Source organism: Maylandia zebra, linkage group LG7 (genome assembly GCF_041146795.1).
Source record: "Maylandia zebra isolate NMK-2024a linkage group LG7, Mzebra_GT3a, whole genome shotgun sequence".
Lineage (NCBI taxonomy): Eukaryota > Metazoa > Chordata > Actinopteri > Cichliformes > Cichlidae > Maylandia > Maylandia zebra.
Genome location: NC_135173.1, coordinates 14082975 through 14221928, shown reverse-complemented (window position 1 = coordinate 14221928; position 138954 = coordinate 14082975). Strand labels below are relative to the sequence as shown.

The following is a 138954-nucleotide window of genomic DNA, read 5'->3' as shown; positions in this document are numbered from 1 at the left end:
CGTTTGACCCTGTATGCAGAACAATGTTTGTCACAGTTGGATATTCATCTGCAATTTGAAGAATTCTCTCCTTCAGGTTGTTGACCATATCGTTAGGAAAGCAGAGGACTTTAGTGTTCTTACCGCACATCCTTTGTACATCCTTTACGGCAGAGTCACCCACAATCAGAGTTTCAGGCCTAGCCTTTAGCTTTCCCTGTGGCCTTTCACTTTTCAACAGATATTCAGACCTTATTTCGCTGCTTTTAGATGGATGGTTGTCCGATATAGATCCAGGGTCCTTTGATAGTGGAGCAAATCTGTTCTGCAGTTTCACATTCAGTTGTTTTGGAGGTTTGTTGTTAACCTTCCTATTCACGGTTGTCCAGTCCTGTTTCCTCCCGTATATAGGGGTAGAAGAGCTTCTCTGTCTCGTAGGAAGTGAAGGCCAGTCGGTTTCAGAGATTTCAGCTCGCTGTGCCCTGCCTGTGATACGTCCTCCCCTTTCCAGGAGACATGATTTATGTCTTGGTTTTGCACCAAGACAGTCTAAGGGGGGATTATCACTTGAGGATTTATAATAATGCACAGAGTCTACTTTCTTGGTCATGTTATCTGTGCTCCTTAGCTGTGTACTAGCTTGCTCATCGCCATTGTTTTGAATCAAAGGCAAGGTTGTTTCATTTCCACACAGTCCATTTACCTCCACGTTTACTTCTAAGCGATGAATTTTTGTCTCCAGTACTGCAATCTTCTGCAGGAGGCTGTGGTAGTCATCTGTGGAGAGGGAAGGCATCTTGTTGCTAGTTAGCCTAGCGGTTAGCACCTTTCCAGGCTATTGAGGCTGCTCGGTGCCCAGACGCTGTAATCAGGCTTCAGCTGTGTCTAGGCCACAGACACACGGAGCGCTGAGGACAAGGTAACCATAAAATGTTGCTGTTTCTGTTAAGAACACTCTAGTCCTAATGATCTACAAGTGTCCAGAAGTTATCGCAGGTAAGCTCACACGGAAAAAAGGGAAAAAATCAGCATAAAAATCAATAAAAATCAATATAAGAAGCAAAGCATTCAAGAGCAAAGAGATGAAGTGTCCACACTCACAAGTTGCATGAGTGTTGTATGTATCTTTATGTTGTATCTGGCAGTAGGTGTGAGTCTGTCCTCAGGCCCCACTGTGCTGATGGAGAGCGCATATTAATAATATAGCAAAGCTTTGAAGCCCCTCTCTTGTCCTGGGATACTTTATTCTCCACATTTCCTGAAGGAACTCAAACACTCCATGCCTGAGGTCTCAGTCCTGAGGTAGCTCTCTCATGTCTACCCAGCAGCACAGGCCACAGTTCTAAATTATTTAGGTAGCTGTGCTACTGTAGCTATGTGTGTATATTTCTAGGTATTGCTCTCCACCATGTTGTACCTTTCTGCTTCCAGTTTCACATTCAGTTCTTACCTGAGAAACAGCTTCTTCACTCCGCTCCTGCTCTGACGCTGTGAGGTGTTGTGTACATGCGATAGCAGAGAGGGAAATACAGTGAAATAGAGGATATGCAGTGGAGCAGCTTTGCAAAAGGAAGCCAGCTCAAGGACACGTGAAGTCCGGGCAAGAGACAGGTTTTGCGTCTGTCACAACATGACAGCAAGAGAAAAAAGAAAAAGAGAAAAACCAAAAGAAACGGGAGTCGCAACACAGATGGAGGTTTGACTCAGTCATTGGCAGTCTCTCGCCTCCCACTTTCACACGCTGTGAAACCTCATCAAGATTTTATCCCGGTTTTATAGGCAGACTTTGCTGCGAAAACTCAATCTTCCTTCCTCGGAGCGAGTTTTTACTGAATGCGCAGTTCTGATATTACATTTCAAACCTTCACTGATGAACGCAGGATAATAACTCTAAATTAAATTCAGTTTCTACATTGGGCTGGCATTTTGCACACTCAGTCTCCAGATGTTCTTTCCGTGAGCTCTCCTTTGTTCTCATTACACGTAGCGCCAACTGTAAAATGTCTGACTAAAAAAGGAGGTCCTGCTTAATCTAATCACCACACGCACAGCATCCAGGAGGTCAATGACTGCTCGTTCTCTGTAAAAAGTGATACTCTGAATTTACTTTCTACTCTTACGTTATAACTATGCAGTTTTCAAGAGACCTGCAGGTTACTGCAGATCCATTTTAAAAGGTGACGTGAGGTAAATGCAGGCGGTGTTATTTCCCACTAAGCTGCTCCAGATTTCACCCTGTTATTGACAGAGAGATGAAAGCTCCAGAAATCAACCCATTTTCATAACAATATGTATTTATGCACACATTTTTCTTCGTCCCTCGATACTTTCAGTGTGATCTAATAATTCCAAATTTGATTTCCCTGTGGTTCCTTTCTAACTTGTTGTGGCCTGAGGCACAAAAGAAATAGGAGGCAAGAGCACACAGAAGTGGGGCTAGTGCTCCCCAGTGAGCCAAACGATGGGTCTATTTGAGGAGCTATTTCTCTTTCTGTCTGTCAGAGCATCTACACAGGCTGACGAGCTCTGGCCGGAGCACATGTGAGGCAGGAACTGGAGCACTAAAGGGGAAGGGATGATGGTCTTTGGCCAGGCGTGAGGCCAGGACAGAATTAAAAGCAGCGCAGGATGTGAAGCTGTACACTGAGCCGATATCGCACACCGCATGCTGTTTCCTTGTCCCCCCCCCCCCCAATGTGGCCTGATAATTAGACAGGCAGTATGAAGGGCTCTCTGTGTCTGCTGTCGATCACAGACTCTACATAGAGGTTTCATCCTCAGACCAGGCTGCCTCTCCAACTGGTCGCACTCTACTGGGAATGTAGGAGGACAGCCAGCCGCCTCTGACGTTAGAGGACAGAGCAGCAGATGACATGTGCAAATAGGAGTGGGCGGCTGAATGAAGCTTGCATGTGAGTCACAGCGTGCACACATGAGCGAGCTACTTATAATTGCAGGCTTTCAACTTGAGTTCATAATGTGTTCACTCTTTTGATGTCAGCTCTAAAATTGCAGGGGAAACATAGATGGAGAGGATTGAAAACACAGAGAGCCATAATGGCTTCCTAACCTTGGAGAACAAAAGAAACGCAGCAACAGCCTCTTGAGCTCGCAGTTCCTTGGGTTTAGTAGCCAAGGTCAATTACCTCCACCTGAAGAATAAAAAGTATTCTGATACACACTAGCTGCAGCCTGTGGCATGAATTCATCTGTGAGCATGTCCTCAATATCGTCTGTTCTTCTGGGTGATCTGACCAAAACTATGCGATGGAACATGAGAGTGCCATAAACCTGTCTGTCAGATCATTAACATCCAAACCGCTTTCATGAGAAAACTTTATTGGACAAAAAGCTTTGGATAAGACTGCAAGAAAACTTCTATTCATTTTCAGGATATTCCATCGCAGACGGAGTACAAATTGTACAAACCCTTTTTTTGATATGCCGAATGACGTTTTCTGTGGATTTAAATGTTTTTATCACTAATGCATTGAAATGGGACTGCTATTTCTGGAGCTGGTCAAGGTAGAGTTCATTTAAACTAATGGAGCACAGCCTGCAAGCTTGTTCAGGCAAGCTGCACTTTCATGCTCACTCTCCTCACATTATATGCCAAAACACTCCCCACCTAACACTCTGCACTCCCCCTTCTCTTTAGTGGTCTGCGTTATTCTCCCATTTCTCCCTTTGACAGCTCATTGCTGCTGCCCAGCATTGCTGGCTGATCTTTGGTCTTCCCACCACCATGATGATGTTTGCACATCACTCCCCACCTTCCATATGTAATGTGATGAGCTCAGAGTCTATACACCAAACTCTAACTCTATTCTACTTTAGTAATAAAGAATTTCAAATGTGAGTGGTCCGACTGACCTTTAGTAAGTGGGAATAAACTGAAAGTTGAGATTAAAATTAAAACAGACAGAGCACTAAGAATATTTCAATTTTCTTTCAAATCAGCTAATCAGAGCAATCTGTAAAAAACTGTATCATGTACCCATTTTAAATAAAAACAATTTTAAATCTCTTTAAGAAGCCAGTTACTGTCTATAATCTCTGTAGAGGATAATCTTGCTTTGCTAAATAATGCATTAAAAGCTAATAATCTGGCATGTATAAAAACAGATGCGACACACACTGCTGCTACCAGCCTGTCTTCTGCATGGTTAAACAGTGTGATGCTTTTCATAGGGAATCCTGGGACCTCTGACCTAATTTTTGTGACTCTCTCAATGAGCTGTGACATTTTGGCTGTGAACATTTTAGAAAATGAACTCTGACAGGTCAGACAAGAACACAGGTTTCCAGTTGCATTCTGCTCAAAAGCCAATGCCACCCGTCAAGTCAGGTGTATGAGTGTATGAATAGCTCAGTTTTCTTTTCTCGTCATTACCTTCCTGCAGAAGCAGAGGGGAATCAATACTTTCATAGGCAATAGAGGCTTCACCATAACATGGTAGAAAAGAGGTCCAAGTCCATTTATGCAAAATATATTAATATTTTGAGTGCCTTTTTTTTCAAAGATTATAAAATAGGTCGTATTGACTCAGTGATTAAAAACGACCCAACGTTTTATAGGAGGCCATGCAGACTGAGAGTTTATAAAGAGCAGAAGGACGAAATGCCAGTCAGTCCACCTGCAGCTCAGACCAGAATTAATGTTTTCTTAAGAGATGAGCAGCAAAGCTCCACTGAGACCAGGAACAATGAAAGGTCATCATGTGTTAAGGACCAGCCACTGCACAGCCGTGTTATTTCACAAGTGTTTCCGGATCTGCTCTGAGAGAGTCGTTGTTAAGATACGCAGTGCCGTCATTGCAGGTAGAGCTGCTGATTGCTGGCAGGGCTTTTAATAGGTTTCCCTCTGAGGTGCTGAAGCTCATTACTCGTCTCTGTTGCTATAAACCTCCACGCTGTCGTACATCTGTTTTTGAGATCACATCAGTGGAAATGAGAAGGTTTTCATCCACATTTCCATTCATAAATACAAGCTACTTCGCTAATTGGTAGCTCTAAAATAACTTGTGAGATGGCTTCGCATACATTCACCAGTATGCAGAAATGTACACAAACTCGGTGACCCGCTGAAAGCCCATCCCCCGGTTGCTGTTTCTCTTTGCTCAGAAATACCAACTACCAGGCTCAGCCATCTGTGACTCTCTGAACCCACTGACCTTGTGGAAAAGCAAATCCTTGAATTATACTAATGCATTTGGCTGAACCTTTTCCTCCTGAGGATCAGTTATCAGACTCACTGTGCTTAGCTGTGTTTTGGCGCCACTTCCCCTCCATTCAAATCCCTTTACCGCCGTACACGTGCATCTGAGAGAAACGCTCCACTGATCGTTATTTATCCTCATTGGATAAATATATGACTTTCCCTTCCAGGTCCGTACAGTATGTTCATTATGCATGCCATAGTGCTGTTGCCCTTTGCAAATGCGCTTCGCTGTTTCCAGGTGTTGATCTTTGCAAAAGGGAAGCATAATCAGAGGAGTGCGCATAAAGATATTTATCACAGGGGAAGTTGAGAAGGTGTATCTGGAAAAATAACACACAGTCTAACTGTATCACGTTTCACTGACTATATGAAAATACCACAGAGAGGATGGGCTTAACTCTGGCCGCCCAACACAGTTTGAAATCATAAGCAGAGGCTCATTTAACAACTATAACAGGGGAAATTTAGTGCTTTCAGGGAAACGAAAATATATCATTCAAAATCCCAGAGACCTAGAGGAAAGAAGATTAATTGCAGGATAAATTGTTGTAATGCTGAATATCCCTGACTGGCTTAGTTTGTGGCTATACATAATTACCCGCATGGCCTTCAAACTGTTAAACTGAGATCTGCTGAGCAAACAATACTGAGTGGATTTCGCCCTTTGAAAGGTAATGGACCAGGAGAGGGCTCAGGCTAAAATTAGTTACTGTAACGGTGTTTTATCCTGACAATGAGCTTTCTGCCCAAAGTCCACACAACACCTCACCACTGCCTCCCTCCTCCCTGTCACCACTACTCTTTAGGCTGTTGGCAGATTCATTTGCGCTTGACCTAGTTAATGTCTCTGGAGAAATGGAGGAGTAAACACACACATGCAAATGCTCCACTCCAGAAAACCTGGAATTTTCCATTCTTCCACACCCAGTCCACAAGCCAGACCACGGGAGGAACATTTTGGGCATGTGATGCACTGCACGTAACAGCCTGATAACATATTGACAACACCAAGCCTAGTAGTGAGGTCACCTGTAGTAGTGAGGTCATCTTCTGAATTACCTCCAAAATGCATTTGATATTTACTTGATTGTCTCTTGAAAATGTTTAAGGTTTCAATTATTTTAAACTACAGTAGAGTGAAACTGAGGTTCATATTATTCTTCAGGCATGCTAGATTTCATTTGAGTATGCCACTAGTGGGAACTCTTTAAAAGAAAAGTCAAGGTAAAATAAGGAGCGCGTGTATAATATGTGCAATGTAACTGGAGACTAGATTTCCCTGGTAAAACAATTTGATCAAATTAACAATGACTAATAAAATGAGAGCAAAAGCCATCTCAGCTTTTCTTCAGTTGTTTTCTTTTGTTTACTGCCATCATTTCTATCCACCGAAAAGCATCCTGCAGATGGCAGGTCTGGCTGTAAATAAATATGACACCCAACATCTGCCCAATATTTGCATTTTCATGAAAACTGGTCTGATGGGGTTATATTTTCGTGTCCGTATCAAGTAAGCGCTGTTTAATTGTTCCGCCCAGATAACTGCCCATTCTTCTCTTTGATATGCCCATGGAATTATGGGAAATTCAAACGTTTAGCAACTCCAATAACGTGGCTGGCAATATTTTACTTGTGAGTCTGTGTGTCCTCATGGCAAAATCTGGTTCTGGTAACACCCACTGCAGTAGGGACACCTCAACGATATTCACTGCAACAGCACAATAGTTTTGCATCTGTACATTCGCATAGAATAAAATAGATTGTGTTGCAGAGATCAAACTGTAGTTCAAAGTTGTGTGCACTTCTATACATGTGTACTGAGTAAAGAGCTGCAATGTAAAGGGACCAAGGGGTTTATTATCTCCCACAAATCTGTCAACTACGGTGTCAGAAAATTGGTGTTTATTAAGTGTTGGGTTAAAATGGACTGATTCTTTTATAGTGCATTTCTACTTGATCACATGCCTCATTCATCCAAGCAATTTTTCTTTGCCCGAGTGCTTTCTATCTAACATTCCCACTCTGCTAAACTCATGGGAAAGCAATTTAAGACTCAGTATCTTGCACAACAATACTTTGGCATGCAGATGGGAGCAGCCAAGGATTAAACTACTAGCCTTCCGATTAATAGATGATCTGCTCTACCTAATGGGCTACAGACACCCCATAAAATAAAAGCACAAGATTTGGTGTGACTAGTCCTAATCTCAGCGCTACAATGTCAGCGCTTACTTTTATACTAGTTCTGAGCTGTTGTTATTATTGTTAAATACAATAGCAGGAAAAACACAAATAGCTCAGTAAGTCATAATGGTGTCACAGTGAGCCGGCATAAACAATACTGGGACACTAAAAATGATGCACAGCAATAACTTTCTTATGTGAAATGTAAAACGATCTAACATACACACTTACAAAACACTTTAATATATACATACTAGTATCCAGTAGCACTGAGTTGAGATTTTATGTGCATCAAATAACAAGATGAAAAATTTATAAGCTGTAAAATTTAGACTCTGTGCTTATGTGCTTGTGTACGCTGCCTCTCTCTATCTGTCATTACTAATGCAGATGCCTGATTTGATCTGATTTAACCTGTGCTTTACCTGCAACGACTGTTTTTGTGTTCTGTTATAATGCATCACTGCGTCTCTTAATTTAGAAATAATTATCTGTAGACTGTAGTCTTCAGCTAAAATCCATTGTATGGGCACAGAAGACAGGAAAGACTGACAAATGGATACAGTGCAAACTCTTATGTGGATAAATTAAGGTTCTGGGGGTCATAAGAACTTTTTAAAGTAAACACTGAGTCACGGGCATGGAGATTTAGTCTAAAGAAAAATGTCACCCTGTTCGCTATCTGCTGCAACTGGCAGCTAAAAATTGCCATCTGGCTCATTCAGCACACTCTTGAGTATATTTCTTGAGTGTTACTGCTTTCTGAAGCACATAATGTGTTAACAGAAAAAAAAAAACAGTGGCACACTGCAGCTTACATCATCGCTTCTGGTAATAAGCCATGTGCAGTCTATTTTTAAGAAGATTCACAAACTTCTGCATTTTTGCATTTGCAGTTAACAAATTGAAACATGCCAAACATCACTGTTTGTGTGGCACTACAATGTTAAACTTCACATGGAACAAGGATGCTACTGAGCATGTGTGCTATTGTGGGGTAAACAGGATGAGGAAATGGGCTTTGAGATGAAGTCTGGCTGGAAGATCACTGAAGGAATTACAACAGGGGTGTGAAAGTGTCAGAAATGGCAGTGAGGGGGCTGGAACAAGATTCACAAACTGTGTACAGAACGATAGGAGGTATGTGTGAGTGAGAGAGAAAGCTGAGGACAGGAGACTGCAAGAGTGTCACGTGTATGCCAGAATAAGCATAGAGTGCTGCAATCTCTGGACACAGTGGCAGCAAGTCAGGCCCTCAGTCCCTCAGGTTCCTCATGCTCCTTCCACATGTATGGGTGATCGTGGCTCAAAGAGTTGGCAGTTCGTTTTGTAACCAGAAGGTTGCCGGTTCGAGCCCCAGCTTGGACAGTCTCGGTTGTTGTGTCCTTGGGCAAGACACTTCACCTACCGCCTACTGATAATGACCTGAGGGGCCGATGACGCGATATGGCAGCCTCGCTTCTGTCAGTCTGCCCCAGGGCAGCTGTGGCTACAACTGTAGCTGGCCTCCACCAGTGTGTGAATGAATAGTGGAATTGTAAAGCGCTATATAAATGCAATCTATTATTATTATGTAGTTTTCGTAGCGTCCACACTTTCGTCACCCCTCCTCTTGCTTGCCTTATCTAACCTTGTCCTCTTTAAGATTTGCGCTCTAGCTGTCTTGACAATTTCCTGCCTCGTGTAAACTGCTAACACGAATCAGAAGCATTTTGTTGCTGTAACTCGGGCTTATTTTCACTCCACTGATAAATTTTTGTCTATGACGCTACAAGAATGACTTCAGCTTTGCATGTATACATATACTACAGTACCATGCAAAAGTTTGGAGTCCTCCCTAATTTCTTTATATTTAGCTGTCCAGACTTCTTGAATGAGATTCAAAGCTCTTCTTTGAATGTTGGCTGCCTTTCATTCAGTTCTCTGTCTAGATGATCCCACAGTGCTTCGATAATGTTGAGGTCCAGACTCTGGAACTCAACATTACTGGTCCAGTAGGTACCTCTTGGCTAAGTATAGCTCTGGACCCCTGACTGAAATGCAACCACAAACCATGACAGAGCCTCCACCGTGTTTTACAATTGACTGTAAATGCTCACTGTTGTACCTCTCTCCTGACTTCCTCCACACATGTGGATGTTTTGAACTAAAACTGCATCTCCATAAGAACTGCTGCCACTGGCTTCAGTCTAGTTCTTGTGTAATTTGGCATAACTCAGCCTTTTCCCCCTGTTTCCATTTCCTAATATTGGCTTTTTGTCAACCATATTGAGACCATTTCTGATGAGACTTCAGTGAACAGTAGATGGATTAACTGAGGGGCCAGATGCATTTCTCAAGTCTTTTGTCAGCTAAATTTGCTTGTTTTATTCCCTGTTTGTTTAGTAAATGACTTTCAGATACTGGTTATCTACTGTATATAGGTTTTTTTTTAATTTTTTGAGCCTGTTACTTCTTCTTTTGTCCTCAGTTGTTTTAAAGACACTCACCTAATCACTCTTTGGAAATCATCTTGATGGTGCAAAAATACTATTTTATGCCCATCAGAGTCAACTAAAAAATGAGAAAAAAAAAGTTTTGTGACAGGTTGCTGGTAAAAATGCCCAAGATTGAATTTAAAATGGGTTCTTTGCTAAATTGTCTGTTGTGGGAAGACTCAACACAGGTTCATCCCTTTAGTTAGGTGACGTTTTCATGCTTCAATGATTCATAGATCAATGTTAAGTGGTTAAAAAATACATTCCACTAAAAATGATCAGGTACAAGGACTGGACTGAAAATGAGTTGAAAAGAAGAAAATGTACAAAGAAAAACTTTGACAGATAGAGAGAGCTATTGCTCAAAGCCGCTTTTAAAATTTAAGTCTTGCTCCTCAGAACCAAAACATAAGCAAATGAGGAGGTGACTCAAGACTTCTGCACAGTACTGTACATATATACTCCACATTTTGAGTGCACATGAGCTTGATGCAGACTAACTTTACTGTTATGTTGTTGGCATTTGAAAGCCATTACACAAACTCTTTTATGACCATGCATTAGAGCAGGTCCAGCAGGTGCCCCTTGGCTAAGTATAGGGTGCAGTCACTGCTTAAATGTGCCATCTTGTTGTTTCTGTTACAAAGAAGCTGATGGAGGAGAGTAGGAGTGTAACACCCCTCTGTAGCCCTCTGAATCTCAGCACTACTCCTCCTCAGAAGAAGAAGACTGGAGAGATGCCAGGTACTTTTTTTTCCCACTTTAAAAGGTTGGGATGACATCCAAACAAAAGAGCACAAGTCCTAATGTGGGCCTCACAATGTTATGCAACTATATTACTGCAGCAGCAGCATAATAAAAAAAATATACATAAGGCAAGTTGAAGCTTTTCTGTTCCTATTGGTGAGCAAAACACAAACCTCACTCCTGGGGCACGGCCAAGGACACGTGTTAGCCACAAACAACCCCTGCTATTAAAGGTTTGTTCTGTGTGGAAATTTCAGCCTGACTCTTCAACCACACTGTAGAGCACTCTGAATGGGTGACTAATGCATGTGTGCTACTCTGCTACACCAGGGAGTTGTGACAATGAGATCCTGCTTCCTGTGACTCCATTTCAGCTCATACGAGCAATATATTACCGACATTAAACGTAACTAAATCACACTGGCTTAATGGTTGAAGAAGACCGTTCAAGGAATTAAATGCTCAAATCCACCATGGCATTGTCCAAAGTAACCCCTGAAGTATGCTTCCACAGCTACATATTTAAAAAGCCTTCTCACTAATCATTCGCATAATGAGAAATGTAATAAAATCTTTGCTTTGCTGTTTAACAGCCAGCGCATAGACTTTAACACATTCTTAATGGCTAATTTCTAAGTGTCGTAATGTAATGGAGGAAGCTGTAATTGATTCTTTAATTACCTGATATTCCTATAACGGCATTTGACAACTGACATGGCTGTTCTATATCCCCTGTTTAAATGGCTATATCTTTAATTCATTAAGACAAATACAAGCAGTATTGTGTTTATGTTTCCTCAATAGTTAAATATTGATCAAAAAATTCATGTTAATTATTTATAATTAACTGTAGGATGTTCAAAAATAATTATATGGGGCACAGAGACTAAAATAGAATAAAAAAGCTAAACCTTGACTGATTAAGGCAAAGTTCACAAAGTCCAACAAAGGAGTGACACAAGCTAGGAATTCAGAACTGAAGTGTAAGAAACAAGTGGTTGACAACAACAGGATGATCTGACAAAGGGTAAAGGGAGGGATGCACCCAAGGCCAGGACACACAGTCACACAGTTAATGTTAACATGGTGCTCATATTAACACAGAGTCGCTAAACACAAAGAGCCCCCTTAGGACATTCCCGGTCGTTAAGTGATGACGTGAGGAATCCTACTTCCGGGCCTAAAGTAGTCTGCGTTTAATATGGCTTTTGTATTGTTAACATGTTTAATGTTATGTATTTTCTTCTATTTAATCTCAAAAAGCTCCTAAAACAGTCATTGACCACTGTTGACCTCCCCCTGCTTTTATTACCGCTAATCATTTATTTAAGCTCAGTTTTTAAAACCTTAGGATGTAACTACAGCCCAGCCCTTGCAGCAGTATATGAACGACTAACCTCGTATTGTGGATGGATTATCTCAGTTGTTCTCCTGGCTGAAGTTTGGTCCTTTTACAGCATCCTGCCATGCGATTACATTTGTTCCTGACCACCGAGAACACTCACGTTAACTTTTATCAAGTGGAAAAAAAGTTAGCTTGTTTATATTAAGCTAACATAGCTGTGTCGCTAGCGGTCACGTAGCACATCATTATATACCAGCTAGCCAAACTTCAGTAACCCTACAAACGTCACTGCTGTTTAGTTTTCTGTCTTCATTTATGTTGGAAGTGATAACATAGCTGTACATTTTAATTTGTTTCCAAAACCCCGCAGTCAGGACATGCTATATTATATTTAGATAGAAGCTAGCGAGCTAACTTCCTGCTAACTTCTAACTCCGTTAAATGTCATAAATTCCGTTTTCATGGATGCCTGGATGGTAAACTCAATTGTTACAGCTGGTAGAGCAGAACGCTGATCATTTTATTAAAGATGAAAGACTTCAGACAGTTTTTCAATTCTCAGTAATGCCATAGTGATCGTTTGATATATGGACCTTGTTACGAAATCAGGTTCACCCCGGTTCTTTTATTCATCGAAACTTCCAGAGACGGCACCGGAACTCAGTAGTTATTTCACAAAACCTTTATTCATCGTTATTCATTTTCATTTAAGCATGCACTTCTAGAAGGGAAGACGTGAGTGCACTCATGTGCCTATGTGAGTGCACATGAGTGAGTGTGCGTGTGGATGTGTGTGCATGACAGTTAAAACACTGTGGGTGTAGGTGACTCCCTAGAGGTCATAAAACCCATCTCCCTTCCAGACCACAGTTATCCAGTTACAAATGTTGAGACCTCCACCCAAACATTCTCTGGGGAATTTCCACTCAGCATTAACTCCTCTCTGTTTTACTTTCACAGTTCAACTAGGGAGGGTCTCCTATACTCTACTCCTAAGTTCATGACACAATCAGGCCTTTATTACCAGAGGTGTGGACTCGAGTCACATGACTTGGACTCGAGTCAGACTCGAGTCATTAATTTTATGACTTTAGACTTGACTTGAAAAAATGTTCTAAGACTTGTGACTTGACTTGGACTTTTACACCAATGACTTGAGACTTGAATTGGACTTGAACCGGTTTACTTGAAAAGACTTGATATTTTACCCCAAATATAAAATTTAACATGCATATTATATAGAGATTGAAAATGTGAGGTCATTCACGGGTAGAACCGCAAAGGATTCTGGGAACTCGTGGCAAGCGGTACTAGCGCACGCAGGCTTTCAATTAAAATCAGTTATACAGCGATAAAAAGAAACACAAAAATGTCAAGAAGCTGTTGTATTATTAACTGCAATAGCCGGTCGCATGACAGCCACGGGAAGCCGACGGGTAAAGAGATCGGTTGTTATCGGATTACGTCGTTGAAGAGAAATTGTTCGAGCCATGTTTCCGAAGTAACAAAGACGCGACGGATGGCCTGGATTGCAGCCATTCAAAGACCAAATATAACGTCCCAGAACACTCCAGCTCACAGGTTAGTCTGCTCCAAGCATTTACACGAAGGTCAGTGTTTTTTAGTAGTTAATACGTCATTTTCATAACATAATTAGTGATATAGGTTACAAGCAAGTCTGGCGCTGAACAGAAATTGTCGTGCTATGCTCCTTTATTTATTGTGCATAAATAGTGAATTGTCCTGACACAATATTGCGTTTCGCTTCTGTTATTATGGTACATTGACAAAAACATATACTTTTATTCACAGGATAAAACAGGTTTTTTGTATCACTAATTGCCCAGTGCGATTACAGACTGCGGTAAAGTGAGCCGTCATTTGTGAGCCGCGGTCAAGCCAGCCGCCTCCTATCCGCGCGGTGATTACAGCATACAATATTATTGTCACTGCTACATTTCTGTAACGCTACCAGAAATTATTTCCACTACTAATTAATTACCGTTGAGCTCAAAGGTTATATTAATAAACGGTTAACGAATGTGTATTTATGACGACAATTTGTGAGACTGGTAAACTTATGATACGTACGATGGTCTTTCGTTCTACACGGTGCATTTCAAGGTCCTGCACCCATCCGTCGGTAAACTGTACCTGGGCTTGTTGCAGTGACCTGAAGTTACTAAACTTCATGAGTGTATGCACTCACTCCAAGAACCGTATAATTATAAATATGCATATAAATATGCTAAGATGAGATAGCTGACTTCATCTAACTAGCAAATGTTGTCCAGGCTACGTTGGTGATACAGTTTTTTTTAATGTGTATGATATTTTTGTCATGCGATTTTAAAGCCAGTCCTACAACCGCATCCAAGAATAACATGCAGCTTATCTCAGAACTGTCGGTGAAAATTATTCTTGGAGCTAGGTTTAATTGAGCTGCATTTTAAAGAGGTGCAATTTCACAATTTGTGTATATTTTCTAAGTTCACTATTTTGTCATGTGTTGAGAAAAACACAGATTTTAAAATTACATGGTCTAATATTTACATTTAGCATAACTGCAACATTATTTTTTCGTTTTTTTTTTTAAAGACTCGAAAGGACTTGAAATTCAAAGTTTCAGACTTGTGACTTGACTCGGACTTTTACACCAGTGACTTGAGACTCGACTCTGACTTGCCTGACATTACTTGAGACTTGACTTGAGACTTGAGGATAAAGACTTGAGACTTACTTGAGACTTGCAAAACAATGACTTGGTCCCACCTCTGTTTATTACATTGAGGGCAGTGTCAGTGTCTCTGCAATAATTCTAGATTCTATGTTAACACATTTCTCAACTCTAAAACAGGCTACACATAATTCTACATTCTATGTTAACACATTTCTAAACTCTAAATCAGCTAAGCATTTCTACAACCTGCAGCGGAGTTTAGGCCCAGACACGGCTAGTGAAGTCAGACTTAACGACCGGATTCCACGGAGTGCTTGACATTGTGTTTGTGTCACCTTTTGTTTTACTTTTGCACGTGTGAACCTTGATCTCATCGCCTGACCAGTCCCTTTGACCCTTTATCTTTTGTCACTGTTGTCTTATTCTTTCATTCTGGCACCCCACGATCCCCTTTATCAGAACCTTTTATTCTCTGTATTTAAATGATAAAACCCACTGTTTTCTGTTGGACATCCCCTTCTTATCTCTAGTATTCTTGTAGTAGCTAGTCCTGTGTTGGCTAACCTTCAAGACGCACTCTCTTGGCTGGTAAACCCACTGTGTACCAAAGTACTTAAGCCTAGATTAACCCTTGATTATACTTCCTGCATCTGCAAGGCCATTAGGGCCCACTAGGGTCTGCTTTCGTAATCAGCATTCACATGCGTGGCTGTTTTGTTTGTGACCTAAATGGGAATTTACATAACAATGGCCAATAAGACTTTGCATTGCATTACATTACAATTATTGTAATTTAAATTCTAAAGTCACAAAAAATGTATGTGGAGCTCCCAAGAGCTCATCGTCTGATGACAAAAGTCACTCGAACCCTAGAGGGCTTGGGGACATTGAAAGCTTTCAATGAAATCCTGAGGAACTACACTTGAGTCAGATTGCTTAATAATCCAGCAGTAATTGTTTTTATCATTTAAACTGATATTTCACATCTCTGAAAAGACACATGCTGCTGTCAGAAGAGGCCTGTGAGGAGATTTGGGGTCGAAACTCATTGCTATGAAAGAGCTATGATCCTCCAAGTGAGGTTAGATACTTTGCTACAAAGAAATTATCAGCCCATATCGCATCACTTCTAGTTAGGATCTTGCACTAAAACGCCCACATGATGATTCCATAAAAGTGGCAGCAGCGGGAGCGTGGGCAGCTCTACGTTGGACATAAATTTGGCGGCTAGCCTGTTGTCACTCGTCTCATCAGCTCTCCACAGGGAGCCTCAAATACAGAATTGGTCAACCTATGTAATGGAAGTCCAATTATGTGCTTTATTTGTTTTGTTTTGTCATCACAACCCACAGATACATCTTTTAACAACAGTAGACGAGTGTGAACAGAGTTGTCAAAGCTTTTGCCGGGTAACTTTTTTTGGACTCGTGTTTTTTTTTAATCTCTCAAAAATCCCCTTACATAACCCTAACCTTCACATTAAGATTATAGGCTATTACGCTGCTGCTACTAACTCACAATATTACATCATCTGGAATCAATATGGCTGCATGGCAAAAAAAGCTGTAGTAACAATGAATCACAGGAGGCTAATATTTTTAGGTCTTTTTTTGACGTGGAACCCGATACTTTAAAGATCGTTTCTCTGAGGTGTAAACTGGCCAAAGTTCCAACCTAGTGCAGGAATTATTCAATGCTTGTGGTGAGCTCACAGTGCTCTGCATCATGTGTAGCCCTCCTCATCTGTGCTTGGAGAACGCAGGCTGGAGCACTTACATAACCTAGTTAAAATATACCCCAGTCACATGTAACATTCAGCCCTGCAGATAGATATCCCACTGTCGCTTGAGCTGCTCTGGCAGCCGTTCAGACACTAGAGAGAGTATAAACATGCACGCACGCACACACACATACATAAAATATTTGTCAGTGGTTTGCTGCCAGACATTCTCAACTGCCTGCATGTGAACTGTCTGTGTGGAAAATGGTCAGGGAGCTTTTTCTCTGGATGAAGCACATGTGACTGAAGTTGGAAGAGGGAGAAGGTGCAAAAGGAAGAGGGAGGGTGTATGACGGGGCGCCGGAAGTCCAACCCTTTAAAGCAACAAAAATGCAATGAGTATCACTCTGACTGCATAACCTCTAATATCAAATCTAAATGCGATTGGCTGCGCATACAACTGACACCCCACCCCGCTGCAGCGTGCCCACAGTACATGCAGTTACTCTTCTAGTGTGTGGGTGGGGTTTATTTGTAGAAGTAGCATTTACTGTAACAGGATGACATATCTGGAGGAGTAATATGCTACACTAGGGAGAAGTGGAAGACATATTTTCTAACCAAGATTAAAGCTAAACAGGGTCCAGACATGGTGAAGGATTGCCCAGATTCAGATTAAAGTCTAAAGCAATTTCAGGCATTCTGTTATTGTCACGTGGAACATCTGTGAAGATCACTGTAAAAAACATAAGCAGAGAACGGGATCCAAGTCACAAAGTTCATCTTCAGCTAGATTGATGGGAAAATTAGGTTTTATTCCTCAAAGCTGAAATGCTCAATTGGTGGCTGAGACTTGAGGGAGGTAGTCCAAGGCTTTGCAAACATTACAGGAAAAAAAGTTATGTAATCCTGTTATTACAAGTCTATGAATCACTGCAAGGACCCAATATTTTGTACCGATGTCAATTATGTGCAGCCAGAGGACGTTTTTAATGTCTGGTACACCTTTGTGTTTACATTTGTGTTCCCTGCAGCAGCTTTAGTTGTCGTTAACACAGTTATGGACATTCCTGTCGGTTTTCTCCTCCATCTGAGCTCCAAACCAAAACCTGTCCCTAAGTCGCACTCCTGCTATTAGTGGTGAGCAGGCATAACGTGAACAATGGTGTGGGAAGTCTGTTGTTTGCCGTCCCAATTTAAAGAAACCATGCATGTGTGTGTCACCATAGGTCAGGTTTTGAGTTTGGGAAAGCATATGGAGCAAAGCCAGGGTACACCCAGCTGAGTCATATACACAGTTCACACGACAGATGTTGATATAACAGACACAAACGCAAATACGCTCCCGTGCAAATGGCACCCAAACACTCTCACATGTATGCCTGCGTCCCCTTGCAGCATATTTACCGGTAAGGCCACAGTCTCTCTCATTCCCTCACTTTATGCAAGTGTAACACGGGTCAGTTTAGGTTATTGGCTAGTGCTTTTGATGGCAAGTCATTCCATTAGACATGTGACGCTGCCTGAAAATGAGAAACAGATTTTACAATACCGTAAATCGTGCACACATGTACTTGAGTTCAGAGCTGCCTTTAGTCCATAGGGTGAGGTGCGGTTGATGCTCCCCACGCACACGTGCTGCGTCTTTATTTTTTATTTTTTCGAGAAGACAGGGTTAGACAGGGACAGATGTTCAGCGTATGCCCTATAATAAAGTGGGTGTGAGTCTCTGATTGGTCTTTTATTTTTTATGAATGAGAGCGGGAGAAATCCAGTCTCTGTGGGATATGTTTTCAGCCTGCCTCTCTGACAAATTGAAAATCGCAGTGCCAGTTTGTGTCATGTGACTCATCTTGGATCCTGACAGGAAAACGCACAGATAAAAAGAGTTCCCTTTTGTGAACAGACTGCAAATTGCTGCTGTTGTTCTTTATGCGAATGACAGATTGTGAAAATTGGAGAACGGCTCCGTAGAATTGGATTCGTGTTAAACACTTAAGCATTCCTGGCGAGTACACAAAATACTGAAACATTCACGACAATCTGTGGCTAAGGTTTCTATATGTATGATGCCATGCGTGCGTGGTTCAGAATGCTGAATGTATGAGCCCAATAAAAGCTCTTTGAACATCAAATGCATGCAGATATGTCTGTTTCCTGTGCTTTGAGGTGAATGGGATATATATTTCACAGTGACAGCCTCTAAGACAAATAAGGGAAATGAGAGTTTGCTGGAAAGCTGTAGGAAGCTCTCTGTCGTCACAAAGTCTGGGGTCACCAGGGGATCAGAGCCTGGGGAGCAGAACAACAACAAGCTGTTTGTGGGATGTGTGAGAGACCGCTGTGACTTAGAGGACAATTAAAATTCAAAATGAATCTCTAACCATGCCAGTAGGTGTGTCACCTTGACTGGTTTCAGAATGCATTCTTCACAGCAGGATGTGATTACAGGCTCATCCGTAGAGAGCAAAGCTAGTGTTTGCTGGTGCCCTCATCCTGCCTGATCTTCATTGTGACGGCAGCACATAAAGCAAAAGTAGCCACATATGCTACTCTATGATCACTTGACCACAAATTGCCTTTTCAATCTAATTACAATGGTACAAGCTCATTATAGAAGGCAAAGATGACAGTCCAAGAAGTCCTTCTGCATTATATCTCAGACAGATTTGCACCCGGTTGTTAAAACTGTCTGGGCAGCGTCCTCGGCTCTGTAAACATCTCGCGGAGCCTTTTCGCATGTGACCTGTTTACTCTGGAGAGAGAAGGGGGGGAAATGTTTTGTTTCAAATCCTGTCTATCCGCATTGTCAACTGAGGGAGATGAGGAGACCAGGCCGTTTGTGCTTTTTGGGTGGGCGTCTCCCGGGCGCACGTGATCTCTCTCCCCGCCCCCCACCACTGTTTGCTGTGAAAGGGTTCGTGACTCACTGGCTCCAAGCTCAGGATTCTTGTCTGGCCTCTGACAGAGGGCACTTAATCCTACTCTCTCATGCAGTCAAACAGAGGTCCTATGAGTCATCAGTTTTACCATCATTGTGCCTAGAAAAAAATAAATTATAAATTTAAAAAAAATACAGAGCTATGGTCAAGAAGAAGCAGCTTTGCGTGTGGAAAAGTGGTTCTGGTTTCGTGTATTTACCTTCTCAAGAAAAGCAAAATGAAACAATTAATGACTAATTCCACTAATGATTCATCTTAATGCATTATTTACTTAGTCACTCACAACTTGGAGACATCTTATGTAATGTCTTGTGGTATGCAGAAAGCATTCATGTACTTACACAAGTACTGTATAGTTTCGCAGCAGGTACTTTCTCTCGTCTATTTCTCCTCTATTTTCTAAAAGCTAGTTACTTTGCAGGTCATTCAAATTAAGCGTGTTATCATTTTATAACGTTAAACGATAACAAAGTAGCCTTATATTACAGATTTAAATGTCAGAAATGACCTAATAATATATATTACATGGACAGAATCTTTCTTATAATAAATACATGTGAATCGATCTTACCAGTTGCCCTTTACTTTCTCCCCCCCCCACTCACCACACCACCACCATTAGCAAACATATTTTAAATGTGCAAAAATAAGTGCCTGCTACACTCTACCGAAGTGTCCTTGGGCAAACTCATTAACTCTCACACTTGTTCCTGAAATTGCTGACTGCGTCTTTAGCAGTGCCGCTCAGCTTACTGACATGCCTCAAGTCAAGCATCATCATCCAGATGATATAATGCCCAAGAATGCCTGTAGAATGACCACAGCCAGCCCTGGCTTGACTTTTCACCCAGCTGCTGAAATGAAACCGATCCGCGTGTCCACGTGTTTGTGTCATTTCCATGTCATTTGCATATGTAAACCGGCCTCGCCTATTGCTCCGCGACTGCACTGAACGGAGGAGCCGATTGGACAGTCGGAGCCGCTCGAGGAGCAAATGGGAGCGCATGCTCCTGCTAGTCCCGCCCTCCCAGACACGTTGCCTTGGGAGAAGCAACACGGGCCGATCACTGGATGTTCTGCCTCCTCTCTCTCACGCCGCACGTCCAGCACATCAGCTGCTCTCTGCCTACAGTCCTACTGGATTTACCGCTAAACAAAGGAAGAACGACCAGCCGCTCCATCCTGAGAAGGTAGGCACCCATGCTCATCTCCTTTTAATGCCCAGAGCCTCCCGATAAATATCACTTACTTTGTGTTTCTGAGGGGACTAAGCGATATCCTAGTAATATTATTATTTTAAATCATCCAGAGGCATTTCACACAGACAACCTGGTCAGAAAAACAAAGAGTTTGCGGTTGTGTTTAGTGCTGCGATATGGTAGCCTTCCCGTGACAGGGACTGGTATTCCTGTTTCATTTCTTTCTTTATTGTTTAAATATATATATTTATATTTTACAAATTCAGCATGCTGCCAAATTTACTGAGACTGATGAGGAAGTATATTGTGTCTGTTACCCAACTGATGTGAAACCCGCATTTAGGCGGACAGATCAGACCTGCCACCTTATCTTCCTATGCGCGTTTTCTCTGGCGAGAGATAACGACGTGTGAATATCGGAAATATTCTCTTATATTTCAAGCATATCGGCGTACGTGTTAAGCGCTGGGCATCTCTATTCAGGTGCCCCACCTACACAGGTAGATGTAGACGTCGAGGTCGCGGAAGCTAACTGGTATATATATATTTTTAAATTGCTTTATGGGACCACCTTTCCTTTGATTCAGAAATCCACGGTGTTAGCTGTTATCAGTACCTCCTACTGCTATTTAAAGTGTTATTAGAATATAACTGTAGGCCTATATGAGCATGCAAAGGCCCAGGGCAAGTGAATATTTAGTAAGCTCGCCATGTGTATGCTGTTTTTATCACAGAAAGAAATTAGTAGTAGCGTGGAGCTAGTCATGGCACATATATGTTGATATATTTTCTCAGTGCTATTGGATTCATTTAGAGTTAGTATATTAATAAGAAGGGCGACTTTTATACAATTATAGAGAGAAATTAGATTTTCTTTTTGCTACTGCAGTGTCTGTGCATGTTTTGTGTTGTGTAATACAGTATTACACAACACAAAACAGACTGACATTGCAGTAGCTTGGAATTAGATTCAAGATTCTTTGGGACTTTGCTGAATCTCTTCTATGGCGCTCAATACTCACGTGCTCCTGTAAATCATTGCTTTGATTTAGAGCAATGATGATGTATATGTTTTGCGTTTTATTCAGTATATCAGTAAATGTCCGCTCCACCCCTCCTCTGTAACAATAAGATCAGAAGGCGACAAAGAATCAGGGAGCAATTAACCCCTCTACCCTCAAATTTTACAGGAAGCAAGAGACATGGCAGTCCTTAACTCTGGAAATCCTAAAATGATCTCTGTGCTGAAAATGCTGTTCTCACTTCCCCTCTTGTAATAAACACAGAGGGAATATACTGCAATTAAGCCTCCGTGAAGAGCCTTTAGTTGGATTTTCTTTTTTATTCAGAAGGCGTTCATTGCTGAAGAACGCTTCCCATTTTCTTAAATCTCTTTTTTCACCCCACAAGTGTCACTTGTGTTGATGGGAGGTCTGCGGTTCGTCGAACTACTAGTCGTCATGGTGGCAGACCTCTGCCCCTTTGAATAAGCAAGCGAACGAAGTGCATGAATGAATGTGGTGGTAGCAGCTGGCAGGCCAGCTGACAGAAGCGGACTGAGGGTGGTGGGGGGGATAGTCAGGGTAGCAATTGTGAAATTTAGAAATGTGTTTGTTTGTGATGTGAAGACGCTTGAGGGTTGCAGTGAAAAAAATTTGGAGGGACAAATGACGTGAGCCTCCCACCCACCACCCTCCGAGTATTGGATGGGGCACGGGACCGTTTGCTGTTTGCTTTTGATGGTGGCTGGCCTGTGTTTACTGGCTCAGGTGTTGCATCTGCAAAACAAACAGGTCATTGTGGTCCCAACAACTGTTATCTCACTGCCACCATCTGCTCCGAGTACACTGCTGTCCCTCCTCTGTCTTTATTGTTATTTCTGCTTGGCTGGAGTTTTTTTGTTCTTTCTTGACTTTTTGCTCGAGAACACTACATTTGATTATTTTGGCTAAAGGCCTTGATGTAGTTAATTTTTAATTTACTGTTTCTCGTCTCCGCATCTGTTATCGCTGCTCCCTTTAATATGTTTCGTGTTGTTGCAATGTAATAACGGTGAGTTTCTCTTTGTCAGGTCGGTGATGGTCAGTGCTATTTAGACCCTGCAGCTGAGGATGTCTGCTACAGATTCGGACAACTCCATTGACTGGCTGGCTAGCGACAATGAGGATAATGAGAACGAGCAGGAGCCTGACTGTACCAGAAAGCACAGCCAGACAGAAGCTCCTTTATCCCCCTGTGCCTCTTCGCACCTGGGCCCGACTGACAGCAGCTGCCGCTGGAGCAGCGACTTGAAGGAGGGCGACGGTAACTGGAGCGGGGTCAGGGAGGTCTCCAGCCGGGGATCTCCCGGCTGCATGGAAAAATGGGACAGAGACACCGCCACTGGACTGTGTAAAACACAGCAAGGAGAAAGAATGAATGGCAACAACACTCAGCAGGCACTGAAGAGACCCCGCGGCTCTACAGAGGACGAATGCAAAGAACGGCAGCTCATTGCCAACATGTCAGAGAAAGAGAGAATTTTTAGCAGCAAGGTGAGCGCCTCTGTGGTTCATGTGTGCTTTCCACAGACAGTGGTTGACAGTTTCAGCAAAACTAGCGCGTACCCTGTCACCCAGACTGATTCCCGTAGTGGTTTTACAGAGTGCTTCCTGCATGACATTTCCAGTAAAAATGACCTTCCCCTATTTGCTATCCGTTTCTAAAGAACTAGACTTTTTCTGTCTTAAGTCAAACAAAGCTAGTTAGTCATGGAAAGTTGTTGTCAATTAATATAACAAAATGAACTGGGGGGAGGCTGATTTATTATGAGCTTATCAGAAAAGGTTTTTAAGTTGTTTTATTACCCACTAACACTAATAAATCTGTTATTATTTTCAGTGCATGGAGTTACAATGCTACATTCATCCATTGTCATCAATCTTGAATGGCCTTCGTTCAGGGAGATACAAAGAAAGTAAGTCAGCATTTAATATGTCTTCTGCTTCACACACAAGATATTAACCTGATTGAACACAAAATGTCTTAGTTGAGTCTGTTTTTCACGGTCTCTTTTGTCTCAGAAAGAAAAAAACAATAGAGCGCATAGACTACGCAAGTCTTTGTGGAATAGGTGTCCTTGAGATATGAGCGCGAGACGTCTGAAACATGCATTGTCGTAGGACTGTCATCTAACCACAAGCATTCCTTGTATATGTGCGCATGTGTGTGTAAAGTGATGCAGTTCTTGAGTCAGATAGGCATTATGAGGATCTCTGAAAGAGAGCACCGTGTTCAGGCGGGCGCAAAAACTGCTTAGTTTGGGATCTTAGTCAAACCCGAACCTTGTGTGACCCAGCACTTCCTGGCCACAGAAGCAGGGAGTCTGTTCCTTCACACACACATTTCACACTACCCATCTGCTGAACAGACTCAGCCCTGCTGTCAACACAGTTCATGTGGCTCATGCTACAACTTTCTTCTTGCCAGGACTCAGCAGTTTCCAGGAGAGTGTCGCCATGGACCGGATTCAGAGGATCATGGGTGTTCTGCAGAACCCCTACATGGGGTAGGTGACCCACATTCTGCCCTACATGAAACAATGATAATCGGTACTTTGACATAAATGTGTCAGCGTAGAAAATCTGTGTGCTCTTTTCACTTGTGGTTTCAAACCCGTGTGAGAACCACAGTGCATCCCCCAGCATACATATACAAGGGCTACCCAATACTGCTTGCTATCTGTGGGTCGAAGTGGTCTCCGTTATGTTTCTGACACATGGCTCACAGCAGGTTGCTGCTACCCCCGCACATTCAGGATAAATTTACTGCAGAGATGGCTGCCTCTCACTAAAGCTGGGCATCTTGTTAAAAATGTATCAGGCTTCACTGTGAGAGCGGCCCACTTGTGTCTGTGTGATTAGCTCTCCACCGGCCAGACAGCATAATGGAATATGCTATCACCCCTTTCAAGGAGAAACTCTTATAGTCCCTGTTTCCCAGTCAAATTTAAAATGTTTTGATATTTCACATTGTTAAATGGAAAAAAACTACCAATTCTCAAGTCCTTATGATCTGATTTTTAGTGCAGTTTTTTCCCCACACATATAAAAAAGAATATCTGTCCATTCATTTGCGCATTTTCTTAACTGCTGAATAGAAAACTTCCATATCTGATGAACGTTGCTATCAAAAAATTCCAGAAACTCGTGTAATATATGTTTCAATTATCTGGAAACAGGAAACTGTCACATTTGAGAAGCTGGAAAGTTTTGAGTTTTTGATTTGAGTAATCACTTTAGAGCATAATTTCACAGAGCGATTGCACTCAGCGATCGTATCAATACTATTTGATTACACTGAAACGAAATCCCGGCATCGTGTACAGTTTAGCTGTGAAACTGAATAGGAAGCTTTGGGGTGCAGTTAGCACAAGGCTTTGCATCAAGGTATATTAGACAAAGTGCTCCTGAGCCTAGCGCAGACTAATTGGAGCCCTCACCCACCAGCTGCTGCCTCCATAAGGGAAACAAAGAGTGGGTGTGGCAGCCTCCCTGCAGACAGCCAGGGCAGAGGCTGGAAGGTGGACTAAACCCCTCCCTCGTGTCTCTCCTGGTGTCTGCTCTGTGTTGCCAGCTGGCAGCCCCTGGAGCAACACAATGGTAGATAGGATCAAAGTGACTTTTTTTTAGCAGCCACTGTGGCGGATAATCTTTCACATGAATTTAACATGGGTTGGACTGAATATAGCAGGAAGGTCCCGATCGTACGGCCCAGGCTAATCCCCGCTCGCCATCTGGTTCTGACGGGCAGCAGTTAAGGGGGATTCTGACTGCGCCCACCTCCGACGTGAACTGCGTCAACTGTTTTATTTTTACACTGACGCTGTGGGAGAACGTTGTGGCTTTGGCGTTTATATTTAGAGGCGAGCGGGAGTATTATACGCCAGTCCACGTGTGAGCTCAAAGCATGTGAGAAATGTACTTAAGACAATGTTCCCCTCCCCACACACGGAGAGCAGGCTTTGTTGAGCGAGCGAATGTGTTCGCTTGCCTTTCAAGAGCGCATATTTCCTGTGCGAGCTTGATGGGGAGGTAGATTTCAGAGAAGAGGTTACCAAGATTTTTGCTCGATTACTCAGATTCGCGCGCGATAGCTTGAGTAAATAGCTCTCTCTCACTCTCTGTTTCTTTTCTTTTTTTCACCTCTGCTTCCAGGGAGAAGTACATTAATATCATTCTTAAAATGGAAGAAATGCTGAAGAGCTGGTTCCCTAATGTAAAGCTTCAAGAACACCCACTCACTGTCACCCAAACAGAGGAAGCTGCTCCCACCAAGAAACTGAAGGTAAAGTTAAAAAAAAGAAGCTGTTGTGTAAGAGCTCTTCGCCTAGATAAATCCCGCTGCCAAGAACATATGGTGACGACGCAGTGAAAGAGCGACTAAAATATCTATTATTATTTAATCACAGGTCTGGAACAGGGACAGGAGGATTAAAAGCTATTTTTACTGAGGTATTACTGCAGTCTCAGGTTCACTAAGAACAATGACAGAGGAGAAAAGGTAATTTTGGAGGAGTGTCCCTAAGGGGATAAGAAAGGTCAGGATACTTTAGAACATTCTTTTGCATTTAATTGGTGAGGAATTAGTCCCGACACACCCTGTCATGAACAGGATTTTATGATCTACATTAGGTTTTTTTTATTCTTTATAACTGACTACACCCACTATGATCGATACTGCTCATACCAGATCCCTACTACCAAGTCTGATTGCTACAGTGTGTAAATTATGCAGGTGGTGCAGCTCAATCGGAGGAGGTTCCCAATTCAAGTATTTCTAGTAGCGCGAGCGTGGCTGAACGCAGACTATGTCTTGCTCTGTGCTACGTGTGAGAAAAGAAAACTGGGGGAATTCTCACGGATTATCTAAAGATGGTGTGTTTAAACAAATACACAGAGAATTATCGCCCTCAGAACCGTGCTCATAATTTTGGTCTTATTCCTGCCACGCTCTTCAGCGTGTTATTTACTTTCTGGATAAAAACATCTCATTGGACACTTAGTGTCCGGCACCAGATGGCAGACAAAATAAGTAGCTTTTCAACAAGCTGGGGCTTCTAGTAACTAAACAACAAGATCCTCAAGAATTAGTGGAGGCCAAATTACGGTTCAGAGAGAATATTTTAGAAACAAAACTCAAAATTAATGCCAGTGTTTACCCCTAATGTTAGATATTAAACAGAGGAAATTAAATCATTTTGAGGCGCTAATACACTGTGTACATGTGTGTTCGGGTTGTTGCAGCGCCCCACCCAGATTTTGGGGCTTATTTGCTCTCGGGCCATTTTTATGGCTCCTGCAGTGTGTTTAGGGGTGGCTGTAGCTCAGGAGGTAAACCAGGTCATCTGCTAATCGGAAGGTTGGTGGCTTGATCAGAGTGTGAACGTTCGATGGAAAGCACTTAGAGGAGAAAAGTGCTTGTGGTATAAAGTGCTTTGAGTGCTTGAGTAGGAAAGCGCTATAAAAGATCAAACCATTTACCGTTTTAGTGTTGCTTTCAGCCCTTCCATTATCTGGGCCTCACTCAGATTTCTGCACGATGAATATATTATTTATATTTCAGGGTCCTTATAATAACTAGATGGACAGCAAATGAAAATTAGGTCTTGGTAATCAATTAGAATCATCGCTGAATAATAAAACTTTTTTGTCATACTCAACAGCTGTCTCCAGTTACCACATCTGCAGCAGCGAGCGCCATCACTACTAGCGATCCTCCAGCCACCGCCAAAGCCCTGAGAGTCACAGATCTCACTCCTCCTGGAGCTTACTCTGCCAATAATCTGAAGTGGCTCCACACGTCACCCATTTGCTCTCCCACAGCAGAGCAGGCCCAGGCTGGTCCCAGGCCCCTGCTGACCCCCAGTGACAGAGACCTAACGCAGGACAGCGCCGTGTCCTCCAGCACAGACAGCCAAACTAAGACAAACTTGGTGCCCAGAGGCCCGCCGCCGGGCAAAATCAACGCGCCCTGTCTAGAGAGGCTTCTAAAATCGACGGACAGCATCATCACACGTAAGGGAACAGGGCGTTTGACGGACAGCAGCTGGTCCTAGTCCACACAGAGGGCTCGGTGTAAGCAGCGCGCAGAGGAGCCCCGCCTTGCCCACCCTGCAGGGAGCCAATCAGCTCACTTAGCTCATTCCAGCCTTCAGGAGAGATGAGAGCCTTCAAAAGGGATGTTACCGATTCCTCTTTTAATATGGAAGCGGTGTCGACGAACAATGTGACTTTTCTGTACGGCGGTGTACCCTCTCTAACACGACAACTATCTGCTTTATTTCCCTTTTTGTTGACTTATCTCTTCTTTTTTCCCCCCTCTTCTCTCTTTTTATTTTTGCACTCTTCAACAGCGTGTGTGAGAGTTGGAAGGATAAATTTCACATGCCGTGATACCGGAGAAAGTATTTTCATAACTGAATTTGTTCGCACTGGCTTGTAGATGTAAAAAAGAAAAAAAAATACAGTCTGAGTATCTGTGAAGCTGCCATTACGAGTGAAAGAGAAAGAACTGAAGGAAAGGTTTGTGCTGAAAGGAAGGAAGATATGTCAGTGATCTACATATTGTTGTGCTGAAAATGTGGGTGAAATGTGATGTTGTTCCCCTCCCCTCCCATGACTCCACTCTTAAGTTTATTGATGTGACTGTTACTCATTTGTATTCTTTATAAATAACTCTTTTGGTACAACTGTTCTACCTCAGCGAGCACCACGTCACGGTTAGTGAGTAAGAATGTGAACACTATGCTCAAAGTAAGGACACCTCGACAGAGCTACGGTGAGCCACCAAATGGCCTCTGACGACAAGGTCTGCAGCGCAAAGTCTCCCCTCTTCTACAAACGGAGGATGCTGTCTCAGTGGGGATGCTCTCGTGGCCTGACTGGTGCCAGTGTAAAGAATGTCAACTGCAGATTTCTTTTTCGAGTCTCCCAGTAGAAGGCAAACAGTGCCTGTAACGTCAAGCTGTGCCTGTAAGCTGGTTTAATAAAGAGAAAGAGAGAGAACCGTTTGGAAACCTTGCTCCTCTGTCCTCTGTGGGATGTACAAATCAGGAATTCTCACTCTCCTGCCGTTTTCCTGTTTTGAGTAAGTTATTCAGATCTCGCCAACTATTTTCTGTGGTGAAGCAGAACAATAGCTTTTTTTTCCTTTTTTTTTTTTTGCCACAGAACTGGACAGTATGTTGGACCAGCGGAGAGATGGACAAGCTTTTTTGTCTGTGTAAATCTTACAGGAAGGTTGTCAATTTACCCTGAAAAGTGGCCTTTACAGTGTGAAATTTTATACTTTCAAAATAAATGTGGTTATATTTGTTTGATGCAAAACAAATGGCTACAGATTCTTCTGTTGTGAAATTTCTTAACACTGTAAAGCCTAAACCATGAAACACTAGTGTGTTTATTGAACCTTCTGACAAATCTTTATTAGAAGAATTTAAACATCAAACTATATATGAGTATTAATTTACAGATTTTTGTTGCCTACTACAACTTATTCCAGCTCTTCAGGGAAAAACAATCACACTGATGATGTAGAGGTCTCAAAACCTGATAAAAATCCAGGTATTCAATATGACACACTTGGTTTTCACCAAAGGTCTTTCAAAGGGTGACGTATAAGCAAAAAGAATATACACAATGGCCTGAAAATAATTCTCAACCAAGAGCTAAACCCGCTCAATTATGCATCAAAGACCCCCCAAAGAAAGAAGAAAAGAGTGCTATCTGATTAATGTCGTAGTTGGGCCAATTATAGGGTGAGTCACTCAAAGCGAGCCTACTTCCTGAGGGAATAAAAAGATTTATTGTTTGCAGGGTAGGGTTTCATCTTCTTTGCCTCAGTTGTGCTGTACAGGCAAAGTGAAATTACTGCTTGCAGGGCTCAGTATCACTTCACATTTCTCAGAAAGTGTTGCCACGCTGTGTTTTTACATGCCTGTAGACAAAGAGGAATTCCAAGCGCACAGTTTTTCACAACCTGCAAGAAAGAGGGAGAATGGCTCTGCCTGTGCCAGATTTCACATTTGATTTGCAGATTAGTTCATGAAAAAGGCAAGAAGCAAGTCTTTTATACTCTCGTGTGTGGCCACGATATAAGCATTTAGCTCCACTTCTAAATGTATTTAGAACATATTTGCAATCCAGCAAGCAAATGCCTCATGTTTGACAAAAAGAAGATGCTTTTTTTAATTTTATTTGTTAGGCCCAATTTTTGCTTCTGAACATTTTGTGAAACCACTGATACCTCTGACTGTGGATTCACTTTCACTCAGCTCATGTCGAATTTTGTTTCTGTCAGTAAGAACATGTCATGGCCACGAGGTCTGAAAATAGAAGCATGTGGGAGTTCTACAGCCTCGAAAACAACCGTTCAGGAAGTTAAGGAGAGAAAAAATGGTAGCGATCTACCCCATTTTCATTTGTGCTTCACTAAATTACACATCAGCGAAGCACGTGTCTGTTTTTCCGAGCTGAAAGGCTTGATTTGGTCGATTAGCCGCACTGCTTTGTTTCAGTGTTGCTGCCCCAGATCTCATCTCTCAGGAAAAGGCTAATGGTCTGGACTCACGTGCACAGATGACCTGACAGCGTTCGTGTCCATCGACAGCTGGCACAGATCGCCCAGAAAGTTGTTGTTATGAATGATAGGAAGAGCTGCATCAACAAAAGACAGAACTCTCAATATAAACACCCTGCCAATAATGAACTTGTGATGTGATGTAATGTGCTGGGAAAGTGCATGGAAAGCAAAGTGCTATGAATATAAAAGTAAGTAGGTGCAGGATTCTGCAGACTGAGATGGGTGAGTTTAAAAGTACTACGAGAACATGCTCAAAAAGTAAGACTAGAATTTCTCATTTAAAATCATTTTAATAACTGTGAAAGATCAAGAACTGCCTACTCTACTAGAGAGTTTAAGAAAAGGTAAGTTGTAAGTGCACAAAAAATAACCAAGTACCAGAATACATCAAAGTGATGGTAAATTAGATCCTTAATTTTTCAATTATGTTCAACAAAGCGGTACCAGAGTCACCAGATAACATTATAGACCAATTCTACCATGGACAAGAAATCTCATTGCTTTCCTTTTTAAAGGTCCACAGAGGTTATGCTGCACAAAACTGATTGATGTCTGAGGGTTTTTTTGTATGTATGGGCAGAACTACAAAGACCTAATCATTACTGCAGCAGCAGACATTGGAGCCTTTTATCAGAAGCATTCAAAGGCGAGTGGGAGAGAAGAAAGAGGGTGGACAAGGGGTCTGTGGTTCCAGTCACAAAAAGCCACAAGGAATAATAAATAGGGCTTCATTTTCTCTAGCTGCTCTTTTATTGTAAAAAGGCCCTGATTTGAGCTCCAGCTGGGTTTAAAATGACGAAGGGGGTGAGACTGAATCACAGCTAAGGTGGCAGAGCTTCCCCCAGCAGTAGTTATTTATACACCTACTGTATTTATAATCCTCCCATCCAGAAAGAGCCAGATGTGGTGAGTGTGAAATCACTAACAATCCAGTCAATTCATGATATCAAAAGAAAGGCCAACTGCTGCAGTACAGGCAGTGAATAAAGGGCAGATATTTGCTGATGGTGGCATTCGTTTAAAAAGCTTCATGAAATTGTTAAGCATTCAAACCTTCTGTAATGTAATCATTCCTTTTGTGCTGATGCTCACCGTAGCTCTGCTCTTTTAGACTGTAGTGTTAAAAGACCCAATCACACCATTATCACAGATATTACATAATTACATGTTCTGAACTGCCATCAGCATGTTGTGACCTAGCAGCATGTCAGACCTAAACAGAGAAATACAGCCGTACACGTTTGTCGCTCACGTGATCATATAAGTGCAAAATCTATAAATAAATAAATGACTGATTCTCTAAAAAATTTGCACATTCTTGCACCGGCGGGTGAGCAGCGTGTGACTGCGTGTGACTGTCACAGATTTTGATTTGGGCTGTGCAAAGCAACAAATTGACTCATTATGTTATTATGAATTGCGGCTGATTCATTCACACTCCACAGAAATAATGGTCTCATCTGTCAGAGGGCTGAGCGCTTTTAATTAAGAGACCCGTGAACCCAAAATATCCCCCGTCCAATTATTAGAAGAGCAGGTTATACAAATGGTGAAAGAGCTGCGACAATCCATGGCTGCTCCTCCGCAGTCCTCGGTTTGCTTATCAACCCTCCATGTGCAGTTTAATATGAACTTCTTGTCTCATCTTCCACTACGCAACCTGAAATTGAATTTGGTGTATGGTTTGTTGTTACGTTTGATTTCACAGTTAAGTGATACGGTATAGTATGAAGTCAGATGCTGTTTTTGCTTTTTTTTTTACTGATATTGCACTGGGAACATTCTGGTCTCCAGAGCCAAATGACCACCAAGTACATCGATGCAGACACCAGGGGTCTCTGCAATTCAGTACAGCGCTATTGATTTTCCTGTCTCCAGAAGGTTATCCTTAGCCCTTTCAGAAAAAAAAAAACCAATGTTCGAGCAGCACCACCGCCATTCCGCGTGGGTTTTACCAGCAGCACCTTTTTTTTTTAAATATTTCAAACATCAGCAGCAAAATGCTGAAATACATCTTCAGAAAACAAAACGTTTAAAAGACTAAACATAATGTGAAAGCTTCATCACAAAAACTGTAGTTATCAAGGACGCTCTTCTATGAACACTTTCAGTGCATGCTGGCAGCAGAAATGATTGGGCTCATAAATGTGATACTTAAACATTTGATGCAGGAATGATAGCTATGGTGACAAGTCTGTTGTTTTTTCAACACAAGGCCTCAGAGACTAATTATGTGAGCAAAACATCATCGCGCCCTGACACCACCACCATCATCCACATATTGCCAGCTAATTGTCTGCACTTAGTCTTGTAGCTGAGGAGAAGAACTGATTCCTGTATAGACTTACTTGAAATATGTGAAGTATAATCTGGGAAGTCCTTTAGTTTCATATTCTGATCTGTTTCCAGACATCTACACGTGACAGGAGGCAAAGTGTTCCTTATAGCAGCGTGCCTTTGGGAATACTTTCATATATAAAGGTTCACAACACTTTCAACAACCACTTCACACAATCAGACGTCTATTTTAACTTCACGGGAGGCTTGAATCGACTTGTTAAAGTGGGTTAGGATAATCATTGTGGATATGTAGAAAGGTGGAACGTGTAATTTGTATTAAGAACATAATAACATGCCTTTGGCAAAAACAAAAAAAGCAACATGATGATAGATATTTGTGTGAGCCACAGTTGTTTGTCCAGGTGCAAAGCATACTAACTTTGATGAAAAGGTCAGCCAATCAAATTTCCTTAAAGGGGAAGACTTGTCATTCTCGGTATCGCAATGAGCAACACTTGTCACCTCCCTGTGGTCTAATTGCAAATGTACCTGTGATGCACATCGCTAAAGATGAAGCAGTGAGAGAGATGAGATCACTGATATGCCACCCAGTGACATATCAAGAGCACAACCACCCACACACTCACCCACCCATTAAGTCTCATTTCCAAGAATAGGGGGCAGACTGTGCTCTTGTAGGTATGAATAATGAAAGCAGCCTCCAGGAGCTCATTTCCAGAGAGTGATCATCAGTAAAGTACGGCCTAATGATCACACAGATAAAGTGAGAGGCTGGCATTCATGATTAATGCCCTCAGGTCTGTCTCCACAGCTACACGGCCTCTGCCATCAGATCTTCTGATGCGCACTGACCACAAAGCATCAGGTGCATCAAGGAAAATAAGATAGACCATAATTTACATGAGTCAGCGCATCGCTTCGTTCCTATAACAAAACTAGCTGTAATATATCATAGAGCAGATATAAAGAATAAGAAAACATGTTAGTTTCAATAAAGCTGTAGTATTTTGTTTTATCTGATATGTAAATGCTTTTTAGGCACCAACCTATCACTTGATATGATTTTTATGTAGCTTGTTTAAATGCCTGTGTGCTTTTTTGATGTCTAATTTACAAAATAAACTCATTTTTAAAAAATTCCTGATGCATGAATATCTTAAGTAGTCTTCAGGAATAGTTTTCCAGGCTTCTTAAAGAGTGTTTCTTTTGATGTTGGCAGCTTTTTGTTCAGTTGTCTGTTGAGATGATCCCACACTGTTTCGATAATGGTGAGTTCCTGGTTCTGGGGAGGCCAATCCACGAATGATAGCGTGTGAAAAACCAGGCTGTTGCCAATCAGATGCTTTCCAGGCAGTGTTGTGTGGTGAATAAAAATCTGACAGTACTTTCAACTGAAGGGCCGGATGCTCAGATCCTGTGTCAGATCTTTGCTAAATCATTTCCTATTTCTTAAGGACATAACTTTTAGATACTGTTCATCAGCCGTGGCAGGCCACTTCTTCTTTTGCCTTACACTTGTCCAGTTGTCACATTTTTTTAAGAGCAGACTACACACTATGCCATATGAGCATATGAAATATGCCACATTCTCAGTTAAATTCTCTTTGGGAATCACCTTGCAAAAAATACTGTGTTATCTTTGGCATTTTTTGTAGAATGAGCTCAAGAAATGGGATCAAGCAATGTTTTTGTGACAGGCTGCTTGTAACAAAATGCATAGAGCTACAATTTAAAATACAATTTTACAATTTTGCTAAGTCCTCTTTTTGTGTAGACATACGGAAAACACAAGTCATCCCTTGAGTTTGGTTGCTTCTTTGCTTAAATGATTAATAGGTCAGTGTTAAGTGGCTTAACAAAGAAACAAATAAATAAAAGGCACAAAGAAGAGAATGAAAAAAATAATTAAAACAAAACCTTTTACTCAATACTGTATATGCATGGTTTTCTTTAGTTTAATTGATTTCTTTTTACTTTTCCCCTAAAATAATTTCTTGTAACTATTTATTTCAGGGTATATGGTTGTAGTTTTTGTTATGCCCACTAGATGGCACCATAGTAAAAGAAAAGCACAGCATATCACTTTTTTGCTGCAGGCAATGGCCTCAACATCGCAGACACAGTTTTTTAATGGTAAATTATTTATCTACAGCTCACCAGCAGCAGCATTCATGTTCCATTAAAAATAATAAGAATACCAATAATGGGCCACAGTAGCACCAGGGGCCTGACCCATTTAAGTGGAACAGGGTCATGATGTAAATAATTACACCTGTGTTTCCATGTCAGAATGGCTGGGTAGCTGAAAAGGGCCTATTATGCTCATCATGTGCTAACACTGACACATCTCTGAGTCAAGCACTGTTCCAAAGACACCCTGAAGGACACACTTTGAGCTGACAGCCCACCTTATTTGTCTGTGTGAATGGATCATCAACCGGATCATACCAACGTGAGTCGGCTGGAATTCCATGATCCCACAGAACTGATCCCACCATACCAGCCGTGGCTCTCTTACATGAGATGCAGACCTCACTGTAACGGCTGACTGGAAAGCATGTCATATCACTGTCTACAAAAGACTCAGCTCTTATTTCAGTGAGACATGGCAGGAATATTTACAGTCACCAGCTTGTGTCATCAGGGCGAATAGAGACGAGTGACCCAAACGTGCACTAAATGTTTTCTCTCGTCTCATCAAAGGCCAGTAACTCACAGGCTGTCATTAAACAATAACAGGAGATGTGCTAACATGGAAACAGACTACAGGAGTTTTGTCTGACATAGCGAATTAAATGTGAATCTAAATATTTTGTGCTGCTATAGAGAAGGACAAGAAGGCACACTGTTTTCAGACTGACCCACTTGTTGATTATGACACCTTTCTCAGTATTTGTGTTGAGCTGGCCCAAATTGTGTAGGTCAGGCCAAATTATCCCTTCAATCTCTTTCAGCTCAGCTGAGTCCAAACAGCGCCACTGTTGTGAGGCTAAATAACCAAGCAGTGGCCAGAAGAAATGGCAGCGGCCAACAAAGTAGGTGGATAACACACTGATATTGAGATTATTATTCCTCGTCAAGAGCTGCTTTGTATTTTTTTTTTTACTTTAGTGTGTTTGGCATATTTATGGTTGGGATTTCTGGGTCATCTAGACACAATCACACTTTCACTGTGTAGGAAAATCATTTTACACTTTGCTTGGCCTTAAAAGAAAGGAGATGGTGAGAGTTTAATATCCAGGACTCAGGGTGTAGTTGTCACTGATGCCTCACAACAAGGAGGATGTGGGTTTGAACTTCATGTTGTCTCTGTGCACACAGTTTCTTCCCACAGTCTAAAGGGATGCATGTTATGTTAATTGGCTGTAGGTATGGATGTGATCATGAAGGCTTGTGTGTCTCTCTGTGTAAGCCCTGTAGGCTGGTGACCTGTGCAGGGTGTAACCTACCTTATGCAAAGCACCAGCCCAGACAGGCACCAGTCCCTTCCACAGCGTTAAGAAAATAGATCAAATCAACAAGTTCTGGTTTCATAAAAACGGTCAAAGTAACAAGGTTCATTAATTTATTTAACACATTCTCAATTTACACTTTATACACATTTAAAGAAAGTAAAATGCTTCTTGAAAACACTGAAGGCTAAGATACAGGCAAAAGTGAACTTAAGACATGATGTATATCTATTTATAAATACATGAAAGTATTGCAAGACTTATCAATTCCATTTAAAACTGCAGAATTAGATTCACATATTAGGCATACCGTAGATACATGCAGTCAGTGAACTCGTCAATGAAACACAGTTACAGTCTCAGAAAAATTTGCACAAATTAAAATATCCTATGTAAACATATAGTATACAGATGCTTTAGGGGCTTATATCTTGAGGTTAACAGTTAATGATAAAACATCGTTAAGCACAACACGTAAACATTTGAAGATCTGCTGTCATGTTGTTATCCTGCAGCGCTAAACCCTTTAATTTAACACTCTGGATGCTAACATCTGTTAAAATATATATCAATCAATCTGTATCAATACTGTGCCAAACAACAGCTTGAGAACTTTTTAGACAGAAGCTGTCTATAGCATACACATATATATATGCTCACATATATGCTAACATACACAACAGTTCCTGTCAACAGCAATCAAGCTATAGCTACTAGTGCAAGATTAGCACATGTTTAAACATGCCGGAACGATGTCCGACATACAGCAGAAGTTGTGCTGATTCAGAATGAAGAAGTTGCCTTAAACTCTAAAAAAAAATCTACTTTTACTGCTGTCATGTCAAAATATATTGTAACTATGCTTAGTGGCGTATAACAGTTGCAGAGCATGCCCTAAATAAAGGTGCAAAGTCACTGTTCTGCATGTCTGACGGACACTCTGAGGGTTGCTCTCAGGAAGTGCTGCTTCTCTTTCTGGTCCTTGGTCTCCTCTTCATAGTTTCTTCTTCTTGGTCGCTTTCACAATTCCTCTGACAAGACCAACACATCCCAGTTAGGAAACAGTTGTAACATAGTTACTGTTTGTGGTGATTGTGAGTCTCCACAACTGGAGACAGCTCAAAGACTAAGCATTCTTTTACATATCTCTCTCTATTTTTTTATTTTTTTATTTTTTTTTTTTTAGCTCCAGCAGCATATAGCAGGATAAAACTGTGCTTGCTACACTGCAACACTGTGGAACACAATGTCTGTTGTAAAGATACTCCCAGAGAAATAGTTAGACATCTACATCTGTAAATGCTGTGGAAATAGTGTACAATAAAAGAAACTCATCACCACATTAGTAAGTGCACCTGCTTATTAAGTAAATATCTAATCAGCCAGCCACATGGCAGTATGGTGCAATGCATTTTGGCATGTAGACATGCTCAAGACGACCTGCTGAAGTTCAACAGGAGCATCAGAATGGGGAAGAAAGGTCATTTAAGTGATGTTGAATGTAGTATGATTGTTGTTACCAGAGAACTAGTCTGAGTATTTCAGAAACTGCTGAGATTCTTCCTGCACAACCATCTCTAGGAATTACAGAGAATGGCCAGAAAAAAAATGTTTCCTATTGACCAGGAAACATAGACTCGCCAAAATTGTACAACAGAAGATTGAAATATCATTGCCCATTGTTAAGTCCAGATTTCTGCTGCGACATTCAGATAGTAGAATCAGAATTTAGAGTAAAGAACATGAAAGCACAGATCCATGCATGCACGGATTTATCAGTTTAGGCTGGTAGTTTAATGATGTAGGGATAACTTTTTTGCACAATTTAGTTTCAAATGTGCATCGTTTAAAAAAAAACAAAAAAAAAACCACAGCCCGCTTTATTATTGTTGCTGATCATGTCCATCTCCACAGAGTACCCATCTCCTCATGGCTGCCATGTCACAAAGGTCAAATCATCCTAAACTACCTTTATGAACTTAATGACTTCATTGTACTCAAATGCCCTCCACAATCACCAGATCTCAGTCCAATAGAGCACCTTTGGAATGTAGTGGAACGGGAGATTCACATCATGGATCTGCAGCCAATAAATCTGCAGCAAGTGTGTGATGCAATCACGTCGACATGGACCAAAACCTTTCTGAATCTCTGCCATCAAGAATTAAGGCAGTCCAGAAGTCAAAAGGGTTTAATCTGGCACTAACAAGATGTACCCAATAAAGTATCTGGGGAATGTATTTGCAAAGTTAAACTAACCAGCTGTTGGTTGAAGCAATATAAATGAGAGCAGCTCAATGTGTGTCAGTTTAATGTAAACCATTGCACGGCAACCTACCCCGTCCTCCTCAGGCAGCTTCTCATTCTTATGGTTCTTCATGATTCGTGTTAGGTGGTTGCACAGAGCCACAATTCTGAATGACAGCTATTGAAACCGACAAAAGTAAAAAGAAATGGGTTACAAAGCAAGACATGTGCAATTTTTTTTAATGCAATCTTCCTTTAAGTAATAGTCCAAGTTGGTACCAAGGCTGCATTTTACCTTCCACCTGCGTCGAGCATACTGTCTCTTGAAGTTCTCCAAGTTGACCACTGATAGTCTCTTCACCAAGGCCTGTCTGGGGTTCAGAGGCTGCAGAAACACAGTGAGATGTCAGAAAGCAGAACTGTCCCTCACGTCAGCTGTGCGCATGTGCTTGTCTAATATAATCAGCTATACCATGAAGACATTTCAGATCATGAATGACAGAAATTTAAAAAAAAAAAAAGAAAAAAAAAGAGTCATAATTTCTAATTAAGATTTATTTCATGGTTGACAAAAGTGTAAAATGTCAGCGCACAAAGACAAAAGAGTGCTGAGTGTTCAGACGCTAATACTGGCAAAGGAAGTGAGAAATTTTTAGATAGATAAGATCTTATCATAGATGTTGTTTTTATGGTTAGCGCAAAAACATCTCAAAGAAAGAAATAGAAAATACTTTTGAAATAAATAACTCAACCTTCAGCAATAGAGCACATTAAAATCCATAAAAAAGATCCTTTCTTTTAAAACACTATCATTTACAAATGGAGTATTAAATAGGATTAATTATTATTTCAATAAAAAAGAAAATTGCAATTAAAAAAAACTTAGATCAGTCAATAAAAAAACATTTGAACTTATCGTTCACTCCACTGAGAGAACCACTGCACAGTACATTTGTTTCATTTAGTTTTACTAAATCAGCTAAAATAATCTGCTAAATGCTCAGGCAGAAAACACCAAATTAATAAATAAACGTAGTTTAATAAATCCATGTGTCACAAAAATAAATAAATAAATAAATAAAATAAAATATTGTGCCACTTATCCCAGTTAAAGGACTAATCATGTTTGCTGCTGTACCTGCTGTTAAGATCAATACTTGTCTGTCATTTAAAAAGCATTCCAGAGCCAGTAAGAAATTAAAGCTCAGCTTATCTTTGGCCTACTAAAGAAAAAAGGCAGGCCGACTCTGTCAAAAGTCAACAAAAGAGATGTCAACGCTCGGGGCAGCAGTCCATGAGCAGAGGCAAAACCCCCTCTCTCTAGTCACCTGGGGGTTAGGGTTCAATGGGGGTTTCTGTAGGAACCTGAGGCATTCCAAAATACCTAAGAGATATAATCTCTCCGGAATGATTTAGGTCTGCCTTACGGTCTCCTCCCAGAATGTAGATATTTGTTTAAAATAATGGCAAAACCTAATGCACTAAGATTTCTATAATTGATAATGTCCATCCATTTTCTTCATTCAGTTCAGGGGACTGGAATCTATCCCAGCAGAAGCGGGGTATACTCAGGACAGGTCATCAGCCTGTCGCAAGGCTAACACTGAGAGAGAGACAACTATTAACGCTCACAGTGGCACCTTCAGCCAGTTTAGAATTACATGTACATGTGCATGTATTTGGACTGTGGGACGAACCTGGAGGGTACTCACGGAGGGAGAGGGAGAACATGCAGAAAATAGTGTTTATAATGTGTGTTTATGTTTGTTTAACCTTCGGACAAAGCCAGGCTAGCTTTATTAACTGATATAACCATCTTCTCCTTTAACTCTTTATCTTTTTTGTTTAAACAATAAAGAAAATCTACAAATAAATAAAATTTAAAGAGTGCAATTTAAAAAAAAAAAGAAAGAAAGAAAGAAAAATTGTTGACTCTTAGAAGATTTTTCAATGGTTTATGTCAGCCAGACTCAGTGAGGGGCTGTTCAGCCTCAGAGCAGACTTCTCCTTCACAAGTCAGATGCAGCAGGTCCTCCATTGCTTTCTTTACATGTGTGCTCAGACTTCTGTTATGGATGCTACCACTGGTTCCCTCAGGATGCAAAGAGCCCATCAGATCCTGGAGCCACTGGAGCTCAGAGTTCAGCTCCTGCCTCAGAGCATCCAGTTGGCCCTGCCTGTGGTTGTACCTCTTGCTGATGCTCTCCAGACAAACATCTACTGCCTTCATGTCTTCTTGCACCAGCTTCCTGGTGGCCTCCACTTTGCGAAACTCGTGGCAGGCTTGCGAGAGCTGTTTCTTTGCGGTGTCCCGCTCCTCCTTGTACCAAGCTTCCTTGTCATTGTGAATGGAGAGCAGTGCTTCTATGTCACCCTGCAGGGTGCGGTAAGCTTCCGCCACCTCGGACAATCCCGTCTCCATTAATCCGATGTCTTCCAATACATGGGCAAAACGCTCAAAGTTGGCATATGTGTTGTTTTGGGACATGCTGGAGTGCGACTGGATAGTGTACTCTTTAAGTAGTTTTGTCTTCAACTGCTTTGCTTTCTTCTCAGAGGCAGCGCTGTCCTCCTCCATGTGGCCGCAGGACTTCAGACAGAAGGGTAGGGGTGGGGGAGGGAGACTGAGTGAGAGGATGTCTTATTGTTGCATCTCGAAAACACGTATAGCAGTGAAAAATCCCAGCAGACGTGGCACTGGAGGATTAGTGTGTGACCCCAGAGCGAAAGCCACGGCTGATAAGGGGTGCCAAAAAACAGCAAACATTCCTGGTGAGCGTGTAAGGTTTCCCGGATCCATGCTTGCATCAAAACAGGATGAGGACTTCACAGCAAAACACCACTCACATGCATTTCATCAGCCTGAGTGGGAGGTAGACGGCTTCACCACAGCACAATGTTAAGTTTCCATTCCATTAAAATACAATTAGCGAGATATTGCAAGAGTCAGACCACTGACTTTGTAGACAAAAGGAATATTGCAGATGGCGTGAAGATGGATGAGATGAGTGTGAGATGTGAAGGGAAAAACAAAAATTCCCAAACAGGAACAATATACATACTTTAACTGTGGGACAGTATGGAAACATCTATCCAGGACAAGTACACAGTTAGTGGGAGTGAACACTGGAAAAAAAAAAAAAAAGATCCTGCTACCCCGTATGTTACCTTTGACATTAGCTGCAATAGATTTTACTCCTCGTAGAAGGGGGGGCAGGGGGGAATGAAGTGCTGACAACAGTCACAGGTTATACAAACCATGCAACACTACTGCATAAATCATGTCCATACCTTAATCCAAGGATGATTCAGTGCATCTTCTATTGTCATCCGTTTTCTAAAAGAGAAAATGCAGCTGTGTAAATATGCCAGAACAACTCCATCAGACAGGGCACGTAGGTCAGTCGTGCAGCAGACGGTGACTCTAAGGATTACAGCGAGACCAAACTTCCACAGAAATATTCAGTTTCCCGAAGGTGCACGTAAACGCTTAAATGGAAACACATGTCAGAAAGTAAGAAGAGGATCACATTTTACAAAGAAAGTGTTTTTGCAACATTTTGTAATAGTTTTCTTTTCTGGTTTTATATATCACACCGTGCAGCAGAAATATATCCTTACTGGCTGGCTGGCTGTTTATTCTCATGTGGGTCAGGAGTGCACTTCATTAGGATTTTATAAAGCATAGCCCCGCCTGGTACTGGGCTTTGTAATGAAATTTCAAACCTGACCTTTGGCCTTGACCTATTTGTTAGTAACCTAATTTCTTTCTTCTTCTTTTTTCCTCTTTTACCTCGTTTCCTTTTCCAGGAGCCCTCTGATAAAGTTCTTGGCCAGCTCACTGGTACTGCTGAAGAACTCTTCATCAAATTCGTAGTTCACCGCTGAGATGTTTGCTAACGTTTCCTGCTTTGTGTCACCGAGGAAAGGTGACGCGCCGCTCAAACTGAAACAACAGCACAAACGTTTGCATGCGTGACTCAGTCGATAATCGTAGATACATTAAAATTCCCAGACGTTGTGAATCTCAACTTACAGTATATATGTGATGACGCCGATGCTCCTGCAAAAAAAGGCGCAAGATTAATCCAAAGTTATGCACTGCAACCTGTTGTGCAGATGTCAGCAGAGTCAGAGGTAATTAAAAGCTCTTACCACATGTCTGCTTCCAAGCCCAGTTGCTCATAGTTGACTATCTCTGGAGCTGAAAATAGACAACACACACTCAACATCACAAACAGCGTCTGGCCAAACATCAAGCATCTCATTAAAATCGTCAAGCTCAATAAAAAAGAAAAAAGAAAAGAAAGAAAAACTTACCAACAAATTCAGGGGTGCCAAAAATGTTTTTGAAATCCGTCCCATCTTGTATTTTGTGTGCTAGTCCAAAGTCTATTATTTTGATGCGGGGTAAGGTGGCATCCCTGTCCAGCAGCATTATGTTTTCAGGCTGCACCAATGCAAATAAAGAAACAAAGCATGTATGTCAGCACATTTCCACTAATAGCAAGGCTCAGTAATACAGACAAAAGCAACAAATTACCTGGAGAAATCCTCCTTTTGTGGAAGCATTAGAGAAAAACAATTAATCACGCTAATTAGTGTAAAGGTGTGTCAGTGTGAACTGAAAATCAAGGCTTCAGGCATGAATGACTCAAACACCTAGTGCGTTGTTATTTTGCGTACCTAATCCACCTTCAGTTATCAACACAAAAGCATCATCAGTGAAGAGGACTCACAATGAGCCATTCTTACATTTCTACTGTTATATGCTCACCAGATTCATATGGGGCATAAAGGGAACAACAACAAAAAAGGAACACTATCACCCAGTTCTGCATTCAATTAGTAAGATGTGGCCTCTTGTGGAAACTTGTCAAAGGGGCTCCCTGTTTCCCAGCGCTGCCCTTTGGCTCTGTGCAATATAATAGGCCTGCAAATCAAGAACCATTCACATTGACTTTGAAGGGTTATGGTGCTGGGGTTGGCTTGTGTTTATTTAGCTGTTCTGAAGCTTTATTTTAATCAAAAAGGGGGATAAGAATTTCTCAAGTAAAATTCCAAGTCAAAATGGGGTTAAACAGGAGGGTTAATGGGTGTTATAGCTGACTGATCTGATGAAAATAGACCTTGGGAACGTAGATGCACAGCTAGAAAAAAAATCAGACAGGATAGCGACTTTCAGATAGAAACGTGGGCGATACAGCTCTGAAACTAAAGAGATAACTTTGAAGTGTCGGTATCTGAGAGTTTGGATGGTGGCCACAAACAACAGGAAGGATGTGTGAATCAGAATAGCAGAACTGTGCAGTACGTACATTAAACACCTGCTATAGATAGATAGATACATATACATAAGGTCTTTATGGCATTGCTTGTGCGTAGTAATACAGTTGCTATGGAGGTAAAGAGTTTAACTGTTTCACAGAAAACAAATGCAGTTTAAGATGCGCAGCACAGGAGAAGCACGTTTACCTTTAGATCAAAATGTGCAATCTTCTTGGAGTGGAGGAACTGCACTCCATGTAGGACCTGCTTGATAAACTGAGTGGCCTCCTCCTCACTGAGGCTCTCCTTTTGAGCTAAGAAGTCAAACAGCTCTCCTCCAGAGACCCTGCAATACGCACAAACACACACAAACTGACACTCGGTGACTGTGGGCTCAGACAATCTGGAGCAAGCCCTTGCTAGCATTTTTATCTAAAGTGTGTTCTCAGGAAATTTGATGCACAAGCCCTGGATGCCTGAGATATGTTTGTCTGTGGTGCCAACTTGCTTCTGTTTTTAGTCCATTTGCCCTACTTATGGGCCAATGTATTTTTCCATAAACATAACTGAAAAAATGGTATGAAACCTTGGCCCATAAGCACAATGTTCTCTACCATTCATACAGAGAAAATGAGAATGAAGGACAGTGTGTTATTCTGCAGCCATTAGTCATATTTTTTGTTTGAGTTTTTCAATTAGTCCTAATCAGGCCTGCCATGTTTCTCGGCACTCAGCGACCCCAGACGGGGGCCCTTTTTGGCCTCTTTTCAGCACAAGCATTATTGACTTTGCAAGAGACATTTGGTTCTTTCTGGCAGACATGATCAGGGGCAAATGGTTTTCAGCAAACACAGCTTCAACAAACAGAAATAAACTCACAGATGAGTGGACTTTTGCAGTTTTACAGTATTCCTGCCAAACATTCAAAAGACTGCACTGACATAACTTTTCAATCCCAATAAAACACATTTTATGTTATGCAGGCTCTTATCTATTGTACATAGATGTTTGGAGTTTTCAAGAAGTAAAGCATGATAAAACTTTATTGTTGTGACTGTGTGGATATTGCAATGCATTGCAGAATCTTGTGGTGACTCACAGTTCGAGGATAAGCACAACATCTGTCCGGTTCTCGTAAACATCGTGGAGCGCTACAATGTTGGGATGCTGGAGCTGCTGCAGGATGTCCACTTCCCTCGCAATCTCCTCTCTTTTCACACCCCGTCTGCTGGCCCCGCTCAGGCGCTTCTTGATGAACTTGGCCGCGTACTTATTGCCTGTGCTCTTCTCTATGCATCGCTTGACAATCGCAAACTGCCCACTGCAGACAAAAGAGAAGCAATCACCACAAAAAGTGCCAAGAGAGCATACAGAGCACGGGAAAAGCAGTAACATCCTGCATCTTGGTGGAGGATGTGATCTCTGAACACTCTTCTTGTTACACCCATTATCATTCAACGTGACAACTGATTTACGTGCATCAGGATTTGTAGTATCTACCATCTTTTTTTTTTTTTTTTTTTTTTAAAGGAATAGAACTAATAACATTCTTTGCATTTAGCCACAGGATATTGGTGAGGAAGCTGTGGTACACAGATGACTGAAAAATTGCGGTATGGTCCATCACTTCCTGTTTCCTGGCGAGACAATGAGACAATCTGGTGGTGCTGAGAGAGCCTCTGTCCTCCTACTCCTTTTAACTTCCTGTCAAGTTTAGTGGAGCAAGCTCAAGTGTTTACTCCACTGAAAGAAAAGCAAATCACAACAGAGGTGTGTCTTTGACAATATTGTTCAGTGAATCACTGCGTTCTTGTTTTGAATGTTAGTTAGAAGTGATAGTCAGACATGAGCTTACGACATCTTTAATGGCATCTTATTATTAATGAGCTTCAGTACTGACTCCAGTTGGTGGAATATATTCCTTTGATTTCACTCATCCCTAACATAAATCATAACACTCATAACTTGCCTACTGACAGATTGAACAAGAAATATGAGACCATTTTCCATATGAGGGGAATTTCTGTGGCTTTAATATCAGACCAGCACTTGAGTAAGCTTGCTGTCATACTACTGCTGCTTTGTTGTTTCCTGTTGCTGGGGGATGACCTGCCCACCCTATTGTGAACACAAGCTTCTCATCCTTCTGCGTGATGCCACAACGACATACAAGGGCTTATGTGGTGACAGAACTGGCAAGAGTTTTACTGAATAGGAGGGAATGGTTGGGTAAAACACATTAAAGCTTGAGGACCGAAGAATTTTCATGTTTGAAGCACAGACACATTGTGACAATGTGGAGGGAAAAATTCCCAAAGAGGGGGAAAGACAATAATTGGCAGGCATTTCATGAATTTTGGACATAACTGTCCACACAGAAATTCCAGAGTGGCTGTGAGAGGCTGTCCAATCTGTGTCTAGAGGGCTAAGAATAGCCAGACTGAAACAGAGTCTTGCTTTACCTGCCACATTTCTTCTGCTGTTGGTGAGTGAGAGCCCCCGCTTGAACTGCAGGAGTGGAAAAGAAAGAAGGGCAGAAAGGAGGTGTGCAAGGAAGATCTGTACACCCACAACACACTACAGTTCACACTTGTATTTTCAGGGTGTTTACAATGTGCACCCAGAAACAAATTAAGGGATTAAATCCTATCTTTGTGGTTTTAAACCAGCTACTGACTCTGTAACCCTACATCGGTGCGAGATGGTTGAGCCAGTTTTCATGTTTTTGTGGCACGCCCTGTCCGGTGCTCTGTGATCACACCTGCTGTTACATTGACTATGCTAAGCCTCTTATGAAACATGCTCAAAAATAACAATGTAAAATTATGTAAATGCGGGACCACATAAACCCAGACTTTCAATTACAACCTCAATGAAGAGATTAAGTCTAAAACCTTTAAACAAATATGACGCAGTCTGATACAGCAGCACTTCAACAAAAAAACTGAACATCTCTGATACACAAGGGGAAAAAAAACAAGCGTATGAGTTTCTTTAAAGTGCTGCAGTGCTTGATGCAAGGGGATTTGCACTGAACTACATGTGGTTGTTTCACCTGTGCGTCTAATAAGACAAGGGAATCTTTAACTTTAGATTGATTTGATGCATTTCCTATAGCTTTCAGGTTCTGGAAACACATTAAAAGCCTAAAGTCCTTGAAGTTATTATTGAGATCATTTAATTCATGTGTGAACATGTCCCAGCAGAGACTGCAGGGGGGAAAAAGAGAGAGTGGGGAAACATACGTTAAGGCAATAATCCACAAAGAATCCCACGCACATTCCTTAAAAGGAAAATAAAAAGAGAGCGGGTGGAGTGATAAAGCACAGCTTCATGGAATCTCAAATCCTCCCTCTGCCTGATCTATTCACAGGACGTCTCCACCCTCGAGTCCTCCCTGTTAGAGATGATAATGTGTTAACTGAAGAGGTGGGGAAGTCACTCAGTGAATTCCACTTGCAAAAACATCCATCAATTACCCCAAGGGGAGGAACTGATCCATCACTGGGGCATGAGCAGTCCCCTTGATTTGCCTGATAACTAATGGCAAATAGAAAAAGCCCTTGAGATGATAGTTGTAGTTCATGTGTGAAAAAGCACCCAACACAAATGTCAGCAGAGGGGCTTTACTCCAGCATTGCTACGAAGTGCAGAGTAACAGCGGAAAGAGATGCTGGGGGAGGTGGTATTCCACAAAAGGCCAGGCGTGCCGTCTGTCTTAGCCCTAAGCCGGCCAGCGGGGCTGAAAGTGCCATCTCTCCGCAGAATTTCCACTTCCAACAGCTGAAGGTCATTAGCCACAGCCAAGGTTGAAGGAATGCTCCGACAAGTGGTGCCAACCCAATATTTAAACATGTTTCTCAACTGAGCAACCACCAGGATGACGAAGAGCGCCAGATTCGCTGTTGACCCAGAAAGCTGTTCCTAACCAGGCAACTAATCAAATGCCATTGAGGGCTGCCGGGACGCAGCTCCAACTTTTAAAATTCTACCGGTGCTTGAAAACCCAATTTGTCTCCCACATTTTCTGCTTTTTACGCTGTAAGTGAAATCTTTCCGCATTTAAGCCCTAAAGTAATCTCTAGATTCCCACTGGTATTTAAGTCCAGCCACACACGCACACACCGGCATCTGTGAGGCATTAGTGTTGTTTGTAATGGGACAATTTCTGTCAGTATTGGAACTCTGGGGGATGTCCAAAAGGTCAACATGGAGGTCCTTCAGTTAGGCTGCAGCAAATAAACTCCCTTCTCTCTTTATTTCCCCAACTTACACAACAGCAGGAATGTTTCGAAGCTATAGAGACAGAAATTCTAGTACTTTTTGGTAATCTGAAACAGCTGTGTGCCTGCCCTGTGGGCTCTTTTCACTTCAACGCATTTATTGTTCGAGCACCGCAACCTAAAATTTGCATCACTGCCCTCTGGATATTCCATAAAGAAAACTTGTAAAATGGTTAGTCCGAATCATTTTCTCCTAAATGAACCCACATAGATACTGGAAAAATATTTTGCATATCAGGAAGATGCTCCTGCAGTGTTTACAGATTGGAGAGCAAAAACTCTGTGAACCTGTGTTAATGGACAGATGAGTTTTCACCTCAATGTCAACTTAAGCAGTGACAAACATGCTGCTGTTCCTGTCAGTATAACTAATGTTTAAATATCCATCTCACCGTCAAGACAGAGTATAGGTGTCTTGTGAGTTTCTGCAGGTATTTTGTAAGAAGCCACACATTAACAAACTGACCAGATTCAATTTAAGGCATCGTTAGAGTCATACAGTTCACCCTGGGATCACGTCACTCGCTGTACCTTTCATACATAGCAATAAAGACACGGTGGTGCTAGACGAAAAGTCAAGGGATTACCATTAGAAGTCAACATGAAAGCATTCAGGAAGTCAGAGTGAAACCATGGTGTAAAGTAAATTCAGCATTCAAATTTTGGGGAAAGTCTGCATGTTTTTGGAGGGGGAGGGCGGGTTTAACAGATGGTAGTTTCTTGACACTGACTCACTACGCACTACTTATCTACTAAAAGCTATCAGTTGTTATGAGCCAACAAGGACACAAGCTCACTTGTAAACAGGGTCCAGCATCTCAGATGAAGACCTTTTTCTCAGCCTTACCTTGATGCTCAGTTACAGCTCACCGCTTCCTGTTAAAGGCATCTTTTGGTTCGGACTTTAACACTTTGTACTGTATGATGTCATAAGTGTCATCAGTCGAATGGAAAGAAAGGTACACTTGTCACAGCATGCCCCGCATGTCAAAGGGCTGACAGGTTTACCCAAAACTCTGTGTCATTAGTGGAAACAGTCACTCAGTACTGCTTTTCGGGGCTGTGAGACATTGAAACCTGTCAACATGATTAATTCAATTTCCAGAAATGGTGCAACAGTACCACAGCACAGGACATCTCAAATACGTCACACAGTTTTTGCCTCCCTCCGCCAAATTTCCCCACACTCTTAAAGGACAATTGAGTAACAGTTCCACTGAGGTATGTGAGTGGAGGGCTCTGAACCCGTGAGGCTGTCAAAACTGTGAGTGGGCTAAAACACGTCCCCCGAGGCTCACCAGAAAACTGTGAGTGTGAGTGAAAAGTCTTTTGCAGAAAGATAAAATGTAACAGGTTTGGTTACTCAGAAAGCTAACCAGGGCTTTTAACCACAGTAGCTTAAAGGGTCACATATTTTCAACATGCTGATGTTAAACATGCACTCAGCCCACAGCAGAGTCCCCTTTGCTTTTCAGGCAAAGGTTTTCTCATGAAAACCAGCTCAGCTTTGAGCAACACATTCCCATGTCTGCCATGTCTTGCAGGGGTTTAAAGGGTATTTCAGCTTTTTTTTTTTTATATAAGTTTTTAAAAGTCTTTTAAAGGAATTTCTTAGGTTTATTTATTAGGTTACTTGATGTAACCTAATAAATCATCTACTAGTCTGTGGTGATATGAGCAGCTTTTGAGTTGCCTCTGTGCAAACAGTACTTTTTTTGTTTTAAACGGTGCTTACAATCTATTTACTTTGCAAACTACGTAAAGTATTAGATAATTTATTCATTTTATTGATCAGCTAACTGTTCGTGAATCATTATTTTTAACCATCAGACGTGAGTGCTTTACTCAAAGCCTGATTACTGTAAAAATATTTCATATTTATACATTTGAACTTTTCATGCTACACGAGGCCTTTGCTGAAAAGTCTTCCTCTTCTGTTTTTTGTTTGGGTTATTTTTTTTATAGTTTTGAAGGAGTCATTTCAACAGCAGGTCTGGATCAGGGTGTGTCAAAGCAGCTATGTCCCAACAAAGACTGGGACACAGTGCATATTGGGATTAATGGTGAAAGGCTACAGGTCAGATGCTTTGCTTTTACACCCGCTCAATCTGTTATCGAGTGGTGCACATGCCCAAGCTGTCCTTCCGTGCAAAATTGGCGTAGCTTCCTCAATCCATATTGTAATCTACCAACTTCCTGTAACTTATTTCCTCAGTTTCCTTCACGTCTGCTCTTTACGGGGTTTATTCGCAGCACTTCGACACCCTGGTCCACCGCCCCACAGTCAGACCATGCAAAGCAAATCGCTCACAATTCATTTGCGTTCCTGGACTGACAAATCTGACCCCCAAACAGGGCTGTTTTCTTTTCTTCGAGTGCGTTTAGCTTTGGTATGTTATCTCTAGCTGTAAAATTCAGCCCACTTTAACCCAACGACACTCCCCAGTTCAAGCTTAGACAGGCCAGCTGTTTGCATACCTACATACACAGGACCACCACCGGATCAAGCACTTGCAAGGGAAACTGACTCACCCTCTGACTCACACAAACTGTGAAGGATCATCTTCTAAGAGGTGGGGATCAAATAACCTCTCATTGACATCCTTCATAAAAACTAATCGTGAACAAATCCTCACCTTCCCAGTGTTTCTCCAATTTCATAAAAATCCTCCACGTTCTCTTGCTTGAATACCGCCATGCCGGGCGTCCTCATTGATGTAGCTCCTTAATATGTAAAACAGATATGTAAAACAGCCTCTTCGATATGCTCCAGTAATGCCAGTTGTTGTGCCTCCCCAGGAGTACTCTTCCTGCACACAAAGATGAGTTGGTTTGTGAGCGCAGTGATGAAAATGTTTACTACAAGTTGCAGCTTGCTGTAAGGTATTCGTTTACTGAATTAGAGCTACTTTCACCTTGCTCTTGGGAAAGCCTTAACACCGTAACACAGCACAGAAAAAAGGGTCCTCTTTGTTCTTCACTAGTATTACAGGCTTTAAACTACAACTTGCACAACAGCGTCTGAGCAGCATAACAGTGTATAATGAGGATTACAAATGAAAAGAACATTTCTGGCTAATTAGGGCAGGGCATCTGTTGTGAAACATTATGTCTGGTTAAAAAGGTTGAGAATGGCAGTTACACAGGCTTTGTAAATATCAGAACATGGCCATTGTGACAATTGTGAATAAGGATTTAGAGATAAAATGTAACTGTGCAGCATGGGAGTGAACACGTATGTGTACACAAAGAGATAGAGAAAAAAAAAAAGATGTTCACAAGCTGAATTACCACAAACTTCCTCTCTGGCAAGTTTCATGAGTTTTTCGCAAGTGTATCAACAAAACTGGCTGCAGTTAAAAACACCGGGTCTTACCTTCAGTCAGCTGCAGAGCTGATGATAAAGGTGCATCAGTGTCCACGTCTCCTACAGTTGGTCTCCTCGTCTCATAGCTGCAGCTGGGGCCAGAAAACAGCTCCTCCGGGGTGGATGGCTGCTGTTTTCTGTCACCGGTGGTATCACCATCAGGCTTTTGTGTGCGCGTAAAGTCCCTCCCTCTGATGGCTCTATTATGAAACTGCAGCGCGAGCGTGGCAGGCTGTCAGTAAAGATAGCTCGGATAACTGCTCGGTGCGTCCTAACAGACGTGTCTGAACGAGCATTTGAATTAGGAAATTCACATCAACACATTCAGCCAGCAAATTGTTTATTGAACTAATATTACAAACTTTTTTGTTGCATCATTAGGTGAAACAGGCTAACAATGAGCAAGATGAGAGATATGCATACAAAAAGGTGAAGTGCTGATATGATATTCGGAAGTCATACTACCAATAAAATTGTGCAATACAATTCTGGGAAAAGCAACACAGAAAAGAAACAAAGTAAAGTTAAAAAAGAGAAGACTTTTAAATGTAGCTTATTCTGTGAGGGGGGGGGGCACTAGCCTTAAAAGAGAAACTGAGTAAACATAAAATCTTACTGTATGAGCCTTCTGACAATGTGTGGACATTTATATATTAAAAAAAGCAAGTTTAACTGTAAACCAATCAAGATCTTTGTGAGAGACCTGCTCTCACAAAGGAAGAAATACAACTATATGCTTCTTTTTCATTTGATTATCAAAATATTTTTTTGTTGTTGTTGCCATTTGTTCATTGGATCAGGTGAACAGTGGGGATGGGATCAGCTGACAAAGCTGCAACTGACAGCAGATCTCTTGTTTCTGTAAACACCTCAAGACAATCTAAAACTAAAACTCGAGCAGGGTGTAAACAACACATCAGTGCACAAAATCCCATTTAAGGAGACTGAAAAGTTTCACTTAACAGCTGATTGATCAAATATAAACAGCGTTTGAAGCTTGGAATATCAGCTTTCCTCCACGCTGCTGTAAGAAACAGGAGATCCCAGTGAAGAGGAAACTTTAAAGTACCCGATTATGAAAATGGAAGAGATATTTGGCAATACGGTGAAGAGCTTCCCTCATATATTTAACATCATATTTCCATTTTTTTTTTCTTTTAATACAACAATCATCATGACTTTACAGCCACTTCAAGTGCAGTCAAACTGCGAGTAGGGTACCTGTGAGCCAAGCGTAAATACCAGGTAAACCAATGTCACACTGCCACACTGAGGACAACAAATGCAATTACAATCAGCATTTACACCAGCGGCTCAGAAAAATCTCAAATAAAAACAAATTGCGCACAAGGAAACTGGACCATTTAAACATGTAACACAAACACAGAAAAACCAAGAGCATGCAAAAACTGAGTAACCCACAACAGCGTGAATGGATTAACCGATCCTGCCAATACCAGATACTCAACTGATTAAATCCAGTGCAATACAGTTTGGACTTTCTAGATATGTCTTTGTGAGAACGTGAACAGTTCCTAAACTACTTTAAACAACACGAATAGCAAAATCGATAGCCAATAAAAACCTCCCAAATAAAAATGAACTGATAATGCTTAAAAAACAGACAATACTGGCTCACGTTAGTTTGATGGCTTATAGAAAGTGCACTGCTGCTCAGCAAGTTCCAGATGCTCTTTCTAGAACTGATAATACCATGGAAATGTGGCTTTTGACGCATCCCTTGAAGGAAACTACAACTGGAAATGTTACATACACGCTTGAAGGCCTTAAGACCTAAGTTTCAGCAACGTTTTCATTTCAGCATAAGTGATTTGTGTGCACGCACGTCTCAGTGGCAATTTAGTGGAGGGAAAAATTGTGTGAGTGTAGAAGATGACAGCACAAATGAATGACACAATAATCCTTCAACACATTTAAAAGTCAGCTATAAAAAGGAAATGGATCGCAGCCATTTGTTTGAAAATACTGATTTGTGCTGCAGGTTGTTTTGGCCATTGCATGAACACGTAAGCGTACAGAAAACAGAGGATTTACAAGATTTAATTAAAAAAGAAATGGCAGGAATACTGATAATACTGATAGGCCCTTTCGGGCTTGTGACATTAAGTTCTTTTGATGTGGTTGTTGCTTAAAACGTATAAAGTTGATAGTTCCAGCTCTGATGCAGAGACCAACTCCAACGATTAGGTGTGGGAAAAGCGCTCCGTTCATCACTGCAGAACAGCGGCGCTCTGCGGAGATGATCTCTTTGTCTCCGTGCTTTAGCCACTCAGCCTAGAAATGCGACAAGTCCGAGGTCAGTTTTCCTCCTCGTCGTCGCTGACAAAGCTCCTTCTATCCTGACTCGTCTCTCGCTCCCTGAGGAAGGTCTGTCGGATCGCTTCCAGCTCCGTCAGCTCGAGACGGACTTTCTCCAGGTGGAAGGCGCGCCGATTTTGGATTTGCCTCATGGGGAATGGGTTCATGTCCACAAAGGCAACGCTCATCAGCTTCCTGGAAGATATTTTTTTAGAAGAAAGAAAAACAGCATAATCCTGTGAGCCTGGATTTTTTTTTATGTCTTTGAAATTTAGTAAACCCATGCATCCTTCTTTCAGCATCAAGCATACACCACTGGAGCTGATACATAAAACTTTATTAATAGGTAGGTTATTATTACAGCTCCAAAAATGGCCACTTGAGGCTAGCTCCAAAACAGAGTCTGACCAATAAAATGGTATAAAACAAGCATGCACAGTGCAATTTTAAATGTAAGGGCTGCTACCTATAGCAATCTATTTAACAACTGCATCTCAGCATGCCGCATTTAGTCCAAACCATGGCTGTGCTCAAGCACCGTCTCACAGAGCTGCTGCAACACCTGCAGTGTGAGAAATGAAGTTTGCACAGGCACAAAGCCGATACACTGTGGGTGATGTGATCGTACAATTTAGCTACAGTTCAGGGAGACCCGGGAAGCTGTTTCAAGGTGATGCAGATACTCTGTCCACAGAAACTTCATTCTTTCACAGGACTGGAAATACGAAAACAGTGCAGCTACTGTACCTTGAATCCAGGATCGTGCGTGTGAAGTATCTGAGATATTTGAAGATGGCTGTGGAGTCCTGCAACTTCAAAAACTCCTCTTCTTTGTACTTGAAGAGCGCAAGAGCAAAGCGGAATATGATCTGTGGAGAAAAATGGCGTAAAGTCCTGTGTGACTGTAGCATGAAAATATTTACTCAGGAACATCTGACCTTTCTTCTGTTCCCTAAGCAGGTCCTCCAAATATAGTCAATACCGCCTTAATCTGAGGCAGTTTTGTTTGACTGGGTTCATATCAGGTTTCTGTTAAGAGTTAGGCTCGACAGCTTTAGTGTTTTAACTTGTATCGTTCAATCAACACACAATAGGGCACATTTTTGCTTTAACAAGTTTGCTAAAATGCTTCCCTTAAAAATTCTATAAGGGGATGCTACGTCAAAATCGGTTATTGCATGCGTTTTCTTTTTTTTTTTTTACCTTTTTACCTTTTTTTGCATGTCATTAAGCTGAAAAGTTTAGAAAAAATACAAAACTTTGTAGGGGTGTAGAGTGGGGTTAAAATTTAGCTTGCGTACACAAAAAATAACGATTTATTAAACTAAAGAATTTTGGTTCCTTGGTGGCAATAAATAATTCGTTTAATAGCGTGCAATTGGATCCATCTGGCAAACATGCACGGTTGTGTGCCGGCACGTAGCTTGAGAAGTGATCTCTCGTCACCGGTTAGTCATTAACTTTAAAACAGTTTCCTGCTGAGGCTAGAATTCAGGTTTATGAGAGCAGAATCAAGCCTCTTACCTTTGGTCCTTCAAACAGAAACGCATCCCAGATCTTGAAGAGGATGTCGCTCACCACACTGTCCACAAACACCACCAGGAACCAGTTAAACGTAATGAGGGAAAAATCGACTTTGTGCTGCTCAAAGTGGGCGTGTAGCCGCGGTAGCTTCTCGCTCATCAGATCCTTGAACACACGCTGGTCAACCTGTACGAATCAAACCAGGGCTTGATTTTCTAAGGTGGTCAAATTTAGCAGACAGACAGAAAAACAAAGACTGCTGATGTCTGCATTCCTGCTCTGTAAGTCATCAACAGCAGTCACGTGAATATGATATCACTGACACCAGGGAGGTTTGTCAAATCTAATAAATAAGCAGTACCTTGTCCCTTCTTGTCTCATGGTACAATAAAATTCAACTGTTTTTTTGTTACCTGTGAGCCAAGGAGAGTCTTAGTGTAATAGTCTCTTGGCATGAAGACCTCCACAATAGCTATAAGGGTCCAAAAAGCATCCTCTTGATCTAAATAGAGCAAGGCAATTGCTGCCAGCCTGAAGAAATAACATGCAAGAAAAAGGTTAATGGTTACAAGCCAGAAAAAGAGAGACAGAAAGAAAGTACACACTCAAGCTCTAGTACCTGTTCAGTCCTTGACAGTAGCCGATATCTGGATTCCTCCATGAGAAAGCCAGCAGGACGTTCCTGAGTTTTTGGATGCCGCCTGCACTCGGAGAGGCATAGTGCTTGTTGTTGGGCAAAGTACGCAGCAAGTCCAACTCGATCTGCTTCGAGGCCGGGTTGGGCTTCTCCCTTGCTACGTTTAATAAGGTGTCATAATAGTCTGGGGGCAAGTGGTCACGAAACTTCTTCACGTGGAAAGAAACACACCAGCGCCACACCTTGGAGCGGTGCCCATGTGGCACGCCACAACGAATCAGGGCCTTTAGCTCAGGGGAGTGAACCAGGTCTCTGTTCATGGTGCTGGACAGAAAGTTCTCCCACTTGACCCCGACGGAAACCTCCTGATCCGTCATGGACAGGGACTTCAGCTCCAAGGCCCTCACCTTTGCGATCAGCTTCTCCTCCTCTTCCTCCTCCTCGGGGACGGTCTTGAAGCCGTACACGTCATACTCGCTAGCATTGCATCAAGACAGAGAGACAATTCATCAGTGATGCGGGTGAATTCCGAAAGCCGCTCAAAGCTGCAACAGTAACATGTTCACATCCTGGCTTCTGCATGTTTACATCACTGAGCGGTTTCCAGAATGTGTAAATACATTTTTGATGAGCCAAAAAGGGCATGCCTGGGCTTGCAAAGAATTCAGAAACTGAAATACAGATTAGCAGAACTCGTTCTCACAGTCAAAAAACATGCGTAGGGACTCTTAGTGCAGTTTATTTTCTCTTTCAATAAAAACAACAACAACAACAACCAAAAAAATTAAAAAAAAAGCAGTGCGTCCTCTGATGAATTGGTATGGTGCTGGCTCTGGTAGAAATGCTATAACTGCTCAACATTATTAAATAAAGATCTGCTACTTTTGACCCTCGTATGATTGACAGTGGAATTTTTTTAGTAAGCCACAGCACTGAGTATGGCACGTAGCTGAGCTAACAACACCTACATTTGGCCATTTATTTTCATATCTGCTATAAATGCCGGAAACCAGACGTGTGGGCTCTCGCAACCTCTTATCAAAACTCAAGATTTCTCTTTTTCCATCCCTAAAACTCTGATCAAGTAGCCGTTTTTAAGTAATTTCTTTTCAAATCACCTCCAAAGCATCTGTTAACGAGGCTTTCGGCACATACCTGACAGTGTTTGGTTTGAAGATCGTGTGCTCCTGCTGGTCTGTGTTCTCGCCCTGCAGTGCATCTTCTAACAATCTGGAGATGACCTCCCGGGCTGGGCTCTGCTCTGAAGACGAACATACCGGGTTCTTCACCTCTTGAAGCAGAACCAAGTACTTACTCTCCACCTGACACAGCTTGGCCTCAAGCGCAGTGCACTGTGGAAAAGAGGGCAAAATAAAGTCTCAGCTTTAAATTTAAATTACGTTTTAGAAGCACCAGCTGAGCTTCACACTGGACTTCCCCTAAACCTACTCAAACTTCCTGTTTCTATTAACAGGATAATGCACCATTAAATATAAAACACAAGAGAGTACCTTTGCTTCTAAAGCCTTTTCTCGACTCTCTGCATTTCTGCGCAACACCGTCAGCTCCAGGATCTCTTTGTTCAGGAACTTGTTCTGGGATTTGTAGCCTTGAAGACTGTCCTGAAGGTGAATAATAAGACAGACGGGGTGTCAAGATGTTCAGGCAGAATTTCAAAAGCTACAGAAAAAAGAAAATCAATGTTGATGGCAGTTTAAGATCAAGATAACTTGAATCTTATTTAAAGTGTTGCCATCTCTACCTTGAGGATGCTCAGCTCCTGCAGCTCTTTGTGAGGTGGTGGTGATCCAGCGTCGTTTGCATTTCCGCTGTGCTCGGAGTTTTCCTGTGACAGCTTCATGATGATCTCATCCTTCGCCTGGATGGTCTCCATCATCATTCCAAGCTGGTCGTTTATCTCCCCCACCTTAAGTTTCAGGCTCTTCAGCTCTTTTTGCAGACTCTCCTTCTCCAGGGCGAGACGCTCCATGTGACCGCACATGGACTGAATCTGACCATCTCGTTCCTTAAGCAGATCCTCCAGCTGTGCAACTTCTTCCTGAGTTGGTACTGAAGTTCGGGTCTGGTCTGAGGCTGCTGACGAATCTGGAGACGGAGCTGGACGGCACCCGGTGGGCCTTTCGCTCTGGGAGGTCCTTAAAGTCTGCTGCAGTAGCCTTACCAGCTCCTGGATGATAACACATCATTACTGTAAATTAAGCATGGTATATTATTTACTAGGGCTGCCACGATTAGTCGACTAGTCACGATTACGTCAACTATCAAAATCGTCGACGACTGATTTAATAGTCGACGCGTCGTTTGAAGCGTTGTAAGATCACAAAAGACACAGGAATAAGTAGTGGGACTTAAGAGTGTAATAACGGACTAAAACAGAAGATGGCAGCACTGCATTTACAAGGATGCCAGCTGCCGTTAAACCCCGAAGAAGAAGAAGTAGCTCTGTGCCAGTGTTGCCAACTTAGCGACTTTGTCGCTATATTTAGAGAGTTTTCAGACCCCTTAGCGACGTGAAAGCGCGTATGGCTTTTACTCTCAAAAAGCAGCGGGTGCTGTAACGCAGTCAGTTCTTCTTTTACTCTTATGCTGTTTTGTGGATCACAAGGTTTAAAACTACTTATAAACACACACACCAAGTAACTCCACCAGAGTGCCTATTTCGAGTCACTTTTTCCGATCCAAGCCCGGGTAAAGGAGCAGGGTTGGAATTGTGACATTAAAAAAAACAATAATTGCTAAAAGAAATTTAACTTGTAGTTCTAAATAAACTCTAAATGCATTTAGGACGTTTTTTACTCACTTTATGTCTCTTCCACGATGTTATTTCTCTCTCCAACAACATAGGTTACAATTAGATTAGCATGACCAATTATGTAAATTAGGCGATAACGTCATTTAGCGACTTCTTGCGACTTTTAGGACAGCCAATAGTGATTTTCCTCTGTTCCAGAATTCATAGCGCAGCCCAGCTCAGTTTCCAACAATGGCGGCAGCTAGTTAGTTTTAATATTACTCTTATTATTCTTTCTGGGTCACAAAATAAACGTTTAACATATTTTAAGACGAGAATGTAACTGTGTAAACCTCAAAAATATCCGCTCAGTTTATCAAGACACCACATATTTTCAAAAGCGCTCCGACGTTTTCGGAGACGTCTGTTACCCACTAGCTCGATAGCTAGCCGGGGGCTAGGTCACTAGCACGGTGAGAACACCGGACTCCCGGCTAATTGTTTTCAAACCCACCCCTGTCTTTCGCTACTCAGGTTAGACATATATAAGTCATTTAGATAACTTAAAAATGTTATTGTTTGGCTTTTTTTTAGTATTTTATTTATTCCTGAGTAAATCGGTTTGGCTGAGATTAAAGTTGTAGTTTTTACACAGCTGAATAAACGTCAAGCAGACTGATTATCAGAAGTGTGAGATGCTGGAGAATATACTCCGGTGTCCCGTTATATTTTAGATAGCAAGGAGTTTATTAAACTTCACTGAAACAATGTGCAAATTTCATTAAAATTTAATAAACTATTATCTTTATCTTTAGTTAGCACATACCTTAAACACTTAAAGCTGTAAGCTAATGATAGTTATATAAGAGCAGATGCTGCTGGTGCAATAAGCTATATGTTTTACACCCAATGGATGCACGATCTGATTAGTCGACTAATCACAAAAATAATCAGTGACTAGTCGACTATCAAAATAATCGTTTGTGGCAGCCCTATTATTTACAGAAAACATCAATTTGTTACACTTTTTTTCGTTATCATGCTCCTGGTACAGATTTCATAGGAAAACAACTATCAATCTTTTGACCAGGAAGTAAAGCACAGAGGTAAAAAAAGGTATTCACTAAGTAAGTATTCACTCTTCTGCCTAGTCACAGCGGTTTTGACCAATCAGCCAACCTTAAAATAGAGGGGGGAAAAAAGAGAACAGAAAATAAAGAGAAGGAGTGCGACAGCTGTGAATGCTGTCTGCTGTTTCTTTGCTTCTTGCTAAAACATGACTAATCATTTGCTGACTTCTTGTAATAGTGAGAGTATCAGTATTATACCAAGGCACTTGGTCAGACACCACAAACCTAGGCTTGTGGTGTATAACAGACACTACAAACAGGGATCATTCACTTTCAGTAGAAACAGAATATTACATTTTTATCCGATCCAATCCATAGACATGTGTTATGCTGTTATAAATAACAGTAGTAGAAGAGATCCAACTATACCTTCTGGGTGGCCAGCTCTTCCTTGAGTTTAGCCTCTTCCTGCTGCAAGCGACTCAGTTCTTCCTGCTGCTGCTGGCTCTGGAGGCGAAGCTGCATTTCCAAAGACTTGCTGCCGTTACATTCCACCGGCGAGCTTTCGGCACTGCGGCCTAACTTTCCAGAGCCCAGCAAAAGCTTCTTAGGCCGCGAGGGGTTGCGCACAAAATCAAAGGTAAACGCCGATCCAAAGGAATCTGAGGGAAAACACAAGTTCATCAGCTGTTATCTGTGACCCTCGGGAGAAATGTACGCTGAGGATGAGTATTAAACCCTGGCAGAAGGGTGGGTGGGAGTGGACGTACGTCTGTGTGTGTCCAGATGATGTTTCTGTTCAGTAAAGTCCTTTGGCGGATCCACGAGCTCCCATTCCTCCGAGGGACTGTTGCTAGTGTAAAACACGCTGCGTCGTCCCCCACGCAGGTGAGACATGGAGTTCCTGACAGAAATCAGGAGATATTTTTTTTATTTCACAGGTTTCTCACACATTTCATTGCAACAAAAAAAAAAGGGGAGGGGGGTCTTTAGAGATTAAAGAAAACACGGTATGAAAAGTGACAAATCCACAGAGATCTACGATGAACCACAGAGGAAAACTGATGCTGCTGCAAAAGGCCGACGGGATTGCAGCGTTGGACAAACAGAGAAAAAACAAAGATAATAAACACAAAGGCATTTTTGCAAGAAGCTAACATTTAGAGGAAAAAGTAAAGCTAATGGTGTCAAACTTGTTTTTCACACCTCACCATTGCAACATGTCAACAACTGTTTCTGCTGTATGCAACACAATGAAGCGCAAGTCTACCTCACACATCAGCTCTCTATATATATTTTTATAGATATCGGATGTGTTTAAACCACACGTTTCTGACTTCCACCTGGCAAAACCAAAGTGACTAAAGAGCGCTCGTGCTTTTCTCAAACTTTATGGGTATAAACGTGACAAAAGCAGTTAACGTCACAGTACTGGAGTATTCTAAAGCCACTTCTTTTCTAATCGGGGGGAGGGGTTTCTAGCTCCGAGAGCTGCAATTCTCGTAGATTCAGTCACATATCAGGCAGCTACTATACTGATACCTTTGTTACTGTCAAGTCAAGTCAAGTTTATTTATAGAGCACATTTAAAAACAACCAAGGCTGACCAAAGTGCTGTACAGTAAATACAGATAAAAATACAATAGAACACAATTTCGTAAAACACCTCGCTGATCAAATAAAAAAATAAATAAACAAATAAATTAAACCTTTCTAAAAGCCAATGAAAAGAGGTGAGTTTTAAGAGCAGTTTTAAAAGTTTCTAGGCTTTTGGAGAATCTGACGTGAGGAGGTAAACTGTTCCACAGTCTGGGTGCAGCCACAGCAAACGCCCTCTCTCCCTTTGTCTTTAATTTATACCTGGGAACATCTAAAAGCATCAGATCGGCTGACCTCAAAGATCTCCTGGGGCGATAAGTACTAAGGAGTTCTGACAGGTAAGAACTGTGTATAAAAGGCACCGTGGTGTGGGTTTAGGAGCAGTGAAACTCTGGGACTCCAAGACTCCCTTAATAAGGGACACATACAAAGCAAACTCCAGTCTACATGTCACATTTTTAGGATTGCAGCATGTTGCCTCTTTTCAATAGATGTGTTGTACATCTCAAAAAGGGGAACTGCTGATGGTTGCATACTAGAAAAACAAGTGAACCATGGATGTAACCATTTCCTCTACTGCAACCAGTGTCTGGATGAACTAAGAAGTGCTTTCTTTGCTCAACACAGCAGACAAACTAGTCGTGCCTGTTTGGCGGCGACCTTAAAAAAAAAAAAAAAAAAGAACAAGATTTTATAGAGCTGTATACTTGCGTACAGATTATTTCCTGGAAAGCTTTCGTTACACTTACCTGAGCTCCATGCCAAGGTTTTTCAGGGAGAAATTGAGGGGGTTCGTGGAGGGCCCTCTGGCTGTCTGGGCTCCCACCATTCCAGCGCCCTCTGTTTCGTCGTCCATGGAGAAATCACTGCGGACCTTCTCCATGGTTTCACATGGCTTCTCAAAGCTGAAAGCATCTGAGAAAAAAAAAAAAAGACCAAAAGAACTTAATTATCTGTTCTAACGAAACAAAAATCAAATCAAAATGACACCAAAGACTGACTTCCCAAGAACAAGATGCACAGCCGGGTGAAACCTATGCAAGTTAATACCTGCTTTCTAACGATTACTTCTTTCTCAGACCACCAACCCCCTTCTTAACATGAAATTAATTAGTAAAAAGAAGCTTTTTTTATTTGTTAGATGTGTCATAAAAAGTGATGCTACTGCAGAAGTGGTTTAAACTGCCAGCAGGGGGTGTCTGAGTCATACTTGGAAAAATGAAGTCTGTCTGTGGGAAAACACCTCTTTCTGCTTCCTTTGTCTGTGACTTCAGTAAACACTTTCCTGATGAGTTCATGATGTCAGGCTCTAGTTGTTAAGCTTCAATGAATACTGCATCGTTTTCATATATTATGCTTCTACTTAGACTAAAAAATAAAAAGGATGATTAAGCAGCGGATGCGCTGGCCTACCTTGCGAGTGACAAATCACTTCCATATGAGTGTGCGGCAGGCCTCCATTTCTCATCGACCCATGCCACATCTGGCTTTAAATCATCGAGGTAGTGATATTAATAATGCTGTGAGACTTCACACACAGACTGTGGCCAACAACATGTAGTGCAGCCAGCGCCACGCACCTATGATCAGACTCGCGTGGCTCTGATAAAATCTTTGAAGTCTTTGAAGTGGCATCTCCAAGAATGAAAATAAAAACCAACGTCCTTTATATGTCTAATTTATTATGTCTTTATCATGTGTTACTATGTCTACTTCTGAACGTTGCAGCACGGTTTCCTTTTAGAGCTTCAAAAGTCGACACTTACTTAGACTTGCTAAGCCCGGGCATGTTAGTCTTTCGCTATAAAAAGTGCGACATAAAAACACAGCTCGAGGGATCGTTTCAGCTGACGCCAGACATCGCTGATCTCACAGCTCTCTCGTGCACTTCACTGCACCGAGCAGGTTCAAGGCGAGACCGAAAAGCAAAACGCAAATGAATACGAGAACAAGGAACAAAAGAGTGTTCATTCCGAATCGTCAGAGAAATCAAGAAGTCGCGGAGGGTTAGACGAAACACGGCGACAACAGCACTGATAAGCGGTGATAACCAAGGCGTTTGTGGCTTTTGAAGACAGATGTGCACCGAGAACATTCTGGGAAAGAAAGACATGGACAGGAAAAGGATTCACAGGTCGTTTCACTCAGCTAATCACAAAGCATGCAGAAGAATCCCTGTTTGCAAATGTAAACAGGCTTAAAAATGCTTGTGTCCTCATTAAAGTCCTTTATTAGCCACAGATATGGATGTACATATTTTCTTTTCCACTTCTGCTGGATAACAAATGAGATTCATATTTTATGTAGAGTCCAACAGATACTCATTCAAACATATCAGCACTGGCGTATACAGTCATTGGCTACTGAATTAGGTACACCTTGCTAGGACCACGCTGGCCACCATGTTGCTTCTGGAGCTACATAACAACAAGAAACATTCCTCAGAGATTCTGGTCCATGCTGACATGATAGCATCACACAATTACTGCGCACACATGATGCAAATCTCCCGTTACAGCGCATCCTAAAGGTGCTCTGTTGGATTGAGATCTGGTGACTGTGGCCGTTTGAGCACTCACTGAGATCTTCAAGACCATTCAAACGCTTAAATCATCAGCTTTGCATGATGCGAGCTTTGAGACATGTCACACAATCAAACTGGAAGCCAGCATCGGTGACTGTGTTCTGATGGCTGCTGCGGTAATAAAGGGATGGAAATGCTCAGGAACAATGCTCAGGAAGGCTTTCCTGAGTATAAACAATGCTCAGTTTTTATTAACGCCACCTGCAGCAAGCTGTACTGACATAAGGCAAGATGACACCATGCTTTCATGGTGTTTATGACAAATTCTGACCCTGTCAATCTGACATGCTGTGAAGTGAAAGACCCTCGTCTGCATACTTTTCTTCTGTTACTGTTCCCTTCCCATCAGTTCAAATGAGTCTGGTTGTTCTCCTCTCAACAATTTATATTTAAAAAAAATTGGAAAACAAATAAACATATCATTTTTGTCACAGACCATTACTTGACTGCCTACTTTATATTTGTTTAGACGTGAGGTTACGATACCAGCGCCTTTGCTTCACAGCTCGAAGGGCTTTCTGCTTAAAACAAAACACAAGCCGAATGATGTCAATCTGAACTTTTACCCTTTCGAAACACTCGAACACTTTCCTGCAGAAACTTGGTAACAAAATACGCGAGACTCTTGTGATTTGTAGCGCTTGTGTAAACTTTCAGTTGTTGCCCGGATATGATGAAATGACCGACTGATAACATATCCACTGTATGTGTGAGTGCGTGCGAACCTGCCTACCATTATCTTTGCCTACAAGGCCGGTGTGAGGATAGGCCAGCGTCGGGGAGCTCCAGCTGTCTCTCTGACCAGAGCCTCGCATGTTACTGTACTCCCAACGTTTCTGCTGCAACTGCTGCAGCCAGTAGTGCATCACCTGCTTACTGGGAGCCTAGAAGGACACAAACGCACACTCAATTAGACTTTAGATCTTTGAAATCTTTAAGCACGCCATTTTAAAGACAGCAAAGTGAGCGAGATGACATTTTAAAAGGCATCTCCATGAGGAAATCAAGGCAGCGACAAATGGAAAGGGAAAATGAGGACAACTTGACACTATTAGGATCTGTCATGTGAATGAGCACAGACACTGGTTTCAGTCTCAGTTCCAGCTCTCTCTCTCTTGGTATTAAGCATAGACACTTAAAAAAATAATAAGACAGACTAGAACTGACTGAGTGAAACCAGAGGCACCTGTCTTGGTGCTGAACCCGTCACAGTCATATGACAGCACCAGGACACCGTCACATGAGATGCTGTGACCCGTGAAGGCAGATGAGCTCCTGTGTAAAAATGTCTAAACACAAAACAGAAGACTGACGGTGTTTGCAGGCAATCAGCTGGAAGAATGCGCTGATTAAGCGCTTGGTTTGTGCGAGAAATTGATTTGTCTTTTAAAAAACAAACAAACGGATTTTCTTCTTCTGATCGCGTCAGAATCGCATCAGATCACGTTGTTGCCGAGCAGAAATATGTACTTTGTTGCCTAAAAACAGCTGAGTCTAAATCTGTTTTCTTTAAAGGAAAGAAGAGAAGGGCGTGTCTGCCTTTTCCAAACGAGAAAGGAAGTGACAAATGACATGAAAAGCAGACCTCGTTGCAATGCTGTCAACACACGTTTAATGAAAGAAAGAAAAGTTCCTACCTTAAGTAGAAACTCTTTGTCGGCCGTGCGGATCTCAAACTGACCCTCTTCCCCGTCCAAATCGTAGCTGAAACACGCATCGCATATTTCGATGTGTCCGAGCGGCAGGGCATCCTGGGGAGACTTGAAGTAATACAAATAGCATTTCCTCGGATCATACACAAACCACTTCGGCTTGTACCCCCTCAAGGGCCCCTTGCCGGACAGTTTGTTCAAGTAGCCACACAGTTTGGAGGCCTGCTCCTTCGCTCCCTCGATGTCGGCCACATCCACGGACCTGGAGTTCACGAATCGCGAAGCCGTGCAGGAGTGCGCCTCGCTGCCATCCTCCTCTTCGTGCATCTTTCCTCGAAGTTTCTTCTTCTTGCAGCACAGCGGATGCCCACTCCTGTTTCCATCCACATGACTGTCCGTTTCTTTGACAGAGGAGCATGGGACATGTAGTTCAGCTCCGAGGATGACGTGGTTGGTTTGCTGGTTGGGGTGGAGTGTAGCGGCTCTGTGGGCCGCTAGGTGGCGGTGTGTGATCAGATGAGCAGCCAGCTTTGAGGGCTAATGAGCAGCAATCCTCCAACGAATTGTAAAGAAAAAAAACTGTAATCAAAAGATAGAAGAGAAGATACGAGGCCTACATAGGAAAGAAAAATAAAAATGCGTTCTGTTATCTGCCCTCGGCACAAAATGATCTGCGGTGCCCACACCCACACCCGTGTCACGCGCAGCCGATCTTGTAATTCTTGTTCTTGTTATGCTAATTTCAACTGCTTTGTACTGTTCATGGCAGTGTGTGTTTCACAATTTGTATCTATAACCTCGAACAGATACTGAATATGTCAGGATACAGCTGTAAATTTTAAAAAACTTAATAAATAGCTCAGGTAATTTTATTAAGATAGCACATTTCATTATACATAGATTCAGTGTGCTAAAACGTGAGATAAAAACATAAATCTAAGTAGGTTTTGCAATGTCTTAGGACAATGGCAAACATTTACCAGATCTCCACCTGACAGGTCTGACTGGGTTATAAACAGTGAGCAGGTCAGAGATCTACTGGAAATCCAAACCACTGGGAGCTTTTTGTCACCTCAGAGTAGCTGCCTGTATTGCCTAGCTGACGGTTAAAAAGATGACAAATAATATCAGTATATCTTCCTCCAGTTTTTAGCATTTCCATGCTTACATGACAGTCAAAGCCCTATTAAGGCTAAGAGAGGTGTTTAGAGTTATCTAATGTTAGAAATGCACAGAGATTTTGAGCTGAAGAGCATTAAAAATGAACATTTTTGGAGATACAAACAACCCTCGCCATATTTTGTTGATTTTTTTTTTCACCTCCAAAATAAGCAGTAAGTATAAAGCCACAGATGCCATAAAGTGTGTCAGGGTGTTGGGTTAGTGCTAAAGTGCATGTAACCACAGTGAGCCTACTTTAACTTTCTTCTATCTCACTGTCACTTTTCTCAATCTGTTCTAATAATGGATGAAAATAAATACATAAATAGTGGCATTATTTACAATTTAAGTGATAAGTCAAAAAAAAGGAAAGAAATGTTCCAATAAAATATCACCACCTGAAATGACGTACCTTTCCACTTTTCATAAAACCTACAGCATATATGTGACTAAGTCGAATCCATAGCTCGTTTAACTAGAGTGCGAAAGAGGAGCTATTGAAGTGATTACAGGAAATTTGTCTCCTGGATTCAGAGCTGGCAGAAGTTTCACATGTTCAGGATGTTTTGGTGACTAATGGTTGCAGATGTGAATATGATTTAGTTTTGCCCCAGTGCTGTGGGTAAACAGTGGATGATTTGTCTTATGCTGGGAAATACACCTGATGTTTCCCCACTTGAGATGTCAAAGATAAAACAGCAGCTTAAAAAAACAAAATGCAATACTGTAATACTGTAATAACAGTAACCTGCTAGTTTTCTTACAATTAGAAGTATTTGTGAGGTTAGGATCCTTGTTTTGCTCTGAGGTTTCAAAGGACACTGTAAACAAAGGTGATGTGCTTCCGTTGCAATGACATTTTGCATTTGTTAAATTGACTTGTGACCTTTTATAAGATCCACATCCCCCTCATAGGTGTGTTAGGCTAAAAAAAAATTATCAGCCTAGACATCCTCCTGTCTGGCACCTTTTTTTATATGTGCTGTAGATCAAATAAATTTCTGCCGATCCTTTTACGTACAGCACACAGCGCGATCGGTCGAATGTAATGTTCATTGGATTCTTTACAAACACGGACCGGTGATAACATTTAACCCCAAACCTTACTACTCCCACAGAGGAGCACATAATGACTCACAAAGAACAACAAGAGCCGCCTTAAGAGAGTGTTGAAATTCTAGGCCATGGTACTGTACAGCAGCTCTTACTCATTTGTGGAACATAACAGTTCAGTTATTGGCTCTGCGTTCATTCATCTAAATTAAATTAAATTACACTAAATGACATTGCTGTACACAATACCCAAGTGTTTGATCAGTTGTGTATAAACAGGAAACATGTTTCCAAATTGTAAGTGATGTTAAAATCCAGTTGTGAAATCCCATCTCATCCTGCTCGCTATGACACAGACTCTTTCTCGTTACTGCATCTCCCCCTGTGGGAGTTCCTACTGTTCCCCACAGAGCAAAAACTGCTGGAGGTGATTCATGACGCCTGTCCCCAACCAATGGGGGGAATGAGTTAGCAGGTATTTACTGTATGTGAACCTGAAAAACAAGCTTGGAAATACCTCATCTTACTGGGGCTTTGTTTATTGCCCCGCCCTCTACCCTCCAAATCTGTTCAAACATACACAGTCTTTCCAAACATTTCCATTCCTACACATTTTTGGTCCAGCTTTAGCAACAGTGATCTGAACTTACTTCAAACCCAGATCAGAAAACACAAAAGATCAACTGCTGACGCAACTTATCTCCCATTACTCTGGTAATCAGACACTCCGTGGGTTAAACATCTCCTCTTGCAAACCAATGCACTCGTGTGCACACAAACCACAGTTTCTGTAAAGCTTACTTTCCGTTTCTCTTCAGGAAGCTCTCACATTGTTCAGCAGCCTTCAGCTGTCTTTTTGATGCAAATGAACTGTTTGAACTGCGCCTTGCCCGTTGCCATGTACCTCTACTTTCCAGACCAGTGGAAAAATATGTGTAATTGTAAATGTCATCTGTCTATATCTCCCATGTAGTGTCATACTCCCTCAAGACACTTTCAGTTGGAGATTAGAGACGGTTCAGAAGTTAAGAGAAGTATTTTAATGTTTGCTGAAATGACACCGGGTTCAAACCACACAGTGACAATCTCAAGGAAAGGTATGTACTCTCGCCATTGTTAAATACTTTATAGGAATATTGTATGAACTTTATAATTAAATTATTCATAATTAAATTAATTTTCTGATCTTTTCTTTCCAGGGATTGAAAGGAATTGCTGTTTACTTTACAGACAACAGTATCCCAGAATTGAAAAGGTGTGCCGCGTTTCACAGTCGAGACCAAAGGATCAAAAACAGACAAAATCTCCCTGCATCAGGACCTATTTAAAATTTTGCTTCAAGGTAAGAACTGCTTATAAGTCTTTTTCGAACTAGTCGCTGACTCTTTTAGTGACTAACTTGCTTTTATGTGATGTTTGACTTAGAGATAGATTATAAAACCTCAAAGTATTATTTGAGTAAAACGAGAACATTGTGGATTTTGAATATTTTTTCTCTAAAACATCAGATATCATGTAACAGCAAATAAATGCTGTGTACTAAACTAGAAGCTCGCTTTACACAGACAGGTGTAACCGGACTTTTCCAGCAGCCAATGACTTTCATTTAAAGCTATGAGAACATTGAGCTGCTTTCAGGCTGTGGTTGACGCCTCCTGGAAAATAAGCAAATTAGACTGTTAAAATGCTGCCACACAGCAAACATTGGGGAATAAATGCTGGTTGTCTTCAGCGGATGACGGTGTGTTTTTAATCAGGATCGGACGAGGATGGAGCAAAGGGACACAACAGGGGATCCTAATGCAGACGGGACTGAAGTCAGACTCAGGGAGCTGACATCAAAGTGGTTCATAGAGACTCAGGTGCCACTCATGGTCAGCAACGGACTCCTTCCAGCTTGGTTCCTGGGCTTCATCACAAGACGGTAAGGATTCATAAAAGGAAAAAAATGGAAATAGCAAACTGAGAAATAATCATTTTTTACACCCAGTTTTTTTTTTTCTAAAACCAAATCATATCCTCTAAGCTGCTAAAGCCACATTTAAAAAAAAAATTCTTTACATATAATTTAAAACATATAATATAGTAATGTAAAAAGACACGAGGCTTTTTGTTCATGTATTTATTTTTATTTTTGGTCATATTGTGAAAATGTATCCAAAAAAATAAAAATAAAAATAAACCTTTCCTCTGATGGAAAGTGTCCACTTTGTAATACACCCACTGGCACCTACTGGCCTTTCCTCCAGCACACACCCACATTCAGTGCACACTTACGTGATTGGCAGTGGCAAGTTTATGGAAAGGGACTGTAACGAAATAGAATTTCCACGGTGCAGCACACAATCCACCTCGCTATGCCCATAATCTACCAGGCTGTTGCTGTAAATGTTCTCCAAATGTCTTTGAAACACTTTTTAAAGTTAGGAGTTGGAGAATTTAACACTGTTGTTGGTCTGTCTACAGGGATGCTGAAGAAATTCTTAAAGAAAGGGAGCTCGGCTGTTTCCTGATCCGTCTTAGTGAAAAGGCCATCGGGTACATCCTGTCCTATAGGTGAGTGGTGGTTTAGTCTAAAGAACACTAAAGTAGGAGTTGTGTAGTGTTGTTGTGCTGCTGAAGGTAAACTGCTTTGTTTTACAGAAATTATGACTTATGTATATATAAAGTGTCTTAAAGATAATGTGTGTCAAATCGATCAAATCTATCTATTTTCTAACCCCACTTCTAAGCTTTTGTTTGGTGGCTTATTTTATTGGAGGATATTCATGTTTCAAAAGTCAGAAAGTCGTGTGAATATATGTTATTTTAGTTTGCTCCAACTATAAAATGTGTCAATGCTTAACAAACTTTTTGTTGTTGTTGTTGTTGTTGCAGAGGCAGGGATCGTTGTCGACACTTTGTGATAAACCAGAATGAAATGGGGCAGTTTGTAGTCTATGGAGACACCGAGGTACACGACACAGTGCCCAGTCTGGTAGATTACTACAAAACAAGCCCCATTGAACCATATGGAGAGTACCTGACAAATTCGTGTTTTGAGGTGAGACAAAACTCTTCTTTTGAGTTCTTTTTTTAAATGCCAAAGGTGAAAGATAGAGGTCCAAGTGATGTTTTGTTCTTTCAGGCCCTGGATGAAGACCTATATGATGTTATCCAGATTAGCCCCAAAGAAAAACCTGTTGCCGCTGTCAGCGCTGTGAAGAACAGGCAACGAAAACAGATAAACTCGAGTTTAGATGAGCAGCCTAAACGGCCACCAAAGGGCAACAGGGCGCACGAGGTGAATACAGTCAATAAATTATAGAGCTGCTGTCCAAACTAATGTGCTGAAAATAGTTCCATTGTTTATTTCACCTCACTGACTTTTAGAAACTTGTTTTGTAAAACAGGAAGGTCCGCCGTTGCCCCGAAGGAGCAGGCACCTCGATAGTGCCACCATCAACGAGCATGAGGGGGTTTTGTACGCCCAACTCAGGAAGCAGTCGCCAAGGGTTACACCCAGAGACCAACACATGCATCAGGACAGTTTACCCAGACCTAATTCGAGTTCGACTTCCAAGGATCAAATCAATGGCAGATGTAGTCCTCCGTCACATCCAGAATCCGTTTACTCGGAGCTCAGCATCCTAGACAGCAAAAGCAGGTCTCTGCCACTCCTGGACAGCAGTTCTGACGGGGAGCAGTCTTACAGACTGAACGCACCTCCCGACACCCCTCCGAGACTTTCCCCCAGGCCAGTCAGACAAGGTAACGGCAGCAGCTCCCAGTCAGAGAGGACAGATTTGGGCAGCAGACCAAGCAGCAGCCACAGCCTGGACTACTTGAGTGATAATGCAGTTTATCACCTGGCTGGCAGGCCCGGGAGCCCACACACTACGTCCTTTGACACTAGATTGTCAATACCAGAGGAGCGCACAGATTCTGTGTATGCCGAGGTCCCCGGCGAAGCCCCCGCTGACTTCACATATGAGCCGATTCGCGGCCACAAGGAACCAATCAACCCTAAAGCCAGCAGCAACACTTACGAGCCTCTGGAGGACATGAGACGCAAACAGACCAACTCGTCCTGGGGATTTAAGGTTTGTAATGTTTTCAAAGCACTTTAATTAAAAGAAATAATTCTTTTGTGTGTCATACTTGTATTATAATGAATTTATTTACCTCTTACAGAACGACAAATGGAAGTGGCTCTTCCCTGAGAACAAGAAGAAATGGTAAAGAGGCTACTTTACAGCGTACTGAGGAAAACGTTTACTTGTTTTGATGATTTCACACTACTACTACATAATACACTCTGGAAAACCACTGTTATGTATTAACGATTTAATGAGAACTTATGTATGGTTTTTTTTAACGTATTTATTTAAAAATATAACGATACGTGTGTAGTTTCCTTTCCACGAACAGGTTTTTACATGTGGTAAAAACTGTGTTACGTGTATGTCATATTAAAAGCAATCTACTGTATAAGAGGCTCTAAGATCATTATTATGCCATTACTGTTATTAGAATATTACTAAATAATTACTTTCGGGGTGATCATTAGGGTGGGGAAAATGTACAGCAGTGCCCTACGCAGGTTTCAGGGGCCCCAATGAAAGTATGACTGTAAAGGGGGAAAAACCTGCTGTTCAGTCCACAGCATGTGATTCACCTTGAACTGCAGCTTATGTTGAGGAGAACTGTTTTCATCTACTTCTCATCAGTGCACACAAACCTGGGCGTATATGCTACACTTTCCTGTCAACATGTATCCTGTAGATGCATATATGTATGCAGATATGTCTACGGGCTGTAGGTAACGGAGAAGAGGATAACTGTGAAGAAATGGGGATGTGCGGTTTAGAGCTGCTGTGGAGCGATGACAGCATTTCCACGTGTGGAGCTCGAGATGCAAATAATAAATAAAAATAAATCAGGATACAACAACGTACAACTATTATCACTGCTATGAAAATGCTTCCACCTTTAGCTTGCCTTGGCCATGTAATGCACTCTGATTATGGTTTTCCATCGCTCACTCAAAGAGCATTCCCTGAAAACACTAAATCATGTTGTCACAGAAAATTACCATATGTGGAAATTCATCTCATGGCACCGTGTTTACAGTTGATCTTTAAAAATGTTACATACTGCTTCCGTCAGTTTTGCACATTCACAGGAAACTTTATTTGCATACAGTTTTCAAACGTCTGTTTGTGACACCAACGGGGAAGTGGGTTAAAGGTTTATTAACTTCTATCATTTGCTTTTACTTTTTTAATTATACTTTTACTGGGGCCAGTAAAAGTACAATAAAGGGAATACTTAGTGTATATCTTTCATGGTTATCCTCTGAAGCAGTAAAAAGAAAAAAAAGGGGGAGAAAAGTAGAGCTATTGTGTCGTTTCATGTAGGACAGTGTGACAGATGTTAGGAAATAAGCAGTTCCTGGTTTAAGTCAGGCAGTGCAGACTAGGATATGCTAAAGCTCTTGATAATCAAACATTCAGCTTGGCAGATCATTAACTTTGTGGCATTTCTGTCGCCTTCTGTTTCACAATTGAGATCTACATGATAAAGCGTCACTGGAAAACATGGGGTAATGATTTTAAAAACTTATCAAAGACAAGAGTCATAACTGCCTGACTGTATTTCTGCACATCTGAAAGCACACTGACATAACAAAATGTGTAAGGTTGACAGCGATTAAGCAGTACATTCTTACAATTATATAAATAACTACTTTATGTAGCATTAAGAAACACTTAAGGGTAACTGATGTGTTTGACAGGCATTGCATATTACACCGTTACTAACAGCACAGTGTATTATTGTGTTTAAAGCTCGTGAAATTGTTGAAGCTTGAAGGCTTATTGTTGATCGTATAATAAATGTAAATTGCATTTAAGGTCTACCTATTAGTGTGAGAGCTTTCACCCACATGTCATTAGTGTCTTTATCTCGACAACGTTTTCTCAGTTGCCATAAAGAATATTCGAAACAATCGCAAACACACAGCTTACTCACTTAACGCTGTCACTGATTATTTGTTATGGTTTATGTACACTTTTGAATGTATATTTGGCTCAAGTGAAGTGTTTGAAATTGTTCACAAGTTATTTCATTTTTAAAGAAAAGCGAGAAATCTTCACCGCTATGCTGTCGAAGCAAAGCGAGAGAGTTTAAATCAGATCAAATTGAGCTCTCAAGCAGCGAAACCAGCGTGGGTTTCACACCCTGTTGGGCCGCTCTCACCCTCAGAAACAGTTGCTTAAAGTAATGGCTGTTTTACAGCATCATAATCACACTGCAGCAGAAAGTGGCTCTGCCGAGATCATAACTAACAGATGTTCCCTGTGACACCCGTCATTAATGAAGCTCTGCAATCAGCACTCTACTGCCCTGAATATTTGATGCTGTCCTCATAAATGAATCTTCAGATAAGACACTGAAGAATTAACTAGCTGCTCTGGTGATTGCTTATTAAACTGAACACAACAGCTGAACAGATTTTAACTGTCAGTTAAAATAAGGCCCTCAGTTTCCCTCTCTTCATTTTTCAGAGTACAGTTGAGGAGAATTCATTCCATTTACTGCTGCACTTGTGTTTTATCCAGATGAGGTGTTGCACATAAACATGGAGTTTGCTCAGATGCACCATGCATACCTTTTCTGCCTGTTGTCTGGGCCTGTGGTGGCATAGGAGCTCACAACACTTTACAGTTTGTGTTACCAATACCAAAATGCTTTCCACAAAACACACAACATCAAACGGTATCTCTGCGTGTGACTTTTCTGTATTTGAGCACCTCAGCACTTGGCCAAGGCTGTCTTTCAACTTGTCAAGACCATTTTGCAATCATTGCACTTGCCAAAAAGAAAGAAAAATCAGATTTAAGCCTCAGCCGACCCAATCTCCTTAGTGACTGTGAAGGTCTGCATGTATGGCTATACCTATCAACCAATTCTGCAGTACGACTCATGAGAACTACCGAGCTAAACATCAAATCTAAAACACAATACACCATGTGTAACTGATGCAAATCTGTATCCTCCAGCCAAGAAACCACCACATGTTAATCATCAACCAACATAGCCAAAACCATTTCCTCCAGCTTTCTGCTGAAGTTAGCCGAATGTGCAGGATGTTCAGAGGCTGGTGAACGCGAGGCAGCTCTGTCTTAATAATCACATCCTCCCTAAAAATGTATTATAGCTCACATGAGAGGCTAAGCTGAAGCACATGCTTCCTAATTTTTAATGTGCAAACATCTTCATATTTTGTTATGAGTAAATTACAAGTGCATTAAGTCAGAGCACACTGGAAAACAACATTTATTCAAAGGAAGACAAATACAAGACATTACATGAAGTCCTATAAAATACATATCCAAAACATGGCAGTAACTGACATCTTGTGTAAATGGCAGATGATGAAAGCTACCACAAAGAGTTTGGATGACAAAGCCCTTCATCTAACTGGAGAACAGTACAACATGACTGTCATTATATTCAAGCAAAGTACAAGCACAATAACAACATAAATACTTAATTTATTGCATAGCTATAGAATATCCCCTAATCCTGCTGCTGTGCTTCAAGTTTTATCTGTAGCTCTATAAATACTGGATGTCTCTGGAGGTGCCACTGCAGAAAGACTTCACAGGGAATCATGTGCAATGTAGTTTCAATGATAATGGTTTTGAAAGTGTTCCTGAGACCAAGCAATGATATTCATTGCTGATATGTCTGGTTTTAACACAGTGTGCCGTTCAGTATTGGTTTTTAGTTTTGTCCTTGCATAGAGAGACATCTCTTTGAGAAGACAACATCTTCTCTGAACTTTTGATTAGATTATGTAGTACAATTAATAGCTAATGCATTTCTCCGAGTTGCTCTTTTTCATTATACCCGGTCACATTACTATTTAACTATGATACTTTGTAGCTGTGATAATTTTTTTGTGTTAGTCAGCTTTTCATTTTTCTAGCCCTTCTTCTTGTTTTTAGCATCAAATTCAAACATTTGATATGCTGCCTTTTCATGGTTTCAAAACAATTACAGGGTTTAGAAAATTTGCTATCATCAGAATCCATCTTCTCAAGTTCCGACTGCAGTAAAGGTCAGAGAGGGACGATGGATAGTGACAGACAACCACTGTGCTGTGATCAGGACATGGCTCAGGTAAAGTCTTGAGGTCCAGCCAACTTAGAAGCTGTCCATCCAACCCTCTCAGATTCTTATATGAAAGGTACTGAAAAAATAATAAAGTTGATTATTAGAAAAGTAACAATTACTGTGCATGAAACATTTTTATCCTTTACTCAACCTGAGAAATAAGATTCTTCATTTTTAAAATGTCATTTGCGAGAGTGTCCTGGCCAAGACAGACAAGATAACAGTTTATTCAACAGTGGTGACACAGACATTAATAGACACATAATTAAACACAATGTAAAATACACAAAATAAGTTTAAGCATATACATAAGATTCAATTCAATTCAGGCTTAGTTATTTTAGCAGCAAATCACAACAACAAATAAGATAAAGACCTTAAAGTATTCTGGAGAAAGCCCTGACATTCAAACAATCTCCCTTGGCACTTGGTGACAGTGGAAAGGAAAAACTCCCTTTTAACGGGAAGAAACCTCCAGCAGAATAAGGCTCAGTAAGGGGCAGCAATCTGCTGTGATCAGCTGGGGAGGGGTGATTATTCAAAACTGTTTAGGAGTGAGAAGGATTTCAAATTCAATTCTGTATTTAACAAAGAGCCAGTGAAGAGAAGCCAATATGGAATAAATGTGATCTCTCTGGCTCTTGTTCCTGTTTCTACATTTGCTGCAGAATTTGGATAAACTGAAGGCTTTTTATAGAAGTTTTAGAGCAGCATGATTAAATTACAGCAGTAATGAATACATGAACTGGTTTTTCATCATTTCTCTGTAAAGGGATAGTTCTAATTTTGGAGATACTGCACAAATAAAAGAAAGCAGTCATATCCTTTTCCTGGTACTGTTTTTGACCCAGCGTTTTGAGTTTATTTTGGATTCATGATTCTTTCTTTTGCATGATGAAGATTGTTTTAAGTTCAAGTTTTGTACAGTTTAGTCTTGAGTTTAGTTCCTTTATTGCCTCTAAGGTTTATTTGTATTTTTGGTTTCTTGTCTGTGCCTTTAGTCTTTGTCTCATCCCTCTTGTCTTGTGTTTATTTATCCGTTTCCCCGGTTATGTCTCTGTTTATTCTCTCTGTCATGTTTGTTTTCGCTCTGTTCCCCTCTGCCTCCGTCGCTCTCTCTCTCTCTCTCATCTCTAGCTCCCTGGCTCGCTCTGTCTTTCAGCTCTTTCATGTATGTCTGCTGTGTGAGCTATTTTTTTCCCACGTCAAGTTGTGTACCTTAGCCTGCGCCTTAATGAGTTTCCTGTCTTATTTTGATGGCCCTTGTCTCATGTGCTTGTGTTTAGTTTTGCTTCCTGTTTCTGTGTCTTATTTGTTTCAGCTATGTTTCCTTGCTGTCTCCGCTCTCTAATCACCTGTGTATTCATTGTGTCAGTTCCCTGTTGTCCCTTGCCGGAACGCAAGTTCATTTCCCTCCATGCTCCATGCACAGTTTAGGTTGTTGTTAGTCTGAGTCTCATTTTGCCTTTTGTTTTGCGTTTTTGTTTGATTTTCACCCAGCCTAAATTAACGGCTCACTTTTTGTTAAGCCCAGTCCTGTCTATAAACGTCTGCAGTTCAGTCCTCTGTTCAAAGCGCAGTCTGCGCCAGCAGATCATGACAATCCTGGTCAAGGCAGGGCAGGGATAGCTCAGTAGGTAGAGTGGTGGCCCCATGATCGGAAGGTCGGGGGTTCGATTCCCCTGAACAGCTACTCTGAGGTACCCCTGAGCAAGGTACCGTCCCTACACACTGCTCCCCGGGCGCCCAATGGCTGCCCACTGCTTCACTGAGTGAATGGGTTAAATGCAGAGAGGGATTTTTTCCACGGGGACCAATAAAGTATACACTTTCTTCTTCTTCAAACAATGGCTCCAATATTCATCACAGTGTTACTTGAGGCCAAAGTAATGCCATCCAGAATAAGTACCTGATTAGGCACAATGTTTGTGAGATTTCTAGGGCCAATTATAATCACCTCAATTTTGATTGAAATCCAGGCCTTCTTCTTTTTACAACGTGTCTGCATGACATGGTTTAAGTAATGACATGCCACCCAGTTGTTTTATTTTAACCTAACAAACATGTCTTTGGACTGTGGGAGGAATCCAGAGTCCAATTCTGTTTTTCATTTATCAATGTTGTTGCAATAACATGAATTTATTTACCTTAAAAAATCCGGGGCCCTGGATATCATATTTTCAAAGTCAGCAAAAGAAAGTTTGTGGTCTCCGTCCAAATCTGCCTCCTCAATGGTTTTCTCACACACCAGCTCAACTTCTTCAGGAGTCAGCTCCTCCTTTGTCAGCTTATTCAGAGTCTTTTCCAGGTCCTCTTTGCACAGGTAATTATCCACATTGAAATCTATCAGCAACAGAAGTTAGAATTAGAACATTTTAATTAATGAAGTTCTATAACGTACTGATGCTTTGAAATGTTACCGTATATTTTAAAGGCATATATGGCCTTGAGTTCTCTAGGAGCCATTTCACTCAGGACTGAAAACATGTCCACAAACTCATTGAAGCTAAGATTTCCCATCCCGTCCTCTGAGAATGACTCCACGATCCTGTTGCGGAATGGATTTTCCTGGAGAGAAAACATGATTGTGTTTAACTGCAGAATTTTGTTTACATCTAAACATAAAAATCACTCATCAAAAAAGCCCTACACATTTGCAATGGCAAACATAAGATATTTTAATAAGAAAACGATTTTCTAAAGCTTTAGAGCACCCCAATTTTTCTAGTTATTTATTGCAATTCAGGTCGTTCAAGTCCAATGAATAGCTTGAAATGGTACAAAGGCAAGTGGTGAACAGCAAGAGGTAGAAAAAAAAGGTAAGGTAACTCATAACTGAAAAATAATGTATGTTTCAGAATTATACAAAAAGTCCTTTTTAAGGGAACACAAAATGGGTTAACAAAAATGACGAGAAAAAAGGCAATTAACAGTAAAAGAGGGTTGATGACACTTAAAAATGTAGGTCTTTCTACAGAGAAATTACAAAGAAAGTCAAGGTGTCAGTAAGTAGAGTTTTCTCCACCATCAAAAGGCACTCAGAAACTGGAGCAAAATCTGACAGGAAGAGGTCTGGCAGACCCAAACCCACAACTAAATCAGAGGACAACAGCTTCCGTGATAGGTGGCTCACACGACAACATATAGTAAGCAAGCCTCAGTTTCAACTGTGAAGAGAAGACTTCGAGCTGCAGGTTTGACAGGACGAGTTGCAACATGAAAGCCATTGCTAAGATGTCAGTATAAGACAAAGAGGCTTGCCTGGGCCAATGAAACACAGCCATTATGGAGTGATGAATCAAAATTTGATGTCGATTGCCTAATGTGAAGAGGAACATTATTCCAAAGCTTTGGAGCCACAATAAAGAACACTCGGTCTCCTCTCAGTTTCAGCCGTGATTTGGGGACTGAGAGCAACAGCTCCTCAGCTGACTGGAGCAAACGAGTGGGGACATAGGGCTTCAGCAAATCAGACAAATATGCAGGTGCCAGATCATTAAAGGATTTAAAAATCAAGAAAAGGACTTTAAAGTGAATCCTAAATTCAATTGGAAGCCAGTGCAGGGAGGCCAGAACCGGAGTAATGTGCTCTGAGTAATCAACTGTAAAGGAAGTGCGATGGTCTGGGGCTGTTTTGCTGGATCCAGGGTCAGTGACTTGTACAGAGTGAGACGCACCCTGAACCAATACGACTACCACAGCATTCTGCAGCGCCATGGAATACCTTCTGGTATGCGCCTAGTTGGTCAAGGTTTCAACCTACAGCAAGATAATGACCGAAAACACAAGTCTGGGCTATGCCAGAACTACATAAGGAAAAAGAACAAGGTAAGCTTAAAAACATGGAGTGGCCAGCACAGTCTAAAGACTTAAATCCCATTGAGCTGGCTTGTGATGAACCGGACAGAACAGTGAAAGCAAAGCAACCCACAAGTGCCACACATTTATGGGAACATCTGCAACAGATATGGGGAAGAACTTTCTGAAGAATATTTGACTTCTATTGTAGAAAGAATGGCACGAGTGTGTTCAGCTGTTATATCTGCCAAAGGTGGCAAAAGTTTAGAATACATTCTGGTCTATAAACTGATTGATTGATGATTTCCTTTTTAACTTCAATTGCTTATTTTTAAAATGCTTTCATTTCAGAGTGCAATGAAACATTACACTGCATAAATTTCAATAAAAAACTGGAAAAATTGTGGTGTTCTAAAACTTTTGACTGGTAGTGCATATTCACGATATTCAAGACAATGCTATTAAATCAGAGTTTGTAGTTCAGTGAGTCCAAATAAGAAAGTGTTATTGCCCAGGGTAAAGTTTGAGGTCAATAAATAATCAGCTAAATAGAAATATATAAAATAGGATGACAAATTTATAGTCATGAAGTTGTAGAGGACCAATTGTGTCTTTAGTCTTCTCCATCTTTTTTCTGCTATCCTTATAACCCAGCCTTATTGTGACAGTTTTACAGACAAGGCCCAATCATGCTGAGAGGAAGGGTGCATCGTGAGTGTCTGTGGTAATACTCTGCGGGGAATAGGGGCTTCATATTAAAGGGTATGGCATTCATGCTTGTTTCAGAGAAAAGCTGAGGTAAATGTGGCTGAGATGTCACAGTGTGCAAAATGGCATTTGAAATTTATTTTTGATTTACTTTTAGAATCAGTCAGAGCAATTCACGGCACATAAACTTTCAAAAGCTCACACAATGTAGTGGAGTACAGCCAGACGGGCAGTGTTAACAATCAGTTCTACACACACAAGCATACTGCTCACATTGACAAAACAGAGCTTTAAAACAGCGGTGGGGGGTTTACCTTTAATTCTGGCATGTTGACTATTAAGGCTAATGGGATTTTACAATCAGGTTCATTGGTGTAGTCCATTGGTACAAGATGTGGAGCCAGCTCATGGTATCTGCCATGCAGCCTAGGAAAAGAAAATAGACCTTTGACTTTTAAGTCAATACTTTCAGGGCATATCTGAGTATTCATCAACAGGGACGCTAGTCTTTGAGAACAAACTTACTACAATTAAACTAGATAAACCTGTCAAAGTGACTGAGTTTCACTGGTAGACTGCTAGGAACAAGTGAGGTTTACTGAAACAAGTAAACCTGTTTAAATTTAACTGTTTTTTCATATATGTCACATACTTCCTCTAATAAAAATGAACAATATATCTTCTTTTCCAAATTGCATTTTGTTTTCTGAATACTTTTGTGCAATGTCAATAAAGTTAAATCCAAAGAAAGACGTGTTTTTTAGCACCCTATTGTGACCTCTTTTTAGTATCCAGCACTACTAGCTTTGGTCAAATTGATGTCAATGAGGAGAACCAAGTACACAAAGAATTCTCAAATGCCTTATTTTGTTTATTTTGTTGTAAAAATAAATGCAAATTAGTAAAGAATTTCTTGCTAAAAAAAGAAAAGAAAAAATCTAATCTAACATCTAGAACAAACCACAGCCAAAAGAGAGTGAAATGCAAAGGTACAGTAAGTGCTCACTTCTGTTAACGAAAAAAGCGAGTCATTTGTGCCTGTCATCAAGTGGATAAGCAACAACAGGAGAGAAATTAAGCCGTCCAGTGAGTCGTGACAACTAGTGTTATCATATTTATTTGATTTAGTTTTTTTAATGTATAAGCAGAAATGTGACACCCTTTTTGAATGGCTCTGAAAACGATACGGCAGTCAAAAGGTCAACGTGAATTTCAAAAGGTTTACCTAACATACTACAGCTACAGCTAACGGACAGAACCTTCTAGATTGTCACTAACAAACACCTGCATGTAACAGCACTGTTTACAAATCAGAAATCCACATACTTTTCCATTCATTGACTAAATGGTATATTTGCCTGTATTTCATACTTTAAAGAGACCAACATTCGACCTTTGTTGGATAGTGAATGAAGGAGGGAATGGAGCCATTACACTATAAATAGCAGCACTGTGCTACACTATGCAGATTTATATGCATTTTGTATATGAAATAAATCATAATCCACATTATGTTTACTGAGTGAAACATCTGTATATCCATTGTATGTCTGTTCTAGCTGCTCAGATGTCAAGCTGCATGTATTTCAGCAAATCTCTGAATCTTGTTCTAGGTCTGTTACCATGATTCAAACCAAAATATTACAACGAAATGAAGTGAAAACTTACAATATAGTGAAAGCTTTTAATGTTAACAAATATACATATATAATTGGGGTCATACGTCACTGCACATAAGTTACCATTAACACTCAGTTGGAAACAATTTTATGACATAAAACAACACAACGGCACACACAAATATATGCATGCCATTTGGTAAGTTACTGGTGTCTCTAGGCCAAAACTCAGCTTTTGATTTACTGTAAATCAGCAAATCAGAAGCAAACAGCCCAACCAACTCCAGGAATACCAAGGTAATGTTGGTCATGTATGCTAGCTGTAGTGTAGTGATCTATTTTATACAAAGCGATGTAATGAAAGAATGGATGAAAAAACTTAACATACAGTATTAATTGCCAAATCCTGACCCAGTTAAAGCACACATAGTCCAAAGAGCAAAGAAATACCCCAGGAAAATAAAAGAAAGGCTTATAACAACATATTTGCATCTTCTTATGGTCAGTGTAAGTGGTGAATTTATGTGGTTTAAATGAAAGACAGTGCAACATATATCTGCGAGTGATTTTTCAGAATAAAAAGGAAAAAAAATCAAAGTCTTACCGCAGAATTTCTTTCCGAGTAAAAAACGTGCAATCCTGCAATGAGAGAAAAACAGCATGTGAAAAACAAATACTTTGAATTGAAGGTTTTATAGCACTGAACATGATGACAAATCCTTTAAGGTGCAATCGAAATTTGCATAAAATGCTCACAATGACACATCTGTGAAGAATCATTACTGTAAAACACTGAGCGGGGTGTCTGGTTTCTCCTAAACGATGATGCGTTTAAGTACATGAGAACATAATCTGCTGTTGTCTGACATGCATGTGCTGGCACACGCATTATCCAACGGCTCTACCGGGGGCACCTCAGTTTACATTTGTCTTTTGTATGAATTCTGTCTGAGCTACTCCCCTGGGTGTTAGAGTGCAGTCAGATGAGCTCAAGGGACTGCACCTTTTGCTTTCACCGATACACCTACTAAAGTCAACCTTACCTGCTATGCTCCATAACACGAGATAACAATGTGCTGACACTTAGAAATGCCATTACAGTCATGCTTAAGTTATAGCTGTTGGGTTCTAGATTCCCCGTTGAATGAAGCACGCTGATGCAGTATCCAATGATCTATTTGAGCCGAAGAAAGATATAAATTCAAGTGATACTCTAGAGATAACAACTGTTAGACAAACAGAAACGGTACTCTAGGAGTAGTTGAAGTAACCAGAGAAGCTCTTGAGAAACTGTGTCCTGAGAGTAGAGTTTCACGGCACATCATCGCTGGCTTTGGCATCAATTATTAAGCCCACAGCGAATCACATAAACCTGTGCATATGAGGATGTCTTTCTCTCTGGGAAAACCTGGATTTTTGTTACAGGGAACAAAAGGTCAGATCTTCTTAGATGATCAGTTTACATGATATCCTCCAGTTTGGAATGAAATCAAGACCTTTTGCTATCTGCTTATCAATATTTAAATAAAAATGTGGCCATAGCTGACGACACTATAGTAGGAAATTGTTTTTTGTCTGTCATAAATGAAATTGATGGGGGGACTAGGACCAACGAAACACCCTAGAGATGGTAATAATCAATATTTATAAAGTGACTTTCCCTCTTTTCAATATCTGAGAAAATAAAAAGATAAATAAAATGATGATTTGTGTTAGTCTAACAACAGGAGTGCAATAATAACACACAAAAAAAAACATGTTTAATTTTTACTTCACTTAGCCTTCAAAGTTTTCCAGTGATGTGTTTATTGGCTGCACATAATTAAGACATTAAAACATTATTCACTTGAATGAATTGCTTGACATCCAGATTCCAAACACAGGTATGGACACAAGCTTACCTGATAAGCATCAAGCTGCTCGTCGGTAAATATCGTTTGTTTATTACCCATCTTGATCAAGTAATTTGTTGCTTGTACACATTCACAGCACTGAATGTCCAAAGCCCTTTCTCAATGAAAGGCATTTAGAAGGTCCGCAGAGACAAAGTCTCCGCACAAGATGAATTTATATCGTTGCAAACTCCTATCAAAGGGTATTGGTGTCCTTCCAGACGATGTCCTCCACGACTGCAAAAGTAGATGAAGTGCGTCAAGAATATATCTTAGTAATAAAGATTTTCGTTTAAGTCGGAGCCAGTGGATGTTGTCTGCTGACCCCGAGGAGTGCAAAGTGATCTGTTTCCCCTCCTTAAGTACCCAGATGGTGTCCACCGGAGTCCAGACAAACCAATGGGACCGGAGCTAAGAAATGAATAAATAAAAAGGCCTACTTGTGAACTAGAAACTGCTAGCAACAGGAATGATGTAACCTCACCTTGGGGCCACTTAATTACACACTAATTAAACATCTTTTTTCTTCTTCTATCTTACACAATATTGCGAACAGACTATTACTGATATCACTGATAAGATGCAATCTGTGCTTTAAACCAGTCCGCTATTGCTAAATTGTAAAATTTGGGCACTTTTTTTGCTCGTTTAAAAAAAAAAAAAACATATACATTGTTAACCTGCAGTATGCACAGTAAATACAATGATAAAAGTTATCTTACAGGTGACTATGCCAATGATATTTAATATTACAATATGTCCACCTCAGATTTAATACAGTACAAGCCCAATATTATATTTATATGTATAGTAATTACGAGAAGAAAAACTTGTTTTTTTTTTGGCTCCGCTGCTAATTACCATTTGGTACAATGCATAACTATTCTGCTATATACGATATAGTAGTAGCATACCACAAATGCAGAAACCCCAGCATAGTTATTATCGACGGCACAGTAGCAAGACGACAACTTTTAATTGACCCGAGAACCTGTTGCACAGAAGCGGCATCTAATATATGTGCATTTCTTATTTATATATTTAATTAAGCAGGTGTGCAGCTTCTTTCAGCAGCCTGCACCGCAGATGATCGCCTCCCCCATCCCTCTGCCGGCTGCGGAGACTGAGGTCCGTCTCATCCACCTGCGTGCTATTTACAGCACGGCAGTACAGTGAGCGTATCCTGACTGCACACCAGGACAGATGATAATTTCACATTCACCCCACAGAGCCACTACCTCTCCTAACCACCACACTGGTTAAAAGTGTCGCTCTTTACCGGGTTAGGCAGCTTTGAAGGTAGCAAAGTTGCCCAGGATGGACTCCAAGCGAGAGAAGGACCAAGGTAAGTTGTGATGGGTAGCTTGTTGCTACGTTGCTTTGCTAGCCACTAGCTGCTTATGCTAGGTAGCTGTGCTTCCAGCTACAACATAACCCCTTTTTGTTTGTTACACAACATTTTGCTTATATCATCTCATGACAAAATAAATAAATAAAACAGACGGGGAACGTTTTTAATTATATTCAAGAACCCACCCACTTTCATCCGGCTGAATCATCCTCATGATTTAATTCACGCAGCCGCTGTCTCACGAATATAGCTAACATGGGCTAACAAAGTCCCTTTAATGCCTCTGCTAACAAGTTGTAACGTTATTGCTGGCAGACTGTGCGGTAATCTAAACATCGTGACCTTTCTTTCTGCAGGTGCAGTGCAAAACATTAGTCCCTGCTTACACCCAATCCATTCTCTGTCATATTTAAGGATATAAATCCATGTCTGTCAGTGCTCATTTAGTTTTTAAATAAGTAAATAAAAATTGTGCTGCATATCTGAAAATATAATAAGAGGATCACCAAGAAAATAACAGAGCCCTACATCAGCATCATTATCATCATCATCTCTGGTCAACCATGATTTCCTTTTACCTCTCTTAATAAGAGCTGGCTGACACTGCCTCAGGGAATCAAGCCAAATATAACTCCCTGGGTTTCTTTTATTTATGCATACAACTGGCGAGATAATACCACCCAGCAGCACATCTGTTTGTGACCCTATCCTCAAGAGGACATCCCAGCGTGCAGCCAGATATGAAATTCAGAAACTGCTTGTCTGAATTTTTTTTTGTCCCCTATTAGAGATGATTGCCTGGATTATTTGCTTATACTGTAAGCAGAACAGACACTGTGCTTCTAGCGTTTTCTTTTGCTGTGCTGACTCACGAACAATGACAGAGTGGGTGCATGCAAATAGAAAAATAAATATGCTTTGCTCTGCTGAAGTCTTGTGACTCGTATTCTTTCAGATGCAGACCATGAAAAGATAACTGCCGTGCTTCTCAAGTCACGTACCGGGGAATTTGATCTGGAGTCGATATTGTTTCTCAAATTAAGAAATCTCGGTAAGATGGAAATAATATATTAGCATTTCATTCTGCAAAATTTGCATTTCATTTATGATTTAAATTGTATGTCTTGTAGGTATACATGATCTTGGATGCACTGGGGAATGTATAAACCTGGAGAGACTGGACCTCTCTGGAAATAATATCACAAATTTGGCTCCTTTAGCATCTTTACGGCTTCTTTCAGTCCTCAATTTGTCTAACAACAGGGTCTCCAATTTAGGTACAATTTTAGAAGAAAAATATTATTTATTTCTTGCATTATTAAGATGATTACTGTCATGAAAAGGCTTTAAAATTTCTCATAAATTGGTCACTGCTTTTGTATTTCCAGAGCCCCTGCGCACTTGTGACGTTTTACAGAACTTAAATGTGGCTGGTAATATTATATCCAGGTAAGACTAAATAACCACTGAATGTCTTTTTTTTCCTGCAGGTGATTAAAAATGTGAATATGTCACAAGCGGCTGTGTTACTGACATAAAAGCAGAAAAGCTTTATGCATAAGTTACTATGTTGTTAGGCATTTTAAGAGCATGTCTGTTTTGCTTTTCAACAGTATTGAGAACCTACACTGCCTTGTTTCTTTGAGAAAGCTAGAAAATATACGTCTGAAAGACAACACATATAATTACACTAATCCAGGTAATTTTGGTGACTTTGAACATATTCCAGTGGATGGAAATTCTCGATTAATGAACTCATGTTAAGTTTCTTTATGGTAGTGTGCAGAAACTCTTCATATAGAGCGGTAGTTCTCGAGATGTTCCCCAATATCAAAGTCCTGGATGGTAAGTTTTTTTTCCCCATTCTTTGGACATTTAACTGCTCAACATTAACTTGTAAGAGTTTTGTGTTTTAATGAATTAATCTGCTTAAATTGCAGGTGAAAGAGTTGTTGGGCGTGGAAGCGATCTGTATCAGTTATGCAAGGACATTGATGATACCATAAAAGGTATATTTTAATGAACTTGTTGTCACACTTTGTTTACTGGATTAATTTGGTGATTGTGGCACCGCTGACAGTTGTGATGCATTTGTGTTTGCCTCTGCTTGTATAATATACCGAGACTGATATTTACTTTTTTTGAATGATGATCAGCTGGTCTGTACAAGAATGGACAGCTTGTTGAACATTCTGATTGCAAGCCATGGGTGGAAGATAGTTACTGGGAGATAAAGAGATCTAATAATGCCATTATTGAAGAAGCCTATAAGCAATTTAATGGTAAGAGAATATCTGCAGACCTGTTCCTAGATATCTAGCTGGTTGCTAACAGTGTTAGATGCATAGTGCATTCCTTGACTTTTTATGTATTTTTCTTTGTACAGATGTTCTTCATGAATGCAGACTCCTCAACAACAGAGCCACTCATGTGATTTCACAAACTGAAAGATCCATGAGCCTGAAGAAGCAACCAAAACAATATGCCATCTGAGCCGGCCTATTTCGAACACATTTGTAGGCAACATTTATCAACTTCTCTGCTTGTGTGATATACCATGGCTAATGTACTGTAGATTTTTGCAGATTAACCACTCTGTATCGAAATGCTTGACATTTACCATTGCCTGACACACGTGCGCTGTCTTGCAGTGTGTGGCATTTGCTGACCTTGTACTCATCCTATGCATTGGGTATTGGACAAAACATGTAGGTGGTGTGAAAACCTTTACCCGTACCGACAGCCCTCAGTTTGGTTCAAAGATGTCTTTTACTTGCACAGTGTGCATTTTGTACCATATTGTAGCCTCCATTTATGCTGAGAGCTGTTTTATGCTGCTTACGATTTTCTATTGGTTCTCAGTAATTTATAGCTTTTTTCCATTTTGCATTGCTGGAGAATTCGGGAAGTTATTGTGTCCCATGCTGTGTGCTTTCTTTGCAAGTTCAATTTCTGCAAAAAGAAAAAGGTGATTTAATGATTGCTTCAGCTGTTTCTACTTGTTTTATACCATAAAGTTTATTATATGTGCAATCAAAATGTGTAAAATACAGTGCGTATGAAGCTTTAATGGTGTACCCCCGCTTTTATTTTTACTAATATATCTGTATATATTATACAAAACATGTGTGTGATATGTATACAACTCATACATATATTCATACAGACCCATGTTTGCTCACTCTGAACCAATGAACATGATTTTAAAACATAAAGCAGAAGGTTATAGCCTGCAGAAGTTGTTCCTCGGCGTGTTAGAAGCGGTCCACTGGCGCCACCTGCAGGCGGTAATAGTGTTGCAACGCTAAGCACCTGCAGACATTCACTAGTATTATGCTATTTACAATATAGCCCATATGAGAAGCTTGCATTTAGTTTTAGTTTAATTTAGTCTTTTTTCATTATCTTTATCCTGAAGTTAGAAAAGTAAGAGCCAAGAGAGATCCTGTCTTTGAGTTTTACATTCCATTTGACATAAAGACGTAATCAGCATACACAGGAGAAATACTTTCAATACTTTTAGTAGTTCAGTTGATGCAATCATAAGACAGTTAAAAATAACAGTAAGTTCAGATTCAGCTTTATCATTGGCCGCTTTACAGCACAGTTATTGGGACTTTTTGATAGTCAGCAAACACTTTATGGCTATCAGCACATTATGAAGTTAAAGGAAATGAAATGGCACATATGACAAAGGCCAGAAAACGTCTTTCATGTCAGTAGGACAGAGATAGAGGGCTTAATACGGCGGAAATGGAGGAAGGGGGATAAAAAAGGCAATGGGAGTAAGAAAGCAAAGGAAGCTGTTTTTACAAAATCTGAATGAAGGCAGGAGAAATGAGAAGCTCAAGTGGGAACAGGCGAGTCATATATATATATATATATATATATATATATATATATATATATATATATATACATACATCTTTTAATTCTTATTTTTATTTTCATGTCTATTTAAGTGTAATTTATGACAGTATGTTTGCACTGAAGCACCGCAGCAATTTCCTAATGTTGTAAACCTGCTCAACATTTGGCAATAAAACCCTTTCTGATTCTGATTCTGAATCCTACATATATACATAGGATTCGAGGTTGTCCACACTTCATACCAGTTGGTGGCAGTAATGCACCGTTTCGGAGGGTGTAAAATACCGCCAACAAGAAGAAGAAGCTCGACAGTTGCTACAGCTGTTGTGTCGACCTTGGTTCGTTCAGAATGGCAGGGAAGGCGTGGAGGTCAGCGGTATGTGCGTTGAAACTTATGGAAATGTGTCATAGTTGCACTAGATCAATTTTGTTTCAGTTCATCAGCGAACACTTATTGTCTGTCCCGCTGACAGCATACCAGAGGCAGAACATCCACTGCTAACTACTTAGCTGACCGCTAACGCACAGGCTATATGCCCGTAGTTGCTATAGCAACCCGACACGTTTAGCTAGCAGCTATTTAGCCAAGTGTATGTTCTCGTGTAATGCAATGTAGAAGCAATTTATGGCTTCGTTGCTCTAGTTGAACATGTTTTTATTAAGGTTGCGTTATGGAAACACATGTCTATCATCTACAGATTCTTAATCTACTAACAAAGTTGGGTTTATCGATCAATGGCAAGGATAAACTCAAACCACAGGAAGTAAGTTAAGTGTACCTAACTTTAAATACTGTATATCCTTGCTGCACTGGAAAAAGAGCTCGCAGGCAGTTACTCTCGCTTCTGATGTGACCACATCTGGAATAGAGACTCTGTTTTGTAATCTTTTCAAAGTCAGGGTTGCCTTCGGCTGTTTGTCTGTCTGCCTGTCTTCCTGTCTCTCTGCCTGCTCACATAGGAGCTTCATGCAGTTGCATTGTTTTACATATTTAGATCACACTGACAATGTAATCGTTTGCAAAACCAATACAAACTTGCCAAACAGCTATACCAGTCAAAAATGTTTTACTGTTAAACACAGCAGTGCACAAATTTGGTCATCATCATTACTCAAGACATCTGTTCAGTTCACCTCACACTATACACAGACATGTTTTCAGTGCTTTTTCTTATTTCCATAAATAAACAGCAGAATAGTGTTGGGAGGAAAAAAATCAATTTGTGTTTTGTGTTTTTCTCAGTTGTCACAGGTAGTTGGGGCTTTGAAGAATGAGACTCCACAATCCAGGACTTTCATCCGTGGGGTATTTATTTTTCCTTGTAAAACTACAGACTTTTTTGTGTGAAGGTTTTTTCTGTAACTTCGAGGTTATATTAAATTTGAACTACCTCATCAGTGTGCAATAAAACTTGTGTTTGTCCTGCCTCACAGATTCAGACTGTCACTTTAATCCCCGGTGATGGGATTGGTCCAGAGATCTCCAATGCTGTCATGAAGATATTTGAAGCAGCTAAAGTTAGTACTGAAAAACAGTTTAAAAAAAAGAAAATCATTAACATGCATATTTATTTTTCAGATTTTATCAGAGAATAATATAATGCTTGAGCACTGATACCACATAAATCATATAACAATAGAAATATGATTAGTATAATTGTAGATAACAAAGGTTCTGGGAAAAAAGAATGAATTGAATGTCCTTTTGATATAGGCACCTATTCGGTGGGAAGAGAGAAATGTTACAGCCATTCGGGGACCTGGTGGAAAGTGGATGATACCTCCAGATGCCAAAGAATCAATGGACAAGAACAAAATTGGCCTGAAAGGTAACCTGATTGATTTATCTATATGGGGGTTTTTTTGTTTTGTTTTTTTAAGGCAAAGTTAAACAGTAGGACAGTTCTAGGTAATGGTGTGTATATTGGGAATATGTACTAATCTCTTTATTCCAGGAACTTCACTCTCATGTGTTCCCACATCAGCAGCTTGGAAATTAAATTTTATTAGGGGCATTAATTAATTTGGCATGCTTAAGAGAGAAAAACTTCCAAACCAATCACCAGGTTTTTAGATATATTCTTTTGGTTTGACATGAAATATTTTTGAATTCTTTAACAATCTAAAGGCCCTTTGAAGACACCAATAGCTGCTGGCCATCCCTCCATGAACCTGTTGTTGAGGAAAACCTTCGACCTCTATGCTAATGTGCGGCCCTGCGTGTCCATTGAGGGCTACCAGACCCCCTACACTGATGTGAACCTGGTCACAATCAGGGAGAACACCGAGGGAGAATACAGTGGAATTGAACATGTTGTAAGACCTTTATTAACATTACCTTTTGACAAGCTTTCTTGTAATTTCTTTAAACAGTTTTCAGGAATAGTTCTCTAGGCTTCTGGAAGAACATTCAAACCTTTTCTTTGGATGTTGGTTGAGCTGATCCTACACTGCTTCAGAAATGTTGCGGTCCAGGCTCTGAAGAGGCCAGTCCATGACCAATAGTGTTCCACTGTTTGTTTTTTCCTACCCAGTATACATTTACTGCATTGGCGGTGTGTTAGAGTAGATTTTTCCCATATCGTATCATTTGCAATCATACCGGTATAAAACTTTTACATCAAATAAAAATGTTATATCATGATATCATTGCTAAAGCAGTGACACTTGCATAACATCCCTGGTGTGGGCATCTGCAAGACATGCTTGGGCACATTAGAGAAAGAGTCAATCTCGGCCTCTGGTTATAATTTACTGCAGAAAAAAACAGAGCTTCTTAAAAAAAGAAAACATTTCTGAAAATTGTTTCCACTAATGTTGGAAGCAACAAACACATTTCACCACTTGAGTACAACTTGAATACAAATGAGGAAAAGGTAAGTTTTGCAAGCCAAAAGTAAACAAATGTCTCAACTGAACATTGCTTGCTAGTTACACTCCATATGATAGAAAGAGAAATGACTGAAATTACCTCTTAATAGGCCACAGTTATGATGCCAGTCCAAACATGGGGAAAAAGGCCTTAAGCAAGTGGTTAAAAAACTCGAGCCCAGCTACATCACCCCAGGTAGAAAATATTGTTCAGTTTTATTATTTGACAGTATTGTGCAGCTACTCATGAGTTACAAGGTTTAGTTACTGCTACATTAGTTGTTGTTAAACTAAAGGGTTAAGCAGTTATTTATACTTTACATTTCCTGGGAAAACACTCCATGGGTTACTTTTGTGCTCATATTTAACTTGTCTCAGGGTCACAGGTGGGCTGGAGGCCATCCCGGCTGTCATAGGCCAAGATGTGATATGTACTCTGGATGGGTCCCAAGTGTGTCACAGGGCAAACACAAAGAAACAGACAACCATTCGCAATCAAATTCATTCCCAAGGGCAATTTAGAATCACCACTTACCCTAACTTCACTAATTTCATGTGTGGGCTCTTTCTGGGTACTCCTGCTTCTTAACAAAGTTTAAAGACAACAAAACACCCCTCTGAAAATGGTCGGGGACAAAGACTGAACATTGGCTGCTTTTTCACACATTTTCAGTCCAAAGATACACTTTGAAAGAAAACTCAAAGAACTACTGGTCAAGACCACTTTAAACATCTAAAGTAAAATATAAATTACCTAGCAGGGACCACATCTTCATTTAGGTTTGACAGCATTTCTTTAAGATAACAGCAGATGGCATAAGCATGAATTGAGACTGGGGAAGGCCTCAGAAGGGATTGGCGGTGGGTCTCAGGCCACTAATGAGAGGTGAATTAATTTTGAAACAGGCAGGATAGGGCACGAAAACAATAACAAACAGCTTGCAATGCAGGAGGTTTATATATGAGGTGTGGTCCCACTCCTGAAATTTGGATAAATTATCTCCAAGTAATGAGGGGTGGCATTTGCACAGCACTGTAGTCGTGTTCACTCTTCATTCTTTTTATTTCAGATTGTTGATGGTGTTGTACAGAGTATTAAGCTCATCACCGAACAAGCCAGCAAACGCATTGCAGAGTATGCTTTTGAATATGCAAGAAACAATCAGAGAGCCAGTGTTACAGCTGTTCATAAGGCGAATATCATGTAAGTATATTTTAGCACAAGTTAAGTCATTTGTCATTGTGAAGCTGCTTGAAACTACATTTTTGCTTCTCTTTTTTTCATTTAGGCGCATGTCAGATGGACTTTTCCTACGAAAATGTAGAGAGGCCGCTGAAAAGTACAAAGATGTGAAATTCACTGAGATGTACTTGGATACCGTGTGCCTTAATGTATGTCCCAATAGCTTTGTGGTAAATTAGTCCGAATATGTTTTAGATTGCTATAAAAGAATGCTTGCTGTATTTTTCTTTTAATGTCCTTATTCATCCAAACTTATAGATGGTGCAGGATCCCACACAGTTTGATGTACTAGTGATGCCAAATTTGTATGGAGATATCTTAAGGTACACAACTGTCACCAGTAAATCTTTTATGTTAAAATACTCATAAGAACAAGGCAAATTATGAGTCTTTTCTTTTGCACTTTATCAATCAAAGACGACATTTTTCAACTGTGGCTCACTAGGAAAAAGGGAGGTAACAGAATGAACAGGAGAGTGCTGAGGAGGTGGATCCTGACTGTTCTAAATGAAGAAAAAAGTGTAATTAAATCCTATGTTTTCATACCAAAAATACAGTAGTAGTAGTAGCACCTCTAAACCTAGTGTCTCTAACAAAAAACTAACACCTAACTGGTCCTTACAGAGGCAGTATGGTAAATGTAGTAAACCCTATTCTTGTAGCCAACACCAAACAAAACAGTAAGGAGTTACTCGAAGTCACAGCCTGGTTGAATGAAAATTGGATATCCCTTTAAACAGCTGTGATGATTCGTGATGCAGCTTGGTGGTGCATAAGATCAGACACTTGTCCAGCCTGTATCAACAGTGGTTAGGTGGAGCAAGAGCAATCCATGGAGGTACTCATTGTGAACAAGAATACCCCTGCACACACTAGTTAGCATACAAAACAGAGAGCTGAAACACACATGGGCGACAGCAAAATTGTCTGGAGTTGTAAAAAAGCAACAAAAATATTGACACAATATTAAAAATGTGATTGCTCATTCATGTTATGAATTTATGTTAAATCCAGTATATGTTTTATGAAATCTAAAGGTAACCCAATGTGTTTACCATTACAGTGATCTTTGTGCCGGATTAATTGGAGGTCTTGGAGTGACTCCTAGTGGAAACATTGGTGCAAATGGTGTGGCCATATTTGAGTCGGTATGGGGTCATTTTTGTAAAGTTGCAGATACATGATCAACATACAAGTTGCACAGAAAATCCACAGTCTATTTGTGTTTGTTGTTCTTTAAAAATATCAACTTTTTCTGTAAAATCAGGTTCATGGAACTGCTCCAGATATAGCAGGAAAAGACTTGGCTAACCCCACCGCCCTGCTGCTCAGTGCAGTCATGATGCTGCGGCACATGGGTCTTCGTGGGCATGCCAAGAAGATTGAAAGTGCCTGTTTTGACACAATTCGAGACAGAAAGGTAATTACTTCTTTTCTGGAGAATTGCAGTTTGGGTTATATGGTGTACACCTGTTTTCTAATTTATAATGCTTATGTTATTCATCTTCAAGGTTCTGACCAAAGACCTGGGAGGGAACTCAAAGTGCTCAGAATTCACAGAAGCAATATGTCAGAGAATGAAGGATATGGACTAAAAGGACATTAGTGAGATATGTTTGTTAATTGTTAGGGTTTTGCCCACTTGACCATATCATGCTGTATCCGCACATTTCAACCAAAAAAGAAAAAACTACTCAGGAGTTTGAGATCCTGAATGTTTAATTTTTCTCTCTGCACAATCCAAACAACTGTGTTAACAGTGGTTTGTGTATATGGAATATGCATATGTGATTTTCCTGTGTATCAGTGGTGAATATTATCTATTTATTGGTGAAATGTGTTTAATGTATTTGACAATAGTATTTGAAGACACAGCCACAAATTCCACTTGACAAACAAATCATATGCTAAGAAGTCAAACTCTGCTTCACATTTAGTTGCTTAGATAATCCATCTGTAAACACATTAGAGATTTTTTTCACTAAATGTTTTTTGAAAACTTACTGTTTGCTTATGTAATTATTGTAAAATTGGTATTACACTGACATGAGAAATGCCATAATTTTTATTCAGTGTTATTCAAATGACTCTGATAGCTGTTATAACTGATTTCTGGGTAGAAGCATGTCTTTCTCATCAATGTTATAAAGCACTTCCACCAATTTTCCTGTCAGGCAAGATGATTGGTATCATTTTAAAGAAGTCAAAATCAGTGTTGGTAAGGTAAAAGTTGCATTAAAATGGTGTAACTTTAAACTTATTAAATAAAATATCCTTTAAACACTATGTGTGGTTCTCTTTTTTTCATTCTGCAGAATAGATACAATAGTTTTGAGCCACCCCTCATTTCTTTATAGTATGCAGTGAAAATGGAAAATCAATTATTTTTTGAAATGTGCAAACTTACAAGAAAATACAGGATATAAGGCAAAAACAGTTTGTACAGTTCAAATTGGTATGGCCACAACTTTCTTAAGCAAGTGTTCTTGTAATTTATTTAAATAGTCTTCAGGAATATTTCTCTTTGTTTTATTCTGTGTCAAGATGATCCCACACTGCTTCAAGAACGGTTAGGACCAGACCCTTGGGAGGCCAAACCCAACTGAAAAGTGTATTTTGTTTTTGTTTCTGTCTAGGAATGCTTTTACTACTTTGGATCATTGTCATGCTGAAAAATGAAGCCATTGTCAAATACTTTCCAGATGCTCTTGGATTATGAATCAGACTCCAATAGTACACTTCTGCATTCATATTTCCATCCATTTTGGAAAGATCCTCCAACACCAATGGCTGAAATGCAGCCCCAAAACATGACAGAGCCTCTATCGTGTTTTTCAGATGGCTGCAGACACTCACTGTTGCACCTCTCTCCTGACCTTCATTGTACATAGTGATGATTTGAACCACAAGTGTCAAATTTGGATTCATCATACCTTAACACCTGTAATCACAATTTTTCAGCGCAGTTCTTGTATAATCTGACCACTCAAGAACACTTCAAAAAATGACAAGAAAGTCTGACTCATTGGAACCAAAATAAAAAGAAATGAGGGTTGGCTCAAGACTTTTGTGCTGTACTGTAATTACATTTTATGCATGTTCACAGGGGATGAGATGAAGGAAAATGACACATGATTTCATACTAACAGTTACACAGTAGAAAGTGACTTTATCCTTGATAAAGGCTCTCTATAACTTTGTGGTACATCTCTAAGACAACTGGACGGCGAAGCTTCATTGTAGGACCTGGAACAAGAAAATAGTAAATCATTTATAGATTCTCTGCAGTGTGCAACTGATTCGATACAACTTGCACCTGTATTGTGTTACATGGTCTTGATATTATGGTATACCAGCATAAACCTTTATTGTATAGTATTAATCTTTTTTTAACACTGTTCTGCTGAATTTACCCAGTTCTCCTCCAGAAACAGAGAAGTCCTTTCTCAGAATGGTCCATTTTTGTATGCGTTGGGCGTTGGAGGTGGCTGCAGAGTTGACTCTGTCAATCCCCTTTTGAATTGCCTGGTACACTTCTTTGTCTTTTCCACCGGTTATGTCAGACATTTTGCTTGCTTGGCTGCCCAGCTGTCTGCAAAACTCCACAGCTTCCATACTGAGTTCCTCTGTTGGCTCCATGGTTTCGGTATTGCTACAACACTGAAAAACGGGATAAATCCCAACATCATATACATAGAAATTATGACATTAGGGTTAAATTGATCATTGTCACACCTGTAAGTGAGAAAGACATTTAACAGTTCTCTTGTCACTATTCATGCTATGTTGCTGGAGAAATCAGAACAATTACAGCAGATTACCTTTAAGGTTAAAAGCATGGACAAAAACTTCTTTTTGTCTCCAATCAGCATGGCATTGCTGATGATGGGTAGCTCCTTCTTTACTGCTTCTTCTATGGGAACAGGTGGAACATTCTCTCCTCCAGCTGTGATGATCAACTCTAAATGCAAGGCGTAGACAACCTGACATTTCAGCTGTTTGTGACTCACTTCACAGAGAAAGAAGTCTTATTTCTGCCCAGAACACCATGCTCTTTCCACAGTGTGTGTCAGTGACCTAAAATGTCCAGTTACACTCTCACAATAGTTTTGTTTGATGGGATTATGCTACCTTTTATCCTTCCTGTGATGTACAAGAAACCCTCTTCATCAACCTTCCCCAAGTCCCCAGAATGCAGCCATCCATCTTCATCCAAAGCTTCTCTTGTTTTGTCTTCCATGTTGAGGAAACCCATGAAAATGTTGCGTCCCCAAAAGCAAATTTCTCCTGTCCCTTCACAGTCTACATTGGCCAATTTGTATCGACAGCCAGGCACCACTTTTCCACAGCTATAGGTCAAAAAAGGAGTTTTCTGTGTCTTAGACTTTATTACAATTCAAAACATAAGGACCACAAACACAAGTAATTTTTTACAATTCTTGATTTTGAAAAAAACATTATTATTATTTTTTTTTTACCTCGGCAGTTTATAAGCTTTTGGACCTGACATGAAGTGAGGTCCTGTGCTCTCGCTCATGCCATAGGCTTCATACAAGCGGATGTTCAGACCCAGGAAAAACTGTACGGTTTCACTACTGATCGGTGCTGCTCCTGAAAAGAACTTCTGACAGCAAGACAGGCCCAGCTCATTCCGAAGCTTCTGCAGCACAAGGCTGTCAGCCACGTAAAAAAGGAACGGTTTTTCATCATCCCTAATAAAATTGCAAATGAAACTTTTGAATGAAATCATCTCTTCTGGGAAAATTCATCTATTTACACGTATATGCACATTTTATAAATAATTATTGAGAATCAAAACTCTACTCACTCATGCGTACACTTTTGATTTGTTTCCTGGCTGACTGACATTGCCCATGTAACCAGTTTCTTTTTCAAATATCCACACTGACTAATCTCCTGTTTTATCTTCTCCATCATTTTCTCCCATACCCGTGGGACACCCATGTGGGATGTTGGGCGAGCCTCCCGAAGTGTAGTTATCAAGCTTCCCTACAGAGCAAATGTGCAAAATGTGAAAAAGAATGAAGGGGGGGGGGGGGGGGGGGGGGGGGAGACACCATTGTGGGTGTGGGAATTCAGTCTGCACAATACTGCATTTTTACAATATCTTATTCAAATGATTACCTCCACAATTACTAAAATGTTTATTTTTATCTGAGCCATGAAAGTGCACCTATTTTCATGTTAAACATCTTGTAGTACTGAATGCTGTCGAAATGCATATTCTTGTGACACATGTTAGAATCACATGATCAAATATTTTTAACTACTTACCTTTAAGGCATCTGGCTGTGCAAAGTATACCAGCTCACCCCAGTGGATGCCTGTCCAGAGATCATAGATCTGAGCAGCAATGTGGCTGAGAGGCAGGTAACTCACTAGTGACTCCTGTTTCGTGTCGGCTGGCTGCATTTCTCCAGCCCTGCTGGCATGAATGGCCGTCCATGTGATCTGTAAATTCATTCAGTGCAGAAAATTGTTTGTTTTACCTCAAACAACAACACATTTCTGAGGTATTTCTACGTTTTTGCATTTGATCTTCTTCGCTTTCAAGTAGCTTGTCATAGTTACAATAATAAGATTTGTTAATAGACACATTAGGCATACAAGCACACATTGATAGCCACATGAAAGCTTACATTGTCATGACTGAGCATGACTCCTTTCGGCTTGCCTGTGGTGCCAGAAGTGTAGATCAGGACACAGCACTGGTTAGCTCTCTGACTGCTGATAATGTCATCCAATTGTTTTTCAGAAACATCCAGACCCAGCTCCATGAACTCCTCCCACTACCCAAAAGCAGAAATATACCATTTGGAACACAGGCTCAACAGTCATAGTGGTCTGTATCATTTTATGTGCTGTCCTGAGGACTTACAGAGTAGAGATTTGAGATCTTCTGCTGAACCTGTCCACTGTACTGCACTATGGCTTTTAAATTGGGTAGTCTGTCACATATCTGTAATAGCAAGGGAGAAGATGTTTTCGCTGTGGAATCAAACCCACTGCATGTGCATATCATTGTATAGTACCTGCAATATCTTCTCCAGTTGCTTCTGATTTTCTACCACAATAATGTTGGCTTTAGAGTCACTAGCCACATAATGGCACGCGTCCGGTGAGTTTGTGGCATAAATTCCTGTCATTATTCCTCTGTTACAGATGTAGGAGAAACAAAGAAGTTATTGAATGTCTCACTGCAACAGGAGAAATACACCTATATGGTATTTATGTGCAGTGATTGGCTGAGTTTGATTAGTGCTTAATCCAGGTCCAGTTGTTGATGTGTAATGTGCGCTTCTCACCCTGCCATGATTGCACCGACTGCAGAGAAGAACCATTCTGCTGAATTGAATCCTAGTATTCCCACTCCATGGAATCGCTCTAAACCCAGCTGCACACATTAACAAAGTTTTGGACTTTTCTTTGTAAAAGTCTGATCATTGACAGTGTAGTCTAGCACGTACCTAAAATGTAATTAGTTCTTTTGTTTAATATACCTTTAGAAAGCTCTTGGCTGTTCTCCGGCACAACTGGTAATACTCTAGGAAAGTTATCTTTTCCCATTTGTTGTTCTTCTTGCTGGCAAGTGCATGCTTGTTTCCATATTTTTCAACTGAGGATTTAAACAACTGGTGAACTGTGTTGGGTTCCTCTGTACATCCTTCTTCTATTCTCAGCTTGACTGAACCTCTAGCATCAGTGGTCCAAAGAGAATGGGCTGGAGCAAGAGGTGTGCTGGAAAATGCCTGACTTACATCTACTTGTCCTGCGATAAGAAAAAAAATCATATCTGAAATGCAAATGCAATCACTGGGCACTAAAAGTCTTCTTATTCAGTGCTCATAACTCACCTATAAAGGTGAGCTCTTCACTATCTGTCTGCGTGTGTTCCGTAGTCTTCTGAGCTGGCAACATCACACTGAAACACACAGAGGAAACACGGGCTTCAAGCACACTCGCACGCACTCCACCTCAAATTCTGGCAGGGGTTTCATTTTAGCTTTGTTGATCCAACACAATGCCGGGGCTTTGCCACAGGAAAAGCCCCTTGCTTTGTTTGTCAAAAAAAAACAACAACTGTCTGCTCCCACTCGTCAATATTGTTGTCATGGTAGATGGGGAGGAGCCATTGCAAATCAATATAAAGACTGATCCAAACATTGATCACATTTCTCTCCCAATTGAGATGACAATGTATTCAAAGGACAAAAATAATCAAAATCAATTCAAATTAACACATCTGGATGATTCTGGAAAAGCACATCCTTGATCACCATAATAAAAACACACATGAGTAAAATCTTTTTGAGGAATTGGGACTTGTGGACTCAGTGCCAAGGTTGGGTGCAAAACTATATTATAATATGAGGAACATTCATTCAATAACTCTGGCAGAAGTGACTAAGTGGTTAAACCATCACCACATTTATGCACTGTGCATGCATGCTGGTGAAAGTATTAGAAGCTATCTTACAGTTAAACTGTTAGAAAAAAGGTGAAGGCAGGTGAAAGAAACCAAAAAACAGTTCATCTTAAGTTGCTTACCTATCCTCAAGTTGATGATCGACCTTCTTTTCCATTCTGAACTTGCTCAAAAATGCTGCTTTCAAAACTTGGACGAACGTGATTTATGGGAATATACTGGATTAAGAAAACAAAAAAACACCAAACAAACTTGCAGTTCAGCAAGCCTTCCCAAGTCGCTAAAGGTTGTGAAACAAAAGGAAAGACCATGTGGGTAGTGCATTGGAATCAGTTGCTCAAGAACATGTCCTGAATTCAAATCACCTTCGCTTTTCACATGTAAAACAGCCTTTCCCAATTCACACAATGACACGTTCAAAACTTAATCACACCACTCTGCATTTAATTTTAATCAAGCTTAATGCACATGAGTTACAGGGTGAAACAGGCTTTAGCACTCCTAAAAATGTAATAAAATGTGGAATTTAGGAGCACCTAATCTGCAATAAATCTGTCAATAATAAACAACAAGTATACACATTTGTAGCTCACATAACAAATATTGCAGTTATTTGGGATGGAGTATTGTTTCTGTTTTGCCAGACGTGTGGGTGTAATTAAAGAATATTCTAGAGAAGGTTATATAACATTTACAAAGCAGGCTGTATCTTATTAGAGATCATACATGCTATATTTGTTCCTTTTTTTCTTGCCCTTGCCCCACTGGACTCATAGAGACATCTAAGGCAATGTAACCATTCGAAAAAGTAGGTCACGCTATATAAGAAGGAGATCTAGTAACCTCCACCCCTCCCTCGTCCCCCTACTCGGGTCCCTTCTAGACTCCTCTCTCTCCGCCAACGAAACATCCGGTCCCGCTTCTCGAAGCTCTCCAGAAAGTTCTGCACTGCAAAGCGGCTATAAGTACCTCCCACTTTCGCTCCGCACTCTCACAGCAAAGGCTACTCAAAGCTTGGTAAGGCAGCATCTGGAAAGTAAGGCATAAAGACTTCAATTTAGAATAATAATTATCATTGTCACGAAGAAATACCAGCAGTTTCATTTAAGGTTGACTATAGCTAAGGCGAATATGGGCGACATCCGTGTGTCTTTTAATGCCGGTTGTATTGCTTTCCCGTAACGTGTGAGGCATACTGAAATTTAGCAGTCAGTTATCGCTGGGTTTAACGAGATAAAACAGAGGTTAGCCCCTGTTTTGCAGCTAGCGTGCGGTTTGCTATTTGTTTAATATCAGCTGTCAGTGTGTTTCAAGCTGTAACCTTGTGTGTAACGTGTTCGTGGTGTGTGTTATTTCCTCTTTAGGACAGTCACCATGGTTCACGAAACCGGCTACTACGATCTTCTGAGTGTCGAACCCAATGCTTCACAGGATGAAATCAAAAAAGCCTACCGAAAACTTGCCTTGAAATATCATCCTGACAAGAATCCAAACGAAGGAGAGAAGGTGAGTTTTAAACGTGTTTTATTGTAGCAGTTCAGCCGTTTACGTGCTATTGTTAAAGCCGCTTCTAATTTTAAACCGGCTACTTTAAAGACCAGTTGGAACTTTCTGGAATGATCTATGCGCAGCTGACTGCGTGTGGCTACAGGAAGACCTGCACGCTTGAACTGACTTGATGTTTTTTGCTACTGTGCGAAAGTAATGTTTAACATTAAATGTGTTGTTATTGTATTCTATTTTATTCATCATTTATGTGACTTTTTTAAGTAGCATTGTCACAACACAAGTCGTACGTTAAGTAAGCCTAATAAAGGGTCGAAGCAAATAAACTAACACAAGTTATAATCGACTTACTATGACCTTGATGACTGAAAATCTACACAAACTCAAGTTATAGCTTTAGTGGAGTCACTCATTCTCGCTTTTAAAAGTAATTCAATTATTTGTTTTATATCTGCAGTTCAAGCACATTTCTCAAGCATATGAGGTGCTGTCAGATCCAAAGAAGAGAGACTTGTATGACCAAGGAGGGGAACAAGCCATCAAAGAAGGAGGGATGGGTGGCAGAGGTTCTCCGATGGATATTTTCAATATGTTCTTTGGAGGTGGAGGACGAATGCAGAGGGAGAGAAAAGGTGAGGTGGCTCATTGAGTTTTCAAGCTAGATGCAGTTTGAAGTGATGTGTATTCCTGGCATTTATAACATGAATGTTGTGCTTTTTTTATTTATTTGTCCTTTAGGGAAGAATGTAGTTCATCAGCTTAGTGTCTCACTAGAGGAGATGTACAATGGTTCAACAAGAAAGCTCGGACTCCAGAAGAATGTAATTTGTGAGAAATGTGAAGGTGAGTACCAACTTAATTGGAGAAAGAAAAATACCAGTGTTTGGAGTAATAAAGATATTTAATTCCTTTTTTCCTTCTCATCATAGGCTATGGTGGCAAGAAGGGTGCTTTGGAGAAGTGCACAAACTGCAAAGGAAGAGGAGTGCAAGTCCGGGTGCAGCAGGTGGGACCAGGCATGATTCAGCAGATCCAAAGCATGTGTCCAGACTGTCAGGGACAGGGCGAGAAATTTAACTCAAAGGATCGCTGCAAGAACTGCAATGGCCAGAAAGTAGAACGCAAGAAGAAAATCCTTGAAGTTCATATTGACAAAGGTAAAGCTCTCACCTATCTGAGACATTTGTATTATAAAAATGCTTTTCTTGTTGTTTTCAAAAGCAAGTTTAGCTAATGATGCGTCTCTTGTGCAGGTATGAAAGACGGTCAGAAAATTACATTTCATGGAGAAGGTGACCAGGAGCCTGGCCTGGAACCTGGGGATGTGATTATTGTGTTAGATCAGAAGGATCACCCAGTTTTCCAGAGACGGGACAATAACCTAATAATGAGGATGGACATCAAACTTGTCGAGGCACTGTGTGGATTCCGGAATACCATTCAGACTCTAGACAACAGAACGCTTGTTATCAGCTCACAACCAGGTAAGTGTTTGAATTCAGCTGGCCTTGAGTGCTGGCTTTTCTGGTGACCGATTGTGAACAATGGTAATATAGATTCCAATTTTTTTTTTAATTATTATTTTTTTTCTTCCTTCAAATCAACAGGTGAAGTCATTAAGCACAATGACGTCAAATGTGTTATGAATGAGGGCATGCCACTTTACAAAGAACCTTATGAAAGGGGACAGCTTATTATTCAGTTTCAGGTAAGTTGAACATCATTTCAACAGTGTAACACAATTCTGGATTTAAATTGAAGCCACAGGGTGGGAAAACGTTTTCAGCTCACTTGAATTCATTTAATCCTGCAGGTGGAGTTCCCAGAGAAAAACTGGCTCCCAGAACATCTGATGTTCCAGCTGGAAAGACTTCTTCCGCCCAGAGAGGATGTGATGGTCACAGATGACATGGAGGAGGTAGAACTAAGCGAGGCCGATTTGCAGTCACAACAGAAACACTACAGTGGTGAAGCTTACGAGGAAGACGATGACAATCCCAGAGGTGGCGTCCAATGTCAGACACAGTGATTGTAGTCAAAGTCTATATGCAGAGCATGTGGGTTTTGTTTTGCAAAAGGAAAGGTTTAACCCATGCCTTTGGTCCCTTTCACACTGTAAATTTGTGACATCACATTTAAAACTGTTGCCAATCCCTTTTTTTTTTTTTTATTAAACTCGGGACACAAATATGCAAGTGGAGAAGGGTGCACCTAAAGTTGTCAGTGGTTTGTTTGTTTTTGTGCATGTTATGTTCTTTTTAAGTGTGTATTTTGTTTGTTTTCCAAAATTTACAGTACAAATTTCTTCATATGAACCTAAATGATGACTTGTATGCTTTCTGTGAAGGTGAAATTCAAGTCAAATGCTTTTTTTGTACAATAAATACCCAGAATGCTTAAACTTTTTTATTGCTGTCTTTATTTACTGAGATTTGCGTATTAAATTCTGCCAGTAATTTTTTTTGTCTACAAGTTAAAATTTGTATGATAACTAGTCATTGGACACCATTTAATCAATGGAAAGATTTATAAAAAGGCACTGCTTAAATTCAGTCATTAAGTTTCCAATGTCCATCTAATGTTGCTTCCTCCTAAAAGAGCAACCTGTGGAACAAAAAACATAATTACTTCATCTGTTTTCACATCTCATTTATGCGCAGTTAAAAGGCCCCAGTATACCTGCCACTGGTTGCATTGCACAGCAGTGGTAATGCATTACTGTTGCATCTAATTATGCTTACTGTAACAGCAGGCATCTGCTGCAGTATAGTGAGCCCACAGTATAACTACCTGATAACACCTCCACATCAGAGCTGATATGGAAACCAAAAAAGTATGACATATAAGACTATTCTTCTTTCAAAGGTTCTTTTTTCCCCGTAATGTTTTTCAAATTGTTGCAATATCTCTGAATCTGAGCTCCTTTACTGTTATTAAAACATCAGTAAAAACCACCACAATTGTGCACTAGTCTTCAACTCGGCTGCAGGGGTGATGACAATATTCCAGATTACAAAAAGCACCACTGGTAGAAATGGTGGCTTTGTTGTACAGTACGTTTTGCCAGGTGCCACACAGCAGGTATAATGGTGCCCATACACTTACGATCAAGTATTTACATCTCTATTGGTACAGAATGTTCTGGATCTTTTACCCTCTGTTAGTCTGGCCTTTCCTCCTTTGGGCTGGCACAGCACTGTTGAGCATCCCACACAAAGTACCACAGTCTGTGCATGACTGAACACAGTGGTGATCTTGTAGCAGCCTGCAAAGAAATGGTGTTAAATATTTACTGTTACATTTCTGTGATTGCCATATATGTAAAACGTGATTAAAAGACAGCCATGGAACGTATGAATAAGAAATGGCTTAAAATCACAGCAGCTGCATAACTTATTACTCTTCTATGAGGACTTGGGAGTACATGTGTATTTTCAACTAAATTAGATCCAATCAAATACTGTATTTGTGTGGGACACATTGCTAACTGTAAAGCAGATTTTATGTGAGCTTCCCAACTCCCTTTTTAAGTATATACATCTAGAATAAAATTACTTAATCTTTTTAATCACAAGTGTTCTCCTTCTTACCCCAATAACCTTTAAAACTATTATTTCAGTTGCCGCTCTGCATAGTTATCAATTGCCTTTCAGTGCAAATGAATCATCAACTGGCTCATGACATTTTGAGCTATAGTCAAAAACAAAAAACAAATACTGAGAGTCATCAGTCACCAGTTTCACTGGGTTTTTAGAGGTTTCTGAGCCTTTCCTTTTATCTCTGCCAATTTCACAAAAATCTGCTTAGCTTGTGTTTTTTGGTGACTTGCAATTTTCTACCATGGCCGTAGTAGGCAGCAAAAGACTGTAGCATATAAACCTGCAGGAGTGTGCTACTTTTCTTCCCAGTTGCTTTTGAAAACTAGATCCAATCAAAATGTGAGACACTATGTCCACATGTAGGATCAAAGGAAATAATAAAATGCTGTTAAGACCCACATAAAGAGGGACATCTGGTGACCATATAGTATAAACTTTATTGTATACCTGGGCATTTCACGTCCATAAAGTAGGAGTTGGGACTCTGAACAAGTCTTTTCTTTTTATGTTGTCGTCTCTCATGGTCAAGTGACGGGTTGAGAAGGTCTCTGGCCAACTGAAATGAAGGGAAAGGTCCAGTCAAATAAGTGGGATAAACCGTGTTTTAACTTTTTAGCTCACTTTGGTAAACCTTCTTTTAAACACTAACTATTGCATTTACATCTTAAGTAAGCACCACAGTTGTTCGTGTGTACTACAGGTGATTCGTTAAACGCAAAAAAATGCAGTCGTGAAAGTTTTCAGGCGATGACTACTTTTTGGTCCGACATGACTACGTTATAAGTTACATCACACAACTACTAGTTACATACCACGGTGTTTCAGCAAGTAGTCGCCACCCGTCGTCGGCTATTGTTAGCTAGCTAACCCCCACTCCATGTGTTGCTGCTGCAACAATGTCAACAACACAACTGCGAGGTTTCACGGTGTAAACACGGTAGGACATCGTCTCTGAAATGCACATATGGACCTACCATGTTGAAAAAAGCATACAAATTAATACGAAACTTTGTAACTTACAGGCATTTTCGCTGTGCAAATCTCTGCGCATACGTGCGCCGATTAAACAGATAGCATCTCAGAGCAGAGCAGCGGGGAATGACTCGCAATCATACAGTGTGCTGAAAATGGTGAAGAGCATGTAGAAAAATAAAATAAATAAAAAACAGAAAAAATAAAACTTCCAAATATATTATATATATTTTATTTTCCCCCAAAATATATAATATTTTAGTATACTAAACATTTATAATATCTTCGTATTAGGGTTATCACTTAAAAAATAAAATTATATATACACTAGTCAAAGGTTTGGGCACACCTTCCCATTTATTTATTTTTTTCTTTATTTTCATGACTATTTATGAAGATTGTAGATTCTCACTGAAGGCATCAAAACTATGAATGTATTGAACAATTATGTATTGAACAAAAAGTGTTAAATAATTCATATTTTTATATTTTAAATTGTTCAAAATAGCCACCGGTTGCTTTGATTACTGCTTTGCATACTATTTGCATTCTCTGAGCTTCATGAGGTAGTCACCTGAAATGGTTGTCCAACGAGATGTTGAGCACTTGTTGGCCCTTTTGCCTTCTCTCATCCCAAACCATCTCAGTTGGGTTTAGGTCAGGTGACTGTGGAGGCCAGGCCATGTGGCCCAGCACTCCATCACTCTCCTTCTTGGTCAAATAGCCCTTAGACAGCCTGGGGGTGTGTTTGGGGTCATTGTCCTGTTGAAAAATAAATGATGGTCCAACTAAATGCAATCTGGATGGGATAGCATGTCACTGCAGGATGCTGCGGTAACCATGTCAGTTCAGTGTGCCTTCAGTTTTATATAAATACCCAACAGTAGCACCCCCACACCATCGCACCTCTTCCTCTGTGCTTCATGGTGGGAATCATGCATGTAGAGGCCATCAGTTCACCTCAGTTGGGATATGTAAACCCAGCGGACAGCAATATCAGGAAGAAGGCGCACAAGAAATCAAAAGTACCAGGGGCATTAGGAGCATTTCCAAAACTGGAAGTCTGTGTCCAGAAGTGATGGTTAAAATCTAATTGTCCCTTTAAACTACAAAGCCCCACAATGCCAAGCGGGAACTGACGTCACATTTCTCGGCACCGGGCTGTCGCTAGTCTGCCCGGGTCTGCAACAGACAGCTGAGGGGTTTCCAGACGGGGGATCCCAGCTTCATTGCGGCCTTATAATATCGAAACGCAGAAGTCTGAAGTTTATTTCAATGGCGAAAACGTACGATTATCTCTTTAAACTCTTGCTTATCGGAGACAGCGGAGTCGGCAAGACATGTCTGCTGTTCAGATTCAGCGAGGACTCCTTCAATACCACCTTCATATCTACAATAGGTGAGTATTCTGCTGACGCCCCCCAAGGATAAATCTAATAAAACGAATGCCGGCATCCACATAGTCTTGCGTTTTACTGCATTGATCTGTCAGTAATAGAAGCTAGTGGATTTTTTCATGAAAGTAAGGAGAAGGACAAACGACCTAAAAGGGAAATAACTGCATATGAACCAGACAATAGGAGTGTGAGACTAATGGATAATGCTATTCTGTCCTTGAAGACTCGGATGCCCTAGCAGGGTTAAATACAGAATGAAATCAAAGCCACAGTCAAGACTTTTGACTTCTGTTACACTGTAGCCTTTATGCTGAAAACAGTATTGTGATAATTATGTTATAAACCTGATCGGCGCTGCAAATTTACACTGCAGCTATTTCTGCTTATTCCTCAAAATATGTTCCTCTAAAACGTGACACGAGATCACATTTTACCATTAATTGCAGAAATGCCTGGTTTCCTGTGTATGTGAGGCATGTGACAAACTGGATAGTGTAAGGTAACCGATTAAGCTTACGTGGCTCTTACTTGCTTTAATACAGGAATAGACTTCAAAATCAGGACAATAGAGCTGGATGGAAAGAGAGTCAAACTTCAGATATGGTATGTGTAATTTGACTGAGCTTTTTCCCTTTTTTTTATTGGAAAGTCTGACTGACCTGCACTTTAACCTGCTGCCTGTGTTGTTGATTTGATGTGTAATTAGGGATACTGCGGGCCAGGAGAGGTTTCGCACCATCACTACAGCATACTATAGAGGAGCAATGGTTAGCTTTTTATTTCTCACCATGTTGCTATATATCTACCTTACCCTTGCACGTCGGGGTTCATAAATTGTTATTATTATTATTTTCCTTCCCAGGGTATCATGCTGGTCTATGACATCTGCAATGAGAAGTCCTTTGAGAACATAAAAAACTGGATTAGAAATATTGAAGAAGTGAGTTCCAAATTTAGTTATATTATTAGTATTTTTTTGCAATTTAAATTCTGTGATTGTTAATTATAAGTAAATTATAGTTGTTTTTAATACTCATAGTATCATACTTTAAATAACCATAAATAATGAGTCTTATTTAATTCTGCCAGCATGCCTCGTCTGATGTGGAGAAGATGATCCTGGGCAACAAATGCGACATGACTGACAGGAGACAGGTGTCTAAAGACAGAGGTGAAAAAGTGAGTCTGAAGCTAGTCGTTACCAAAAAGCAAGCATCAAGCTAATTCAGTTGAAGTTATTGCAATTTTCAGCGTTTGGCATAAATATAAATCTATGTTTTTATTTCACCTAGCTGGCTATTGATTATGGAGTTAAATTCTTGGAAACCAGTGCAAAGTCTGGCTTGAATGTTGAAGAGGTAAGCTGGATGTTTTACCCTTTACCATAAAGCATGACTTACACACAGTATATGGATGTGTAATATTTATTTTGTCTTTTATGTCACACAAGGCTTTTTATACCATGGGAAGAGACATACTGCATAATCTGAGCTCAAAGTCGGTAAGTTGAAGAAAGTTTCATTAATTAGTCGCTATCCCGTACTTTGTGTCACAGTCTGTATTTACATTTCTTCACCGTCAACTCTTTTCTTGTAGACTGACAACAGTGCTGGAGGATCAGGCAAACCGGTCAAGATCACAGAGAAAAAGTCGAAGAGAATTAAATTCTTCAAGTGCTCGCTCCTCTAAGCTGCTCACGTATGTGGCGTGACATTGGTGTTTTGGAGGGTTTCCGCCTTTTGGCCTTCCTCGCTGCGGAGGCGGCCGTGGTCATATAATCATGGGGCCTTATTGCCAGCTGGACTTACAGGTTCAGGGGAGGCTGAGATGCTACCCTGATCTGCTGACCAGACGAGGATCAATGACGAACGAGGCTTTATATGTGTTCATGCAAAAAGACTGATGCATGAATATCAGCAGTGGTTTGTAGCTCACCCTGCAGTGCCTGCTGACTGTGGACATGTCTGTAGGATGTCTTAAAAAATATCTGTTACAAATATTGGTCTCATAAATGGTAAATGAAGTATTTCATACAACGTAGCATCATTTTATACGCCCTACCTATTGTTACATTTACTATGACGATGCTGTAAGATAATCATACGGAGTTTCAGAATTGGTTGTAATTGTGTGAATTCATATATGTTAAGATTGTGGTATCCAGTGTTAATGCCATCATTTCTAATTGCACATGTGTGCCTATTTAAAGTCACAGTATTGCAATAGAAAGACAAAAATATGTAAAGAAAAAATAGCAACAACAAAAGAAAAAACAACCTACTGTTTTTTTACTTATTTTTAATAGAACCTTTATTTGTACAGGGTTCTGTGTCAAAACAAAGCTGTGAAAGAGTTTGTTTCTTGGAAGCTTGTACTTAATACATATTGTTACACGGTTGTCAGTATTTGCATGAAAGCTGTAGGGAGACCTCAGACTATTAAGCACACAGTATCTGAAATAGAAAATGTTTACAGACAGTATTTGAAAAATGTTGAGCATATATAGGAAGTGAAAGTTTTTGCTGTTCACATATTTTGTGTGTAATCACAAGTAGCAGTTGTGTTCTTGCTTTTATTTCCTCTTGAGATTGTAGACACAGAGCACTTTCCCTTCACGCGTCCAATATGAAAACACAACGACTGGAGAAAGCTGTAATGTGAATGATAGTCCTTGTAAACTACTGTATGTTACATCAGTGAAGAGTAAAAATGGAAAAGAAAGTAGATCTTTATGGGAATGTTGATTTTTTTTTTATACACAACTACACTGCATGGTTGAAAATGTTTAAAAAAAAGAAAGAAACTCTGGTAAAGCTTTTTTCCCCCCGTTATTGTCATTTTGTTTGTATCTTTGTATCAGAAACTCACTTAGTAATGATTTCTGATGGCAGGCTACATGTCCACTACTTTAATCATGGCTTTCTGTTTATCTTCTTGCTATTTTTTCCACTTCATGCTGGTTTATTTTCTCTTTTTAAGGCTCTCATTTTTACTCCTGGACATCGTCTTCCTTCTTCCCTACATCTGATTTTGTTTCCTCATCTGCCTGTCCAAAAGTTGACACCTTTCTGCTTTCGTTAAGGACTCTCTCGCTGCTAGATGCAGCTAGCTGCTTGCTAACCATCATGGACTTGGCTCTCCTGTCGCTTGCGTTCCAAGTCTGTGATCTGTGAGAGGGTAAATATTTTTCATCAGCAGCTGTCAGATACTCTGTGGTGTTCGAGAGGTTTCTCTTGATCGTTTTTGGATCCTCTGGAGTTTCTGTTCCTGGAAGAGTCCTCGTACTTTCTGTAGGAATTGCCTCAGTCTGAGTTTGATATTGCTGGGTGAGTGTTCTGACTGTTGATACTTTAGGCATTTGACCCAAAGTGGTAGGATGCACCTGATACGCTAAATTTGATGGCCACTGATTTGGAGTTTTATTAATGTGCTCTACCAGTGACCTGTACTCTGCAGTTTGCATCATATCATCACCAGCCTCAGCTGGAGTGTAGAGGATGCTGCTCATAGCCCTCTTCTTAGTGATGGGAGAAGTCTGGCTTTGGTTTTCAGTAGGGATGTACCTCAGAGATTTAGTCCTCTTTGGCGAAGAGGAGTTTCCTAGCAGACTCTGGACTTTGTCTATGGGCTCAGGAGCTTTCTGTGGTTCATCAGGGGGGTTCATAATGATGGTGCTCATAGACCTCCTCTTTGTCAAAGGAGAAATGAATTGGTCTTCAATTGGATAGTGTTTCAACGATTTTGTCCTTTTTGGAGGGGACAAAGGCCTCAGTCTGTTTTTGTCTGGTAGTCTGTCTAGAAACATCGTGCTGCCTTGTTTTATGTTTGTTATTGTTTCTTGACTTGATGTTGCAGAAGAGGGCCTTTGTTCACACGGAGATATGAGAATATCTACAACTGAGCTTGGCGGAGGTCTCTCGAAACCTCCGGACTCTGAGCTCTGACCACCTTCCTTGGTGTTGAGAGTGCACATACTTGAGGCTTGCCGCAGACTCCGCTGTCTTTCTAGGCCGGTTTTTGTTGTGTCTTCTGTGTCCTTCTGCCTGGATGCAAACTCTTCCATATCCATGTGGAAACGGTAAAGACTGTAACCGTCAGCACTGTTAATACTGCCTTGGCGAAGGAGATTGGAAGGGTCGCACACCGATGAGTTTCGCGAATAGGTTCGAGTCAGCTCTAACCTGTCCACACCTGCAAGCTTTTCAAGGGCGGTTGCCATACGTCCATGGAGCTCCTCCAGCTGGGCCAGACGCAGATCCACCGTCTGCAGGGAGGCCTTCATCGTGTTCTCCCTCTCATTTACCTCTTCCAGACGCATTGACATATTCTCAACTCTGCCAAGAAGAGTTGAGAGAAAAATAGTTTTTATGGAAACAGGAACCAATTTGAAATATTTGAACTACTTTTAAAAGTTTGTACCTCTCTGAAGTAACCTTGATGCGTTCGTCACTGGAAGACTGTTGCTCGTCCTCTTTCTCTCTGAAATATTCCTCGACACACTGTTCTTCAAACTCGTACAGGAATTTTAGCTCCTCTGGATTCAGCCTGAGCTCTGAAGAAAACACATGACAGCAATTTTTGTTAAAAAAATCAGTTCCAGCAGTTTCTTCATGTTTATAGGCTACAGAATCATGAAATTAATATTTTGATGTGGTTTAAACGCTTAGTGTGTATTATTAACCACTGAAAAACTGCATAAACTCTTTACCCTCATAAAGATGGCATTTGAAAACCTCACCTGTATCCTTAGTGATGAATTTTAACACCACAGTGTATATCAATAAAGATGTGGTTTGTCGACCATTAGAATAGTTTCTGTTTTTTATAGGTATTTGCATAGACAGAGACCATCCCCACTAACTTCTGATGCACACACACATACATTTTGTTCTACAAGCACGCCTGAAATTTGATAGAAACGGCTCAATTTAGAAGGCAGTTTCAAAGGATACTCCTAGGAGGCTTTCAAGGGGTAAAGAGTTAATTGCACTTAAGTATTAAGTATAATGATAAAATTGTTTTGGTTTAAAAAAGGAGACTAACTGAGGCCACGGTCTTTCTCATCTAGCTCTCCCTCCTGTTTCTTCCTGGCACATCGCTTGAACATTCTGTTGAAGAGGATATAGAGGTGGCTGAGGATGATGAGAGGTGGCGGTAAAATGGGACGGTCATGGAAAGTCATGATCAGCTGATATCTCTGGAACTTCCACACTTGGTTGGAAATTGACTTGACTTCAAAGAAGGTGTTGCTGTGGGACAGGACATGCAGACCAGTGAGTAAAAACTGTAAGAGGAGATATTTTCTTAGAAACAATAGAACAAGTAGACATTGGAAGTATAGTTACTTGAAGACCGCAATGAGCAAGTTGACCAGAAGAATGTTTGCTACGAGAAGGTAACAGGCCATAATGGCAGGTGTGAGCCAGGCACCGGGGATACATGGGGGGAGTTTCTTCCCATCCTCATCATATAAATGTTCACCACATGGAGCTGCAAGAATGGGAGATTAAAGTTATACATTTATATAGACTTTAATGTAAATAATTAGAATACCATTCATGATGACTTACGGTTGATTTCCATTGCATAGACTTGGAAAAATCCCCGAAAACCACAGTTCCGCAGGGAAATGGAGAAAGCGTTAAAATCAATAGACATAAGACTTTTATGTCATATTTCTGTCAAGGTCAAGCTGTTTTGCTTTAAAGGGTGGACTGGTCTTATCAAATTGTTCATTGCACTTTTAAAAGTACTCAAACATACCTAGTTGCATACTTTATATCCTTGACATATTTTACATTTTTACATTTTTTTATACAACCTTGTTCATAAAATTAAAAATGAATGAAGACAAACATCCGAATTTCAGTATCAATTAGACCACATGTTTAACAGCACCTTCCAGAAAAGGTTCAATACCATCTTCAATATCATTTCTAATTGAGGCTTTTTAAATAGTTGCTTGTTGCCTTCACCTTGACAGAAGAAACATTAACAGGAGAAGAAAAACTTGGAGGCAGATGATCATGACAGAGGAGATGACATACAGGCATCTATTCTGCTCTTAAGCAGTGAAACATTGTGTTGTACTGAATGTATGTATTGTAGTAAGTGCTATTCCAAATGTGCCAGCAGAGGGAGACAGAGTATGTCAAAGTGTGTGACATTGCTAAGACAGATTTTAAAACAGAGAAATAATGCAGTACTGATCATCTGCCCAGAATCAGGAAACAGAATCTTACTATGAATTCTAGTCTTACGGTCTATCGAGTCTGCAAAAACCTCCCCATAGATCATCCAATAAGGCATGTAGAAAATGTTTCTGGCCAGGCGCCATGTTGGCTCCTCATCTGGATGAAGTATGGCTTGTCGAGCCACTCCGAAGCTCATAAGCACCACCAGCATGATCACCACAAAGTACATCATATCAATCATCTGAAAGGAATCAAACAAAGAGAACATGCAAGCTCAGTGTGTTCTCTTTCTTTTTGTGTGTGTGCATGCCATCTGTGATTCGTTGAACTATTACCATTTTCCCTATCATCATCACATAAGGTCCCAGGTATTTGTTGACTCCAAAGATGTCCAATACACGAATGTACCAGAAGATGATGTCTATACAGTAGATAACCCTGCCATAGCCCATGTACGGTTCAGGCTGTAGCCGTAGCATTAGCCCCAGAAGGAACGTGGATATGGCAACCAGGTCTGTGATGTTCCAGTACTCCTCCATCCACACACTTATCTTTTGTTTCAGCTTCCCTGGTTCTGACATCAGAATCTAGACACCAGGATTAGGAGATCACACAGTATTCATTACAAGCCCATAAAACCGCTTGGAATTTAAGATATTCCGACTCTGTAAAGGCTCATACCTGTCGGACTTTTTCAGTGCCAAGTGTGAGGATGTATGCTATGACCATCCACTCTTGTATAGATGGCCATCGCTCCATTTTCACCAGGATAATGTAGTTGTACAGCATCAGATAGCCCAGATAGGAGATCTGTCAAAACAATAAGGTCATAAAGCTGTTTGTTGTTGTTGGCGGTCATTTTTGAAATGCATGCTTCACGCATCAGAAGGGAACTTACTGTGTTAAACCAGAATTTGGTGAAAGGTGCATTATAAAACTCAAAGAATCTTTTGCCAACTGGGATTTTATGGATTTTGGTGCTATCCTCTTCTTCGTCTCCTTTTCGGGAAGTTGCATCAGTGTTGGCATCCTGCAGCATCACAGCAAACAGCAAGCTTACAATCATTCACCCTTAAATTAGGCATATGTCTAATAAAAAAAAAAGTATGAACAAGGACCTTGCTGGATTTTGTGTCATCATCTTTGTCCTTTCCCTCTTCTTTGCGTGCAGGTGCCTGATAAGAGGCATCGTCTCCAAGGCGGAAGTCCAACAGCAGAATCAGAGGAGGGAAGATGATTCCCAGAATAACCTGAGTGAGATAATCATTTTTCAAGTATTTCCGCTAATAACATTCTTCTTGTAAATATTATTGTTTTAGAATTTTTTTAAGTTAACCTTCAGGCCCGGGCTTTTTCCAATCCTCAAGCAGCCCATCCACATATCAGTGAGCAACATCTGGCTGCAGGTGTGAGCGATGAAGTCACGTTGCTTAGCAGCCACAGCCAGCTTCAGACAGGTGGAGTTACTCCAGTTAACCAGCTCATATGTTAGGAGTTTCATGGCCACCTGTTCATCGTGCTTGTAGGACTGGTCCAATACTTCGTAGGCCAGTTGTCCAAATTCTCTGTGAGAGGGACACAACAACAATTATTTCTATATAGCACTTATCAAAGTAGTTTAAAGCAAGTAGAAAAAGACATACATCGTTACAGAAAGTATAAAAAGCATTCTGCATCACTCACTTGGAGTTGTTTTCCAGATCTTGGGAGATATCATCCACCAGTTCACTCTCAGAGCACTCATGAGCCATGGCCTTATACAGTTTACAAGCCACTAAAGCCTTTGCCATAGCCTCTTCGCCACGCTGCCAGAGAAATAGTGCCATCTTCTGGCGCTTCATCAGCACCCCCCACAGCATCAGCTCGTGGAAGGGATACTTGAATCGACAGACTTCAGGGTCATCCACATCAATTTCCACCTCCTCCTCTTTCTTCTTTTTGGCCTTTTTCTTGCCTTTTGACCTAGGTTCATCATCCTAACAAAAACAAAACAACAACAGCTAGATAGATTGTGCTTCTGTGTGGGTTTGATTAGTTAAACTATTTTAGTTGTTGCGAAAGAAAACCCTACCTCCATTCCTAGAAGCTTCAGAGCTTTGGGCTGCAAGAAGAGAACAAAGCGTTGCAATTAATATAAAATCTTACTTAATATGATGACAAACCACTGTCATTTATTTCCTTCCATCCATGCGTACCCTTTTTAGTCCATATAGATTATTGTAGAGGTTACGGAAAGCTTTCCTGGTGTAATTGCTTCTGTAAGCTCCGCCCATGAGGTATTCCAGCACAAGACCAATATCAATCAAAGTAATTTGATAATCTGGAGGAAGGTTTCCCTGCAGAAGTCATATATAAGAAAGCACGACCTTAACTGCTTTAAAATAATATTGAACCTGAAATAAACTGAAATGATTCTGCTGAATGTTTATTGTTATAAGCAAAGACTGTCTTACCTTTTTGACATCCCTAACCACAGCGTGCAGGGTATTTGCCGGGCCAAGTTTCTGAAAGATGTGAGAACAAGAAGGAGAAGTAGGTTCTGTATATTTTTATCCATCAAAACTCTGTGAATTAATTTTTTTTTCCCTTTTGCTGGTGTTGCTCAGCATTGTAGAACTCTCACCGTGTTGTATAACTCTTCCAGCCTGGGAATGGTGAGGAAGTGGTGAATGTTGACTCCATTCTCGAGGAGCAGTTTGACAAAGTCCACTCTGTCCAGCACCAGAGCATCCATCATAGCCTGCTCCAGTGAGTTCACCTGATAGAATAGATATATAATATAATTATTTTCTCTATGTTCACTCTGTTGTCTCATATTTCCACATGTAACATTTGCATAAACTTCATTATTCCTACCCAGCGAATCAACTCCAACTTCCTTGGATCTGTTTCCTCTGGTGGTTCAGGTTTTGCCTTTCCCTTCCCTTTCCCCTTCTTGACCCGAGTCTTGCTGCGAGGAGCGCTCGCAGGGCTCCTCTGTTTCTCCTGAGACGGGGCTGCAGTGGTTGTAGTGTTGGCAATAGCACCAGCAGGCTGACCGAGTAATAATAGAAAAAAATATCAAACATCAATTTCTACTATGCCTCTAACTTGATCATATCAGTTGCCAGTTTTTGTGTTTGAGTGATATGACACAATTTATGTTTGCTTATATATGTATTTGCATGTGAGGTGTGTTTTTTTCCAGCAAGAACTGATATCACCAAGCTGAAAACTCTCCTTTGGTCTTCAGTCAATTCTTTTCACAATTTCTTCATCTCATAAATTCACTCTCCGTGGATACCTGCTGATTGCTTTGGGGTTTCACATCACACTTGTGTAGGCTGCTTCTTTCAGCAGATGAATTTGAAGCATTTGCAAATGCGTCATTCTAAACTTTCATCAACTCTGTTTCACACTTTTTTCTTTCTTTTTTTTATTGGATTTTCAAAAACAAATTATTTCCTTCAGTCTTGAATCCATGTAGTCACAAAGCACTGATGTGAAATGAATAATTTACACTGTTCAAAAGTGAGGAACACTCACTGGCAAATTGTGTCCGTAAACAAAGATGTGATTTCGTGCGATATCCACTCTGTTCCAGGCCAGAGCCAAACTGAGCTGGTCTGCTGCTGATGCGTTCGTTCCTGATGCAAGAAAAAAGACGGAGACGTGACGAGAGCCGGCATGTGTGGCACGTCGTAAGAGAATCTATTGGAAATATACAAGGAGGCAAGCTTCGAGTGGGATAACCACTGGTGTTGGTGTCTGATGATACCTTTTAACAAAGCAGTAAGGATGGCCATTTCTATATCCTGTTGTCCCTCAGACCCCATTCGAAAAACTGTAATCTATATGTGAGAATAAAAAAGGAAGCGAGGGAATGTTACACTGTAATAATTGATAACTGATAACAAACTACACAGATGAAATGATTGATGAAAGAATGAATTTTTGCCACTGATTTTCAGCAGGGCTTCTTTCTCCAGCACCCTGTGGCTGACCTTTCGAGCGCAAACAGCCAATTTAATCGTCAGACACGGCGATAGCGCTTGCCTTGTTACAGACTTGATATCAAATGAAATTACGCTGACGGGTCTGTCACATGCGCAGCCATGGTGAATGGGATTAGATTGGCACGCATATGTGGCACGGTGCCAGAGTTTTTCCAGCGCCGGCCTCAGGATGCGTTAATAATGAGCAGTCTGCATCAGTATGAACACTGAACACTTTTGTTTCTCTTTCAGGAAGCTGCAGGCTGCCTTGTTTGTGTGCGTGCGGACACTTTTATGATATTAATTTTATAATTCGGTTAAATGTTGCATCCTGGTGTTACATCACAGCAAAATGTAGCCCTCTAAATCAGTGTTTTTATCTGCCCAGGCCAGATGTTCACATTGGATGCACTTAGGATGAAAGGATTATGTGTGGACTAGACAGTGACACTGATTCACCTGTAGATTAGTTACCGCCCTTTAGTTTAAGATTTATACATAAAGAGCTCAGACGACTTGGTTGTTCTGCCGCTTTGTCTCGATAGAGAATCAAGGAAAACTAAATAGTGTTTAATAAAAAAACAGTACAATTCAGTATGATCTTTCAAAAAGCATTTTAAGTTGCTTATGTGAGTGTTTTGGAGCATTAGGCAGTCTAATACGTCTGGGATTGAGAGTTTCAGAGTGAAGTGGTAAACTGATAGCACTCTGGGGACTGAAAGCCTGCGGAGTGGATAGAGCAACCTGGCTGAGGATTAGGGAGCTGGATCCTCTCCTCCATCTGTGTGCTGTATGCTTCCTGTGAGTAGATGAAGTACGAGCTAAGCAGTTGATAGTGTGTGTTGATCTTTTCCTCTCAAATGTATAGATTATAGAGATTATATAGCGTTACAAACTGTTTATCACATCAATTATGCCTTCGGGAATCTGCAAGAGATGCACAAATGCTGCTGCTACTTAGGCATTCATCTTGAAGAATTACTCTCAGCTCTGGGTTTTTTTTTCTTTTTTTTTGCTGAAAACCTTTACCAGGTGTGTGCTGAACTGAGTTGGAGTACATACCACCATTTGACAGCTACGCACTTGCATGCGTCCTTAACAGTTAATAATATCCTACAGTAAAGCTGTAAAAGTCCCGGATTACGATATAACGCACATGACCACAAAAGAAGGTGAAATGACATGCAGGTAGCGGGGATTATGTTTATTCAGTATGTTAATGGACATACACAAATGAGTGGAGTGGCGATGAATGACGATGGAGACCAGATGCTTCACAACTCAAAAATATTTATTGATTGACACAGACATGTTGCTTTAAAAATACATGGCTTCACTCCTACAATGGTTTCACTCACTTTGTTCCTCTACTTACCAATTCCCTTTTTTTCATGCACTCCATTACCATGAGCAGGATCTGCTGCGACTGGCTTTTGCTATAATTGAATGTCTTCTGAATAGTCACTAAAAGCTGGTCTCTGACATCGTCATTAACCAGGCTGCATGACAGGATAAAAAAAGCACATCTTTGTTTTTGGTTTTTTTAAAGGATTGATATCAGTGTAAAAGGCAAATCAACTGAAACCTCACCCTCCATCCTCTGAGAACTTGTGCGCAAAGGAAATGATGTCAGAAGCACGGCCGCTGCCATCGCACACCACCACAGGGATGGGGGGCTCATCTCTCAGACTCTCCAGGGCAATGGAGATAACGTTGGGACCTCCCTCTACTATTAAACACACCAGAGGAACCCCCTGACCCAAACCTGGAATGAATAGAGAGAAATAATCATTTGTTCCATCCTTTCTTTTCTCTGTAAAACAGTCTGAGAGTGAAATGATGAAGCTTATGTTGTGCTACGATGCCATGTGTGAACAGACAAACCAGAGGAAGGAGGAAGTGACGTCAATGGTGACAGCTGAGCATCCCTTTGCTGTCCCTGCCTTATCCAAGTTCCAGGCATAGGATGACAAAGGGAAGCCCACATGTCACAGAGGAGCTCTCCATCCATGTGTCCAACAAGATTCTAGCTCACATATGCACATCACAGTGGGCAGATTATTTAAAAATTCAGCACACTAAACAACTTACGAGTATTGATCTTCTGCAGAGAGATGTGCTTCTCCAGCAGTCTACGGAGTTTGACCTCAGAGCCGTACTTCCCGCAGGTTCCGTTGTCTGTGAGGATGAAGTGGGAATGGCTGTTGTTGAGCACAGCCAGCTTGCTCAGTGGGTTTGCCATCGTCTGATAGGGTCTTGTTACCTGGAAAAAGTTACAAGAAGAGACATTACTTTGAAAGGTCTTCTTTTTAAGGAGACCACATGCTGGTGCAAATGTCCTTACATCTTTTCCAATGAGGTCTTCTTTGTTTTCAAGGATCCCCCATGGAGCAATCCCTATAGCACACACCTTTCCACGTGACTTAGAGGAATGGTCCTTTAAGGCATCTCCAACATGGCGGATGACCCCTAAGTTAAAATTGGCAAAATAGAGCAATACAAATAAAGCTCTTTTGTGATGGGGCTGAATTATGGAGCATAATGTGGTAATATTGCAGTAACCTCACGCAATATCCATCATTTGCAATGAATTTTTCCACTAAAGCTCTAATTATAGTGCCTAAACCTGTGACAATGGATTAGTCAAATCTCCCCCAGGAAATTGCAGAGTAGTGTTACGTAATAACAATTTGGAGCAAAGGTAATCTTCTAATGTCACAAGCTGATTGTTATTAAGTGAACATTAAAAGCATTATACTAAACCATCAGCGTCCTACCTGTGTTAACTCCACCCGTGAAGATCCAGGCTCCAGTTGTGACGGCCGCTTTAATCAGGCCTTTGCCAAACACTTGTTTGAGTTTGGGCTGGAGGTCAAAGTTCTGGAGACCCCCGTGTACAGAGATGAGCAAGGTGGGCAGCTCCAACTGCCAGTCCTTTACCATCAAATGCAGTAGGTTGTCAGGCTTGGTGTCGTATGAAACCCGGATATACTAGAAAAAACAAAGTTGAGAGGTTAATTATCACTTTTTTCTAGCTACGTCGTGTGCGTTAAGTACAGTTTAAAAACTCTAAAGCTCCTTGACACTGCATCGTATCCACTCACTTCTCTGATGTGAGAGAACTAACGGTATAAAAATGTGAGTAAATAATATTCCTTTACAAAGGAAAGGTCCCCACACTTTAAGATTCTACTTTAATGATTACATTCTGTTTTTAAGGCACTGCTTGTATCCACAGGATCGAAGATTGAAGCAGAACCTTTTTGACTGAGACTCACCATGGCTTTGTTGATGAATCCTCCTCCTTGGAACTCAATGATGCCAAAGGCGTCCGTCGGGTACGTCCTGGTGTGCTTGATCACACTCCATTTATCCTTTGGGGTATCAATCTGAACCAGCTGGTGGGTTTCCTCTAAGGAGTTGGCACCGGGAGGGATGGCCACGTGCTGTGTTGTCAGCTGACCACAGGCACATCTAGACAGATCAGAGGGTGTGAACTGCAACTTGAAGAAGCCAGTAAGACACACCTTGCACACATACTTTCATTGCTCTACCCATTTCTGGCAGACAAAGGGCTCACTGCCTGGCTGCTCTAGCAGCCCTGGAGTTTTCGCCGTGACTTACAGACGCATTGTTTAAATCCTGATAAATGCGGGATAGGCTGAAGTCAAGGGTGTCATGATTTCAGAAATTAATTAATTAATAAGAAAAATATTTGTCAGTTAATATAGACCCGAATGCCAGCTTCAAATGCTATTATATTATTTACAGGATATTATTTATATAACCACCACTGTCATAACTCACACAGCCCATTTAACAAGAAAAATGTACACTGATGCATGTGATCTAATTCTTAATGTTTTCAGCTTTTTTACTTTTTAACATAATTTAATGGATATTAATTTGCATATGGAAAGCATTTTTTTTTAAAAACAACAACAACAATACATTTTATAAAAATATGCTAAAATACACTCTAAGAAAAATGAACATTGCATGAATTTGCTTCAAGCTAGAAAAAAACCTGTTGTAATTCTGGAATAATGATGTGGATAAAACAGCATACCTGCACTTGCAATCTGAGGACTTATATTTCTGACTTGTAATTTTTTTAAAGTACAATTTCAGGGTAAATTTCAAGAATTGAAGTAACTACCTGGTTGGGTCTTTGCTGGGAAATATGTGTATACATTCTCTTTTAAGAAAGGTCCTCTCAATCCATACTTTCTGTGCCTGGGAAGACAAAAAGAAACATAACAAAAGTGTTATGCAAAAGCCGTTTTCCAAAGAATCCAGAAGTTGTACTTGATATGCACAAAGACATGAGCATGGTGAAGGAGCTGTGGCACTAAAATCATGCATGCTCTGTCATTTCTCATGTTATTGCGCCACAGCTGATGCTGGTAAAATTGCCTCCATTGTTTGTTCAAGTTTCATAAGCAGCCAGTGAAAAGCACAAAAGTACTATTCCCCCACACTTTGTCAAATCCTGTTCTGATTGCTTTCTGATCTTTTTCCAGTTGCCGATCAAAAATAACCAGAGTTCAAGGCGAAGGTTCTCAGAGGGCTATTGTTGACGGTGGAAGCCCAATTAACACCGAATCAGGGGAAGCAAAGCTTTCCAAGAAATCACCAGGAAGTGGGGTTGAAAACAGAATTTGAACCCTTGACAGCATTATTATGTAAAAACAAATTAAAAATCTGTTTAAACTTTACCAGTAAGCCTGAGGTCAGATGAGTAAGGATGAAAGACCTTATATAAACCTCACTGAAGTCTTGTGATGATCACAAGTAGCCATAACACAGAACAGTTACTGTTCTCGCCCTGTTTTTCTGCTCAAATGACCCCCTTTGAGAGCAGCTGGACCGCAAAACCACAGACTTTCCCGGAGTGTCTACTCGCCTCCGCTTTAAGAAAAAGGGAAACCTTTGCATTTATTTATTTTTGTTTTTTTGCCTGTGCAGATGTCATATGATCCAAACCAAAAATATACACGAATGCAAATAGATGCATGTATTACTTTTAATCTGTTTTTATTGCATGTATGCCATTTTCTATTATGACTGTTTTCCACCAGTAATTCTTCGTGGGGGTTTTTAACGCTTGTTTTTCAGTTCAACACTACTACTGTATACATTTGGTATAAATTGTTTAAAATTATACAAATACATAGATATCAGCCTTACATATATTATCTGCTGTTACTACAGTGCTCTTTCAAGAATGATGTTTTGGCGCAGCTTCAAAACAACTACTTTTTATTTAGCATGGGTTTTTGTAAAAAATGTTCCCATCTTTATTTCTCAGTGTCATCATGCATCAATAAGCACCTAGACGTCCCTCAGTGCTGCCTGCTCACATTTACCTCATCTGAACTCACTTTTCACGGTCTGCAATTAATACAACATCGGCCGCTGCTTGGTAAAATCCTAATAATGCAACTAAATAAAGTTTTTAAAGGGTTTCGACTCACGTACAATCCTCTTGACGGAGCTTCGAGGTCCTAGTGCTGCTGGAAATTAAGGCTAGGGAGTGCAGGGGAGCCAGAGCTTTCTCCTGGTGCTGCACTCCCAGTGAAGTGGCCTCATTGAATCCCACAGGACATGAAACTTCTTCACTTTATGAGGGCCAGTTAATATGATGAGCATGTGAGCAGGGTCTTTGTTCACCCAAGTCTCATGACTCCAGTTCAAGGTAATCCTTTTGGGAGTCCCATGACCCTTTCTCCATGCCCAGAGGGTATTTTCATCATTCGCTTGAACAAGGCACAATAAATCTACTTTGATAACCGGCTCCTAATCTCCCAATTTGTGTAAAACTCCTTTCTTTGTGCTCGCTTCACAGTTTAGAAAAACTTCGCCAGTGTGAGATGATGGAGAAGAGCGACTAACCTAAAAGTACTGCAGCCTCGTTCAGAGGGTCCCCAACTTCTCGTTTGAAAATTTTCACCCCCTCCAAGTACTTTGATTTCAACCCAATTTGCATAATTGAGAGAATTGGATGCAGGCATTCTTTTGGAAGGCGCCTTGTTAAGACATGACTGGTCTCCAGTTGGGGGTCAGTCAGTGCTAATTGCAGTTAATCTTTATTTCCACCCACTATGTATTTGTGGAGAGAAAGAAAAGGCAGCAGTCCAGATATTCAGTATTCCCTTAATCTTCCTGTTTAATGTCAGGTATGTTAATTTGATCTACATTTGAAAACACCCTTTTTTCATAAAAAAAAGAGACTCCCAGTGCCCTTTTGTTATCATATTTATCCTCCTGTTTGGGTATTTAATAAAAACAGTCGTCAAGTTATAAAGGGATTGCAGATGCATTCCTAATAACTAGAGATGGAGCGAACTGGCACTAAGTAGCAGACGTCTGCTTAAAGCCTTTCTCATGTGAATGATTTGATAAGCACTCCTTTTATGGTTGAAGTGAGCAGTTTTAGCTCCAGTAAAAAAAAAACAGCAGAGGCTGGTGGTAGATGACAGAAAGACAAAGAGAGAATCCTAGCATCCCCCTCCAGTTTCCCACTTTTCTTCGTGCTCCAGTAAAAAACGCACGTGGGCCAATGTTAATTATAGCCGGACAAAACAAAGCGCATTTCCAGAAGGGTTTGGCCAGTGTGACGCAGTTATTTCAGCTTACTTAAACTCATTAACCACAGCAATTAAAACCAAAATCCAGTCAGCAACCAGCTGGCTCGTTAAGAGCTGCCTTTGAGCACTTAACAAAGAAAAAAACAACAACAAAAAAAAACATTTTAAAAAACTCTTGAAGAATGAGATAATGCAGGATCTGATTGTGTCACACCAAGCAAATTAACAGGACTTAAGACAAGCCTGAGAACAATCAACAACATTCATTCCAACATGCAGACTTTGGAAAATTAGTGCTTAAAACAAAAGACAGCTATATGAGACGGAAATTTAAAAAAATATATTTATTATTAGCCGTACTGATGCAGTGTTTTCCTGTCAAACTTTGACCATGCTTAGCACTTTAATACAATGCATTGGACATCGGAGCAACAATGTGTATACAAAGGTCACATTCACAGTATACCATACATTCATTCCTTTTTATACTGGAATCACATGGTCCTGGTCTCCTGACCCACAGCTTAGCAACAACTTGACCACAGCTAATTTGTTCCAGTAAAGCTTTAATTACACTACGCAGTCCCAAAGGCTCATATAGAGAAGGTATAATGATGACTTTATATCTGTATGTGGATACCTGACTGGCAGCACATGTTTGGTTAAATTCTGTAGCTATATCAGTTGAAAATCAACGTGTCAGATATTCACAATATTGCAGTAACAATGGAATTCATACAACAAAAGCTTTGTGAGCACAAGTGAAAGAAAGGATTTTGGGTTCCTATAAGGAATGTGATGTTACCCGGGTTGAAGATCAAAGCAACTAATTGCTCCTCATTGGTATTGAATAGCTATGCTAGTTAGAGCTTGATGCATTGTGACAGGAAGAAAACCCATGTAGGCTCTGTTAACTGTCTAAAAAAAAAGCGTTTCAGACTCATGGTAAACCACATGGGCTGAATATAAAGCTGCCTTTTACTTGTTTTTACTCGAGGAGAAAAGATATTTCGTCAAAGTGGCACACTCCACTTCCAGGGTCTGGATGGGCAAATTTGCATTAACTGTGCAGCAAACTGTTTTCAGTCAGCCCTGCTTGTAAATGCACTCTTTGTCCTCCTGAGTTGAAAAATCCAGTTAGCCATCACGAGTCCAACATGTCACTGATTATCCCCGAGATTTGAGGGAGTCATAAGACATGTTTTAAGGCTGCTGTTTTTCACTTTTTTCCCTAAAGCAGTCTGACTGAAATAGAGACCAAAATCAAGGAATCGCAATAAAGTTAGGGCATCCTAAAAAACTAGCGACATCTGAAATCTTTCTGTTGTGAAAGTGAAGGAACTTACTCATTATGGCTACAACAGTTTAAGTAACGTAATAATTATCAATCACGCAACTAAAAAATAACCAGGTTACCCAACAATTTTAAGGATTACAAGGGTTCATTTATAAGCCTTACTCTACATACATAGCAGCCTCAACAGATGTTACAGGGATTCGACACCCTGATGAATTCATGATTTGAACTACTTACAAAGAAATGAGCTGAATGCAATTTCAGTTGTAGATGTATGTTAAGAGTAAACGATAACTTTTCAACTAAACAAAAGAGAAAAAAATTGTTGTCGTTTGAAATAAATGTGCATTTCTGTTTATTTGGGTCAAGTATGCCAAGTTTTTCATTGGCAACAATTTAGGGATTAACAGTCACCAAGCCAGTATCCACAGTGGATTGCACTATTGTGTGGATTATAAATATACCTGGGCCCCTAAGCAGTCCCTAACCTCATCACCAAGGCCAAAGAGCTCTGGGTTGACCAGTACAAAAGCTGCAATGGGCTAATGGATCACCAAGGCAAGGCAAGGCAAGGCAAGTTTATTTGTATAGCACAATTCAACAACAAGGCGATTCAAAGTGCTTTACAGAGACATTAGAAACAAAAACAAATAAAAAGCATGATTTAAAATTGATTAAAACAAGCAAACAAACAAACTAATTAACAAACAAACAAAACAGTATATAAAATCAAAACAGATAAAATCAGAACAGTAGATAAAATCAGTAGTTAAATGTAAGTTTTGAAATTTAAGCTTAAAAGTGTGGATTTGGTGCTTTATTCAAATGCAGCTGAGAACAGGTGAGTCTTCAGCCTGGATTTAAATAAACTGAGTGTTTCAGCTGATCTGAGGCTTTCTGGGAGTTTGTTCCAGATATAAGGAGCATAAAAGCTGAATGCAGCTTCTCCGTGTCTGGTTCTGACTCTGGGAACTGATAAAAGACCAGATCCAGATGACTGGAAGGTTCATACTGGGTCAGGAGGTCACTGATGTATTTTGGTCCTAAACCATTCAGAGCTTTATAGGCCAGCATCAGAACTTTAAAGTCTATCCTCTGACGGACAGGCAGCCAGTGTAAAGACCTCAGAGCTGGACTGATGTGGTCCACTTTTTTGGTCTTAGTGAGGACTCGAGCAGCAGAGTTCTGAATGAGCTGTAGTTGTCTGACTGATTTTTTAGGTAGACCTGTAAAGATGCTGTTACAGTAATCAAGCCTACTAAAGATGAATGCATGGACTAGTTTTTCCAGGTCCTGTTGAGACATCAGATCTTTTATCCTTGATATATTCTTGAGGTGATAGTAAGCTGACTTTGTTATTGTCTTAATGTGTTTTTCTAAGTTTAGGTCTGCATCCATCACTACACCCAAATTTCTCGCCTGGTTTGTGGTTTTTAGGTGTATAGATTGAAGTCACCAGTAAGCATCTTGGTGACACATTGACAACTGTTGGTGTGATTATTCTCACATTTAAGACACGCAAAATTACAGTCAGTCACTCTCAGTCTGGTGCTCCACCCATGATCTTGTCTCATGCAGAATTAATGACCATAAGGAGGGCAAGGCATGACTCCCAACACTGCATGGGAAAATGCAGACGGGACCACAGTCACCACCTTTGTTAGGAAATAAAACTTTTTGGAACAACTTCATTCAGAGTGTCTTAAGGGAAAAAATGCTGACTTTGACACCAAGAGCATCATCCCTACTGTCACACGTGGCAGTGAAAGCATTAAACTTTGGTGGTGTTTTCCCATCAGTAGTACAAGATAACTTTATTGCAGTTTATTGCATTTATTGCAACCTCATATACTCGAGCATTAGGAAAAGATCTGAAGAGAAGAGTGGTCGAATATATCTACAGAGACTGTGCTTGCCAACAACGGTTATTCCACCAAGTACTAAATCTTGTGCTCCAAGGAGATCAAATGCTTTCCGTCACTAAAATTCACATTATTTTGTAGCCATTATAGGATGATTTTGTCATTAAAATTTATCTTAGAGTTATTCTGAATTTATCAGCTGCCATATAAATTAAAAACTTTGTTTTTATGTGAGTGCTGTTTCTGTTGTTTCTGCATGTTTTTGCCTTGAGAGGGATGTATTCAAAGAATTTCTTTTTTGCTTTGACCATATCTTTTGTAATAGTCTTTTGGTGTGCGCTTAAATAAATGCCATTTAATTTCATCAGAGGCGAACAACTGACTGTGAAGGGTGGTTGGGTGACTCATACATCACAATCTCATATGAGGTGCAAACCCAGAGTGAATCTGGTAGGATATACAGATTCAGATTTTTACTGGTTGTTGCAGTTTTTATTACTAATGTTTAGTGTCTGAGTACAAACTCATCAAAAATTAGTCACCCCCGTTAACCTGCGGAGAATTCATGAATATTTCTTTTCAGTATTTTCTAGTGATTACTGTTTTTTATTTAACTAGACATAGATGGAGATGAATACTTTGCTAATTTCATCTAATTTATCAGGTAATATTTTGTGAACACATCTATCTAAATGTGTTCTCTGTTGGAGGTTTTCAACACACTTTACGTTTAAGGTGCTCTCTGGTGACTAGAGGCCAGCGTTCACCATGATTTCAGCTTTATGATATGATCAGCAATGATACTCAGGTAGGGTCTGGTATTTAAGTGATGCTCATTTGCTACTAAGGAGCCCTAAGTGTACCAAGAAATTATCCCCCACACCATTACACCACCACCACCAGCCGCAGCAGCCTGAACATCATGCTTTTATGTTGTTTAGACCAGACTCTGACCCTGCCATCTGAATGTTAAAACAGAAATCGAGACTCATCGGACTAGGCAACATCTTTTCAATCTTCTGTGGTCAGATTGTGAGAATTGTAGCTTCTTTTTCTATCCTTAGCTGAGCACTCACCAATAGTCTTGTGTGGCATCAACAACACATTGTTACCCAGAGAAAAGCTGCTCGATGGATAATTTCTCTTTTTAGGATCATTCTCTGTGAACCATAATGATGATTGTTTGGGAAAAATCCCCGTGAATCAGCAGTTTCTGAAATACCTAGACCAGCCTGTCTGGCACAACCATGCCACAATCAATGTAGTTATTTAATCCGACTTTCTCCTTCATTTAAATTTAAATTGAATTATATTTGTCCTTAAAAATTCTGTGCTCATGAGCCTACACAAAAATAGTGCAAACTCTCTTAATTTGCAGTTCACATGCTCTTCTTCTGGGATATGTTGCTCAAATATTAGGAAGAGAAATGTATGAATGATTACATATTTTTGCTTTCAGGGTCTTTTAAATACTTTTTTAAAAGACTTTACAAAGATATAAAAGTCAGTGGTTATCAAAGCTGGGTCATTAGGATTGAAGACTGTACTGGAGAATGTGGCTGCAGTTTTAAATAGCACTCAACTTTTAAAGGCTGGTATATGAGCAGCAGTTCTTAGAGACTTTATGCTAAAGAGAAAACCTCTAAAATGATTGGACGAGAAGGGCTGAGGCTAGATGACAGTGTTGGCACCATGTTGCATATCCTTAAAGTGATGACTTGAGTAATCATACAGTTTGTGTTTGCAAAAAGTTTGCTAAAAAGCTAAGATAAACTTCCTTTTCTTGAGAACAACATCATTTATAAAAGTTCCATTAATAATAGATTACAATTCAATTTTAAAAAATCCTTTAAAACATTTTTTTAATCCTAATTAAAATCCCAGAGTGGAAAAACGTCTGAAAGGTAATAAAAATTAATAGCTGTTGAATGTGACATTGATGCCTGCACACTTCATCTTACCTTCTGCGAGTCAGATGTGCTGCGTTTGAGGGAGGATCTTTTAAAGGTGCCAGTGTCCATGCTGAAGACTTAACTCAAGAGAGGAACCCTTGGAGAGTGGCGACAGGTCAGGGGACGCCAGCAACGTCAACATTAGAGACAGACAGAAACACTCAAGAGCCACTACAGCACCAGGTGATGGCACCAAGCCCTGGATTTACACTTTAAAACTATTTTGCTTCACCTTCAGTAAAGGTTTCAATGCTTCTCTCTCCTCTATGCGGCTTATTCCCGACTGACAAGACAGAGATCCCTGCCAGGGATATAAATCACTCGATGACACACTTGACACATAGACCCTTTTCCACTGCCGAACATCCCATAATCAGGCTTAATGCAGCCAGCTCTTACGAAGCCTCAGAGTCTAATGGATAGAGATTTAATAAATGGTTATTGAAGGTAAATCTACTTTGGCACACCACAACCCCCCAAAAAGGCTTAGAGAGAGATTGTGCAAGCTGTGAAGCTAAAGTTAGCCAACAGAAAGCCAAAAGATATCCCACCAGATGAGATCTGACAAGGGAGACAAGAGGGTGCCATCAGGGTGCAAAAACATAGGTATGCATAAGCAGAGAGTACTTAGACTCATTAAGAAATAATAAACAGAAGGAAGGATAAAAATTCTTGAGTGTTTTTTATATTTGGGGATCTGAATAAAACAACACATTTAATCTCTCAGCATCTTACATGTAGGTTTTCCCACCACATTAAGTAGTTGTGCAACACATGTGGAGCAGCTTGTTTCATAGTATTAGTAAGAGTTTGACCTCTTACTAATACTAGTCTGCAGAGGGTCCCGGTGATGTGGAAGACATCATGCCTCGTCCCTGTACCAAAGACGCCTCGTCCCAGTGGCCCCCAGGATTACAGGCCCGTGGCACTGACCTCCCACATCATGAAGACCCTGGAAAGGCTCATCCTGGACCAGCTGCGACCCATAGTAAGACCACATCTGGATCCCCTTCAGTTCGCTTATCAGCCTCGTCTCGGAACAGAGGACGCCATCATCTACCTGCTCAATCGTGTCTACACCCATCTGGACCAGCCGGCGAGCACTGTGAGGGTCATGTTTTTTGACTTTTCCAGTGCTTTCAACACCATCAGGCCGACCCTCCTGGGTGATAAGTTAGCAGCGATGCAGGTGGATGCTTCTCTGGTGTCCTGGATTGTTGATTACCTGACAGGAAGACCACAATATGTACGTCTCCCACAGTGTGTGTCTGACAAGGCGATTAGCAACACAGGGGCACCACAGGGGACTGTCCTCTCCCCCTTCCTCTTCACCCTCTACACCACAGACTTCAGCCACTGCACAGAGACCTGCCATCTTCAGAAGTTTTCTGATGACTCTGCGGTGGTTGGATGCATCAGCAGGGATGATGAGACAGAGTACCGGGCTGTGGTCGACTCCTTTGTCACGTGGTGTGAGCAGAATCATCTGCAGCTCAACGTGGCAAAGACCAAGGAACTGATCGTGGACTTCAGGAAGACCAGGAAACACTTGACCCCTGTTTCAATCCAGGGGGTCAGTGTTGACATTGTGGAGGACTATAAATACCTTGGAGTACACATTGACAATAAACTGGACTGGGCTAAAAACACCACAGCACTTTACAGGAAGGGCCAGAGTCGTCTCTATTTTTTGAGGCGACTGAGGTCCTTCAGCATCTGCCAGAAAATGCTGAGGATTTTCTATGAGTCTGTTGTGGCCAGTGCGATCCTCTATGCTGTTGCATGCTGGGGGAGCAGGCTGAGGGTCGCAGATGCCAACAGACTTAATAAACTGATCCGTAAGGCCAGCAATGTTGTGGGGATGGAGCTGGACTCCCTCAAGGTGGTGTCGGAGAGGCGGATGCTGTCCAAGATAAAGACAATGTTGGATAACACCTCCCACCCACTCCATGACATGCTGGTCAGTCACAGGAGCACGTTCAGTGAGAGACTGAGATTACCGAAAAGCACCACTGAACGACACAGGAAATCATTCCTGCCTGTGGCCATCTCCCTGTACAACGCATCCACTTAACACACTGTTTGCTGCTACAGCTACACATGTTTCTTTTCCAACTATTTATTTATAAGTGACTTATGTATGTATGTATGTATATATATGTATATATTGTACTATTCTTAGTTAGCGTATTGTCTGTCTTGTCTTAATGTTGGTTTAAAATGGAGCACTGTAACAAAAAATAATTTCCCCCAGGGATCAATAAAGTATTCTGATTCTGATTCTGATTATATAAGACTTTAAAAATTAATGGAAATTCAAACTATCACTTGTCAGCACTATAAAAAACACTGCATTTAGCTTACCCCGAGCAAATATTTTTTGGGTATTCATTAAAATGGCTAAAAATATGGACAACAAAATCAAAAGCCTTTAGGTCTTATACAGAATCCAACACTTCAACACCTGCTCTGCTGATGTAATGTGATGATGACTTGTAATGTTTGTTGTCTGCACTTTTTTTGTAGCAAAAACAAAACAAAAAAAGTCGACTTTGTTATAGACGGTCTGAAAGTCAAACCCAAGAGAAACCAGTTTAGGAGCATGAATTTCATGTCCAGCACCTCCCTCTGCTGGACACTAAATAGAACAGTTTTAAGGGTGATAAATAAGTAAAGGATTACCAAGCTCACCAAGATTTGAAAGTGGCAAGAAATGATGCACACAGGCTGGATGTAACAGTCTGTGTAACTCAATGTTTGCCTTACAGTAAAATAAGCTGTTAATGTAAAAAAAAAAAAAACAACAACAACAACAACAGCCCTGTCACAGTGAAGTGGCCTCCCACAGAGACACATTGCAACACAGGAAACTGCAACGAGTGTGAGTGAAGTAATGAGCTACCTAATCAGCTAATCCAAAGTATGCACGCACCAAGCATCTGCTTTACTCTTACAACTATGAGCTTTGGGAAACAACTGTACCTTGCGGTGTCAGTGAAGACAGCTGGATGACTTCATCAGGTCATAATCTCAAACAATAAACATGAACCTTGAATGAATGGTTACTTTTTCTCTGCTCGACTCCAGCCATGTGTCTAGGTGCTGTCTGCCTCTTAGAATGGATTATGTGTAATTTCTCCTTGTAAGCAGACACAAATGAGCTTTATCTTCTCCTGGTGGCTTTGTATTGGCCAGTGTGGGGAGATTATTTGTCTCCGAGAGAAGTTATAGCACTGAATGGAGCAGAAGAAAGAAGGAATGATGAAAGACCCCAAACCAGATATATTACTTAGACATGCGACTGGTGTCAGACAGAACTCCAAATAAACAACTAATTTTGATATCTGGGATTCTTTAAATTGATTTTTTAAACTATTAGTTTCTTTAAATCAGAGGTTCCCTAAACATACATGCAAGCTTTTACAAAACCTAACAGAAAAATTTCAACTTTAATAATAAGACTCTTCCACTGCTTTGATTGGATGAAAAAAAGAAAATAAAAATAGATATTCTGTTGCACAGCACAACTTAAAAGTGTGTGTTGAAAAAATTCTGTAGTCAATCACTATCTAATCTAAAGACCCATATATGCTTTTTTAGAACTTGATAATGTTGCAGTTGATGATTACTCAGTTGCATCACAATTAGACTACGGTACTATGGACCTCGTGGGTTTCCCCTGCACGACCCTAGAAGAGTGTCAACAAGATGCTGATACTATTCAAAGTAAATCCAACTTGAGAAGAAAACAAATAATGTGATGAAATTTCAATACATTCTCTGATCATTTTAATCTAACAAGCAACAGTTAGATATGTATTACATTTCTCTGCAGCAACCAGGTGCCAGCTTTAGCCACAAGAGGGCACTCTGATCCCTCGTATAGGCACAACAACAGAGTTCAAAGTGGTCAAGGTGGTTATCACTTTAATTGGGTCAAATGTTTTTGTTTATTTCTTTGTATGTTTTATATATCAGACCCATCAATACAACCAAAATCATGGGACGAAAGGAAGCATTAGTTCCATCTATGCCAGAGCTAACTTTCTCCTCAGACCCCCCCTCTCAGCAAACACACAATGAGTGAAAGGGTATAAAATATTTGGGAACTGTGTTTGAATCTAACACAAATGTTAATGTTATAAAGACACTCACTGACAGTATGACCCATGCAAACTTGGCTTTTATGGTATAGCAAGGATGCTGAAGTGTGCTTTAAATTACCGCGTATATTTCAAATATTTGACATTTTTCTTTTATTTCCTGGGGTAATTATATTTCTGGGCCCCCCCCCAAAAAAAAAAAAAAAGCTGTGTGCAAAGAGTTATTACAATAGGTTTAAAAAGTGGCACAGTTATATATAAAACACAAGCTCATTATGTCCTGATGTAATGAGTTTTTGATTAAATTTCATCTCACAAAACATATACAGGAAAGTTTTGCCTTATTCCTAAGACTATCAAATCAGTAAAAAAGAGAGATACCCTGATTTTGTAATACAAAGATAAATACATATAAGTATACATACAGCAAACATGTCCACTTTCTAGTGTGTGTTGTATAATCCCTGTTGATCGTGTAAAACCTGTCCTCACTTCCCATTAAGTGTCATGTGAGGGGTAAAGAAAACATGCTACACATTTGACGTTTCGTGTGCCAACTGCCTCAGATCAGGCTCAATGTACCTTCAGTTGTTTTACTTGATAATTTGTAAATGTCTCATGTGACTAATCTCATCACTTAAGCCAGATGGCATGAGGCCAGCAGCGGTAAAGAAGGTTAGGGTGAAACTGCTTCCACATGTGATTTTCTGGAAGGAGACACCACTTAAAGAAGAAGAGAGGTTTCACTTTGAAGACTTCAGCTGTGGAAGTCGCTCTTTCTTCCTAAACGTGCTTACTACCCCCAGCAAGGAAACCCAAACATTTTCATGCACGGAAGAAGAGTTCTGCAGAAACCTGTGGGTTTAAAACACTAAACAAAGCCAACCTGCCTCTCCTTCCTCTTGTGTCTGCCTTTCCGTGTTTTTGTTGCCGTTTCTGTGTAATATTCGGCGACCTGCACAAACAAGGCGATAAAACGTGAGTGTTTGTGAGTCTCCAAACAGCCAGTGTTTTTCCCGGTTGCCCAGGCAATAGACTACACCCTCACCTGAGACCTTTTTGCTGCAGGTGTGTTCAGTCTCTCAGCACTGCAGAGGAGGGCAAACACAGTCGGCTGATGCACACAGTTGGATACAAAATAATTAAATAAAGAGCTCTAGATTACGTATGTAGAAGGAGATAACGTGTACCTGTTCTGAGGTTTTGTTTCTCTGGCCGAAGTTCAGGCCAGGAAATGGTCTTAAGTGGTTTTGTACCAGCAGGTCATGTTAGGACATGTTCCCTGTGTGCTTTGCTTGCACATGAGAAGCACCTTGAGCTCCGCACCAGTTAAAAAAATGCAAGTTTAAAAGATGTTGACATTGGTTTGTTATTTCTTAAAAAAATACTTTTTGGTAGGAAATGAACAATTCTTGCAAAGCTGAATTGATATTTTCCTTGTTCTATTCTGCCTCACTTGGTGCGGTGTATTAGAAGCAGTTAATACCGTTACTACTCTTTCCACTAATTCCTACTTGTAGTTACACTCCCCGCTGATCTGAAGAAGCGCAGACGTGCTCTCGGTCGTCGTAAAAAAAAACAACCCATAATCTGGTTAAAGTCTGAAGTGCATTTTGTACTAATATGTGGAATTACAATAAAATTAAATCTAATCATCCAACCCTGTGATATTTGGCCCCTCTGTTCTCTGTTGTCAGCATAAAATGTATTTTAGGGAAGTAGTCGGGGAGGAGGCGTGGCACACTTATAGGTCTGCTTGTGGCTAACAGCTTCACTAGCAAACGCCCAGTCATCTGCTGCTGTGCACATGTAGCTAAGGGCACTCTGCTAGAGTAAAACTGTCTTCAGCTTTAATGTATAGCTAATGTGCTATTGTGCTAGTCTGAGATCACACTGGTATAAAGAATTTCCGTGGTTGACCTGGGGCCCACACAGAGGTTAACAAGGAATCCATATGCAGCAGCGGGGCTGTAAAACAGCAGCTCTCTTAACCTGCAGGAAGTTACTCCAACCACTGACTTTATTTCACAATCTGTCAAACTGAAGTGGCTCCTTCCTTTGATCAGAGGTGTTTCATAAACCTCCATGTTTGCGACGTGACTGCATATCTGCGCTTTCCCATGGTGCATCGAAACAGCTCTTTCTCACTGAAAGAGCGGGTGTTTTGCGTCTTGGGCTCAGCTGCATAAACTTCCAGAACCAGCTCATCGGCCAACATCCAAACAACCAGATGTGGGATTCACGCTAAAAAAAAGAAACCCTGTATTTTCTCACATTTCCCCTGACCTTTTGAATGACTGACATGGTCGGGATCAAAGAAGATCTGACTGCCCTACAATAACATTCTAGGGATGCAAGATGGGAACAGACAGCCAGACAGACAGAAAAAGAGCACAACTGCTGATCATCACTTTTGCACCAGGAACTGAAGCCACATGAGGCAGCTGTCTTTGCGTCAGACTACGACCACAGCTTAATAGACGTAGATGAGTTTCAGAATCGCACAAAAACAAGCAAAATCAAAGCTCGCTGCCTTTTGTTTGATTACCTTGTCAACCAAACAGCTGCTGCGAGCATTGCTGAACATCACACGCCGAGCACGGTCACTGTTTACAGTGCTCCATCTGAGCCACAGGCTGCTGTTAACGCCAGTGCAACTTTCTGTAATCCGCAGAAATGCTTCTATTGTTGGATCATGCATAAACACTATTGTTTGGCATGAGAAAACCATGAGCTCTGACTATGATTTTCCAATCTCAGTGGACTAAACATTAAGATCTAGAACAGTGAGACTGTTCTGTTTATGTAAGGGACACTTATGGATGTTGATTAGGGCGATGAAAAATGATTTAAAAATTCAGAATAAACAGCAGTAAATAAAGCTTATCTTTCATGGCTCTAAACCAACAGTAGATTGCTAATCAACATAACCACACATTAATGTGGTTTCAGGCAATGCTTGAATAGTAATTTAAAAGTTGAAATCTGCATATGTAACCACCTCTTTTGCAATAAACATTTTATTTCTGGCTTGAGGGCCTTACTTTTGGTTTTTTGGACTTGATTGATAATTTCTACCTTCAAGTGTGATGCAAAAAGGAATAAAACTGTCAGAAAACGAAAGAGATAAATGTTCACATTACGGGTTTCCTGGCATTTAGATTTTAGTGTTTTAAAGTCGTGATTTAAAATGTAGATTCTGCCACTAAATGAGGAGCTAAGGGTGAAAGTTCATCTTGTCAAAATCCCAACATAAGTTATTTACAGAAGTGTTAGGCAAAAATAGGTTTGGGATACCGTTTTAGGCTATGCGGTCTTAACGTTTTGGTGACTGATCAGAGTCAGGAACACATTTAGTTAGTGTCCATTCAGAGAATGGTGAGTTTTGACTGTTTGTTTGTTTTTTAAAACTGTTAAAGAAGTGCAGTGTCTTTGTTTCATTTCCACTCTGGAGTTGTTGCACTTGCAGGCCACACTAAATGTTACCAAGGACCGCTAATGACCCATGAACCACACTTTGAGAACTGTGATTTTTAGACAAATTATCACCATCAATCTCATGATTCAGGTGGCTGCGGCTTATCACACAGTAAGAGGAGTCGGTGACTTCACCTCTTTGCATATCAGAGAAGTTGCACTCTGTTGCACATAAATAGATGAGTATTGTTCTTGGATAAAAATCTTAGATATATAAATCCTCGAGCATTAAAAGATTAATCCATCATCTTGACCAGACTCTACTATGAGTCTCTTGGAAGACCACATGACAGGCCATTACATTTACTAAATAGAATTACATTATTTTATTCATGCCATAAATGACAACACACAGCTCTATAAATGTGACAAACACTTGTTTGTTAAAATAATCTCCATTGTTATCTGTTAGAAGACAAAGAGTGAGAGAAATTCTCCCCTGCTCGCTGACTGTTCAGGTTGCATTACAGACCATAAAAAGTCCAAGTCAAAGCAAGTCGACAAGCACCTGTCTAATCCTGCTGATCATAGCAGCATTGTCATTATCTATGGGTCCTAGCCTATGACTGTAATTAGAGCTGCCTTGGATGATCTGAAACACAGATGGTGGTGGGAGGCTAAGTAAATAGCACTAAGGTAATCAGTCGGGGTTGTGGGAGCAGACAAATCTTTAAAGACCTGAAGTGAGAGCCTAAACGCTCATTCAGTCGTGTCAGGACTAGCCGGCAGAGCTTTTCATTTTGGAGACATGTTTTCAAGAAGGCCTCCGCAGATTTGTTGGACGCTGCCTGATGATCCTCGTATGAAATTCAGGAACGTGAAGTGCAGTTAATCAAATGAAACCGCTGATGACTAAATGGCATGAAGTCATGTCCTTGTGGTGTTCATTAACCTCTTCAACCTCACCACGCATATGTTGTGCATCTAGTCACCATTCAAAGCCAAAGGAATTTTAGTTGGACCCCAAAGTTATTCCTGGTTTTGAATGCAAGCGCAAGTTCTGCTGACGCCCATCCAGTACGTTTCACGCAAGCCTCTTAATCTCTATAATTTCGTTGTCTTGGAAAAACGAAATTATTTCACTTATGGCAAACAAGCCGTTTTAATCACACTGGATCTGAAAGAATACAGACACCCAGTGCAGCAAAGCACGTACCTTCATGATCTGGCATGAATGAGCTAAACTCACTATTAAAGAATGTATGATTTCCCAAGCTCTCGACACTTGAAATTTTTTTTCAAGCATTGTTTATTTTTAACTTTGAAAACAGCAGATGATGAGTTTCTCCTGCTTTCCATAGTCAAGCTTAAGCATCAACTCATTATGCATGACAAACTGTCAAAGTTGGGTTGTCTGAATAAACTTACGGGGACATACGATCCAGCGCCAAGCTACAGAAGATGGGAATAAGAGTCTCGTACTATTTTCTATGCCTTTTTGCATAGCTTGTCCCTCTACTGCTTCATGCATCAGCGTTATTTCCGTTTCTGGGGGAACATTTTATTTGGCATCAACCTGAGCTGAAAGCCTCAGCTGCAGAGGTTGTGGATGCAGGTGTGGAGGTACTATGCAGTCTCAGTATGGACTGAATACAGGAGAGAAAAAATGACTGGAAGAAGGCACTCGCCTGTCACGTTTCTTTTTCTTTCACCAGCAATGAGTAAAAATCCCCATTTTTTCCCAA

The 138954-nt window shown here is 40.6% G+C and overlaps 12 protein-coding genes and 1 long non-coding RNA gene across 21 annotated transcripts; 7 read left to right on the top strand and 6 right to left on the bottom strand.

Annotated features, from left to right (window-relative positions):
- The first annotated feature begins 20329 nt into the window (after positions 1–20329).
- Positions 20330–28874, top strand: ciartb (circadian associated repressor of transcription b). Its single transcript, XM_004553113.6, has 6 exons — positions 20330–20485; positions 22566–23028; positions 23375–23450; positions 23963–24041; positions 25690–25819; positions 27198–28874. Exons 2-6 carry the CDS (start codon positions 22606–22608, stop codon positions 27588–27590), a joined length of 1101 nt encoding a protein of 366 aa, XP_004553170.1. The 5' UTR covers positions 20330–20485; positions 22566–22605; the 3' UTR covers positions 27591–28874.
- Positions 28875–35967: 7093 nt separating this feature from the next.
- On the bottom strand, positions 35968–51205 carry dapk2b (death-associated protein kinase 2b). 2 transcript variants are annotated; one of them, XM_004553117.4, is made up of 12 exons: positions 51043–51194; positions 50303–50476; positions 44483–44704; positions 43591–43729; positions 42436–42565; positions 42271–42319; positions 42152–42178; positions 41909–42061; positions 41407–41452; positions 38411–38500; positions 38207–38293; positions 35968–36899 (listed from the first exon to the last, which is right to left on the bottom strand). In XM_004553117.4, the coding sequence occupies exons 2-12, from the start codon at positions 50377–50379 to the stop codon at positions 36822–36824; spliced, it is 1098 nt and encodes a 365-aa protein (XP_004553174.1). In that variant the 5' UTR covers positions 50380–50476; positions 51043–51194; the 3' UTR covers positions 35968–36821. The 2 variants fall into 2 exon arrangements, with proteins under 2 accessions (XP_004553174.1, XP_076741918.1); XM_076885803.1 differs by lacking the exons at positions 35968–36899; positions 38207–38293; positions 38411–38500 and adding an exon at positions 38508–40705 and having other exon boundaries at positions 51043–51205.
- A 151-nt stretch (positions 51206–51356) lies between these two features.
- On the bottom strand, positions 51357–65651 carry tbc1d2b (TBC1 domain family, member 2B). The gene is made up of 13 exons (XM_004553118.3): positions 65156–65651; positions 64252–64402; positions 61684–61849; positions 60106–60239; positions 59765–59997; positions 57276–57701; positions 57025–57135; positions 56669–56865; positions 55496–55990; positions 55290–55407; positions 54877–55062; positions 54100–54221; positions 51357–53547 (listed from the first exon to the last, which is right to left on the bottom strand). The coding sequence occupies exons 1-13, from the start codon at positions 65495–65497 to the stop codon at positions 53352–53354; spliced, it is 2877 nt and encodes a 958-aa protein (XP_004553175.1). The 5' UTR covers positions 65498–65651; the 3' UTR covers positions 51357–53351.
- A 2613-nt stretch (positions 65652–68264) lies between these two features.
- Positions 68265–71842, top strand: LOC101475948 (uncharacterized). Its single transcript, XM_004553119.2, has 8 exons — positions 68265–68481; positions 68584–68726; positions 69142–69308; positions 69851–69940; positions 70262–70427; positions 70512–70667; positions 70777–71466; positions 71558–71842. The coding sequence occupies exons 1-8, from the start codon at positions 68427–68429 to the stop codon at positions 71603–71605; spliced, it is 1515 nt and encodes a 504-aa protein (XP_004553176.1). The 5' UTR covers positions 68265–68426; the 3' UTR covers positions 71606–71842.
- Positions 71843–74715: 2873 nt separating this feature from the next.
- Positions 74716–85142, bottom strand: cib2 (calcium and integrin binding family member 2). Of its 2 annotated transcripts, XM_004553120.3 has the most exons (7): positions 85101–85142; positions 83574–83975; positions 82277–82311; positions 80368–80479; positions 77968–78115; positions 77695–77890; positions 74716–75623 (listed from the first exon to the last, which is right to left on the bottom strand). In XM_004553120.3, the coding sequence occupies exons 2-7, from the start codon at positions 83622–83624 to the stop codon at positions 75602–75604; spliced, it is 564 nt and encodes a 187-aa protein (XP_004553177.1). In that variant the 5' UTR covers positions 83625–83975; positions 85101–85142; the 3' UTR covers positions 74716–75601. The 2 variants fall into 2 exon arrangements, with proteins under 2 accessions (XP_004553177.1, XP_076741916.1); XM_076885801.1 differs by lacking the exons at positions 83574–83975; positions 85101–85142 and having other exon boundaries at positions 82277–83100.
- On the top strand, positions 78876–80739 carry LOC143419359 (uncharacterized). Its single transcript, XR_013099322.1, has 2 exons — positions 78876–79375; positions 80014–80739. It is a non-coding gene; the product is annotated as an uncharacterized LOC143419359 (long non-coding RNA).
- lrrc61 (leucine rich repeat containing 61) lies at positions 84543–87985 on the top strand. 2 transcript variants are annotated; one of them, XM_004553123.4, is made up of 9 exons: positions 84553–84909; positions 85871–85966; positions 86046–86192; positions 86304–86364; positions 86529–86614; positions 86695–86760; positions 86856–86924; positions 87072–87197; positions 87302–87985. In XM_004553123.4, the coding sequence occupies exons 1-9, from the start codon at positions 84882–84884 to the stop codon at positions 87406–87408; spliced, it is 786 nt and encodes a 261-aa protein (XP_004553180.1). In that variant the 5' UTR covers positions 84553–84881; the 3' UTR covers positions 87409–87985. The 2 variants fall into 2 exon arrangements, with proteins under 2 accessions (XP_076741915.1, XP_004553180.1); XM_076885800.1 differs by lacking the exon at positions 87072–87197 and having other exon boundaries at positions 84543–84909.
- Positions 87986–89034: 1049 nt separating this feature from the next.
- Positions 89035–95185, top strand: idh3a (isocitrate dehydrogenase (NAD(+)) 3 catalytic subunit alpha). Of its 2 annotated transcripts, XM_076885799.1 has the most exons (12): positions 89090–89161; positions 89484–89549; positions 90029–90091; positions 90220–90303; positions 90500–90614; positions 90914–91101; positions 92727–92860; positions 92946–93048; positions 93158–93222; positions 93963–94047; positions 94167–94319; positions 94411–95185. In XM_076885799.1, the coding sequence occupies exons 1-12, from the start codon at positions 89135–89137 to the stop codon at positions 94492–94494; spliced, it is 1167 nt and encodes a 388-aa protein (XP_076741914.1). In that variant the 5' UTR covers positions 89090–89134; the 3' UTR covers positions 94495–95185. The 2 variants fall into 2 exon arrangements, with proteins under 2 accessions (XP_004553179.1, XP_076741914.1); XM_004553122.2 differs by lacking the exon at positions 89484–89549 and having other exon boundaries at positions 89035–89161.
- Positions 95179–101155, bottom strand: acsbg1 (acyl-CoA synthetase bubblegum family member 1). Its single transcript, XM_004553124.3, has 14 exons — positions 100469–101155; positions 99775–99842; positions 99421–99689; positions 99226–99314; positions 98953–99073; positions 98799–98879; positions 98560–98709; positions 98195–98371; positions 97728–97909; positions 97378–97611; positions 97031–97248; positions 96721–96860; positions 96313–96559; positions 95179–96145 (listed from the first exon to the last, which is right to left on the bottom strand). Exons 1-14 carry the CDS (start codon positions 100501–100503, stop codon positions 96069–96071), a joined length of 2088 nt encoding a protein of 695 aa, XP_004553181.1. The 5' UTR covers positions 100504–101155; the 3' UTR covers positions 95179–96068.
- Positions 101156–101246: 91 nt separating this feature from the next.
- dnaja (DnaJ heat shock protein family (Hsp40) member A) lies at positions 101247–104253 on the top strand. Of its 3 annotated transcripts, none has more exons than XM_004553128.5 (8): positions 101247–101363; positions 101711–101852; positions 102310–102484; positions 102591–102695; positions 102782–103009; positions 103106–103336; positions 103460–103560; positions 103666–104253. In XM_004553128.5, exons 2-8 carry the CDS (start codon positions 101721–101723, stop codon positions 103879–103881), a joined length of 1188 nt encoding a protein of 395 aa, XP_004553185.1. In that variant the 5' UTR covers positions 101247–101363; positions 101711–101720; the 3' UTR covers positions 103882–104253. The 3 variants fall into 3 exon arrangements, with proteins under 3 accessions (XP_004553185.1, XP_004553186.1, XP_076741913.1); XM_004553129.5 differs by having other exon boundaries at positions 101299–101382; XM_076885798.1 differs by lacking the exon at positions 101247–101363 and adding an exon at positions 101400–101590.
- rps27l (ribosomal protein S27 like) lies at positions 104249–106588 on the bottom strand. 2 transcript variants are annotated; one of them, XM_004553127.3, is made up of 4 exons: positions 106472–106588; positions 105899–106007; positions 105007–105117; positions 104249–104456 (listed from the first exon to the last, which is right to left on the bottom strand). In XM_004553127.3, the coding sequence occupies exons 1-4, from the start codon at positions 106475–106477 to the stop codon at positions 104428–104430; spliced, it is 255 nt and encodes an 84-aa protein (XP_004553184.1). In that variant the 5' UTR covers positions 106478–106588; the 3' UTR covers positions 104249–104427. The 2 variants fall into 2 exon arrangements, with proteins under 2 accessions (XP_004553184.1, XP_076741917.1); XM_076885802.1 differs by lacking the exon at positions 106472–106588 and adding an exon at positions 106264–106407.
- Positions 106589–107557: 969 nt separating this feature from the next.
- LOC101478685 (ras-related protein Rab-8B) lies at positions 107558–110552 on the top strand. The gene is made up of 8 exons (XM_004553130.2): positions 107558–107822; positions 108363–108423; positions 108527–108587; positions 108683–108760; positions 108910–108999; positions 109113–109178; positions 109271–109321; positions 109417–110552. The coding sequence occupies exons 1-8, from the start codon at positions 107699–107701 to the stop codon at positions 109507–109509; spliced, it is 624 nt and encodes a 207-aa protein (XP_004553187.1). The 5' UTR covers positions 107558–107698; the 3' UTR covers positions 109510–110552.
- On the bottom strand, positions 110102–130579 carry trpm1b (transient receptor potential cation channel, subfamily M, member 1b). Of its 2 annotated transcripts, none has more exons than XM_012919645.3 (27): positions 129699–130579; positions 122148–122224; positions 121267–121462; positions 120766–120979; positions 120333–120457; positions 120080–120251; positions 119579–119753; positions 119364–119487; positions 117772–117844; positions 117540–117640; positions 116871–117047; positions 116638–116772; positions 116468–116518; positions 116210–116350; positions 116086–116115; positions 115698–115990; positions 115351–115579; positions 115133–115264; positions 114913–115044; positions 114696–114824; positions 114350–114601; positions 114063–114255; positions 113391–113411; positions 113166–113310; positions 112864–113069; positions 112240–112372; positions 110102–112154 (listed from the first exon to the last, which is right to left on the bottom strand). In XM_012919645.3, exons 1-27 carry the CDS (start codon positions 129756–129758, stop codon positions 110810–110812), a joined length of 5061 nt encoding a protein of 1686 aa, XP_012775099.1. In that variant the 5' UTR covers positions 129759–130579; the 3' UTR covers positions 110102–110809. The 2 variants fall into 2 exon arrangements, with proteins under 2 accessions (XP_012775099.1, XP_004553188.1); XM_004553131.4 differs by having other exon boundaries at positions 114081–114255; positions 129699–130578.
- Positions 130580–138954: the final 8375 nt, after the last annotated feature.

What these genes read in the sequence shown, in the direction of transcription:
- ciartb (XM_004553113.6), top strand. Translation starts at nt 22,606, where the DNA reads ATGTCTGCTACAGATTCGGACAACTCCATTGACTGGCTGGCTAGCGAC. An exon ending in CTGCAGAACCCCTACATGGG is followed by an intron (nt 24,042 to 25,689) that starts GTAGGTGACCCA and finishes CTCTGCTTCCAG; the next exon opens with GGAGAAGTACATTAATATCA. An exon ending in CTCCCACCAAGAAACTGAAG is followed by an intron (nt 25,820 to 27,197) that starts GTAAAGTTAAAA and finishes CATACTCAACAG; the next exon opens with CTGTCTCCAGTTACCACATC.
- dapk2b (XM_076885803.1), bottom strand. Translation starts at nt 50,379, where the DNA reads ATGAGGACGCCCGGCATGGCGGTATTCAAGCAAGAGAACGTGGAGGAT. An exon ending in GTTGTGCTTATCCTCGAACT is followed by an intron (nt 43,730 to 44,482) that starts GTGAGTCACCAC and finishes TGCGTATTGCAG; the next exon opens with GGTCTCTGGAGGAGAGCTGT. An exon ending in TGAATCATCCTTGGATTAAG is followed by an intron (nt 40,706 to 41,406) that starts GTATGGACATGA and finishes TTCTGTCTGAAG; the next exon opens with TCCTGCGGCCACATGGAGGA.
- tbc1d2b (XM_004553118.3), bottom strand. Translation starts at nt 65,497, where the DNA reads ATGCACGAAGAGGAGGATGGCAGCGAGGCGCACTCCTGCACGGCTTCG. An exon ending in TACTGTCAAGGACTGAACAG is followed by an intron (nt 55,408 to 55,495) that starts GTACTAGAGCTT and finishes TTATTTCTTCAG; the next exon opens with GCTGGCAGCAATTGCCTTGC. An exon ending in AGACTCTCCTTGGCTCACAG is followed by an intron (nt 55,063 to 55,289) that starts GTAACAAAAAAA and finishes TGATTCGTACAG; the next exon opens with GTTGACCAGCGTGTGTTCAA.
- LOC101475948 (XM_004553119.2), top strand. Translation starts at nt 68,427, where the DNA reads ATGTTTGCTGAAATGACACCGGGTTCAAACCACACAGTGACAATCTCA. An exon ending in AGTGACAATCTCAAGGAAAG is followed by an intron (nt 68,482 to 68,583) that starts GTATGTACTCTC and finishes TTTTCTTTCCAG; the next exon opens with GGATTGAAAGGAATTGCTGT. An exon ending in ATTTAAAATTTTGCTTCAAG is followed by an intron (nt 68,727 to 69,141) that starts GTAAGAACTGCT and finishes GTTTTTAATCAG; the next exon opens with GATCGGACGAGGATGGAGCA.
- cib2 (XM_076885801.1), bottom strand. Translation starts at nt 82,452, where the DNA reads ATGATTCTTCACAGATGTGTCATTGTGAGCATTTTATGCAAATTTCGA. An exon ending in TCAACATGCCAGAATTAAAG is followed by an intron (nt 78,116 to 80,367) that starts GTAAACCCCCCA and finishes TTTTCTCTCCAG; the next exon opens with GAAAATCCATTCCGCAACAG. An exon ending in AGGGCCCCGGATTTTTTAAG is followed by an intron (nt 75,624 to 77,694) that starts GTAAATAAATTC and finishes TTATTTTTTCAG; the next exon opens with TACCTTTCATATAAGAATCT.
- lrrc61 (XM_004553123.4), top strand. Translation starts at nt 84,882, where the DNA reads ATGGACTCCAAGCGAGAGAAGGACCAAG. An exon ending in CATTGATGATACCATAAAAG is followed by an intron (nt 86,925 to 87,071) that starts GTATATTTTAAT and finishes AATGATGATCAG; the next exon opens with CTGGTCTGTACAAGAATGGA. An exon ending in AGCCTATAAGCAATTTAATG is followed by an intron (nt 87,198 to 87,301) that starts GTAAGAGAATAT and finishes TTCTTTGTACAG; the next exon opens with ATGTTCTTCATGAATGCAGA.
- idh3a (XM_076885799.1), top strand. Translation starts at nt 89,135, where the DNA reads ATGGCAGGGAAGGCGTGGAGGTCAGCG. An exon ending in ACAGTGGAATTGAACATGTT is followed by an intron (nt 91,102 to 92,726) that starts GTAAGACCTTTA and finishes TTTTTATTTCAG; the next exon opens with ATTGTTGATGGTGTTGTACA. An exon ending in ACACAATTCGAGACAGAAAG is followed by an intron (nt 94,320 to 94,410) that starts GTAATTACTTCT and finishes TTCATCTTCAAG; the next exon opens with GTTCTGACCAAAGACCTGGG.
- acsbg1 (XM_004553124.3), bottom strand. Translation starts at nt 100,503, where the DNA reads ATGGAAAAGAAGGTCGATCATCAACTTGAGGATAG. An exon ending in GATCATCAACTTGAGGATAG is followed by an intron (nt 99,843 to 100,468) that starts GTAAGCAACTTA and finishes TGTGTGTTTCAG; the next exon opens with TGTGATGTTGCCAGCTCAGA. An exon ending in CACAGCCAGATGCCTTAAAG is followed by an intron (nt 97,910 to 98,194) that starts GTAAGTAGTTAA and finishes TTTGCTCTGTAG; the next exon opens with GGAAGCTTGATAACTACACT.
- dnaja (XM_004553128.5), top strand. Translation starts at nt 101,721, where the DNA reads ATGGTTCACGAAACCGGCTACTACGATCTTCTGAGTGTCGAACCCAAT. An exon ending in ATCCAAACGAAGGAGAGAAG is followed by an intron (nt 101,853 to 102,309) that starts GTGAGTTTTAAA and finishes TTATATCTGCAG; the next exon opens with TTCAAGCACATTTCTCAAGC. An exon ending in AATTTGTGAGAAATGTGAAG is followed by an intron (nt 102,696 to 102,781) that starts GTGAGTACCAAC and finishes TTCTCATCATAG; the next exon opens with GCTATGGTGGCAAGAAGGGT.
- rps27l (XM_004553127.3), bottom strand. An exon ending in TATGGACGTGAAATGCCCAG is followed by an intron (nt 105,118 to 105,898) that starts GTATACAATAAA and finishes ATTTCTTTGCAG; the next exon opens with GCTGCTACAAGATCACCACT. An exon ending in AAAGGCCAGACTAACAGAGG is followed by an intron (nt 104,457 to 105,006) that starts GTAAAAGATCCA and finishes TTTGTTCCACAG; the next exon opens with GTTGCTCTTTTAGGAGGAAG.
- LOC101478685 (XM_004553130.2), top strand. Translation starts at nt 107,699, where the DNA reads ATGGCGAAAACGTACGATTATCTCTTTAAACTCTTGCTTATCGGAGAC. An exon ending in CATACTATAGAGGAGCAATG is followed by an intron (nt 108,588 to 108,682) that starts GTTAGCTTTTTA and finishes TTTCCTTCCCAG; the next exon opens with GGTATCATGCTGGTCTATGA. An exon ending in CTGGCTTGAATGTTGAAGAG is followed by an intron (nt 109,179 to 109,270) that starts GTAAGCTGGATG and finishes ATGTCACACAAG; the next exon opens with GCTTTTTATACCATGGGAAG.
- trpm1b (XM_012919645.3), bottom strand. Translation starts at nt 129,758, where the DNA reads ATGGACACTGGCACCTTTAAAAGATCCTCCCTCAAACGCAGCACATCT. An exon ending in AAGTTCTCAGAGGATGGAGG is followed by an intron (nt 119,488 to 119,578) that starts GTGAGGTTTCAG and finishes CCTGTCATGCAG; the next exon opens with CCTGGTTAATGACGATGTCA. An exon ending in GCACTGAAAAAGTCCGACAG is followed by an intron (nt 114,602 to 114,695) that starts GTATGAGCCTTT and finishes CCTGGTGTCTAG; the next exon opens with ATTCTGATGTCAGAACCAGG.